Source organism: Prinia subflava, chromosome 3, assembly GCF_021018805.1.
Source record: "Prinia subflava isolate CZ2003 ecotype Zambia chromosome 3, Cam_Psub_1.2, whole genome shotgun sequence".
NCBI lineage: Eukaryota > Metazoa > Chordata > Aves > Passeriformes > Cisticolidae > Prinia > Prinia subflava.
The window spans coordinates 1-122,826 of record NC_086249.1 but is presented as its reverse complement, the minus strand read 5'-3'; the positions used below and the strand labels follow the sequence as shown (position 1 = coordinate 122,826).

The 122,826-nt window shown below is 41.6% G+C and overlaps 5 protein-coding genes across 14 annotated transcripts; 4 read left to right on the top strand and 1 right to left on the bottom strand.

Moving 5' to 3' along the window:
- The first annotated feature begins 15,284 nt into the window (after positions 1-15,284).
- On the top strand, positions 15,285-40,199 carry BACH1 (BTB domain and CNC homolog 1). Of its 4 annotated transcripts, none has more exons than XM_063393609.1 (5): positions 15,285-15,439; positions 27,244-27,541; positions 29,318-30,709; positions 32,491-32,697; positions 38,840-40,199. In XM_063393609.1, exons 2-5 carry the CDS (start codon positions 27,302-27,304, stop codon positions 39,299-39,301), a joined length of 2,301 nt encoding a protein of 766 aa, XP_063249679.1. In that variant the 5' UTR covers positions 15,285-15,439; positions 27,244-27,301; the 3' UTR covers positions 39,302-40,199. The 4 variants fall into 4 exon arrangements, with proteins under 4 accessions (XP_063249679.1, XP_063249681.1, XP_063249680.1 ...); XM_063393611.1 differs by lacking the exon at positions 15,285-15,439 and adding an exon at positions 15,799-16,227; XM_063393610.1 differs by lacking the exon at positions 15,285-15,439 and adding an exon at positions 15,799-16,283.
- Positions 40,200-48,577: 8,378 nt separating this feature from the next.
- Positions 48,578-51,691, bottom strand: LOC134548509 (collagen alpha-2(I) chain-like). Its single transcript, XM_063393413.1, has 2 exons — positions 50,473-51,691; positions 48,578-49,852 (listed from the first exon to the last, which is right to left on the bottom strand). Exon 1 carries the CDS (start codon positions 51,689-51,691, stop codon positions 50,954-50,956), a length of 738 nt encoding a protein of 245 aa, XP_063249483.1. The 3' UTR covers positions 48,578-49,852; positions 50,473-50,953.
- Positions 51,656-77,295, top strand: PAXBP1 (PAX3 and PAX7 binding protein 1). Of its 2 annotated transcripts, none has more exons than XM_063393608.1 (18): positions 51,656-52,235; positions 52,967-53,095; positions 55,855-56,031; positions 57,114-57,209; positions 58,543-58,646; positions 59,007-59,227; positions 60,139-60,328; positions 65,282-65,405; positions 67,419-67,518; positions 68,058-68,173; positions 70,570-70,769; positions 72,173-72,317; positions 72,464-72,585; positions 73,166-73,242; positions 73,507-73,573; positions 75,164-75,310; positions 75,698-75,852; positions 77,008-77,295. In XM_063393608.1, the coding sequence occupies exons 1-18, from the start codon at positions 51,782-51,784 to the stop codon at positions 77,123-77,125; spliced, it is 2,742 nt and encodes a 913-aa protein (XP_063249678.1). In that variant the 5' UTR covers positions 51,656-51,781; the 3' UTR covers positions 77,126-77,295. The 2 variants fall into 2 exon arrangements, with proteins under 2 accessions (XP_063249678.1, XP_063249677.1); XM_063393607.1 differs by having other exon boundaries at positions 57,114-57,335.
- A 276-nt stretch (positions 77,296-77,571) lies between these two features.
- On the top strand, positions 77,572-89,615 carry LOC134548508 (delta-1-pyrroline-5-carboxylate synthase-like). Its single transcript, XM_063393412.1, has 8 exons — positions 77,572-77,708; positions 79,684-79,870; positions 83,414-83,551; positions 83,661-83,856; positions 84,004-84,125; positions 87,010-87,196; positions 87,789-87,884; positions 88,825-89,615. Exons 1-8 carry the CDS (start codon positions 77,572-77,574, stop codon positions 89,004-89,006), a joined length of 1,245 nt encoding a protein of 414 aa, XP_063249482.1. The 3' UTR covers positions 89,007-89,615.
- A 468-nt stretch (positions 89,616-90,083) lies between these two features.
- LOC134548713 (mutS protein homolog 4-like) lies at positions 90,084-119,059 on the top strand. Of its 6 annotated transcripts, none has more exons than XM_063393602.1 (20): positions 90,084-92,306; positions 95,574-95,738; positions 96,534-96,697; positions 100,030-100,140; positions 100,891-101,006; positions 101,606-101,779; positions 103,912-104,084; positions 104,837-104,904; positions 107,579-107,653; positions 108,072-108,136; positions 108,689-108,858; positions 109,660-109,796; positions 110,205-110,308; positions 111,128-111,252; positions 112,088-112,288; positions 113,459-113,577; positions 114,088-114,216; positions 115,698-115,872; positions 117,499-117,587; positions 117,935-119,059. In XM_063393602.1, exons 1-20 carry the CDS (start codon positions 92,168-92,170, stop codon positions 118,118-118,120), a joined length of 2,685 nt encoding a protein of 894 aa, XP_063249672.1. In that variant the 5' UTR covers positions 90,084-92,167; the 3' UTR covers positions 118,121-119,059. The 6 variants fall into 6 exon arrangements, with proteins under 6 accessions (XP_063249672.1, XP_063249675.1, XP_063249676.1 ...); XM_063393603.1 differs by lacking the exon at positions 90,084-92,306 and adding an exon at positions 93,319-93,624 and having other exon boundaries at positions 112,220-112,288; XM_063393601.1 differs by lacking the exon at positions 90,084-92,306 and adding an exon at positions 93,320-93,624.
- The last annotated feature ends 3,767 nt before the right edge of the window (positions 119,060-122,826 follow it).

Genomic DNA, 122,826 nt, shown 5'->3' with positions numbered 1-122,826 from the left:
TTAAGTCCCTGGCACTGAGATCTTTTACTTCTGCCTTGACTATTCAGGGATGTAGGGGTCTAGTCACCCACCAGCTGAGTCTTCGTGCTCCTGTGCTGTGAGAGTGGTGAGGCCCTGGCACAGGCTGCCCAGAGAAGCTGCCACTTCACCACCCTGGAAATGTCCCAGGCCAGGCTGGACAGGGCTTGGAGAAACCTGGTCTAGTGGAAGGGGTGTTGGAACAAGATGATCTTTAAGGTCCCTTTTAACCTTCTAATTCTATGGTTCTATGATTCACTTAAAACTTGGCTCTCTTCACTCAAGTGCCTTCTTGGACTGCTGTTAAGATTGAGACTCCTGGTATTCTGAGTCATGTTATGTGGATATAAAACCTAAAACTCAGGTTATGAGTAACATCAGCACCATAATGTTCTGGCTTTGCTTGCAAAAAACATCCCAGAAACCAACTGATTATCATTAAACTATTCTGCCCAGCACACAAAGGTGGATGTCTTGGGTTATATAACCAAAAAAAAAAAAATTCTATTTCATCTGCAGAAAGCAGTTGGGGGATGGTTTCTTTTTTCTTTATCTCTTGTAACTCCAGGGGGGAGGAGAGTGGGTGCCTTCTGACAATAGACCAGCTGTTCAAACCAGGTGGGGCAGTGTTTCTTATCTCTTTCACCACTGTCCACCCTCTGGGGGATATCTTCTGTTAATGGGCCATTAAGGCTCACCAGTGCCATGACACATTACACCATCCCATTGTGAGATGCTCCACCCAGTGGGGAGGAGCCAACCATTCCCTACCCAGATAACAGTGGGGACCCAGAGACCTCAGGCAGCCTCTTTTCCACTGGATTCCCTGAGGAAGACTGGACTCATCTCACCAGCACTGAATCCTGTCTACAGGATCGTCTCTACTCCAAGAGAACCACATCTGTCAGTCCAGGAGGACGTATCTGGACTGCTTCCAACACCCTGGCTGACAGGGTGACAGGTTGCATTCCTGACTTTCCTGACTCCGTCAGGGTTTTCTAGGACTTTTGTTTGTTCGCTTGCCTGTGTTTTTTTTGTTGTTGTTTGTCATTTGTTTGTTTGTATTACTGCATTTGCATTTTTAATATTCCTAGTAAAGAACTGTTATTCCTATTCCCATATTTTTGCCTGAAAGCTCTTAATTGCAAAATTGTAATAATTTGGAGGGAGGGGGTTCTTACATTCTCCACTCCAAGGGAAACTCCCGTTTTCCCTGACAGATCCCTGTCTTTGCAAACCAAGACCGTGGATATGGCACAGGCACAAACACAATACAGGACAAAGAACTTCAAATACTTACGGTAAGTCTGTGAAGCTGAAGACATTGTTCAGTTGAAGCTGGGGGTCTCATGTAAATCCCCACTGTGGGCCACACACAGCACAGCAGGTTTTTGTGACCTCTGTTCCTCACGGAGTCACATCCAACTTTTGCAGGGCAAAGTGGAGCAAAGGGGCTGCTCCACAGCTTGATCTGCTGATTATGCCTGTTGCTCTTCATGTAACTGGCAAAAGGCATCAAAGTTTGTAGATTACAGAAAATGTGGCCCTTTGTCACCAGGGCTCCAGAGGCCCTATCAGGTGGCAAAGAAGTCAAAAAGATTTAAAACATGCAGGGCAAGTGCTCCTGCAGCTCCAGAGAGCTCTAGTGCACTCAACAATCAAGGAGATCCAAATGGAAAATGAGATTAAAAGTACAATGGAAACATTCCTGTTTAAAAAACAACAACAACAACAGAAACAAAACAAACCAAAAAAAGAAGCAACCATTTTAAAAAATATTACTGTGTTGCTGCAATGAAGAAGTATGAGACACAAACTGACAGTTGTCTATACTGTATTGACAATTTTATTCAAGAAGAAGTTGAGCTTTTCCATGATTCAACTTGCAGCTTCTTCCAATAAGTGGAAATCCTGGAGAAAGACAGCTGATCGGGGCAGGACACTGCTTTCCTAACATGCTGAAAGAATGCTCTCATTTGGTGATCTGAGCTAAGAAATGCAGGACATGTACCCTACAAATAAGTTTGCTCATCTGCACTCTTTGACCTCCAGAAGGTTTTGATGATGGCTCCGTTTAAGAACAGACTTAGCAGAGTAATAATAGTCTGGAAAGATGTGCACTATAAACTTTGTAACAGTGTAAGTGGGTCTTCAGGAAATTCCTTGGAAAACTGTTTGGGACCATGTCATTCATGTGCAGCGAACAGGAGGAGAAAAGCATGCAGTGATTTCTTACCAATCCTCCTCTCCAGAGCCAGTCTGTAGGATCAAAAACCCCAGGACACATCTCCTGATTAATCTCTGGTGCTGCAGGAACTCCTGCAAACTCCAAGCAGGAACAGACCCCCAAGGAAGGGAGGGAAGAAGCAAGGGAAGGAGAGAAGGCAGGCAGGCATAGTGCCCGGACTGTCTGGCATCCTTTGCAGCACCCACTTTACCCATTCCCTCTGGATTGCTGTTTTTTTCAGTTACTACTTCAGGTTCGTTCCTTGTTCTTATTACTAATTTTCTTTAAAGTTGAGCTATGCACTCTATGAAGTCAGCTCCAGTTTCATTCTTCCTTCTGCCTAATTATTTCTGGAAACCCTGTGCACTGCTTAACCATCTATCATTGGTTCGAGCCAACAGTCCTTTTTGATAAAGCAGAAATGTTTAATTTTAATGCTTTTTACTAACACTCTCAGAGTTGAACTTTTCTGTTACCTGTTCTCTCGTAGAATTTTTGTTTCTCATTTCCTTTTTTGAATTGAACCATTTAATTGTGTTTTGTGTTAGAACTGCTCCAATCTTCTGTCAGATGGCTCTTTCTATAGAAAAATTAACTTGATACCCACACAAATGCTTTATCAAAAAAAAAAAAAAAAAAAAGAAAAGATTTATTGGTAGCAACACAACTGACTTAATTTATTAACAGCCGATTAACTTTCTTGATGGACAGCTTTTCCCTGATTGTAAGAGTGTTGTAATTAATTACTTGTTTCATAATTACTCTTCTTTCCAATCTCTTACAGACTCATTGATTTATTTTTCCTCAATGCCCCTTTGAACTCTTTTCCCCCCCCTTTTTTAGCTAAGAGCAACAGGCTTTCTCCCTAGCATCAGCTTATTTCTCTCTCACGCCTTGTAGAGTAGGGAGAGGACTCTGTCTCTGGTATGTCTGCTCTGAAACTGATATGGAGCCACCTTTCCTTTCTGGAATTCATTTTCATAGAAGCTTGTTTTCTGCTTTTACCTGATAACACAAACATATTTTGTGCTTCAATAGCTTCTACAAGCATGCTGACTTTAAATTCAATGCACAACAGCACAACTTTTCTTAGCACTTCTCGTTGGTTTTCCAGAGAAATTGTTGGTTAATTAATTCTAATTCATTCCATCTGTGGTTAAACTTCACGTTTTCATTGTAATGATATTCCAGGGCTTTATCTACCTAAATACCACTTTTTCCATTTGGATGAAGCTTCTTCATTATGTATCCATACATATACGCACACGCATACACTGTAATACTTGCTCAACTATGACGACCATGTAGCCAAGGAATTAAAGATATCTCGGATCTGGAAGTTAGCTAGCAGTTGACAATATGTTGTATTTTGTTGTTTGAAACTCTGATAGTATCTGAAAAAGCTCAGTTTAATTCAAGCTGATTATCACATTATATATACTGCTCCCTGTTTTTTATAACTCATGAATTCCAAGCTTAAAATAGTGTACATGGATTAAAATAAAATCCAGGTGATGTCTTCAGGAGAGCAGTGTTTGATCAACATAAACAGGCTAATATCTGGAGAACTAATGACCAGAAGGAGATAAGAAGAACTAAGGAAAACTGGTGATGGCAGTTTTTGTTTTTGTGGCTTTTTAGTCATTCTACCAAAATAATTCAAAGAATATTCAGAGGAATGTATGGAAAATCTTGTAAGCTTCAAAAACAGTGTCCCCACCACTAGAAAACAGGCTGAGGAAGTCAGAGGACACAGGCAGAGGATGAACCTTGATCCTGTCGTATTGCAAATGGGTCCTTTCCTGGCAACTTTTGCCAATTTTTATGAGTGGGGGAAGAACAAACAAGAAATGGAACCCGATTGTTTGGGTACTGGAGCTCTCCACCTAAATTTCATATTTTGAAATATAATTCACAGCCCTGAGGTGAGGGGCCAAGTCTTCTCTGTTTGCAGTGAGGTATTCAGCTGGAAGGCAAAGGGCTGCATTTTGTCAGAGGCTGGGCTTTAGCTGTGCTCACAGAACGAGGACATTGGAAATGCCACTCCTGCACATCAAAACTCAGGCACTGCACTTAGTCAGGGAACATCTGTCCTGGGCTGTGGCTGCTCTGTGTGTGCACAGCCAGGGGCACTGAGAAGGTGCTCAGCTCCAACAGGGAAGTCTGGAGCAGCTCTAGTGCAAGAGGAGAAACAAGGAACACACTGCTTAGTTTTGCATTTTGGATGTAAGTGGAGGTCAGTTTTGGAAAACCAGGTGTATTTGTATACCTAGACATTCCCAGGCATATTTCCAAACTCCTCCCACAGAGCAGTATTTGCAGTTTTGCTACTCTGTCAGCAGCTCAGGGCTGCTGTTTGAACTGCTTTATCAAATGCAGTGCTTTGAACACACCAGCTATTATGAAGTTGCCTCCCTCCCCTTTCAGTCAAGTTAATATTTTACTTCTCCTAGCTCCTCAGAAGAATCACTGAAGACCAATACTTGCAAATAAAATGTAAGCTCTTTCATTTTGCAACACAGGTTTTTGCTAATATCTTTGCTAATTATTTAGCTGGAGGCCCTGCCTAAGCACAGGTAGAAGTGAGGGTGGGTCCACAGACCCCAGCTAATACAGTGACCCTTTCAAGGAAAGACACTGAGTGCAGCAGGTCCTTCCAAGGCCGAGCTGTGCAAACCCCTGGAAAGTTCTGGAGGTGTGGCTGTGCTGTGCTTTCCTGGGGGGCACTTGCCCTCAGATTAAGACTAAGAACCTTGAAGAATAGGCTCCCCAGGGCAGTGGCCATGTTGCCAGTCCTGCCAGAGCTCAAGGAGCATTTGGACAACGCTCTCAGGCACAGGATGTGATTCTTGGGGCTGCCCTGTGCAGAGCCAGGAGGTGGAGTTCAAAGATCCCTTTGGGTCCCTTCCAGCTAAGAATCTTCTGTGAATCTGTGATTCTAAGATCATGCTTTTCTTTGTCAGAGACCCCCACCACAGACTTTATCTGGTGAAAATGCTGTCTTTCTTGATTGAGAGAAATATATTCTTTATTATCATTCATCGGGGGATTTATAGTACCGGTGGCATTATGTCACCTTGCACATTAATTTACGACCTTCTGGTTGTCCACCTGTTCTGGTAAATCCATTTTTCTGCAGCAGCAGCAGTAGACTGCTCTCCAATACACAATATTTTTTACACTAGTCTTAAGATACATTGTAATTTAAGAAATGTCACGAAAATAATATGTGACATTTAATTTAAATATAATTTTATATTTAATACTGAAAATAATACTGAAAATATTACTGAGTTAAGAAGTTGCTTCTAATGTTGATTTCTCTATTCTCACTAGCATCAGCAGTGTAAAAACTTGGCAGGAGTTGAATTCAAACAAGTGCACCACTTGTGATAATCAATAGTGTTATTTCAAAACCAGAAAGTACCTAGAAAATACAACTAACTACTCAGCAGTTTTTTTCTGCCGCATCATTTCCACTGGAATTGGCAAATAACAGAAAAACCCAAGCAGGCTGTTCATGTCCTGGCAGAAATAAGTTTTCTTTTGCCCTGTTCAACTGAAAACCTTTAAACCCAAATCTGTACTGAATGTACATTTGAGAATTTTCTAGGAAGTTTTAAGGGATTATCCAAAGTATTTCTCACTTTATGCAACAGCAAGTATTGACATCAATAACAGCCAACTTTATATTAGTAGCAACATGTGAAGCTTAGTCATCATGTCCTTAAAAACACAACTGCTGGCAACATAAAAACAGTTAAAAGTTTCTTGTTGGAAGAACAGCTACTAATCCAAATCAACATGCCTATGATGACACATTACCTCTCCCAGTCAAACAGGCAATATTTGGACAATAAAAGACAGAATGAGTAGAACCTCAAACTGTATTTTACCTGTATATCACTTTACATTTCAGCTAATCTGAATGAATATTGCCAGATAGGTTTAGAAGCCTCGTATATGAAACAACTGTGAAAAAAGTAATTTTCCAAGGATGGTGAAATTGGTCATTAACTATTATTACACAAGGGCATTTCCCCCAAACTGGTTTTACACCAACCATCCATTATATCTTGTTTTTTGAAATGAATATCTGGAAGTTTCCTTCTCATTCTGCTATATTGTTTCAGTTTGTTAAATCACATTGTGCCACCAATGAAACTGCCAAGTGGTATTAAAATAGCACCGATCAGAACAATGGAGAAACATTTCTCTGACATTTATCCTGATATGCAACAGATCAGGGTATGTTTTGAATAACATTTTAAAGGTTTGTTCACTTAGTTCTTAGTGGAACTACTCTTCTACTTATGTACATGTGCTCTGTTAAATGTCTTCATCTTAGCAGAAGAAGGACCTACCCCATACTATATTCCATTTTATTCTCTTTGGAGTATTTAACTCACAACCTTAGATTTGTATAATTTTGCATAAACATCCCTTACATTGGGTATAAGTGCCAGTCCCAAAGCCTACATTCCCGGCTGCAGTGGCAGTTGATTTGCATTCCCAAATGCTTCTGTTATATTTGTTATTTTACTTCAGAAACAATGTTAAAAATGCCCCTGTACTGTTCACCCTCATCCACACCTCATGATCTATCAATAAGGCAGGAGTCACTACTGTGTATTTACATGCAATTTCTGCATGTATTTATTCAATTCATTTTCAGAGAAAAGAAATCTGTTTTTGATTCATCTAAGGCTTGTGAGGGAGCACACAGAGCTGAAGGCTTGTATCTTATCAGGTCCAAACCTTACTGTGCTCTGCCATGGCTGCAAGCAGAGATGTAAACAAATGGACCCTAACTAGCACAGCTCCACCTGAACTCCAGAATCCCAAATTTTCCAAGTTGTTCTGAGGTGGAGGGATATGAGGAGAGGTAGCAAATATGCACAGGTACAACACACTATGGAGAACATCACTGCCCAGGGCATTCTGAGAGGTCAGTCAGCAGCAGACTGCTCTGTAGTGGTGTGCTTGGCATAAGCAGGCAGAGAAGACTGTTCTGCAGGTCCTGTGAATGATCACATCCTCTTAGAAAGGCTGTAAGGGTCTTGTCCTCCTGGGAGTAAACAGTCTTACACAGAGCCTTACTACAACCAGCTACGTAGTGGGACAGTCCTTGAGTCGATACAGCTGGAATTTGCTAGACAGATAAAATGAGGAGGATTTTGTACTGGAGAAAAGAATCACAGTGGCACGGGAATTACTAAGAGAAGATTAATCTCTTAAGAAAAACAACAGTCAGGAATCACCTTTCAGGAAATTCAAGTTTGTAGGTCTCTTTATCAGGAAGTAAGTGGGCAAAGAAGGACCCACAAAAATTGGATTCTCTCCCAGCCTTCTGGTAGTGTGGCAGCCCTTCACTTCCTCTGCCTTCCCTCCTCTTCCTCAGCCTTCAAACACTTGCTGAGAGGTAAGCAGCCAACACATAACCAAGCCAGTCTCTCATGGGGACTGAAAACCCTATGTGAGCTCTGTAAACAAGAGATAAGAGGCAATTTCAGGAAAGATGCAAAACTTACAAAGAAACTATCACCAACATAGTCACAAGCTGCTTTTCACCACTGCACTCAAGCCTAGCATACTTTTGACCATTTTGGATATCAAACCAGTCCCAAGGCATACTACAACAGTAGGCTGCTGCACAATCCAGGAGGCATTTCAAAAGCCTTCATTGACTTTTTCAGGTGGTTTTTTTTGCAGACTCTTTTGAAAAGGTCCCAGGCCATGTAAGCTCTGTCTGGAGCAGCTCCAACAATGCTCAAGACCTGCACTGTCATTGAGAGTCATATTTACAGGTTTGTCTGAAAAAAAACCAAGCCTCAGAACTGTCAGAATCATGTGTTAACAGCATCAGCCGTTTTTGCTGAGTAAACAAGTCTTTCACTAAGCATCTTGGCCTATTCCAGCCTTCCTTTATGACTTCATCCCTGTTAAGCAAAAGCTGAGGGAGGATGTTAGCAGACAAAATACCAGAAGGGATGGTATAAAGATGATGGCCATGGGCTCTTCTCAATGGCAGCCAGTGACAGGTAGCTGGCACAAACTGGGACACAGGAGGCTCCACACGAACATCCTGGAATCCCTTTTCACTGTCAGGGTTCTCAAGCACTGGCACAGTTTGCTCCGAGAGGCAGTGGAGTCCCCATCCCTGGAGATATCAGAAAGTGTCTAGGCATGGTCCTGGACCCTGTGTAGCCCTGCTTGAGCAGGGGGTTTGGACCAGATGTCCAAACCTCAGCCAAGCTGTGATTCTGTGAAGGGAAAGGGGAAGAGAAACAGTGTGTACCTGAGATAAGCTTTGACACTGGTTTCAGGATGCTCCTACTTGCACTGTGAGAAACCCAAAAACTCCAAAAGGTTTCTAAAATATGGTTATGAGTCTCCTGAGGTCCTGGTGCAACTAGACTCCTAAGGTGTGGATCCTGAACTGTGCAAAGGAGGGGAGGAAAAGTATGAACAGCAGGAAATTTGCTGATTATTGTGTGCTAAGCTATATCTCATAAGACAAAAAATTAGCTAAGAACCAAGTTATCAAGAAATGACACTGTATAATCAGTTCCATTTGTTCTATAACAAGTTCCAGATTTGCAAGTGCACTTTCCAGTTGTCAGCTGGCTCTTTTCAGCAACTTTCATTCTCTGATAAGCACCAACCACTAGTTTGTGCATCATCTAATGATCAGGTTTTGAGGCGCTCTCAGAGCCAGTACAGAGAATTGCAGGTTTATGTGTGTCTCTCTCTCGTTCTTAATCTTTTTTTAATTTTTTATTTATAATTTTATAAATTTTTTTATTTATAATTTTCTCCTTCTGTATCTGATTTGCACTAGGTTACGTTTTGTTGTGTGCAGCAGTTTTGGTGACTTTCGCAGAACTAACCTGGAGATAAAATCAAAAGTAGAGTTAAAATTGGCGTCATTTTCCCTTCACTAGAGTTGTGCACTTAAATCATGACTCATCATGACTCGCAGTCACACCCAGGCCCGTGGTGAGCTGACTGGCTCGTCTTGAGAGCAGAAGGCAATCCAGATAGACACAGCAGGCGGGTGAAGCTTGGCTCCCTCCTCTTACTGGATCACCACAGTGACAAACCAACCATCAATCACCCTTGTTTCTCAGCTGAGGTTCCAGCTTGGTAATGATTCCCAGAAACTGAACAGCCTCTGTTGTGGAGCATTTTGATGTGCAGCTCTAGCTAGAAGTATATACTGAATCATTTTTCCCTCTGTTATGACAAATGGGGAAATGTACAACTTCAGGAAAATAAATCACCTTCTCTGAAAGCTGTAACAAGAGAGTGACTATGTCAAACAGTCAAACTATTTTCCTGGCAAGTCATTGCATGATCAATACGTGAATAAGAGGTTACAATAAGAACCTTATGCTGTGAAATTAAAACTTAGACAAATATTTGAATGCATGGTACTCTTTCCTATTTTTGGTATGCTTTCCAGGTCATCAAATACATCATTCACTTTTGCAATCATTCTGTGTAGTGAAAGCAAGGTGGGTGATCATAAAGAATTTATTTAAGGAAAATAGTACCTTCATAAGGTACTTTAAATATGATATCATCCTGCAAAAGATATGTTACTTTATGCCACTGTCAGACATCTCCAAAAGCAAATGCAGCTTCTCTGTTCTCTATCCTGGTCCTCATATATTTACAGTTGCCTTCAGATTGCCTAAGTAGAAGTCCTTCAGAAGCTTTCTACCAATAAATGTTAAAATTAATATTTCTTCAGGCATTAGACTCAAAAAGAAAATATGCTTTATTTCCATATTTTCTTTCAGAGTACTTGAACTGTTTCAGTCCAGTGCCGGAAAACCTAACCCTTTGAGTCATTTAACCAGTGTTTTTGTTGTTCATCTGTCTGTCTTGGTTGCGTCTGACCTCTGGGATGATGGCAATAGAAAAAACATTCACTTTTTCTTTCTTTCCTTTCTTCACCATGACTCAACATCCTTCTTCTCTCAGGGGTATGACTACAGTTCATAGGGAATAGGTTCAAAGTTTCAACATTTCAGTTGTCTCACCCACAAATACTTTTGTCATTTAAGAAATCTTAAGGTACCTATTTTTGCAGATACACTGAACATTCCCTGGGTTATGATCTGGCCTGGGGAGGGTTAACATTTCTCTAGAGGAACAACAAACCAGTACTCCAGCTTGCCCCAATAATGAAGTGCTAAGGAGCAGACTTGTGGGTTAAAGCAGTTCAGAGTGAAAGCAATAACCACATCCGTGTGGGAATATGGCACTGCTAGCAATCAGTTCTCCTAAACGAAGCGTATGCAGAAGGGTCACCCCATATTGCTACTTCAGGAGACTCTCAATAGACTGTGTTAGAAATTAAACAGATGGGTTCCTTACACCCCAGCAGTTTGCTCTGTGGAGAGATGACTCCATTCCACAGTGTGACCTCTTCACAGGGGACAGCACACAGAAACAGCACACAGACAGTGCGGTCTGTGGTGCATTTAGTCTGTGGTCCTGTGAATGCACATCCTCAGTCCCCTGAGCATCAGGTGTTTCACCAGGTCTCCCTCCATCTTCCCAAACTCCTTGTGTTTCCATCAGTCCATGTGTGGGAATGCATCTGGCTGGAAACGAAGAGCCTGCTGGTTTCAGGCTCAGCAGTTTTCTGCCACAGGCATTTAGTTCCCCCAAAGCCCTCCTAGGTGTGATCCCACAGCATTACTGGAGGCTGGAAACACTCCCTGAGCCCTGCATGACGTACTCTGGTTTTCCCACAGGTACCTGTGTTTCCTCACGGGGTTCAAGAGAGCTAACTGTGTGAAAATGCCTGGTCTGGATAGCCTGGCTACAGGAATTTCACCTCACCTCCTAAACACCTCTGGTCTTTTCCCAGATCAATCAGCTCAGGCATTGCTGTCTGACAAAATTATAGCCATTGACAGTGTTCATTCTAAGCTTCCAGGAAGGCAGATCTATTTTTCATGAGCAAGTTGTTTTCCTCTTTTAAGTTAAGTACCCTTTATGAGGCTTTTTTAGCTGTCCTGCTGCAATTCTCATTCTTTGGTCTTTTCATAGAACTCCCCCAGCCTATCTAAGCAGACCTCTTATTTTCTGCAGGTAGACACTTTTAAATTTTTTCCCATCGTTTTCCCATTGTTTACACGGGTTTATATCCTGTCACACAGAATCAAAAATAACTCTCATTCTATTCAAGAAAAGAAATCCCTTTTTTCCCATTGAAATGTTACTGCTTCATTTAAGGATGATGGTTTCAAAAACGATATCTGAGGGGAAAAAAAAGGGAAACAAACTATATTTAACCAAGACACCAGTTTTAATTTTAAGATTTGATGTTAATCTTGACCATATTAGCTGTAGGTTTAAGAGAATAACACACGACATTTTAAAAGATAGTTTACTAGAATAGGATTTACTTCTAGTTAGAAAGCATTTTTTTCCTCATTTTTTGTAAAGAGGGAATGTAAAAATATTTTCCCATTATTAACACCATGTTTTCCCAGGACAAACCAAAGACTTTTGTGAGCCAGAAACCACGAAAAATAAGCATGCGTGTTCCCAAGGATTAAAACAGTATCACACACATACAGCAGAAAATGCTAAGGAAATAAATTCTACAAGAATGTATTCAAAGGCTTCAAAACCCATTTTAAAATAAGAGTCAGTTGTTCAGCTCATACATATTGACACAGCCCTGAGGTTTCAATTACTTATATACATACCACAGTAGCTCCTTGATAGCTCAATTTACAGTTAGAAAATGTTATCTAAACTTAGATTAAAAAACAGCTTTTGTGTTTGCAAGTTCACAGGAGGGAGTGGTTTGGCTTTTATTTACTGGAATGTAAAATGGACAGATCTTCTTTATGATGCCTGCAGAAGTCATATTTGATGTGGCCATGGGTGCAACAGGCTCATCAGCTTCTGCCCTGTGAAACTAGAAGATGGGCTTTCATTTCAGTTTTTCCTGATGACTCCCCAGCCCTTTTGCTGTCAAGGATTGTGACGGCAGCATCCTGTAGAACAGTGTGGCCGTGGAGTTCATCTGAGAGCTGTGTCTGTAGCCTAAGCCAGTGTGAAATACAAAGTTATGTTTCGTGTCAGGGAAATGAAGAAAATCTGTGTAATCATAGTGGTGGAACACAGCCATGGGACAGTTATAAAGATGAGTTCTAATAAACAGCTGAGGAAAGCATGGAAGGAAGTTTTTGAATAAATCTTTTGCTTGCAATTATCTATTATAAGTCTCAAGCTATTCTGCAATAGGTGTCCTTTAATTATAACTTTAGAAGCTTGCTTTGTATTAAAGAATTTTAAACTGTAGTTTTAGAGTGCAAAAAGGTTTTTTTAGACAAAAGAAGGAAATAAGGAGGGGGCTCAGGCCTCACACAAGGTGGGAAAACATCCTGGACATGAAGATATGACTTCAGCTCACTGATTTATGGCTCCTGGAGAGGGAAACTGGACATCAGCATTGGAGATTGATGGACTTGAAAATAGAGATGGGACCCCACATCTGGAAGCCAGATCCCACCACCTGGAAAAACATATCCTGGAGGTACATCCTGGAGTATTGAAATATCAGAATAGATCACAATGGTCCATAGAATTATACAGGACAATCTATAGATTTATGGCTGTTGGGTATTGAATTGTGACGTTAAAACTAGAAATGGAAACTGCTGAGAAAGCTTATGAATATGTATGAATATAGCAAATAAAATATCACCAAATCCAGCAATGGGTGTGCAGTTGGAAGGGAAAACCCCTACCACTGTACCCAGCGCTGCCTCTTTGCTCACACTTTACCATGTTAATTAATTAATTATTAAATTGCTGCTTGATATATTGGCCGTGTCAAGCGCCTTATTTTTAACACCAGTTACACACATTCCCACCACAAAAGCACGGCACAGGCACCTCCAAAAGGAGTTTCCCCACAGCTGTCTCAGACACCAGCCACACAAAGGGAACAGTGACCCCGTGGAGAGGCCTGTCCAGTTCTGTCAACTACACAGGACCCTAGGTGAGCAGCTCACACTGGACAGCTCCATTTTAGATGGCTAAAGATCCGTGAGATGGATCTTGGGACATGTCACAATTGACCTCTCGAGCATTTCTTAGTTGAGTTTCTATGGTAGGAAACCAGCTCCAGTATAGAAAGGCTAAAAAGAGGGAACAAGGGCAGAAGTGAACACACTCCGTATTAAAGATGGCCTAAATATTCCACAGTACAGCATGTGCCCGGTAGTCCACACCACTGACCTGCAGATCAGAGCTCTTTCATCTCTCTGGGCTGGTATCAATCCACAGAGCAGCCAGAGCTCAATAAATGGAGTTACAGACCGGTGTCAGCTGAGGCTGCAGCTTTCAGAGTGCCAGAAGCAGGAAACAGCACCGAGACATCTCCAGCCAGGCTTCAAAAGGCATTAACAACATTTGATAGCATGTCACTTAGAGTCCCATTAATGCACCAATGTATCAGAAAAATAAATCTGTTTTAAAAAAAGGGACATTCTCTCTTACTTTCTTCTGATGATATTGTTATTATTTGTTATGAAACTCTCTAAGTTTGTGAGAATTTATCACCTAGGTTTTTTTATTGTTTTAAATGCTTAAAACATTTATTATTCATCTGCAGGAAGATGTATGTCCTTGATTTTCAGCCTAGATTCCCCAGTCTCCTTTTTCTTGGTTCCACTTCTCCTTTTCAGAAAAAAAATGGACTAGGGTGGTTTGGTTTTTTTATTTATTTTGTTTTTCCTCTTCTAGTTGTGTCTAATTTCAATGCAGAAAGTACTTACACAGTTCCTCAGTCTGACTATGAGTGAAAACCAAGCTATAACATTGTAACTTCACTCCCTATTGTGTGGGAAGTAAGAATGGCTTCGTCCCTAAGATCCAGAACAGGAGATGAAGATCCCTTGTTGGTGGGTGTGGTCCAAGATTTTGTAGTCAATCTTTCAACTAAAGTTTTTTCAGCCGAAGCTCTTTTGTTTTGATTAGTTTCTTCTCTGTTTCCATCTCTTCCTCACAAAAAAATCTTTGTGGAAGACTAAAAAAAAATCCAAAAAACTCCAACTTTCAGTCTAGTATTAGAAATTTAAATTTTTTTGGTTAAAGATTGTAAACATCTCATACTCCTGCAACTCAGTTTTTACCATCTAAGCAGTTGTCTTTAAGCTCTCCTCTTCTCGTCTGACTACCAGGGGATTAGGAATTTCCAACATGTGTAAGAGCATGACAAGTCATAGAAAACATAAAAAAGCAGGCATAAAAACTTTGATTCACAATACCTTAAGTACCCAAATCTCAAGCCAAATGTTACTTTTAAAATAGCTGTTCTTAAATGTAAATTCCAACAAATTGCTGAATTTTTTTTGTATTGCAACTCTTTATACTGGCAAACACGTTGACCAACTAATAAATAAAAATAATTAGATTCTGCCTTCTTAAAAGGTGAAAGGCCATTAAAAAAAATCTGTATTAGCCTCTACCAAAACTGAAAGCCTACTGTAAAAACAGCTGGAGAAAGTTATGTGACTCTTAAATATAGCGTAGAACAGTGTGTCACTCTATAAGACATAAAACCAATTATTCAAAGGCACACTAAATTGTTAAACTGGGTTAAAATGTCTTAACAATGAAACTCCCGTCAGCACTCTTGGCGGTGCCTCAGTTGCTGTTATTAACGTTTTATTCAGGAGCTTCGGGAAGAGGCTGTCTTCACCGGTGCCCTTGGATAAACAGATACGTGGAATTTGGGACCGAGGGAGGGAGGGAGGAGAGAGAACGGCGAGAGACGAAGGAAGAGAGGGAAAGGAGAGTGGGAGAGAGGGAAAGGAGAGTGGGAGAGAGGGAAAGAGGCAGGGAAGAAAGAGGCGGCCGAGACCAGCGGACGCCCCAACCCACAGCCCCGCAGCCCCCTGTGCGCCGGCGGAGCTGCGCATGCGCGGCACGCGGTGACGTAGGCAGCCACGCGCCGGCGGCGAGCGCCGCGTCCAATGGGCGCGCGGAGCGTGCGCGCGGGGGTGGGCGGGGCCGCGGGCGGTCACCTGACGGCGCGCGCCGCTGTCGGGCCGCAGCCGGAGCGGGGCGCGGCCGGGCCCGGGCGGCGCGCGCGGGGCGAGCAGTGCCGGGACAGGCGGCGGCGCTGCCCTGCGGCCCGAGGCGGCGGGCACACAGGTAAAGGCGGGCCGGCACCCAGGTAAAGCCGGGCCGGCACCCGGGTAAAGGCGGGCGGGCACCCGGGTAAAGCCGGGCCGGCACCCGGGTATAGCCGGGCCGGCACCCGGGTAAAGCCGGACCGGCACCCGGGTAAAGCCGGGCGGGCACCCGGGTGAAGCCGGGCGGGCACCCGGGTGAAGCCGGGCGGGCACCCGGGTGAAGCCGGACCGGCACCCGGGTAAAGCCGGGCGGGCACCCGGGTAAAGCCGGGCGGGCACCCGGGTAAAGCCGGGCGGGCACCCGGGTAAAGCCGGGCGGGCACCCGGGTGAAGCCGGGCCGGCCGCCGGCCGGAGCGTGCGCGGGGAAAAGGCTGGCGGCGGGGGTGCTGGGACAGCACGCTCCGGGCGGAGGGCGCGGTGGGGCGGGGGTTGCAGCGCGTTCGCTGAGGCGGTGTCGGCGATGCGGCCTTTTCTCCCCCGCGGCACGCGCTCCGTGACGCGGCCCGGCCCGGGCAGGGTCGGGTGTCCCGGCCGTGTGGGCGCCGGGGCGGTGGCGGAGGCGCCCTGTCAGCGCCGGGCGGCGGCGTTCGGTCGGCAGTGCCTCGCTGCGGGTGTTGCCCCTTCCCCGAGAGCGCTCCTTGCTCGGTGCCCTTGCGCTCCGCTGACACAGGCGGGACTCCCTCACCGTTCCCCGGTGCCGTGTGAAAGGGCCGGCTCGGCCCCGCCGCGAAGTCGGAGCGAGCCCCGCTTTGCCGGGGTGAGGCGTGCAGCTGCTAGTTGTTTCCCTTTGAGAGGAGCCGGGGAAGGTCTGTTTTAGACTGTAAACAACGAAATACAAATCCTGTCCGTCCTGTTCTGTGCGGTGAGATCCTCGGCGTGTTTTGGGGCTTGGTGAAAATGTAGTAATCACAAAAGAACTGTTACCCGTTTAATAATCCACAACTCGGTCTTCCAAATCCTTATTGCGCTAAAAAAAACAGGGAGAAAGTGTTCTAAAGATAATTGTATGTGTAGTAAATTTTGACAGACACATGAATTTGAGGCACTTCAAAGAAGGCAGTTTCTCAGCGTGAAAAATATCTGGCTGCATTAATGGAATAACTGCAATCCACAAGCACTGTAAGTTAAGGGGATGCGGCACGCAGAATGCTTTAACATATAGAGTCAGTTCTTTAATCTCAAGTGTTACACCACAAAGCAGGAAAAGGAAGGACTATATTCCAGTCAAGATGATGAGTCTGAATTAAACTGAGGTCTGAGGTAGACCACGAAATACAATTTGTATTATGAGTTTAACTTTGAAGATGACTTAAATAGGATAATTACTCTTGGATGCCCCAACTCAAGCGAGTAAGCCTGTATGTACCTTAGCAAGCAGTGAGGGCCAAAATAGGCAGATTTGCAGAGAGAAGCAGTTGTCACTGAAAACTGAATAGCCACTGTGTTTTTCAGAAGGGCTCCTTTGACCTGGCTTAGTAAATCTGAAAAAAAACCCTAAATCCCTTAATATTTGAAATTCTTGAGAACTTCTAGAGTGTGTTTTCCAATTTACTCTAGAAAAGAACCTACTCTTCTTGTCTGGATTCATCTTGTGAAGCATAATAAATGGGGTTTTTGGGAAGTTTGCTTCACTAGCATAGCCCTGATTTTAATCAGAATGCTGAAGTACAGCTTTAGCTTCCATCAGCTGTATCTTTGAGTTTATATGTGAAAATGTGGAAGATCTTAATGTGTTAAATTGCTTTTAGTAAGTTCTAAAATTCTTATGTAAAGGGTATTTTGAACACTAATAAATGTGTTGATGATAGAAATGGTCTGGTATTAAAACCCATACTCTTTACCTGATTGTTTGGATCAGGTAGGCACTCTTGTTAGGTGTAGAATTGACAGGTCTTTGCAGTCCCAATAACCCTGCCGTATCCTTCAGGGAAACATAGCTCAGTAAGTCTCCTTGTCATGTCATCCCACCTTACAAGTTTGATAAAGTGTTTCTAGAAACACTTCATGGGTATTCTTAGTTTCTCCCTGCACTGGGCGTGCTGGTGTAGGGGCAAAGAAGAGTGGTCGATCAGTCAGAGGGTTCATGTTTGTGTCTGAATACTGGTATTTTGATTGTGCTGTAGAATTCAACCTCTGAAAATTTCATGGGGGAGGTTTTAGGGAGTAGGAAAAAACCTGTGGTGTTCATAATGTGAGTGCTGTTTATATGTAGTCTGTAGTTAAACCAGAGGTAGAGAGTTAGCTGATCCAAGTGTGGGTAGGAACAAAACATTGAGTGAGCCAAAATTAACTGCTGGACTAATCATTAACTTGTGTATTTTTGACACAGTGGGGATAACGTGTGAGGATCCACCTGCAGCTTTCCTTGCCCCCATCTCTAATTCAGAGGGAAGCAGTCTGGAGAGGGGACTAAGAGTGATGGAAAGGTTTAGTTTGCTGTAACAACTCATAGGCTGTGCCACGAGTCCCTCTCTTTCCAGCAGTATGCAGTGGTTTTTGGTTAAGGCCCTCTTAAGGGTGGATGAAACTTTTGTTCTTGTTAAGTATGAAGGGAAGATGTAGTATTTGGTATAAATGTGAGTTAGAAGGTCAGAGTAAGGCTCAACTGACCTATCAGTTACTGAAGCTTTGGAAAGGGGAAAGTGTGCTGTGAAGGGTAAATTGACTTTAGAAGCATTGGTGAAATACAAATAAATTGAGTTTAATCATTAAACATACACTGTAGAGTGGGAGAGGTGTAGTCTAGGGTATCTGAGGAACTCAATGTCTCTAAATGAAAGTTTGTGTCTTAAAGAATATTCAGTTAATCTTAAAAAATGTATTGAGCTACTTTGTGAATGTCTTTACTTGAACTGTCAGCATAATGTTTGTAGGTGTTTGGATTCCAGTTTTGGCCCATGGACAAATACTGTGATAAGTAACTATATGGCACTTGCTTGCCCTGTTCATGCTACTTTTAAGGTCATCAAATCACAGAATCCTGAAGTGGTTTGTGTTGGGAGGGACCTTAAAGATTCTCCATTTCCAGCCTCCTCCCATGAACAGGGACACCTTCCACTGGATGAGGTTGATCCAAGCCCTGTCCAGCCTGGCTTTGAACACTTTAGGGATGGGGCAGCCACAGCTTCTCTGTGCCGGGGCATCACCACCCTCACAGGGAGGGATTTTTCTAATAGCTAAGCCTGCCTTCTGTCAATTTGAAGCCATTCTGCCTCGTCCTGTCAGTCCAGACCCTTGTGCAGAGTCCCTCTGCAGCTCTCCTGGAGCCCCTTTAGGCCCTGGTAGCAACTCTAAGATCTCCCTGGAGCCTTCTCTTGTCCAGGCTGAACACCCCCAGCTCTCCCAGCCTGTCTCCAGAGCAGAGGGGCTCCAGCCCTCAGAGCATCTCTGTGTTCTCTGACTCATTCCAAAAGATCCATGTCCTTCTGATGCTGGGGTCCCCAGAGCTGGAGATCAATATTTTATGTGGTAGCATCCCAAAAATGGTTATTTACACATCAGCTAGTAAGATCAGGTCTTGTGACATCCTATGTCAGATAGGAAATAGTCTACAGTTTCAGGATGGGAGGACTGTGACAGTTTGATGTGATTTGGTGGAGGCCTGTACCAGGGCTACTATCTGAAGCCTGGTCTAGTGCATATATATATATATATATATATATATATATATATATATAAAACTTTTTTTTCAGTTTTATTATTATATAGATAGTGTTAGTTCTGATAAACTTGTGCTGTGTTCTGTTTTCATGGAAACGTTGCTGAAGTTCTTTCTGATTTATGTCTAAAATATTTGCAGATTTCTTTCAGTTTCACATACTGTGAAGAACAATTATGGAAACAAATCAAAGTTAAACAGATAATAGCAGAAATGAGGTTCTAAATATAATTTCCAACCCATATTTTCTTTGAATTGTCAATATAGCTGTTTCACAATTCTTTCAGCTAGTTTCTTGTGTCCTTCTAAGCTGGAAGTACATTAAATGGTTAATTTAGTATTCATCATAAATATTTTGGCATATATACTTGGAATTGGATTGTGATAGTCATTCAGGCAGTTATTCATGTGGTTTGTTTCACTGTAGCAGTGAGTAGAATATGTAGCTCTAAATACTAAGGTGTTTGTCCTTTAAGCAAAGGCAGGAGTTGACAGTAGATTTTAGTTGTGCATGCTTTACTTATCCTAAGTGAATATTTTATTATCTAACCTACTTCTTATTTAAGGAAAAATAAGACCAGTTTTTACTTGTATTTTTGGGATGTTGTGTTGGTGGCTATTTTGTTGTTGATAGGTGCTTTGGGTTTCTTTTTAAAGTTCTTTAGAAAGTCTGTGCGTTGTTATCTTTTCAGAGTAATTCTCTTTGAATATCAGCACAATTGAAGGGCTGTAAGTGATGGAATTTTTCAGAGGAGTCTCTGAAATCCCTTCAGACCTATTTCATTGTTTAGCAGTGAAACAAACCAAATCCCACAACATGATTTTTATCCCTGATCCAAAAATTAAACAATTAGTGTCATCTAAAATAATGGGAAACTGCAGAGTAGTTTGGGGTTTATTTGGCTTTGATACTGGCTATGTCATCCTCTGAGGGAAAGTTTGCAAACTTCTGGTTTTTGGAACATGTCTATGGTTACATGGTATCAATCTCTTTTTTCCTTTTAAAATCATGGCTTCTGGAGGCTTGTGACCATTAGCGTTCTCAGGATCCCCTATGCTCTTCTTCCCATGTCCCAGCTTCTCATTTAGCTTGCAAATATTGAGGAAATAGTGTGTATTCAGTCTTACAACCTGGACAATAAATAAGGACCCTTAGCACACACTGAAGACTTGCCAGACTTCTTGTGATTCTTTTTAGTACTCTCTTGTGACTTGACAAGAGTCCAAATGCAGTGTTTAAAATTACGCTACAAAAATACAAACTAGTAATTTTTTAAAATCTTATTTATGTAATTAAGCTGTGAAGAATATCATCCAGATGTTGGACTAATAAAGAAGACAATTTAGAATTATGACTCTGCTAATAACTGAAGATTAAATGTAATTTTTTCCTAAAGGAGAAAGCATTTTTCTTGGGCAGCAAAGCTTGCTTTTTTGCTTTTTTATCACTTCTTTTTTCTTTTGCAGTCTCTTTGAAGATGAAGCAATGAACATGCACACTAAAATGCTTGTTCATTCTTTGTCAGCATAATGTGAATCAGCAGCTATTAACCACTGTAGGTATTCATCTGTTAATGTAATTATTTCCTTAAAAGGAGAGATAGCTGGGGTCAAGGACTGAGAGATAAAACTGTAGAAAGAAGCCTTTGCAGTGTTTTGAATGAGCTGTGTCTTATCTAAACTGTCTTGTTTTAGCAGTAGTAAATGATAGTTGTCTCATTGGACTTCACATCTGTAAATGACAGATTTTTTTTTTTAATAAATGTAGATGTCAACCCTAAGAGAATTGATGGAATGACTGACTTGCTAAAACTTAGCCACTCAATAGATCGGCATAGTAGGAGAAACACCAAGAGTTTGTTTTCTCCAGGCTATATTTTTGAGGGTCTACAATCGTATTTTTACCAGCTGTTGAGGAATTTGAAGTGTTCCAAGAATAGAGGTATGTTAGAAGCATGATGGTAACTGAACAGGCTCTTACTGTCTGCCAGGTGATAAATTAATCTTACTAGTTTTATCATTTTGGTGGTCACAACTGAATTTACACCTGGGTGCCCAAGTTCAAGCAGCTCAGAGAGCAGTGACAGCCAAGGTGTGTCCTGCCTGTGTTCTGCAGCTACCAAGGGGAGTTTTGCTCTTCTCTCTTATGTCAGAACTTCACCAGTGTACAAGTGACACTTGCTGTGATTGCTAGAGAGGATTGATATCCAGTGTGGTATTGCTCGATGCTTGTTCACTAAGGAAAAACTAAGGAACAGGATTTTGTTTATATTTTTAGTAATTTGGCTAACCTTTAGCTGGATCATATATGGGAATAATATGTTAGGTGCAGATCAGAAAAAAGCCAAACAGATCTAAACTGAGCTGATTTGGTTGGTAAGGCTGAATAATTGATATCTGAGTCTAGGAATAAAAGGTTAGGTCTTCTTTATAGGAATATGTGAATTGGATTTATTCACCAATGGAAGATAAGAGACTTTTGCTCTTTAAGAGAAATCACTGAGCTCATAGGATGTAACTCTTGTAGTTCAAGTGGTTTTGCTTGGCTCTTGCTAGAACTATGGCTTAGTGGAGCTTAAAACTGAAGGCCCACAGGTCCTTTTTTGCTAGTTTGTTGCCCCAGTTGCTCTTAGGTATGTTACAATTGATGGTAACCAGGCAGATTCCTGTGTTTTATTTGGCAGTGAGTCTTTGAGTCAATTGTTAGGTTTGGATCCTAGACTGGGTTGAATCTGGGTGCCTTTGGATGAGTCCTCTCTCCTTCAGCGTTCATCCGGTGATCAGGAAATTGGTGGTCACAGGGGCATGGTGAGGTCCTTCTGGAGTAGCTGCTCTGCAAGGTTTACTGGAGTTCCAGGTCCACAGCTGTCCAGGAGGAGAGGGAGAGCATCAAATGATTTCTGTATCAAAACCTTCTCCACACTTCTCTGCTCTTCAGTGTGTCTCTTCCTGGTAGTTTGGAGGGGAAAACAGGGTTTGGAAGACAAACTCGGATTTGTGGGGATGGATGGTGCCTCTGGATTTGGTGTTCCCATTGTATCTTGGTGACCATTAGATACTGGAATTTCATTTTCCAGGTTCTTGGATTTAGCACAAAGAGTTAAGATTGTAAAATACAGTCGGCTGTTTTTCCCGAAAGTCTAAGTCTTCAAAGTAGTAAAGGTATGACTGACATTGATTTCCATGGGTTTCCGTGCTCTGATTTAGTATTTTTAATGACACTTGAAGCATTCAGACTCAGAATGTTCAAAAAGCATTTTGGTAAACCTGTACAAAAATGTGTGTGCTTTTGTCACCTTCAGTGACAAGTTGATGCCTTTTAGCTTTCTTCAACTCTCCTAGGACTCGTTTGTCCACAGGCTGTTGAGTGCACTCTTACATGTGGTGGTGGTGCTGAGCTTGTGTGAAAGTTTGTCTGCCTTGAGTGAGATTTTTGTGTGGATGAGGAATACATCACACTATCCTAAGTTCCACTCTGGGACTCTGTTCCCACTCCTGTCCTCTACCTGCACTGGGTACATTTCTCAACAATGTTACCTCTTTTACTACTATTTTTCTTCTGGAACTTAGCAACAGTAGTTCTTTATAGCTTCACTGGATTTCAGCCCATCATGATTCTCATCTTTGGAATATTTTTTTTTTAACTATCAATAGGGAGACTATAGTTTACCTGAGGATCTGCACCAAGTGAGTCTTTAAAGCAGACTGTGGTGTGAGGGGAAGTAAAGGATTTTAGATCTACCTTTATTCTCCAGTCAGATAGTAAAGAACAGTAATTGTTACCAGTTGTAAGCAATCAGATGAGCAAACCTGCAGCCTAATTTTAAAGTACCTTACACTCACTGTACCTCACTATTATCTTCCCGTAATAATGCAATGAATGACTTTGAATGCATGAGGAAAATGAGCCTTGGATGAGATACATATTTTACAATGAATCCTGATAAGCATCTCACTTTGGTCTCTATACTGTGTACTTAAACAAATGTATATTTCTTTCTAAACGTGGTTGCAGGACTGATTTTCATTAAGATAAGTATTTACATGTTCTTTGGAAATATACATATATATATAGTCATTTGGATGTAGAGATGTCTAAATTTACTGAAGATATGGTAATTTTGCAGGTAACCATTGGGCATAGTTTTCATAATTGTATAGTAGTAGGGAGAAAAAATGGAATTACTTCTCTTTGATAAAGCAGAATAAAGTTTTATAGCTGGTGCTTAGGAGGAAATGTTTTTGTTCTTATGCAAAACATTTATCTCAAGATCACTGATAAAGAATGAGAACTTCATAGTAGCAGGCTTGGTTGGGTTCTCAAAGCAGAATTTGATTGACTGTGCTTCAAGTGTTTATGTAGGTTTTATACTAGGATGTGTGTATGCTTGTGTTCATGGGGTTTTGAATTTTCAGTCTCAAGAGTTTGAGGTTATTAGGTGTGGAGGGTTTCAGGTGAGAGGAATTTGAGGAATACTCTTAGTACGAGTTTTCTTCCACAAACTGAGGGTTTGTAGTGAGTGAGCTTTCATGTTGTAACTTCTTTAATCCTTCCAACCTGTGTTATAAGAACTATTTTAAGTTTTGGAAGATCTTTTTGGACTCTCCATATTTTTGATAGTAATGTCTGCTATAAATATCTTAAATAGCGTTCTTGCTTTTTTTTTTTTTAGCATCTTTTGCATTCAGTCACGGGGTTGTTGGCACCTCCTTTGTGAGCAGTGATTTTGACATACAGTCATCTGCTTGTGGAATACTTTTCCAAGTTATTTGTTCTTACCTCTAGTTTTTCATGATTGAAGGTTATTTTTAAAATACAAATAACGTTATAGGAGTTTTAGGCTGCTTTCCAATTGTTGTTTGTAGTATCGGTTTTCCTTTTTAATACCTGTTTGCTGATGTTAATAATATTTCTGAGACTGGAAAAAAGAGCTTGATAAATAATATTTGTGGAAAATTAAATTATGCAAAATGGACTGAAAAGCCTCATGACAGTTGCAGCACCAACTTGTGAGTTTAATTGAACTGTTTTCTCTACTTCATACCTTTTCCCCTCTTTGTCCACCCATTCATAAATAAAACTAATTTTAAGAATTCTGAGTGCTCTAGAAGAACAGTTATGGTAGAAGAGAAATTAAACAGTTTACAGAAGAGATGTACTTTCTCTCTTTGCTATAACAGTAAGCATTCTTGCTGTGGATGTGTGTGCAATAAATCTAGTTGTAGAGAAATTATTTTGTGCTTATACTGCTGTGGAAAATCTGGGTGGCTGTCATGACAGATACTGTCAGAAATGTGGCACCCTGCCCTTATTACTCTACTGGAAAACAGAATTCAGACATTCACAAGTTTGACCTCTGTTAGTTCTTAAATGTACCAGCTTTTTGCAGTTGTTGCATTTTCTCTTTCTGATTTGATGCTTTTGTTTTGACCAGCATTTTCAGTTTTCTGGTGCTCTACCTTTGGATTTCTTTTTATTGGATTTGACAGTACCTAAAATTTACATAGACTGAGAGGAATTTAGTGTTTGAGTTTAGTGTATGGGTGGTATTTTTTTGGTTTTGTGGGGTTTTGTTAAAACGTTCTCTTCAAGTTTGAAATGCTTATTAAATGCTGCATTCTTTATGGTATGGATACCTCAAACTTGTCATCCTGTTTAAATATAGAGGGGACATAACTTGGCTGATGACATCCTCACAATGTTCTGTTAGAGTAAATCGTTAAATATTTTTTTTTTGGCAGCTGGAACACTGGAAGCTCTCTCTCAGTGCTCCAAGTAGTCCACAAGCTGTTTTGAAAGGATGGTGTGTGCCTCACAGAGATAAGTGAGAAGGAGGGTTAACTCTTCTCTGCACTCATTCGCCTGTATCTATAAAAACAGAAATAAACTACTATTCTTCTTAGCCTTCTGTGCTATGGAAGTGTAATGAACTGAACTGGATATTGGAATTGATTGGTTTATCGGGAAAAACCCAAAAGCAGCACATGTGATATGTGTGTTGTCTGTCTGAGGGTTCTTTATTCAAAGAAGATAGAAAAAAAAACCACTTTAAGGCCTATCTTTAACTGTAGTCTCCCTCACTAGTTTTGCCTAAGTGTTCACCCAGAATATGTCCTCATCTATATTATTCCCTGTGCTCCCCACCACTGTGGATTTAGTCTTCCATTTTTCCTTTTTGTCTTCTTTTTGGTTCTGTTTTGTGGGTTTGTGGGGTTTGTTTTGTTTTGTTTTTTTTACCTTGTAGCAAATACCGAGTTATACTTCATTAAACTCTGTGTGCTGTAAGATATGAGCAATATGATAAGGTAGGCTATAGAGCAATCTAGTTAGGAATATATAATTTATATTGCACTGGTTACTTCTCATAAGCTCTTATAAAAATAGAATTTCATTAATAGCAGTTCCATGAGGAATTATTTTGCTCCCATGTAAATTGACTGGAAATTAAATATTTCCTAACTTAACAAATCTGTAGTCTTGTTATTAGGTATATGAAAACATTTAAACTGTTTCCTTCCAAAAATAAGGATTAACAGTGCATGGTATATAGCCCTTCTCTCTACCACTTCTTAGAGGGGAAAATTCAGGTTTGTGGAACTTCTGGGATTTTCCCCTCAAAACTTTTGTTTTCCCTGTATATTTTTACATTTTGTCAGTGAAGTTAAGCATACAGTATTCCATAAGGGAGTGGGAAGGGCAGGTAATGCTGATGTGCTCTGCCCTTCATCGTGGTCCACGCTGGTCCTGTGCTGCTATTGGCACTGGCAGTGGGGATCTCTTTCTTCACTCTCTGTGTTCAGAGGTTCAGTCAGTGCCTGTGTGCCATGACAATGGCTCGAGCAGTGAGTGACAGCAGCACAGCTGGCAGCAGGGTTGCTTTGTCCACCGGGGGTTTAAATACAGCCGTGCCCTCGGCCTTCCACGTGTTGTGAAAGTTTCCCCACATCTGAAAGCCGAGGATTTGCACTGGCTCCATTTTTGTTATTGCTGGGAGCTGGCAGATGGTGACAGCCTCTGTTGAGCAATAGGAGGATGAGGTAGTCCCATGTCAGCTGGAATGAGTCTCCACAGCTCTGCTCAGTTACAGCAAGTCTGGGCTCAGGCGTAATCTGAGTGCGTGGTTTGTTAAGGTATTACGTGTCCTAGAAGTACCATGTTTTCTTTGCAGGATTGTTCCAAATCTAACTTTAGTGGTTTCTAGAACGAGCAAGGGCACTTAATAATCTTTCTTCTTCCCTTTAATTGGAAGAAGAGCTCAATTGAAAGTGAAATACAGTGTAAAGATGAGACTTGGAAATACTTTCAATCTTCGCACTCTCTCTAGCAGACCTACCTTCTCCCTAGCTGCTCTTCTTTTCTGCAAACTTAGGAATCTTCAAAACCGTTATATATGAGCTATATATTTGAAGGTTTTAAATATTCTATAACTTTAACTGTTGTTTATTGTGCGATGAATACTGTTATTTGAGAACTTTGTCAGAAAAGAGGTGGTATTCCGTTGCCAGGTGATCTGAATCATAAATGATTCATTGGGAAACCAAACTTGTAACAAGTATGACAAATCCAATAGTCATGAACAGAAAAGGGGGAGAAAAAGTTTGCATTAAGGTAGTTGGAGAATTCAGATATAAAAACAAAACGCCAACCTACTAGAGAGAAAATCAGGGTATTTTACCAATGCCTGATTGGTTTAGCAGACAAAATACTTTTGGAAGAAGACATAAAGAAGAACACATGTCTGCACTAGGTGGATCAGTAAACAGAAGTAGCTCATATAGTATTTTGGTGAATTTTAGTTTAATGCATCTGTTCTATTTCTCTTTACATTTTCAGAGTGTTGGAGTTAGAATATACCAATTACTAAGAGAGAAAGCTTAGATAATTTCTAGGTGTTAACAGTAAATTTATGTCTCTGAGTCACTTGGCAAGGAAAGAACTTTTATTCTTTATTGCTGAAGTCTATTTTTTGGTCTGTGAGACTACAAAAGCAGCGTTAAGATGTACATATGGAGGTTTGGGTCCTTTAAATGGTCACAAGCATGTATTTATTTGAAGTACTAATTTGAAGAAGAATTAGACCAGGGTAGTGCTCACGTTTCAGTAGCAGTAGGTGCCTGTTGGACAGGACTTTGAGGGGTACCACTTGTTTCTTTGCTCCCGCAGGTCTGCAGCACAGAAGCATGCTTTCCACTGAGCCTCACACTGCCACCCGTGCTCCAGAATGTCTCTGAGTGAGAAGAACAGTGTGGTGTTTGCCTACGAATCTTCAGTGCACAGTACCAATGTGCTTCTCAGCCTGGACGATCAGCGAAAGCAAGATATCCTCTGTGACGTTACCATTTTAGTGGAAGATCAGCGATTCCGGGCTCACAGAGCTGTGCTTGCAGCGTGCAGCAGTTACTTCCTTTCCAGAATTGTGGGCCAGGTGGACACTGATCTCATCATCACTTTGCCAGAAGAGGTGAGTGGCGCTCCCTTCTGCGTTTTACCTGGCACGGCTCCTGGTCTGCTTTGTTCAGTTCTCTTTAATGCTAGGCTGGGGTTGAAGTGACGAGCCAGAGTAGGGGATTTAAGAGCTGAAAGAGGCCAGCCCACAAACTGGGATACCAAAAGCCTTTTGAATTCAAGTACTTCATCTATATTAAATTGTAAAGAGTAACTGCTGCCGTCTTGGTATAGGGTCTGTTGGTTTTTGCCAGTGTTTTTATTTTTTGACTTTCATCCCAAATAAAAATTAAATAAATGACTACTGCAAGAGTTGCTTTTCTAGGTCAATCACACCAAGAGTTTTTTAGAGTTTTTTCTTGTTTGAGGATAGCTAGCTAGAAATGTGTAAGAGAAAGTGAAAGGAGTGGAGTGTTTGTCCCCTCTCGATCCTTGCAGTTTTTGCAGTGTTTCTCCCTTAAATAGAAAGAAAGTACAGTTTTAAAATACCTTTTATTTTTTTCTTTCAGCTTCATTTATGAATGCTACTTATTTGTAAAGCCATTTTTATGTTTTGTTAACAACACTAAGTCTGAAGATATCTTGACAGCTCATGGATAAACTGTCTTTTGCATTATACTTCCTTACATTATAAGGGATGAATTAAGGTGGTGGTGTAGTCATTAGTAGTGTAATCTCCAAAGCACACTTCAAATGCTATTTTAAGAATTCTTTAGGTAGGTTGTAAGAGTTTACAGACAGTTTTAAAGAACTGGTTTCTGTGCAGATCTTACCAACTTCTTTTCATGTGTTGTGTTCTTTAAAAGAACATACCAAACAACTACTAAAAAACTCCAAAATAAACAAACCCTCAACTGATTCTTAAATTGAATTGCATTAGTAATTAATTATTTTGCTGGCAGAAGGATTGAGTGTAATAAGCGCCTTGATATAGCGCTTTGTTTAGCAGAAAATATTGTTCATTTCAGTAAAGGCAGAGTGTGGACGTGAGTTTGAGTATGAATATGGACATACTGCTTTATTCTTTATTTGCAGAGAAAAGGCTAAAGGAAGTGTCATGTAGTTGGTAATCTGTTTGTATGATCTGTCTGTGGCTTGTACTTGATTCCTTAGACATTTTTTCATGTGTAGATCTTGTACAGTTTCTAATGAGACAGTTTTTGTTTATCTCTGGATTCCCTGATAGGCAACTGTTGTGAAGACATAAATGTTCAATTAAAATCACTTGCTCTAAAAGGGCTTTAAATTGAGAATTCTGTTTGATGTACAATTTTTGAGTGCATGTCTTCAAATTTATGGGAAGAAGAAAAAAGTAGGTGGCTGTAGTAGTAAATAACGATATGTGGTCAAACTCCATTTTTTCAAACTTTTTTTTACGTCAGTGATGCATAAGACTAAGTGATTAACAGTAATTGCTCTTCAAAAACTATAGTTAAATACCAGCAGCATATTCTAGAGTAATTAATATACAACTTGCTTTGAAATATATTGTTGTGATGTTGGAATCTAGTTATTGCTTTTCAGCATACAGCAATATTTTTCACTTTTAGTACTGCATTGCCAGAACATTTTATTAAGAGATTGATCACAGTGAAGAAAATTGTCACAAAATGTGCACGATGAAAATCGTATCAGAAGAATTGTTTCAGAATGAGTTTGACCAGGTTTTCACAATAGAACAAATCTGTTGCTTTTGTCCTGTACTCTGGACAGGTAAATTTGTGTATTTCTCAGCTTAAACCCAAATAGAACATACTATTGGTTTTTTTTTTTGTTGTTGTTTTTGTAATAGGTAACACTTAAAGGATTTAGTCCTTTGCTTCAGTTTGCATATACAGCAAAACTTGTTTTAAATAAAGACAATGTATCTGAAGTTTGCAAATGTGCAGAATTTTTGGGTGTACGCAACATTGAAGAGTCCTGCTTTCAGTTTCTCAAATTCAGATTTTTGGACTTTAAATTGGATCAGCGGGAATGTGCTAGGAAGAAATGTTGCACACAGCGTTGTCAGAAAGCAAACCCTAAAACTGGCAATGTGGATGATGGAGACCTAGAAATAAATTATGATGTAGAAGCACTTCTAGAAAAGGAATGTAGTCAAATACCTAACACAACGCCCTGTAAAGATGAAGAAAATGCTAAATCATCACCTAATTTCCAAGATAATGCCAATCAAAACTGCGATCCTGTTCATTTAGAAAGGGGTAGTGCTTCCAGCTTATCTTCCCAATGCCCAAAATACAGAAAATTCCAGAAAGCTTTTGGAAATGACAAAGTTCATACTTCAGAGTCCAATTCCAGTATTAAAGATGTTCAGGTACCACCATTTGCAACTTGTCTTGAGAAGGAAATACCTGATAACGATGGCATACAAAAAGCTCAGGAGTGTGTGCCTATGCAGCTGATCTCAAACTGTGAAGAGACTCAGGTAGAAATGGAAGAAAGGGAAGAAGGCATTCAGAAAAAAGAAGAATCAAAGAGAGATTCTGGGACTCACAATATGTCATGTCCTGTGGAGAAAATGGATCTTGCTGCTTTCCCCCAAAACTCTGCTGCATCTCATGGACCCAATTCTGTGTCTGTTTTACATAGTTGTGAGCAATATGGTAATCTGAATTTCAGTAGTATGCAAAACAACACCGTCTTAGCTGAAAAAACTGTGTTAAGTACTGGAGCTGGAAATGACAAGACTGAAAGTCAAGGTAACCCATCTTCAAAAGTGGATTTGTGCATTAGGGGAGCCACTAACATCACCTCAGCGGGAGATCGAAGCAGTGTGGAGAGAGAGATAGCAGAACAGCTAGCACAGGGCTTCTGGAGTGACATTCACAGCACAGATGCCGGCCAAATACATTTACCACCTGCAGTTTCTAAAGATTCCTTGGAGCCGGCGTATTCGGGGAAAAAATCCGAGTGTCCGTGGCTGGGGATCAGGATCAGTGAAAGCCCTGAACCTTGCTCCCAGCGAACTTTTACAACGCTCAATTCCGTCAGCTGCCCCTTTATAAGCACCCTGAGCACTGAAGGATGCTCCAACGCCTCGGAAATAAGCAGTGGAGATTATGTTCAGGGACAGCAGCAAGAACAGTGCTCCTATAACTACGTGATAAGTTTGGGCGAGGATTCGGAGACAGACACTGAGGGAGACAGTGAATCCTGTTCAGCGAGAGAACAAGAATGTGAGGTAAGAACATCCTGATGGATCCTTTGCTTCCCGATCTCTTAAAGCCATATTCAAAAATCTGATCTGAGTCTTCTGTGCTTTGTTGTTTTGAGGTTTTTTTCTGTGGCCACTTGTTTTAAAAAGTCTGGAACTGAAACTTTAAATAACCATTCAGGGATTTATATAGGGAGGTCATTGTTAATTCAGGGAGAGACTGAGTTAAAGTATGAAAGTATTTTTGATCAGATACTGAAGTGTTAGGTGTGTACATATTTTAAGATTTTTTTTTCTGGAACAACTGTCAGAAAGGGTTGTGAGTCTTAAATCAAGGCATGAATGTTCTGAGATTTTTTTCTTATATCTGCTTCAGTTAGATTTAAGAAAACTCTAAATTTCTTAGAACCTTTGTTTAATAGAAAGTTATCCATTTTCTTGGTTTTATTTTGAACTGTGGGGTCAAGGTGGGAGAAAAATGATACTTCAGATTTGATGTGAAGTGAAAATTAAGTTTTTAAGCTGGCGTCAATAGCTGTGTATTTAAGACTGTTAATTAATATCACCTTCTCCAACACTAAGGTTCTTTTTGTTTCTCTAACTGCAGTAATTATTTGGTACTTCCTTTCTTTGTTACTGCTTTAGTACTGGTTTAGGCAGATAACATACAAGACCAGTCTAATCCTAAAAGATTTTGTGATATACCTGGAACAATTTCCATCTCAGTTCTTAGCATCATAGAATTGCAGTGTAACTGCATGATGGATAATTCAATGTTACAAAAATCCAGTTGTTCTTAAAGCACTAGGGTTTTTATCTTTTCAAGATGTAGAGCCTTACTGAGACTGAACATAAGTGGAACCTGCCATCAATACAAAAAGCTGGAATGCCAAAGAAAAGGCCAGAGCTGGTTAAATACATTCCTCACCTTTATGTGAGAAGATGGCATAATTCCTGAGGACTCAGAATACTGATACTGAGAACTCAGTACTCTGGTTTTGTTTGTTTGTTTGTTTTTTGGCGTTTGTCACCAGTAGTAGCCAATCAGAGAAGAGATTTTTCTGTGTTCTTTAAAAAGTAAATTCAGATCTTTGACCACACCAAGGTAACGTATTCTGCTACTCACTGTACTCAAATGTAGGGATTAAAATAAAGCATCTTTAGTTGGATACTCAAAAAGCCGTGGTGATTATTTTGTAAAGGTAAATACGTTTTTCAGTATTAATCAACATTTCGTGATCTCAAAGGCTTTTGTATCTCAGGTATGCAACAATAGCAAGAGCCTGATCCTCTCTGTTCCACAACACTAAGAAATAAAAGACAAATATAGTAACTTCTGTATTTTAAGAAAATGCGTTTCAGATTAACTTTTCCTGCAGGAATAAAAAGCCTAGATATAAAAATGTATGCAGGATGCTGTATTAATAGTAGCTTTGGGAAAACTTTAGACTGTATTAGTGAGTCTTGACACCTGTTTTGTTCCTCACCAAACTGTAACTCATCTTGGTGGGGTGTTTCACCTGCGTGTTTGATGCACACACAAGGAGCTTTCATCCTACTCTGAATATGCTTGTAAGGATCTAGTGTAAATGTGCAAATACTCTATTGCACCTGTGCTTGAACTCCTGTAGTTAAATCTCCTGGGTTTTATCCCATCACCTGATGGTTTTGTTAGTTTACTCTTGTCTCTAAGATGTAGGAAGGAAAAAGAGTTGTGTGGTAAAGAATGCTTAAAATGGAAACTTGACTTGTTGATGTTTTTGTATATCAGTTCCACCTTGGATTTACAGCTGTATCTCATATTCTAGGTAAAACTGCCATTTAATGCACAAAGGATTATCTCACTTTCAAGAAATGACTTCCAATCATTTCTGAAAATGCATAAATTAACTCCTGAACAATTGGACTGTATTCATGATATCCGAAGACGAAGTAAAAACAGAATTGCAGCACAGCGATGTCGCAAGAGAAAACTTGACTGCATACAAAATCTTGAATCTGAAATTGAGAAACTGGTATGTATAAATATTCATTGCTGTTGTCATCTCTTTCTCTCAACGCCTTGACTGGCTGTCTGGCAGTAGCTTGAGAGTGAGGTGGTTTACTACTTTTTCCACTCAAGCTTAAAAAACTTTATCAATCTTTTCTAATTTCCTGACATCAGTTCTAGAGTTTTCATAGTCTTGCTCTAAAGTTCACGCATTTTTCCTTCTGAGGACTTGTTTCCATTCAAATCAAACATCCATCACAGCATAATTTTTGGTGAATGACGTTTCTGAAACCCATAAGCTTTGAATTCAATTGTACAGAATGATTCCCAGACGGTTATCCTACACTGTTTTTTGCCTCTTCCCCTTTCTTGCCTCAAGATTTTGTTCTTCAGCTCACAGTATTGTTGGTGATGAAGTCTGCAGTTGTGCAATTGTTGGTTGTGTAAGTACTGTTCTTGGAACATATCAGCATGGGCTGGTGAACTGTTTCCTGAGTCTTGAATGTTAAAAATGAGACCCTTGCAGAAAGGTGCAAGATAAAGAACAACTTGGGAAGTTGCTTGCCTTTTCAGCAGTTGCATCAAGATTGTAGCTGAGGAATTGATGCATCCACATTTCTCTGCAGCCATCTGTTAATATATTTTCTCCTCCTTAAGAAGGCAACAAAAAGATAGATATGTAACTTAAGAGAAATGTAGGTAATCTGAGGTTGGGATTATGCAAAAACAGCAATGGGAAGAAGATAATGGAGTGTTTTTTCAGAAAAATAAGTTTTTGTTTGACTATCATCTCAGTTTCATAGTTGGTCATACCATGTGCATGAAATAGTTCAATTGTTTAAGACTACTGTACTCTTACTCTCATTCATGGAGCATTTTAGGCTTGGTGTACCTGAATTTGGTACCTGTATCAGCTGGAACATAGCAGTCATGTTGCATCTTTTTTAACTTCAAAGTGAAAAGGAAAATAAAATTAGAGCCAAGTGCCATGGACTGGAAACTTATTTTCCTGTGATCATCATCTTTCACTGCTTCTGCTCCTACTTCTGCAATGAGGGGATTGGCTTTGAAGGAGGAGTTCAAGTGCCGTAGAGCTCTGATGAGCTGACAGAGCAGGTTGTGCTCAATGAAGAAGAGGCTCTGTGAGGAAGGGTAATCACATGATTGTATTCATGATATCTTTACTGAAGAGAGAAGTTGCATTTCTGACATTTCAGAACCTTTTGCCTGGTTTTGTCATCATGTTGTCTTTTCTGTTATGTAACTCTGTCAATATTTTGCAATACTTGGGGCAGGGAATTAAAGGTTGATCTGCAAGATTAGATATGTGGTTGTTTGAGACTAATAATTATAAAATAATATTCTTCTTTCTGTGGACCTATGGTGGAACAGACTGAATGTCTGCTGTTTGACAGACATTATCCAGGCTGTGACATTATCTTTGCTGTGCAAGGCCTGAATAATGAGTGTTGAGTCTTGAGAGGTGAGGTGAGGTCACAGTTATATGAATCATCCTCTAGGCACAAACATGTTCCGGTCGCTTTTTTTTTTTTCAACTGTGCTGATAAGTTTCTTCAGAGATTCCTGAAAAGACCCTGTTTGGAGCTGTTGACCATGCCTGATAGTCACAGATCATCAAATTTGTATAAGCTGTACACAAATACAGAAAGATGAAGATCTGTCTAGGCATGATTTCCAGGTGGATGGAAGAAGAGAGATGTCTTAGAAGGGCTATGTATGGTACATCCAGGGTGCTTTATGCATGATGGCTCCTGCCCTGTTCCTGTTCTATGGGTCAGTCATGTCTCAGACCTTTTAGACATTGATCTTCTCATAGGATCATCTGTAATGTGGCTTTCAGAGGGAATAGAATGGTGTAGCTATAGTTTAACAACTCTTAACAAGTAGATAATACTCTTTACTGCCAATTAGGAAAATACTTTTTGGTGGAATTCCTCGTGCCGGTTTCCAGTACGTGCAGCATCTAGTCTTGTATCAGTTTCTGTTTGGTACTGCTTCAGGTTTTTTCTCTCTCGGAAGATGCCTGTGGTGTGTCTCTTGCAAGAGCCCTGTATTGGGAACGGACTGATCCCTGCCTAGCTGGAGGCTGAAGACTGGCAGCTGACAAGCACCCTGGGGCCTGGTCAGACTGCAGGCTGAGCATGGATCAGCAGCGTGTCCGGACTGAAAGAAAGGCCAGCGTGTCCCGGGCTGCGCCAACAGCAGCGCAGCCTGTTGTTGGAGAGCAGTAGTTGTTACCTGTCTTGGCATGTGGAACACTGAATCTTTTGCTGTGTTTTCACCTCTCCCACTTGCAGGAGCACATTGATAGACAGGAGGAAGGTTGGGTGAAGGCTACTGGGATGGCCAGGCCTGAAGTACTTGTGTGGTGAGAGGCAGAAGAAATGGGGCTTGTACCTGGAAAAGGGATGGGGACACCTAATGGCTCCCTGCCCCTATCTGTGGGGCAGTCCTTGAGGTTATACAGCCTTCGGTAGTGGAAGATGTTCAGCTTCCTGGGGGGAATACTTGACAGGAGGAGAACAAGAGACATGGTCTTAAATTACAAGGGGGGATTTCATCTGAATATAAGGAAAGTTTTTTTCTTTCAGTGGGGACAGGCAGGCAGTGGAGCAGTTCATCCTGCTGTGCATGAAAGCATGAAAGGCTGTGCATGCCCTGTCTTTGAGGATTTTGTGGCATGACTGAGCAAAGCCCCGAGCAGCCGGATCTTACTTGATCTCTGAGTTTGTTTTGAGCAGCAGGTCACACTACAGACCTGCAGACCTCCCCTACTAAGTGATTCTGTAAACCTGGAAATCTTATGTTTAATTCTACTTATATTGAAGAAAAATATTGTTCGGTGCTGAATCTGTTATCTGGGAGAGTTATCTTTGATCATGTCTCTTGATCTTCTATGCTGATGAAGTCTTTTTTACCTCCTCATATAGCCTTTGCTATTGACCTTTCAGGTGACTCTTGGTCTTCTTGTTGGTTACTAGTGTTCTGTATTTGAGAATCCACAAGGGCTGCTTAAGGAGATGCTGCTGTATTAGAAACAGCTCTTTCAGAGACCCTGAAATGTGCATATTCACATTCCTTGTACTTTCTCCTGTACGACGGGATGACCCTGCCTGAGCAGGGAAATTGGACCAGATGACCCAGTGGTCCCTTCCAACCTGACCCATCCTTTGGTTTTCACTTGGAAACTTTTAATATGAGGGTACTTGCAAGGGGGAGCAGAGTAGAGGACAACTGATCTCAAGAAGCACTACTTCAGTGAAGATTCTGTAGCTGAGGAGGAGGAGGTGTCAGTGCTCCAAGGAAAATGTAATTGAGATCTTGTTTTATATACTATAGCAGGGTGAGGTGTGTGAACTACCTACACTCTTTACCAAAAGATTCAAAAGAGCTCTCAGTTTATTATGACCTCAAAACTAACTGGCATTACTTTGTAGTATTAGCATAGTGCTGATAAAATAAAACAATAATATTCCATTGTACTAACCTGTGAACAGCTTCAGAAGGGGGGTGAGGAATTTATGCTGGAATAACTGTTTCTCAGTGTTCATGTTTGTTTTAAATAGCAGTCCAGATAATTTCATCAGTCCATAATGCACACCTGAGTGCCTCTACATAGCCAAAAGGTATTAGGTGATCTGCCTAACAGAGTGGAGAAGATTTTTGTGATAAGTATTAAAAAACACCTGGAGGACGATGCAGGCATCAGTCACAGCTAGCAAGGCTCCATGAGGGGAAAGCCCTGATTTCCTTGTATGACAGGGTAAGCCACCCAGCTGATTTAGGAAAGCCAGTAGATGTAATCCTCTTGGACTTCACCAAAGCTTTTTTGACAAGCTCTCCCAGGATCCTTCTGAACAAAATGTCCAGCCCACAGCTGGATAAACACATTGTGTGGTGGGAGAGCAACTGGCTCATGGGTCAGGACCAAATGGTGACAGTGACTGGGTGACATCAGGCTGGCACTGGTCCCTGGTGGGGTTCTGCAGGGCTCCGTCCTGAGCCCTGTGCTCCTCACCACCTTCATTAACGACCTGGACACAGGACTCAGTGGAACACGCTGTAAGTTTGCCATTGACACGAAATGGGAGGAGTTGTCAACTCCCCTGAGGGCAGAGAGGCCCTGCAGAGAGACCTGGACAAATTGGAGACTTGGACAATCACCAACGGTGTGAAGTTTAACGAGGGCAAGTGCCGGGTTCTGCTCCGGGACAGGGCAGCCGTGGCTGTGTGTACGGACTGGGGAATGAGAGGCCGCAGAGCAGCTGCAGAAAGGGGCCTGGGGTTCCTGGTCCGTGGCCAGCTGAGCCTGAGCCAGCAGTGCCCTGGCACACAGGAGGGACATCCGTGTCCTGGGGGTGTCAGGCACAGCGTGGCCAGCCAGGCAAGAGGGGGTGTTGTCCTGCTGTGCTCTGCACTGGGACAGCCTCACCTTGAACACTGTGTGCAGTTTTGGGCACCACTGTTTAAAAAATGACATTAAGCCAGGGGAGACCATCCAAAGAAGGGTCATGAGGATGGGGAAGTGTCTGGAGGGGGGAAATCCTATGAGGGGTGACTGTGGGCATTTAGTCTGTTCAGCCTGAAGAAAAGGAGACTGAGAGGAGACCTCACTGAGGTCTTCCGTATCCTCAGGAGGGGCAGGTGCCAATCTCTTCTCTCTGTGATCAGTGACAGGACTCAGGGAAACATCGTAAAGCTGGGAGTCGTGGGAGGTTTAGGTTGGGTATTAGGAAAAGCCTCTTCCCCCCAGAGGATGGTTCACACTGGAACAGGCTCTCCAGGGCAGTGGTCACAGCACCAGCCTGACAGAGTTCGAGAAGCATGAGGACAAAGTTCTCAGACACAGGGTGTGACTCTTGAGGTATCCTATGGAGGCCCAGGAGTTGGACTCAGTGACCCTGATGGGTCCTTTCCAGTGTGGCATATTTTATGATTAAGAGCTGCTCCCAGTATGCTTTCACAATGTCCTCTTTCTACTAATTTTAGACAAAAAGAACTGGCAACAACTGTTCCTCTTGCCAAATGCTGCCCGACCTTAATCAGTTATTTCAAAAAGAAGTTGTAGAGGTTGCACTATGAGGTTTCTCTGCAGAAAGGGGATATGAGGAGGAGTGAAAATAATAAAACTTTCCATGAGTGAATTGACATAACAGTAGTTGTAACACAGAGTCCCTATGATTAAAACTTGAAAATTATTTAAAGGTTTTTGTGTCTCAAAACTGTATCTTCTTTTAATTAATTAGTTACAAAATTTAAAATGTGTGTGTTGTGACGTGTTTAGATTTGGTTTCTTTGTTCTTTTCATTCAACTTCTTCATGATGGTCTTGCTTGTTCCCTGTTCTTCTTTGCCATTTCCTCATTTTTCTTTATTCAAAAAGTTGCATGTTTCCATGATTAGACTTCTCGGTTATCAGTGTCTTTTCATCTTTAGCCAGTTGTATCAGAAGCCTCAGAAAAATTCACAACATTGAAGCAAAAAAATAAGCTTGATTTAATACAGGCTATTTTTTTCTACTTGATATTTCTTAGTGAGTTGCCATCCTGTTTGTTGCCATGAGCTTGGACAATCCTGCTAACATTATCTCTAGGTTGTCAGATCTTCAGCACATCTTCTTTCTTTACCTTTCTTAAATTTTCTGTCTAATTTAGGAACTATACTTAACTCCATTGTTTGACTTCACCTAGTGGAATAGTATCAATAATTAAAATGTGATATCTGATTTTTCAGCATTTCAATTTTAAAATACAGATCTCTATGAAGACTCCTTAATGTTTTGTTGACTCACTGGTAATGGTTTGTGTTACCCTGTAGATCTAATGTTTCAGGAATATTTACAGTAAGTGCAACTGTGTTTCATTTGTTCAATAACTACAAATTACTCCTTTGTCTGCCAGCACGAGTTTGGAAAAAGCTGCATATCTGAAAAATCACACCAAATAGCTTAGCTGATGATGCTTCCAGAGAAATGAGGATAGGCCTTTTGATATGTGTTTGATTGTGTTGCTGCTTACTTTGTTACTGCCAAATTACTTCTGTTTCAGCAGACCAGAGTATTTGAAGTCTTCTTTTAGCTTTGATAGGAGCTTAAACCATAGTTTTTATGTGAAAATGTAGACTAAAATACTGGTTTTCTTTTTGCAGCAAAATGAGAAGGAGAATTTGCTGAAGGAAAGAAACCACATTTTATCAACTCTGGGTGAGACAAAGCAGAATCTGACTGGACTTTGCCAGCAGGTGTGTAAGGAAGCAGCCTTGAGTCAAGAGCAAATACAAATACTTGCAAAATATTCTTCTTCAGATTGTCCACTCTCGTTTTTGTTCCCGAAAAGAGAACAAACTGCTCCATCTGATAGTGAGCTCGTGGTCCCAGCATCTGTAGAATCAGCAAATGGTCTTTCAGGTGCCACACCTACAGCTGAGCAGAGAACCTGTTACCAGTGTGTCCAAAGCGTGTGTGAGGCTGAGCGTGATCAGGTACAGGAACCGCATCCCGTTTGTGCCAGAACAGCGGAGCAAACGCCGCTCATGGAGCAGTGTGGACAGAGCAGTGGCATCACAGACTTCTGCCAGCAAATGACTGACAAATGCACTACAGATGAGTGAATTTCTCCTTCCATTGCCAGCCTCTCAGCATTGCAACTGCAAGTGGGATTGAGCATTATTGGAAAGTAACTTACTAAGTGAGAGAAAAGATAGAAGTTTAATCTTTTGAAACTATATTTACAATTACGTGGTCACCATTATTACTTGGCAAGCTTTGGGTTTGCTCTGTGTAGTTCCAGAACATAATTTGTATGTGTCAGCCTTGGAGCTTTTTCTGTGTGGTTATGCCAAGGAGGGTTCAGGAAAGCTGTTGACAAGTACAGACTCCTTTCACAGGTGCTTGTTTGTGAGGAAGTTTTGTTCATGTATAGAGCAGCCTACTCTGATTTATGCCCCAGTGTTAAAAGCCACTCTGCGTTTTAAGGAAAGCCTCCTGACAGCTGTTTATGCACAATGACTTCTATATCTGGAGTTCTTCTAAGACTTCTTTTTTCCTGGTAGGCAAACCTTAAGAAGCATATATAGCTCCATAAATGTTCATTTTGTAGATGGTCTAAGTAACGTGATAGGATGAAGAGATTCTGGAAGGTGCACTCTGGATTAGCTCCTTGTTTCCTGCTGTTCCCCTCCCCATCCCAGAGACGACTTCTACTGAATTAAAGCAGTAGGCTACTACTAGTAGTAGAATTGATTAGTAGTAGACTTTTATTGATTAAGTGCTTTTGTCTCGTCTCTCTAGTACAGAATTTAAAAAATTTTAAAAAATTAAACTGGAGCAGCAGAGGTGCTGCCACATTACTGCTCTCTCCTCTACATTTAGAGGGAGGAATAACAATGCACTGTGGAAGGCAGACATGTGAAACTGATACAGTTCTTGGATGAATGTGCATCAGCTCCTCTGGCATCTGAATCCCATAGGCTTATTAAAACTCACTGCTGTATTGTTCTGGCATCTTCAAGCTTGCTGCTCATTTATGGCAAGTTGGAATCAAAGTATTGTGAAAGTCTAAGGACAGACTTTTTTTTTGAGGTATTCAGGCGCCACATTTTTTTCTTTCAGTGCCTAACTGCCTAAAGTAAGTTACAAATAAAAATTTGTTCTCTGATCACTGGGACCAGTAAAGTTCTATTTCAGAATCAGTCTTCAGGTACTTTATGGCTAAACCTGTAGTATATTTTCAATGGCTTGTGCTATTAGCATAGATATATAAAGTTTATTGAAGAAATGAGCTGGAGATATTTCCTTAATTAATTTGTGAAGGAGAAATTCAGCTACTGAAAATAATCCCTGGTTTCTAGATTTTTACATAACAGTGGATGCTTATTGTATACCAATGATGCTTTGTTATTTAGATGTTATTCTCACACCAGAACTAAGTATTGAACCTCACCACAGAAAACTTCTGGTCTGCTGGTTTACAAAACATGAAGAATCTTGTACAAGCCAGTGGAATTCATTTCCTACCTCAGAATGTGTATTAGCTTTTTGTGTCTTTGTGTGCATGTACAGTAGGCAGCAGCTAAGCAAAGGCCCTTGTAAATACTGCTGTTCAGTTTGACCTTGCAGTGAGACGAAACTTGTTCTTGGCAAGGCTCTTTTCTTTCCCTCTCCCCCACAGGTAACATAGCATTAATAAATACAGTAAGCCACTTATTTAAAACAAAAATCTAAAATTTGACAGATTTCAACACTTCTCATAACCAGCACATAACACAAATGACTATACTACCTCACCTATGGGACTGAAAGTTGATTCAGACCCTAGTGAATCCTTGGATTTTCAGCATAGATCATTACTTTTTTAAGGGAGAAAAGTATCCTAATGGAGGATAGCTTGTATAAATCACAATGCTTGCAGTAATTGAAATTCAGAAATACTACATGGCAGACATCACGATTGATTGAAATTATTTTAAATTACCGTCATTGAGATATGATGATCTGTATATGTATTACTTTATGAAGCTCTCTGGGCTTTTTCTCCAGTTTCTTCAGATTCCTGGTTACTTTAATCCTGTCTCCCTCTCAGGCTGCCACTCTGGGAAGCGTTCTGCTCTTATGTCTCCATTTAAAAAGCAAACCAACAAGAAACAATCAAAAACAAAATTCAAAGCTCAAACCTCTACTGTTCATAACTACTATCACTTTTAAAGCTGGTGATATTCTGAAATGATGTGGACAATGGCATTAAAGCATTGTCCTAATAGTGCACATAGTTGGAAATAGAATTCCTTGAGGTAAATACTTGTTATAACGAGGTGGAGCATCTGTGTAGGGAATGGCTGGCCGAGAGCTTATCCAGTGGCCCAAAGCCCCGGCACGCTTGGCTGCAGATGAGGGAAAGCAGGGTCAGCCATGACCAAATGTGAGGCTGCAATATCCCTGAAGAGTTGTGCTCCACTGCTGCAGTCTGGGAATCAGTCACAGCCTGAATTCCAGAAAAGCGATGGTGGAGGGATTCCAGGGTGGGAATCATGGCATTACCTATGATGAAAGTAACATCTTGTTTTTAAACCTGATATGAACTTGAAGTTTGAGGGTAGATTTTTGCCTGACCAGCTGCATCTAAATAATTTTAAAAATATTTAATACCCTAGACCTACAAGTTGCATGTTGACTTCAATAAGCCTATATCATCAACTTGCAAATGTTATGAATGAGTGACAATTTTATGATACAGAATTCTCAGGAAAATGTTTTTGGAGTTAAGTTTTTTTTTTTTTTCCAGTAAAGAAATACTCAATTTTGAAATTGTAAAATACTTTGTTAAAGCATGTTTTAAAATACTTTGGACAAACTATCTTAAAGCCATAAGGGTATGATGGCATGCATATTGTAAAATAAACAGATAAGTACAACAGTTGATTTTGTATTTTTCATAATTCAGTATTTTCTAAGTCTACAATAAAAACCACTATCCTTTCTACAAAGGCTTTTCTATTTTGTGTATGTCTTCTGATGTTAAAGTCTCTACCGGTGCATTATCCATTTGTGTAGTACTGCTCAAACGTTCTGAAAACGGTAGCAAAGTAGTCTCTATATAGTTTAGGAGTTTAATAGGCCCAAGCCACTAGCATAGGATTCTTCAGACAAAGTTGAAATCTAATAACCTGGAGAGGTAATTGTACCAAAGTTGGGTATGTAGTTATAGGAGTGCATTCTTACACCCAGACAGGTGTTTCTAGGTAAGGGAAAGAGTTTCAGCTTACCTCGAAACATATAAGGGAGTTAAACTAGAATTTTCTATAGCCTGTTTATTGTAACTGGCTCAGTACCAGCACAGAGACAGTGATTGGGCTTTAAAAGTGCACCTCAAAGCCTGTTCTCAATTTCATTGGGCAAGGTGCCAAATAGCCCACCTGAACAATCAAGTACTAAAGGGACAGCACAATGGGGCTCGAGGCTTTTTTGGAATGCCTTAGCCAGTGTAAGAGTGGTTTGTACACTGTGTTCAGCTTGTATTTATTTGTTTTATTATTGTTATAAATGCTAATATGATATTCTAATTAAAATAATAATTTGGTTTACTAATAAAGATTGAATTACAGAATTTCGATAAACCCAACAACACCGGAGATACTTGACAGTCTTTTTCCTGGGAAAATGCCAAGGGTGAACCGTGAGATACAGAACCTGGCAGCCTGCTATCTCCCCCAATGGTTCACAGATTTGCCCGGTTCAGGGCTTGGTTTTTATACACTTTATTCTGCCCTAGGCAATATTTCCCCATATTTCCCATTGTTTCCCGACTAGCTATACAAATTTGGGAGTTTCCCCAACCAGGCTGGAAAGAGTTCTTTCTCTCAGTTCATATGTTAATGTCCAGTTTCTATAGATCCTTATGGCTGATGAATGGTCGAGATATGGATGATGGTGCCTGATGGTCTGTGAGGGTGTCAGCCAAGGTGTGGATCGCTGGGCCACCTTATCTCCATGGGTCTCCTCCCGGTACTGGAGAAGGCTGGAAGCTTTCCCGTAAATCCTTTGTTCCTTTCTGAATGGAGGCGCCTGCTTTTTCAGGATTGTTCGTTTCACCCTCTGCTACAAGGTCTCCTAAAACATAGACTTTACACAATACACGTTTATACAATTTTATAGTTTTTCAATTTACCATAAGAACATGAATTAATCATTTCACATTTTTCACAGAATGATCCCCCACAAGAGGTTCCAGAACAAAAAGCGGTCGCAGGCCTTTACCTCTGTGAGACAGCCTCTCATCTGCAGCTGCCACACGGGGACCCTGCGCTTTCCTTCCCAGGTAAAAGCAGTCATCCTTTTTCAGGAGCGTACAGCCACAATTTGCCTGCCACTCCACTATTGAATTTGTCCTAGGATTGATCTAAGAGAGAAATGTGCCAGGACAGAAAGGTCTTTACTTTCACTGGTCAGACAATCATCTGCAGGATGAGCTTGTTTATATTTCCAAGGAAAGGTAATATGATTCACATTCAGTACACTAGCTCTGACAAATAGATCCAAGGGATCTGCAAAGGGAAGAAGTGTTGCTGGTCTTTACCTCTCCTGGGTAAGTGTTGGGGGTTAGATTTGTTTCTTTTTCACTTACAGAATTTTTTCCCATAAGTTGCTAGGAGACTAACTGCTGGGTACTTGTCTAAAACAAAAGAAGTGGTCAGAGGAGATGGCAGCACCGGGCTACACCTATTGTTTTTGAGTCTCTGGGAGTTTCCCTCAGAGGGGGGAGATAATGCGAGTTTTGGGAGAAGTAAAAGACAGGGTTGGAGGCAGCTTCGGTCTCTTGCTCTGGGCACTGGAGAGAGAACGGCCAGGCTGCTGCTCGCTGCAGGAGTTTGCTGTTACCACCCCCATCTGGTCTTGGAAAATCAACCACCATCTCCTCCTGTGTGCCGGAGCCCTGAGCTCGCCTCCTCCTGCCCTGCCGGGCCGGCCCTGTCCCGCTGTCGCCATTTCCTTGGCACTGCTTTGAGGTTTTCCACCATTCTGTGTCCCTGCCAGGACATCCCTGCCACTCCAGCTACCACCAGCAGAGCTTCTGATACAGAACATCCACCAGCCCAGGAGTTTCCACCACTCCAGCTTGGGTTCTTGGAGTCCCAAGAGATCAGACTGCCCCAGGCTTTGTGAAACCAAAGCCTCTCGAGGTTCTTGGTTCTGTTTATTATTAATGCCGTAGTTGTTATTATTTGCCTTGTTAGACACACTAGTAAAGAACTGTTATTCCTATCCCCATACCTCTGCCTGAAAGCCCCTTTAATTTTCTAAATTATAATAATTTGGAAGGAGATTTGAATTGTCCATTCCCAGGGGGGTCCTGCCCCTCCCTAGCAGACACCTGTCTTTCAAACCAAGACAGTAAGTTATTGTCCTCTACTGAAACATGTGGTCTAGGTATTTTCCTTCCCATGTAAAAGAGCTGTTGTTCTCTTTCAGGATACCTCCTGCAATTTTGAATACATCTAAGGGTTGCTTTCACAAAAAACATTTTAGGACAGAAAGTTCTTGCTGGCCTTTACCTCCCCTTGGAAGCTTGTGATCTGCACCAGCAACACTGGCACGATGTTCTTTATTTCCAAAGGAATGGTACTGTCACTTGATTCCTGGACCCCACTTTGGATTTCAGGCCAAGCTCAAAAATTGAGTATGTGCAAGGATTGCTCCAACACAACAGGTGCCAGTCTAGGAAGCTGTTGCTGGCCTTCACCTCCAGTGGGTAGGCTGTGACCAGCACTTAAAACCACTGCATCTCCAGGTTTTTCTTTCCATGGGACAGCAGGAGTGAATGCTGCTAGAGCGTGATGTGAATTAAGGGTTGCAAATGGAATCTGAAGGCCAGACAAACTTTTCTGTCCTAGCACATTGTTTTTTTGCTTGGGATGTGAACACTTCATTGCTTCTGGATAATCAGGTCATTTACCTCTTTTACAACTACACTGCCGCCATCGTGTGGAGCTGAGCAACCACGATGGGGAAGGTAAAAGACACAACGAACCTTTTGTTGTGACACCTTAGTGTGGGAGCAGTTGATAAACTGTTTAGGATCTTGGGTGTGTAAGAGCGAAAGAATGAGAAGGTACGTAGAGAAGGAAACTGAATAGCACCAGGGTGTGCACAGGCTGCAAGTGGAAGGTGATGCCCAGCCCTTTCGTTTTGTTCTAGGACTTTACTCTGGGGGATTTCTGAGATTTCAAATTGGCAGGTGGACTCGTTAGACTGTAGGAGTATGAGACCCTACATACAGATGGCAAGAAGAGTGCATCGCTCCAGTGTCAGTGGTGCACTGATAGGTAGTGAGGAGAAAGGGCAGGCCAGCAATTCCTTCTTTACTGGTACATTCCTCTGTGTGAGCTGTAGCTGTTTAATTTCCTGTATCCACAGCAGCTATCCCAAAGGCCCGGTTATGTCCTTTTGGGTCCTTGAAATACCCTCTCCTGAGGTAATCTATGCCCAGGATGTCCAGGGCCTCTAGGCCAGTCACAGTGGGATGATTCTGCCATTTGTTCGCAGTCAGGCTCACTTCAGCTTCCAGCACAGGCACTGCTGAGATCCCCTGTCACCCGAGAAATACGGATGGATTCTTGCCCCTACATATCTTGATGGCATCAGGGTACTTTTTGCACCAGTGTCAGTTAAAGCTTTATATTTGTGCCAGGCCATTGGATGCACACAGTCCAATAGATCAGATTGTCCCCTTCCTCCAGCTGGCAGGAGACAGGGCCCCTCTCGTTCTGGTCATGGTACTCACTGCTCACTTCTTGTAAACATGAACTAGAATCCTTCAAGAGGATCAGAAGTAACATCAGCTCTCCTATGGTGTCTGAGACCTTGCCCACAGGAAACTGGAAAAGCATTTCTCTTTGAGGCATTTCCTCAAGGATCATGTTCTCCCCATCAGCTCACATAGCTGTGCTGCCAGGGCAGAGGTGGGTTTTCCATCCCACTTCATGTCCTCTCCATAGTCATGCAGGTAAAACCACAGGTTACTTGTGGTGAGCACCCTCTCTCAAGCAGGAGGTTCCTGCTCCCACTGGCAGAGACTCCAGGCTGCAGTGGTGGGGTGTGGGACACTTCTTTTAATCACTAGTAGTCCTCTTTCAATAGCTGCAGGTCCTTGGACAGTCTTTCCATGCATAAGACACAGGCCTGGGGGGCAGGAGGGCAGAAAAAAAAACTTCATATAGCTGAATTTTGGTAAAGTTTGTTAACTACTTGTTATGGGTTAATACAGTTTAGTTTTTAGTTGAAGAAGAATATAAAATATTGTCTTGTCAAGACCTTAGATTTTATTAGAAGAGACAAAGACTTACCAAAGGTCAGTTCTGACTGTTGGCACGTAGTTTGACCACTGAGAAAACAGAATGCAACTTTTGGTAATACCCATATAAAGTTGAGACTTTGGGGGGAGTGGCGTCTTTTTTCTCCTGGTGAGCCACCAGGTAACATCGTGGGCTGTGGCGGGGCCCGGCTTAGCCCCGCTCGCCTTGGGCAGCCAGGCCAGGCCTGCCCGGGGCTCCGGATCTGCTGCCGTGGAGAGCGGCCCGGGCGGCTGAGCCGAGCTCTCTTCTCCTTGGCTGCCGTGGAGAGCGGCCCGGGCGGCTGAGCCGAGCTCTCTTCTCCTTGGCTGCCGTGGAGAGCGGCCCGGCCGGCTGAGCCGAGCTCTCTTCTCCTTGGCTGAGCCCCTCTTCTCCCCGGCTGAGCCCCTCTTCTCTTCTCCCCGGCTGAGCCCCTCTTCTCTTCTCCCAATCTGAGCCCCTCTTCTCCCCGGCTGAGCCCCTCTTCTCCCCGGCTGAGCCCCTCTTCTCCCCGGCTCAGCCCCTCTTCTCCCTGGCTCAGCCCCTCTTCTCCCCGGCTCAGCCCCTCTTCTCCCCGGCTCAGCCCCTCTTCTCCCCGGCTCAGCCCCTCTTCTCCCCGGCTCAGCCCCTCTTCTCTTCTCCCCGGCTGTCCTGGGGCAGACGGGAGGCTCTGGCTCGGCAGGGCTGGCCGCCTGCTGGAGGCCGCGGCAGAGGGGCCATGGCCAGGCCCGGTGGCAGCCGGCAGCGAGGAAGGGGAGCCTGCAGACTCTGATGGCAGGCCCGAGCTGAGCTGTCTTGGATCAGATCAAGAACCAGTCGGAACCGGTTTGAACCAATCGGAACCGGTTTGAACCGGTCGGAACCGGTTTGAGCCGGTCGGAACCGGTCGGAACCGGTTTGAACCGGTCGGAACCGGTCGGAACCGGTTTGAGCCGGTCGGAACCGGTCGGAACCTGTAGGAACTGGTTGGAACCGGTTAGAACCGGTTTGAACCGGTCGGAACCGGTCGGAACCGGTCGAAACCAGTTTGAACCGGTCGGAACCGGTCGGAACCTGTTGGAACCGGTAGGAACTGGTTGGAACCGGTTAGAACCGGTTTGAACCGGTCGGAACAGGTTGGAACCGGTTTGAACCGGTCGGAACCGGTCGGAACGGGTTTGAACCGGTCGGAACGGGTCGGAACGGGTCGGAACCGGTTTGAGCCGGTCGGAACCGGTCGGAACCGGTTTGAGCCGGTCGGAACCGGTAGGAACCGGTAGGAACTGGTCGGAACCGGTTTGAACCGGTTTGAACCGGTCGGAACCGGTTTGAGCCGGTTGGAACCGGTCGGAACCGGTGGGAACCGGTTTGAACTGGTCGGAAAAGGTTTGAACCGGTCGGAACCGGTTTGAACCGGTCGGAACCGGTTTGAACCGGTCGGAACCGGTCGGAACCGGTTTGAACCGGTCGGAACCGGTCGGAACCGGTCTGAACCGGTCTGAACCGGTTTGAACTGGTCGGAACCGGTCGGAACCTGTTGGAACCGGTTTGAACCGGTCGGAACCGGTTTGAACAGGTCGGAACCGGTCGGAACCGGTCGGAACTGGTTTGAACCGGTCGGAAACGGTCAGAACCGGTCGGAACCTGTCGGAACCGGTCAGAACCAGTCAGAACCGGTCAGAACCGGTTTGAACTGGTCGGAAAAGGTTCGAACCTGTCGGAACCAGTTTGAACCGGTCGGAACCAGTCAGAACCGGTTTGAACCGGTCGGAACCGTTCGGAACCGGTTTAAACCGATCAGAACCGGTCGGAACCGGTCGGAACCGGTTTGAATCGGTCGGAACCGGTTTGAACCGGTCAGAACCAGTCGGAACCGGTGTGAACCGGTCGGAACCGGTTTGAACCGTTCGGAACCGGTCGGAACCGGTCAGAACCGGTTTGAAGTGGTCGGAACCAGTCGGATCTGGTTTGAACCGGTCAGAACCGTTTTGAACCGTTTTGAACCGGTCGGAACCGGTCGGAACCGGTTTGAACCGGTCGGAACCAGTCTGAACCGGTCTGAACCGGTCTGAACCAGTCGGAACCGGTCTGAACCAGTCGGAACCGGTGTGAATCTTCCATGGGAAACTAAACTCACCTGGCCATGTTCCTGGTGTCAGATTGTGGGAGACATTTGGCACTCCAAAAGCAGCCCAAGTTCCAAAATGTGGCATCTTGCATCTGGGAGAAATCTTGAATGCCACGGCATTTTTGCAGGCCGAAGCCGATGTGGCCGGATGAGGGTGGTGGACACGAACGGTGGCCCTTTTCCATGGGAAACTAAACTCACCTGGCCATGTTCCTGGTGTCAGATTGTGGGAGACATTTGGCACTCCAAAAGCAGCCCAAGTTCCAAAATGTGGCATCTTGCATCTGGGAGAAATCTTGAATGCCACGGCATTTTTGCAGGCCGAAGCCGATGTGGCCGGATGAGGGTGGTGGACACGAACGGTGGCCCTTTTCCATGGGAAACTAAACTCACCTGTATCACCGTGGAGGCCCAACCAGGAAAAACAGACTGGGGACACAGATCTGGGTGCATCAACAGCAGCAGGGCAGAAGACCCCGCCCTTAGTTTATTTTTCCATTATATATCTGTGGCAAGGTGACCATGGATTGGAGAAGGGTATCGCCACTTCTCCTATCACATTGGCCTAGGAGGCTGTCATTCAACCTCCCCTTGTCTTGGAGAAAGAATTCATAACATTGTCAATATTTACAAAACATGGTCCTGTGTTTACAATTCACCAGCGTGAGAAACTGCACGTTTCTCCTTTAATATGAACGCTCAGCAAACCAGGAAAATTCATGGCAACATTACCGGCACTCAGCCAGTCTCAGGGTCACCTTCAGCGCAATCCTCTGCTGTCAGCGTGACTTTTGGGATCAGACCCAGGTCCTGAAACCTCCCAAGGATGGTGCCTGCACAATCTCATTGGGCAACCAATTGCTCCACTCGCCTGTCCTCACTGGCAAGCTTCTGTCCATGGATGAATCTCAGCCTTCCCTTCTCCAGGCTGAGCACGCCCAGTTCCCTCACACTTTTCTCACAATCACACGTGCCAGCCCCTGCCTGTCTTGATGACTCTCCACTGGACCGCTGCAGCCGATCCATATTTTTCCAGGGAAAGGCTGTCGCTCGCACGATGGATGTGCTGACACCTGCAATTTCTGCAAAGGCAAGGAGCTTCACCTTTTGCGAAAATGGCAAACTGCTGATGTGCTCCCGTATGAGAGAGTAGAAATTCTCCGTACAGCGACTCTCATCCGACCAGGGAGACGAAGCTTCAGGCAGACAATTTCCAGATGTGCTCTCATCCCCTGAAAAACACACACCAGGACTATTAAAATAGCCCCAGGTCTGCTCCTTGCCTGTGTCTGCAGGTTTTGAACTCTGTGAGATATGACTAAGGCTGGATCCATCCCTAGAGTACAATAAAGGCTTTGAAATAGCGAGTGGTAAGACCTTTGCATTGCCAGCAATGGATCACATGAAACTGAGATAAAATACAGGCAAACTTCTTCCCAGAAAAGCTGTGGCTGCGCCATCCCTGGAAGTTCCCAAGGTCAGCTGGATGGAGCTCGGGGCAATCTGGTCTAGCGGAAGGTGTTCCTGCCCTTGGAAGGGGCATTGAACAGGGTGGTCTGTAAGGGCCCTTCCAGCCCAAACCAATCTGGGATTCCATCATTCTCCGTGCACTTAGGGGAATGGCTATCAAGATTCTGAGGAACCAGTGAAGCTGCTGCAAGTTTAAAGAAATACTGTTTCTATTTTAAATAGTCATTTTGATAGAACTGTAATCAAGGATGGAGCAGCTTTGCCGGGAAGCAAAACTTAATTTTTCAGAAGACTTCAATACATGCCCACCGCCCATTACTGTGAACTTTCCCACGGAAATCAAAATTTAGTACACACAAATACATTGATTTCTAAATATTACCAAGGCTTTCTCCAAAATCTGAAAAATTGAAACCTGGATGATCTTCAGGAAGGTCTGCTGCCCTCTGGTAAAAAATGTGCTGAAATCACAGTAATTCTCCATTCCCATGGCAGCGGTGTCCCAAAAATTCCCACGTGCAGCAGGAGGTGAGGATGTGTGTATTCCGGCCTTGTTGGGAAGAAACGAGGTTAATAAACCCATGGGCTTTCTAACAGAGCAAATTCAATTCCCAGTTACTTTTGTCACTGCAGTGTTCTGAATAAGGCTGGTGCAAAAGACCTTTTATTCCAGTGCCCCAGTCAGCACCGCAGGATTTTTGTTCTGGGAAGAGCAAAAAATCCTCAGCTACAGAATTCAATATTCTGTATCGGCTCCGATATTGTGGTGATCTCCTCAACGGCCCTATTCTGCCCCAGTGGACACCAAGAACCCGATTCTCCCAATTCTATTTTATACAGCTTTGCCCTATGGAAATACTGCGTTAGAAATTCGCAGAATTTTTCCACAGCAGTGTCTCCAAAACGCTGGCATATGGCCGGTATAATAAACCAAATTCTGTACAACAAACTCGTCTGGCGTGACGAATCTTTAACAGAACTCCCTTTACACTTCCCTCACCCGCCCCTGCCCTTCCTCCCTCCCCGCCTTTCCCGCCGGGCTGGCGCTGCTCTCCCACACAAGATGGCGGCGGGGGCGGGGCTGGAGCGCTGCGCAGGCGCAGTGCCGCAGGCGGGCAGGGGGCGCTGCGGGCGGCGGTGCCATGCTCGCCCCGCTCCGTGCGCTCCCCGCGGCGCAGGCGCAGTGCCGCAGCCCCGCCCGCCCGCAGCGGAGCCGGGGCCGGCAGGGGGCGCCGCTCCGTGCGCTCCCCGCGGCGCAGGCGCAGTGCCGCAGGCGGGCAGGGGGCGCTGCGGGCGGCGGTGCCCGAGCGCCGCTCCGTGCGCTCCCCGCGGCGCAGGCGCAGTGCCGCAGGCAGGCAGGGGGCGCTGCGGGCGGCGGTGCCATGCTCGCCCCGCTCCGTGCGCTCCCCGCGGCGCAGGCGCAGTGCCGCAGGCAGGCAGGGGGCGCTGCTCCGTGCGCTCCCCGCGGCGCAGGCGCAGTGCCGCAGGCGGGCAGGGGGCGCTGCTCCGTGCGCTCCCCGCGGCGCAGGCGCAGTGCCGCAGCCCCGCCCGCCCGCAGCGGAGCCGGGGCCGGCAGGGGGCGCTGCGGGCGGCGGGGCCATGCTCGCGGGGCCGGGCCTGGGCCGCGGCGCGGGGCGGCCGGAGCGGGCGGCACCGGGGGCTGGCGGCGCGGCCGGTCGGTGCCCGGCGGGATGTTCCGCAAGGCGCGGAGGGTGAACGTGCGGAAGCGGAACGACTCGGAGGAGGAGGATGAGGAGCGCGACGAGGAGCCGCCTCAGGAGCCGGCGCCGGCGGTCGGGGCGGCGGGGGAAGGGCCCAGCGAGGCCTCGGTGCCGCTGACGGCGGGCGCCGGGCTCCTGCCGCTGCCCGCCGGCTGCGTGCCCCTGGCTGTGCCCGGCAGCCCCGCGGCCTTCGCGTGCGCCGCGAGCTATGGCGCGGCGCTGGGCTTGGGGCTGGGTTTGATGGGGGGCGAGCGCCCAGGCCCGGGGGCTGTGCCGGCACCCGCTGCCCTGCGCCCCCCGGCACCGCAGCCCCAGCAGGGCAACGGGCTGCCGGCCGCCGGGCGCCCCAAGGAGAAGAAGCGGTCGCGGGAGAACAAAGAGGTGCCGAGGGCCAGCCTGCTCAGCTTCCAGGACGAGGAGGAGGGTGAGGCGGGTGGTTACCTGGGTTCTGGGTCGATTCTTGCGGGAGGGGAAGGGACCCGGGGGTGCTCAGCCTGGCTGGGCCTCCCCCTGGCCTTCCAAGGGAGGAGGCGTGGGGTGATGCGGGATCGCATAAGAGGGGACGAGCCCCGAGGGCAGCCGGGGATGCGGGGGCGGGGAGCGCCCGTCGTGCCCGCGCCTTCCCCGGCCCGGGCGGGCTCCTGCGGGGCAGCACGCTCCCAGCGGGCTTGGCTGTGCTTTTTGCACCGCTTTTTGCTCCGCTTCTTGCATCACCCGTGCTGCTTTCACTGCACGGGGGTGGCCCGCAGGTTTGTGCGGGAGTAGGTGCAGCCTGCAGTCTTCCCGTGGAGCCAGCAGCGTTGGCTGATAAACATCTGTCCCGTGGCTTTGCGTTAAGTTTGTTTTAATCTGACGTGGCTGGTGTTCACGGGTCTTCTCGGACTCACTGCCTGTTGTCCGAACAGTTTGTATAGTTTTGATTCGTCTTAGAAGGAATTCTCTTGAAATCACTGGAACTTTGTTTCTAAGACTCGTGATTTGAAATCTTAATGGAAGTACTGAAAGCGTAGAATTAGACTTTCCCTGTAGACTGTGAAAGAACCCTACAATGTTTGTTAATGGTATTTTGGAAGTTCCAAGTACAAAATTAAGAGCTTTAATTAATAAGTATGTTTGAGAGATCAAATGTAATGTTATCCGATTTCTCTTTTAAAGAAACCGAAGAAGTTTTCAAAGTGAAGAAATCAAGTTACAGCAAAAAGATTGTAAAACAGTTGAAGAAAGAATACAAAGAAGATCTTGAAAAATCAAAAGTTAGAACAGAGGTCAATTCTCCAACAGATGGTAATTACACAACTAATAGTAACTTTTATAGTGGAAAAGATGAAGTACTGTAATTTAATTTCTTGTTTTCAAGATGAGCTGTTAGTTTTCTAGAGGATTTCACATCTAGAGCCGAAGTAAAGCACAGTTGAAATGTGTTGCTTGAGTTTTAGGAGTGCTGTTCTGCAGTTGGTAGAGAATTCTTTGATTCTCATGTAGAAATTAACACAGAAGGGTGGAACTTCTCAGCTCTGTTAGACAGTTGTCATCAGTATTCGGAATTGCATCTGTGTTTATGATAGGTGAGGTGCTTATTGAATTAGGAAGGAATTACATTCGTTTGAAAATGTACCTGGTGCTTGTCTGACAGGATGTGCCCTTGTAATGCATTTTCTTCAGAAAGGAAGATTGTTGGGGTAAGCAGAGCGGTGGTCTTTGTTATTTATTAAGTTAAATGTTCAACAACTGCCTGTTTCGGGACTTGCACCTTCCGGTGGACTTTACTGAGACCACAGGGTGAAGGTGTTGGAGCAGAAGGATCTGTTAACAATGTATCGTCCTTGAGAGCTTGAAAGGAGCCTGGGACTTCAGTTTCATTGCACTGCTGTTTCTTGGGAAGCTCATTGGTAAAGTGTAGTGGTTGCTTTTCTACTTCAGTTTTTACATAGATTATGGAATACTGCTAGCATGAGCTGGGAGGCTTATCATTGAAAGATTGCAATGATCTAGAGAAGCACGTGGGGGTTGAACATGGTCCCGTGTAGGAAATACTCTTTTTAAATTTAATTAAATGATTTTTAAAGGTTTTGTCTGCATTTAGAAAATCCACAATTTCTTTCTTATTAGAATCCTTTAATTGCCTATGCAGTGGTGTGGGGCATGAGCAAAACCAGAAATTTTCACTTCTGTGGCTAATGTTTAGGTCATCTGGAAAAACCCGGATTCTTGCTTTTGTTAGAGATCCTTCAAACATTGCATTTTGCACATGACAGTGTGGGCAGTGTGTGTTTCATTTCTGTTTATTTTGCTCTCCCTAATTCACACGGCTGCAGTTCATAGACTTCAAGGCTGCTCCTGAGAGGGCGGCCTGGATTCTGGAGTCTGAAACCCCAGATATGTGCAGCTTGCACTGGGTAGCTGGGTTCTGGAGTGTGAAACCCCAGATATGTGCAGCTTGCACTGGGTAGCTGGAGTTTGAAACCCCAGATATGTGCAGCTTGCATTGGCCTGGATTCTGGAGTGTGAAACCCCAGATATGTGCAGCTTGCACTGGCCTGGATTCTGGAGTGTGAAACCCCAGATATGTGCAGCTTGCACTGGCCTGGATTCTGGAGTGTGAAACCCCAGATATGTGCAGCTTGCATTGGGATTCTGGAGTGTGAAACCCCAGATATGTGCAGCTTGCACTGGCCTGGATTCTGGAGTCTGAAACCCCAGATATGTGCAGCTTGCACTGGCCTGGATTCTGGAGTGTGAAACCCCAGATATGTGCAGCTTGCATTGGGTAGCTGGGTTCTGGAGTGTGAAACCCCAGATATGTGCAGCTTGCATTGGGATTCTGGAGTGTGAAACCCCAGATATGTGCAGCTTGCATTGGGTAGCTGGGTTCTGGAGTGTGAAACCCCAGATATGTGCAGCTTGCACTGGCCTGGATTCTGGAGTGTGAAACCCCAGATATGTGCAGCTTGCACTGGCCTGGATTCTGGAGTCTGAAACCCCAGATATGTGCAGCTTGCACTGGGTAGCTGGATTCTGGAGTGTGAAACCCCAGATATGTGCAGCTTGCACTGGGATTCTGGAGTCTGAAACCCCAGATATGTGCAGCTTGCACTGGCCTGGATTCTGGAGTGTGAAACCCCAGATATGTGCAGCTTGCACTGGCCTGGATTCTGGAGTGTGAAACCCCAGATATGTGCAGCTTGCACTGGGATTCTGGAGTGTGAAACCCCAGATATGTGCAGCTTGCACTGGCCTGGATTCTGGAGTCTGAAACCCCAGATATGTGCAGCTTGCACTGGCCTGGGTTCTGGAGTGTGAAACCCCAGATATGTGCAGCTTGCACTGGCCTGGATTCTGGAGTGTGAAACCCCAGATATGTGCAGCTTGCACTGGCCTGGATTCTGGAGTGTGAAACCCCAGATATGTGCAGCTTGCACTGGCCTGGATTCTGGAGTGTGAAACCCCAGATATGTGCAGCTTGCACTGGCCTGGATTCTGGAGTGTGAAACCCCAGATATGTGCAGCTTGCATTGGGTAGCTGGATTCTGGAGTGTGAAACCCCAGATATGTGCAGCTTGCACTGGCCTGGATTCTGGAGTCTGAAACCCCAGATATGTGCAGCTTGCACTGGGTAGCTGGGTTTGACGTGCATTTTTTACACATTATTTGTCTGTGTGTTCCTCACCCAATGCAGGGTGTAGCCCAGGAGGAGAATGAAGGGTTCTTCTGCAGTCAGTGGCTCTCGTGGAAAGGTTTGGTGTGACATAGGTGGTGCTCTCTCACTGTGTGTGTGAGAGGCTTTGCCAAGGCTGAGTTCCCCCGCGTTCTGAACACTTGACAATACGGAGAGTGGTCAGTGGGGCCTACCTTGTCACGTTTTATTTTGAGGGGATGTCAGTGATTTAATCACAGTTAAGAAAGTGTATTTTCCTAGATCTCAAACAACAAATTATTTAACATTTTAATTTGATTTTTCACTTTTGATTGTTATATCTTTAAAAACAACCCTTCTGAGTGGTCTTTATAAAAGGAATAAAAGATGGACTTTGCTGTCTTATCAGTTGAAGCACCACTAGAAAAGACAGGACAGAATAAGGATATAGGCCAAGAAGATGGGACTGCAAATAGTGAGCATGGTGAAGAAGAAATGGAAGTTGAAAGTGAAAAGGAAGAAGAAAAAACAAAAGCTGGTGGTACTTTTTCAAGTGCTCTGTCATCACTGAATGTTCTCCGCCCAGGTTGGTTTTTGTAATACGTCTCGTAAGTTACAAAGCGATTTAGCCAATGTTTACAGCAGACTAATGTATGTGAGAAATTAGGAAATAGTTTCCAAAAATTTCGCATCTGAGAGTTCAAAAAACTGCTATTTTGTAAAGGTGTCAGTTTTACAAGGCTTATGAGAGAAAATGTTTTGCTGCAGAAAGCTTCATCCTAATGGCAGAAGCAGGGATTTGTCTCTCAAGCAGATGCCAAACCGCGAGAAGATCTAGATTTGGAATAGGTGACTTCACGTGAGATTTAACTGCTTTCAGTTAAAATCTCTTCTTTAATTCAAATGTTTCAATTATGAATCTGCAAGATGTCTGAAATATTTTTCTATCCTGTTTTGTATACTGAGGTTCTAGTCAGGCTTCGAGGCTAAAGAAATCACTTTGAGAAAATATTTTTGAAACTAGTTTGCTAATTATGATAGTCTGCTCCCCAAATAGCAGACGGATGTCCTGGGTCCACACGTTGATTTATATGACTTATGTAAGTTGCATGAAGTTTTGTGCTGCAGATTTTAGAGTTTTCAGTTAGGTCTGACGCTTTTCCCGTGTCCCTTTGATTGTACAATCTTCTGTATATGAACTGTGTGTGATTTAGTGTTCTCTTAATCTCTGACTGATGACTGCCTGTTGCAATGGTTGATGCTTTTTATTCCCCCAAAATCAGAAGAGCTGGAAGCACTATTGGGACAGGAAGGGACACAGTTATGCAGCTCCTTTTCTTCCTGCCTTTGCAATAGTCAGCTCCTGTAAAGGACTTCCTCTTCTTTAAGATTATTTCCCATGGGAGCAGGTTTCTGAGATTAGGACATGAGCTGCTGGAAGCAGAGTCAGACTTTTGGATCCAAACTTGGAGGGTTTCTGGTCACAAAGCTGACATGTTTAGCATCTAAGTTGCTTGCATATATTTTTTGTGAGCATGGATTTGTTTCCTCTCACATTTTTTTCTGTATGCAGAGAAGATTTGGTATGGTGACAGAGATGAACAGTAAGAAACTGTAACACCTGTTTTGTTGCAGCAGTGGTTTAACAATGCATCCCTTTATCTCTAGGAGAAATTCCAGATGCTGCTTTTATTCATGCCGCTAGGAAAAAGCGACAAATGGCTCGTGAACTTGGAGACTTTACCCCTGTTGACAATGAACCAGGTAAAAGCCGCCTTGTTAGAGAAGATGAAAATGATGCCAGTGATGATGAAGATGATGACGAGAAGAGGAGGATAGTTTTTACAGTGAAGGAGAAATCCCAAAGGCAAAAGATTGCTGAGGAAATAGGTAAACCCTTTTTTGGAAGGTCAGCTGATAAATATTCACACTGTTTTCACTGCGAGTACTCCTACTCAGCATTTTTAAACAGCATGTTTTCCAAACAGTCTGGAGCTGCATAACATTTCTGAAGAAAAGTACTACATAATGGAATGTGCTTGTAGAATTTTGAGCACAAAACTGTGTTCTGTGCACACTGCTGACTGGGATAGAAACTGATACTAAGGATCAATTCTTGTTTTTCCTGTACTCTGTTTTTAGGAAGTACATAGTTGTGAAAAGAAAAACATTTGCTATAGAATTCTTCTTGCTGTCAAGCAGGTAAAATAACCTTTTGGAAAAGGAGTTAGACGTAAGAGGATTTTATTAGCAGTATATTGCAAATTTTCCCATTGGATCTCCCAGGTGGAACCCCTGTGCTAACAACGCACAGGCCAGTGTCCTTAATTCCTCAGAAAGAGGAAAGGGAGGTGCTCTGAGACGTTCTCACTGAGCCATGGCTTCATGTGTTTGAATCTGTGGCCCGTATGCATTATTGTCTTGGTTTAGGGCAAATCTAGGAGGAAACTTTTGAATAGGGTCCCTCTGGAAAGCAAACTCAAAAGGCCCTTCCCTCAGCCGGTCTGGGAAAAGAACTTCTTTGGAGAAAAAGGGAAAAAACTGATTTATTTAACAACAAAATGCTCACAAGCATAAAGAATTCATAATATGAAACAATGAAACTTCTCGCTGCTCTGAACAGAGATGGTAAACCTGAGAAAATCCTTGCTGTGAGTGGCTCAGCTCACTCAGTTCTTTATCAGTCTCAGTCCCTCTGGAGGTCTAGGCCAGGTGGGTCACAGGTGCAAGCCCTTGGTGCTTCTCTGGGATTTTCAGTGCAGAGCAGATTCAGAGAATCCCAAGAAAAAGGAAAAAAACAGTCTAGGGAACTTCTCTGCCCTAGCTAGCTAAACTAACTAAAAAGCAAAACAAGATCTGTGTCCCAGGCACGGGTCTGTGCTTCAGACAAACACAGTGCGGAGAGAGAGGAGTGTGCAGGAGAAGAGCTGCTCTCAAAACAAACCTGGCGCTTCTTCGTTCTTTGCTCTGCTCTCAGAGCCAGCATTAAAGGCACAGAACTCACTGTACAGCACAGACAGAACACACGACCGGGGATACCAGCATCAGAAAGTCACCCTAGCACTAATAATTACCTTCTTTTTTGACTTGTGTGAAGGTATTGAGGGAAGCGATGATGAAGCTCTAGTGGCAGGGGAGCAAGATGAAGAACTCAGTAGATGGGAGCAAGAGCAGATACGAAAAGGAATCAACATACCCCAGGCATGTATATAATCGTGCACTGTTACACAAAACTGTTTCTGCAAGTATTGGCTAAATCCTTTACAAACTCGAGTCGTTTACAGAAGGCTGTTTCATTTGAGAAATTAGGTCTGTAAATTCTGGTGCTCTTTAAAGAGAAATAGTGTAAGTATTGAGAATGGTATTGATACTAAGAATGTCCATTTACCTTCTTGAGGGCATTTGTTTCTTCTACCTTAGATATTGGATGCTTAAATCCCTTGATAATTACATTTTGTAACCGTATCTGCTTACATTTTTCACTTTGATTTAAGATGTGTAGAAAAGTTTCCCCTTTCTTTAAAGCCTTCTACAGTACAACTGCATTTCCTCTGCTTCTAGGTTCAGCCAAGTCAGCCAGCAGAAGTGAATAATGTGTACTACCAAAACACTTACCAGACACTGTCTTATGGTTCATCGTATGGCATTCCGTACACCTACGCTGCTTACGGATCATCGGAAACAAAGGCTCAAAAAACAGATAACACAGTTCCTTTCAAAACTCCCAGTAATGAGATGACTCCTGTTACTATTGATTTGGTAAAGAAACAGCTTAAAGACAGGTAGGACAGACCATCTTTTTAGACTTAAAGAACTGTCCCGTAGGTTTCTGTTCCTCAGGTGTCTTTTAGTCTCGGTGAGCAAACACAGAGTTTCATCGCTGGAAAAGTACTGACTGGCACATCCATTAAAAAAAAAAAAGGCAAATCAAAAAGCTGTAAGTGAAGATGACACTGACACTTGGTTCGAAAATCTCCTTGGATTGCTTCTCTGGAAGTGAAACTTTAAATGTGAGGCCATTGATCTGGTTGAAGAGAGATCTGAGTTGCATCTTCTGGACACTGAAGTCTTAGAGTGAAGAAATGAAAGGCCAGTGAGGTGTTTAGCGTATCAAGCTGCATTCCTTTAAACTGTGAATCATTTCCCCTTCAGTAGATAAAGAATTTAATTTTTAGTGTTTACAGGGATTTTTTTGCTCAAACACTGTAATCTGCTTGTCAGGTATGCAAAAGATACGGAACGAACAGCACAATTGCAATGAGAAATCATATGTAATGAAAAGCTTGCACTTCACATGTCTTCAGAATTGGTTTGTACGCCCCTTGTAGTGCTGCAGCCTTTGACAGTGAATCAGGTTAGAGGCAAAAGAAGGCTCTGTGTGAGCTGTTAGTTCCCGTGCACCCCCAGACTGTGTGAGCTGCTTTTCATGGGGACAGCCTTGGACTGTCCTGTGTGCTGCCAGCTGCTGTGACAGTCTGTGGCAGCAGCCAGCACAGTGCACTCAGCACAGTCCAGCCAGAGAGTTTGTCTTGGAGAGAGGGGAGGAGGTGACGTATCAAAGGTTGGGAATGTCTTTGCAAAATTTCTCATATATAGGCTCAGTCCTTAGGCTGTACTGTCTGTTTGATGTCTCAATGGTCTGAAGTAGGCAGACTTTGGGATGTAAATTTACTGTTTATCCATTGCCCTTCAGGTTGGACTCTATGAAAGAAATGCACAGAGCTAATCGGCAGCAGTATGAGAAACATCAGCAAAGCCAAGAGGACTCTGCCAAGGCAATTCAGAGATTAGAAGGGTCTTCTGGGGGTATTGGTGAACGGTATAAGTTTTTGCAAGAAATGCGAGGGTATGTCCAAGACTTGCTTGAGTGTTTCAGTGAAAAGGTAAGGATGCAAAAACATTAATCTCTTTACACACACACAAAAAACCAAAAAAATCTTATTACGTGCCAAACACCACACCTTGCTCTGTTTTTGAAAAAAGTCCTTTGAGAGCATATTCTTCAAAAGGTTTGGTTATTTGAGGACTGAAAAGAACTTTTTATCATGCTAAGCTGATTATCAGAAATCCCTCCCCCCAGCTCACTGACTTCAGATTGCCTAAAAACTTGCAGGTTTTTTGTCTTCGGGATTTTGGTAGATACTTTGGCATTTCAACTTTACCCAGATGCTCCTTTTTACTTGTGCTGGATATCAGGTCAGCAAAAGTAAGGGCTGAATTATGATAAGCATATGCTACTTTCTGGAGTGCTTGCTATACACAGTAACAGAGACTTGTATTTTCTTTGTTTTTATAAAACTTCTTCCTGCCAGATGTTTCTTGGTACAGCTCTGGAGTCTGAAGGAGAGAAGTTTTTAAACTAGCACAGCAGTTCAAAGACAGCCACATGTAAAAAGATATTTCTTTCATGTAGTAGTGTGATACTTTTATGCATCTCTAAGTCACAAACTTAGTCTTTTTTCATATGTTATGCACTGTGCTTTGATTACTTCCTTTGTTGTAAATATAATAGAAACTGTATATATATATACACATACACAAGTATTAGGCACACACAGGATATCCATATATATACAAATTAGGCTCACGCTGTAGAATTCAGTTAGCAGTATATTGGCTATTTCTTCATCATCTTCTGTCTCGAACACAGTAGTAGTGTATTAATTTCTTAATACCTTGTGAGAATAATTGAGCAGTTTTAAGCTACTGCTTGCCTATCCAGTTAGCTGTGGGAGAGGAGTGGAAAAGCATTTTGGGTGCTGATGGGTTAGACATTAATGAATTAATTCCACTGTTAGTGGAATTGGGAGAGTCAGTCTTCATCCTGGAAAAGTGAGGAGTAACTAAGTCATGAGGAAACCCAGGAAGTGTGGGGCGGTTAATTAATCCGGCTGATTGATGAGTGTAACTAACTGGTTACAACTGATTGTTCACTTCAAAGCCATATTCCTGAGCCTGGAGTAGCATTAGCTGTTGAATATTAATAAAGGTCCTTTCCTAAGCAGCTCTGGCAGCGCTGGTTAACTAGATGGCCGAATTTCTACTAAAGATAAGTTTTTACATTATTACTCTGAGATAAATTTGTATTTCAGAAGTCAAGTTCAATATCTTTTCAGTCTCTGTTCAGTGTTTGCTTTCTAAAGACCTTTTGTTCAATTATTTTGTAACTAGAAACCCTGTCTGGAGGTTCTCCTGGATAGCACAATCTATTACGTTCCAATACTCCTAAGATGTGATTTTTATCATCTCAGGCTCCTCAGGGGCATTCCCAGAGTTTTGCTGGTTTCAGGTGGAGGCTGCTGCTGTACTTGTGTGTAAAGTGCGTTGCAAAAGCAGCAGCTGATGTGGTCAGTCTAACAGGAGCATTTATTTCATTTTATTTTGATATTATTTGTCCAGATAACGTGGTTTGGAATTCAGTGCTTTCAGCATGACAAAAGTACCATCGAATTCAGAACTAGTAGCCCACAGGACACTGAAAAGTTTTCTAAAAAGGAGGTGTTGGAAGAGGACAAAGTCAAGTAATCAAATCAGTATCAGTTTTTATTTAAATGAAATGCAGTAGGACAGGAAGTTGGTCTAATCTTGTAAGTGTAGAGATAAATTGCCTTCAGCTTTTCTGTAGAACCTGTGGCCCTGACTGCTCCTGTTTCAAGTGTTGTTATTATTTGCAATAATGTATGCAGTTATCATTAGATGCATGAGGATATGTATGTGTGCAATCGTAATACTGTATGTGTATATACGTATATCTATATACATACAGATATGAAAACACCTTTAAGGATGGATTTTAGGATCACTTTACCCATCCCTAAAGCTCAGCAGAGAGTATAACAAGACAGCTATTACACACATTTTAGAAACAAGCACTAGAAAGGTCAAATCCAGTGTAATACCTTTTTTTCCCTCATAAATAAGAAAACCTATAGAGTAGATGATTGCAATTACTTCCTTCAGAAGTAATTACTGTCAAAATTAGGCTTTCTGAGAAGGCCGGGGAGCCTCAGTGACACGTTTGCATTTTGAATGTAGGAACATATAGCGGACACAGAAAGATTTAATTGTTCTGGGCATACCTTTAACAGCACGAGTAAATGAACTGTTACTTTACCTGCGGAAGTGAATTACCAAAACATGCTCTGTGTGTCAGAATTATCCCTGTGACCTAAATGGTTCGAGACCTTTCTGCTATTCCTCTTCTACTGTATGCAGGGAAAGGGAATAAAAAATCACCTTGAAAACACAGAATTTAAAGTAGTGACTAAACAAAACAGGGAATGAAGGCCGTAACTTTCTAGCAGTCAGTGAAATTATCAGCCACTCATTAACCACAGTATTGATTAGAGAAGAACAGGGGTTCTAAGTCTCTTGTATTCTAAATGGGAAACCTTTGAGTGGATTCATATATCTGAGTACATCACTAGGTTTCTTTTTAATCCTGAGAAAATTACAGAAAGAACCGCTAGGGATGCTTTGGAAAATTATTATTTAACTTTTCAATCTTAGAATTTCCTCCACACGCTTAAGAGAAAAAGCAATATTTTCTATGGTAAACTGCAGTAAAACTAGTATTTTAAAACTGTTATTTCTGTTTTCAGAACTGTCTTAAATTCCGAATATAAACTTCCAGCACTTGGAAGTTTATTCCCTCCTTGTCTTTCTCTCTGCTCTTTTCTCCAAGAGAAAGGTGTGCATATTTTGAGTTGGTGCAGAGCTGCTTTCGTTTTAATCCCCGGAGCCCGGTGTATCCCACAAAGCCAATACCTTTTCCTTCTCTGATGTGTGTGTGTCAGTCACAGGGAGCTGAAATGGCCCTGTAGCTATAAACTCAGAGTTTGACATTTTACTGAAGGAGCTGCTTCTGTAGCTGCTGAGTCACATTCTAAAATACATCAGGAAACAATTTCTGATTTTATGGTTTGTTTTGAATAAAAAAATCTTGGCTGGTAGGCAGCAATGAAATATAAAAGGCTGGAAGACTGTGGAGTAAGCATACATCTCAGAGGTAAGGAGGACATGGTTGAAGTATTCATAGCAAAAGGACTTGCCTTTCCAAATTAAGAGATTGTGAAAACTTCTGGTTTGCATTTGAGTATTTATAATGATCTAATTTTAACTTCTCCCAGACAGAAAAAAAAAAAAAAAAAAAAGAGCAGTGAACCTGCTATTTAATGTCAGGAAATTCTGGGCTGTCATAATATCATATATTTTTGTCAGAGGTGCTCCTAAAATAGTTCACTAAAGAAAAAGAAAGTGACAGATCTGACCTGACCTACCTGTTAATTCAAGATTATACTTAATACATAACTTGCACAAGTGGTACTATTTTAATTTGAGTGGTAAGCTAGAGGAGTATTTGACTGATTGGAATTAGCTGTTATGCAGTGTTTGATTTTATTTCAGTAATATTTCAGCATATACTATTAAGAGTGAGAGCTGCTGGCTTCAGTTAGATTGATGGGTGTTTTTTTTCACTGCACACAGTCACGTTATTTTGTCACTAAAGCACAGAATACTTCTACATTCTTGTTTAAAGGCAGAGAGGAAATAATCGATGTCTGAGAATTGCAGACCATTAGACAACACATAACACGTTTGGTAGGGAAAGCAGGAGGACTGGCAAGAGCATTTCACTCTCTAAATAGGATGTCTGGCTCATTCAAGCCACGGAAGCTGCTTTCAGAATGCTCTTGTTGTGACTGAAAGCTGCCAACATCAATGTGTGCATTTTCCACACCTTGAACTATCTCCTGGTGCAAATGATCCAAATGAGTAACCGGCAGGACTCTGTGCTGCTGGGAGCACAGTGAGAGCCTTTTGGTCCAGATAGACCCCAGAAGCTGAGCTCTGTGCTGCTGGGAGTGAGAGCCTTTTGCTCCAGATAGACTGGCACCCCAGAAGCTCTGTGCTGCTGGGAGCACAGTGACAGCCTTTTGTTCCAGATAGACCCCAGAACCTGAGCTCTGTGCTGCTGGGAGCACAGTGACAGCCTTTTGTTCCAGATAGACCCCAGAAGCTTTGTGCTGCTGGGAGCACAGTGAGAACCCTTTGCTCCAGAGTAGACTGGCACCCCAGAAGCTCTGTGCTGCACAGTGAGAACCCTTTCCTCTGGAATAGACTGGCACCCCAGAAGCTCTGTGCTGCTGGGAGCACAGTGAGAACCCTTTGCTCTGGAGTAGACTGGCACCCCAGAAGCTCTGTGCTGCTGGGAGCACAGTGAGAACCCTTTGCTCTGGAGTAGACTGGCACCCCAGAAGCTCTGTGCTGCTGGGAGCACAGTGACAGCCTTTTGCTCCGGATAGACCCCAGAAGCTCTGTGCTGCTGGGAGCACAGTGACAGCCTTTTGCTCTGGATAGACTGTCACCCCAGAAGCTTTGTGCTGCTGGGAGCACAGTGAGAGCCTTTTGCTCCGGATAGACCCCAGAACCTGAGCTCTGTGCTGCACAGTGACAGCCTTTTGCTCCAGATAGACCCCAGAAGCTCTGTGCTGCTGGGAGCACAGTGACAGCCTTTTGCTCTGGAGTAGACTGGCACCCCAGAAGCTCTGTGCTGCTGGGAGCACAGTGACAGCCTTTTGCTCCAGAGTAGACTGGCACCCCAGAAGCTCTGTGCTGCACAGTGAGAACCCTTTGCTCTGGAGCAGACTGGCACCCCAGAAGCTTTGTGCTGCTGGGAGCACAGTGAGAGCCCTTTGTTCCAGAGTAGACTGGCACCCCAGAAGCTCTGTGCTGCTGGGAATACAGTGACAGCCTTTTGCTCTGGAATAGACTGGCACCCCAGAAGCGGAGCAGCCCCGGATCTGGATATTACGTGGTGTGTTGTATTTTTACAGGTGCCTCTGATTAACGAGCTGGAATCTGCAATGCACCAGCTGTACAAACAGCGAGCTGCCCGCCTTGTCCAAAGACGACAAGATGATATTAAAGATGAATCTTCGGAGTTTTCAAGCCATTCAAGTCAGTCCATCTTGAAGGTTTTTATTATTCATTAAACAACCTTGTTTACTTAGTATGACTTAATTGAAATGTAAATGTTTAATGTATGACTGTCTTATTAAAGTTTATTCTTACTCTTGATATGAGTAGAAGCCAATTTAGATGAAACTTCTCTAATCTGTTTTGTTTTAAACTCGAAACCACTGTAATTCTGACTTCGTCTCTCCTTTCTGTTTCACTTAACTAAATTTTCTCCTTCCTAGCACTAAAAAAGTGTGCGTGGTGGCTGTGGGTGTAGTGGGAGTATGTGACTCCCCATTTTCTTCTTACATCAGGACTTCTTAAAAATTTATTTTAACCTTCCTGAATCTATAAATGTCATTTAACATGTACAGTTAACTGTATAAAGCCTCTAAGTATTGGGCTAGACATCTATCTAATGTTGTGTTTTGTAGCCAGTATAAAAGTATTTGAGACTATTTACTATTTACCTAACTGGTAAATTAAAGAACTGGAAGACTAATCAGACTAATACAGTGACCCTGTATAAAATACAGCTTAAGAATAGCTAGCTAAAATTCCTGCTGACTCTGAATTTGTGGATGGGGGATTCTCACTGAGGAGGTTTCCTACGGTGATTGCTCTTCCGTGTGTGAAACTCTACAAAAGCATAAATGTTAACTTGGATGGAGACACATGTTTCTTGGAGGAGGTTTTATTCAGCATATTAAATCAAAGGATGAAATATCCTATTAATAGGGATCTTCTTTGTGCGTCAGAGAGTTTCCCATTTTTAAAAATGTCTTTCTATCCTGTTACTGATGTAAAATTCTTTAATCAGTGGCATTTCCCTGTTCTGCCACAGTTGCCAGAGATGAAATCTTGTTAACACCATTAGCTAGAACTCACTGAAGATGATGAAGTGTTAGGGTTTTAGATTTGGTCATCCCTTTATAGAGTGGTTAGCATACATATTCTTTCTAGGACTGTTATTTGGAGTTCCAGGCATCACTTACAGTTTGATCATGAAAAATACTGTTGTGAGAATTAGAAACCTGCTTCCTAAAAGAAACTTAAAATGGCTTCTTTTATACTGAAATTGAATGATAGAATGGGTACAGTTCTCATTGTTGAGGCTGGGTTTTCCAGAGAGATCTTATTTACTATCTGGAAGTTTACAGAAGGCTCTTAGTACTGAATTGGAATACTGACATGGATCAGCATTAATACTTGAAATGATGAATTTGTAAAGAGATTTGGTGGGAATGTGTACATTTATTCCTGAGGTTTGGATAGGCTGTTGCTGAAGCGTTAATGTTCATACTTTAACGGGTGGCCTTGAGCAGTGGCTAGCATTCAGTCTGCTGTTTAAAAAGGAAAGGAGGAACTGGAAATGCTTCTGCCTCTTCTCTGCTCTTCTGGCTGTGTTGTTTCCTATAGCCTAGCCAGGAACACAGATAAGCAGAGCTTGAAAAGAGGAGGGAAGATGGTTCATCTTTCTGTAGATTTTGATCTGGTTTAAACTTTAGGCAACCTAAAGCATATAAGCTTAGACACTCCTAAGACTAGAACTCTGAAATAATGTATATTCTTGCCCCAGTCACTCTAGTCTGCTTTTTTTTGCTGGTTTTCTTCTCAAAAAATATGTGGTGAATGTGTTTGTGCAAGGAAGCTTTTTTTTTCTTGGACATTTCATTTAAGCTATCTCTGTTAGAACTGATGACTTTTATGTAGTTTGGCACTATTGTGAGAAGGGTAAGAGTGAAGTACGGTGAAAACTATTTGACTATTTGAAAACTATTCAAGTGGAAATTCTTCCAAACTCCACTGCTTTCTGTTTTAACCTCTGCACGTGAATTCAGGCTTCTGGGGGTTATTGTGGGATTTTTTTTTCCCTTTTTTTTTTTATACTTCAACTTTCTATTTCAAATTACACTTAGTTTAAAAGTGGATAAAAGTCTCTTATGAAACTGCCTATAGCACATTTATAGAATCATAATAAGCATTTTAATTTTCATCGATGTAATTTTACAGATAAAGCACTTATGGCACCAAATCTTGATTCTTTTGGGCGAGACAGAGTGATCTATCAAGAACAAGTCAAGCGTCGAACTGCAGAAAGAGAGGCCAGAAGGTAGAGAATGAGATTTCTTTTCTCCTTTAGGAGACACAGCTGTCTCCTGTGACATACCAACATGAGCAGCAGTGCTTGCTTCTTCCCTGCCAAGGGAAGAAAACACTGCAGCTGCTATGCTGGACAGGGGTATTCTTATACATCCCAGCTTATCGTGAAAGTGTACAGAACATTCCATGGTACTGATGGAAAATCACTAAAAGAAAGCAAAGTAACTACTCCACAGATCTATATGGTCGCTGCTGGTTTTGTTTCTTTTCGTTGTTTGAGGCAGCAATAGAGTGCTTGGAATGCTTGAGGAATGCAGCACAGTAAAAGTTCTTTTCAGCTTGGCTTTCCTAGAGCGAAAAGGACAAGCCCGAGTGGGGCATATTCATTGTACAGATGGGGAAACAGCTGCTGTCTCCTGCTTTACTGTAGCTCGTTTATTGCTGGTCCTTTCCAGAGCTCAGATGGGGAAACAGCTGCTGTCTCCTGCTTTACTGTAGCTCGTTTATTGCTGGTTTATCCTGCTGGTTTACACTGCTGGTCCTTTCCAGAGCTCGCCGTAGACAAGCAAGAGAACAGACCGGGAAGATGGCAGATCACCTCGAAGGCCTTTCCAGTGATGATGAGGAAACCTCAACAGATATCACCAACTTCAACTTGGAGCGAGGTTAGAAAAGCTACACGAGCTTTATCACAGAATCACAGCATGCTCTGGCTTGGAAGGGGCTTTAAAGCCCACCCAGTTCCAAACTCCTGCCATGGGCAGGGACACCTTCCACTAGACCAGGTTGCTCCAGGCCCTGTCCAACCTGACCTTGAACACTTCCAGGGACGGGGCAGGCACAGCTTCTGTGGGCAACCAATGCCAGGACCTCCCCACCCTCACAGGGAAGAGTTTCTTCCCAATATCCCATCTATCCCTGCCCTCTGTCAGTTTGAAGCCATTCTCCTTTGTCCTGGCACTCCAGGCCCTTGTAAAATAGTCCCTCTCCATCCTGCAGACTCCCTTCAGGTACTCTAAGGCCACAATTCAGTTACCCGAGACCTCTTCTCCAGGCTGAACAATCCAATTCTCTTATGTAAAAAAATACCAAATATTTGACAGGAAAAAAAATTGATCCAAGTGCAGCCCTGTTTATATACTTCATGTTTTGGAAGGAGTTTAGGAACTTTTGATTCCTGAATCATCAATGTGACCAAAATAGCCTGTATCAGCAACCTGTTGCGTGTCTTGCAGCTGACTTGAATAGCCCATCCTTAGTGAGATTCTATTTAATTAATTCAAATTTGTTTTTGCTGGCAAGCAGTAAGCTTTTGGACCATCAGTAAGCCTTCCTTCCAATTTGTAAAATAATTTATCGTTCTTGAAATACACGTTTGTTATACTTGTGAAATTTTGTAAACCTCAGTGTTTTAAAAAATTTTTTTTTGATTCCGAGCAAGTAGTGGAGTTGTGAATAAGTGTCTAGAAATGCAATGACAAAAGTTTTGTAGAGTCTTGTTGCAGCCTGGCAAAGTTTGCAAATGATAGAAAATAATGTTGAATGCAAACATTGAAAAACCTTGTAGTACAATTAGCATTTGCTCTGATTAAAAGAGAATCAGGTAAGAAGTGAGGAGGAAGAGGGCAGCAAGGATCACATACATAGAATTGCTTTTGTTGCATTGGAGGAGGGATTGAATGGTTTTGGTCTCTTCAAGTAGGAGAACAATATCAACTTTTCACAGTATGAGAGCTAGGGACTGTGACATTAAATGCTAGGATAGGTTTTAAATAAAGAGGTCATTTCCCACAGAGAAGGTAATAAATGGCAAAGTCCTTGCTGCAGGTGACTGTGGAGACCTGAAGTAGGAACATACTAGAGAAGCAGTTCAATGAATGTCTAGCTGTTAGGTCCTTTGGAAGTGCAGACAGCTTCCACACCTTCAGTTGCTGGCTGATTTACTGCAATTTTATGATTACACTAATTTTCTGAGTACAGGGAGGGGTCTTGGATAAACAGAACCATTGTTCAGGGTTGTTAGGTGCTCTAATTAACTTTGCTAAATTAAATGATCTAGATTCAATAGGACTGAATTGCACTTGGTAACTTGGCAGTTTATGTACGCAGAAGCTTTTTGTAGAAATTGCTTCAGTTTCTGAATTGGCATAGTGTTTGTAAAGCTTTTTTGCTCTTGTTTGTAGCTCTCATGTGAGTCCAGAAGTGGCAGTGGAGCAGAGGAGTGCACTTTGGACCTACTAACTTTAGATGTAGTGTTTTTTCTTAATGCCAGTATGAAAAGTGTGGTTATATGACATAACTCCTGTTCCCTCGGCCCTGTCTCTGCCTGCTGTGTGTACGAGATGTGTTCACTGTGTGTTCCTGCTGGAACCAAGCATTTACAACTGTGGCTGCAGCAAATACGACTGATTAAAATGATACTAATCCTGAGAAGTAGAAAAGATGAAGGGAAATAATACACAGAGAAAAAGGTCTGGACTGCATAGAATACTGGTACTGTCAATGAAATGAAATAGAAAAGGCACCAGAGGACTGTAGTCACTGCCCAGTGCTGACAGATCTGTTGTGGGCAGCATTTTATTTTTAGCAGGGTGTCTGCCAGGACTCACCCTGTCTGAACTGCCGGTTCGGTTGGCTTATCTGAGATGCCCTCCTGTATTTGCACTTGGATTATCAAAGATGCAGAATAATCTGAGTTGGAAGGGGCCTGGATATCAGATGTTTGAAACTGCCATGCAAAGCAAGGCCAGCTTTGATGTTAGATCCGCTCTGAATACAGCCCTGTGTGTCACCCATCCTAATGACATCTGGTGACTTAAAATCCTTCCGTGAAGTGCTTCAAGCGAGATCTGCGATAACACAGCCTGTTGGAGAGTGCTCATGTGCTCGTGTTTTTGTAGCTTTGTGTGTTTGAGGTAGGAGTAACAGAACTTCTAAAGACGGCGGGGTTTTTGTTTTGTTTATGGAAATTAGCTTATGCCAGTGAGCATCAAAGAATGTCTTGAAAGAGGCATTACAGAGAGCAGGTGATTAACTTCGTGTTCCTTTTCTACCCTGCCAGATCGTATATTGAAAGAATCCAGCAAAGTTTTTGAAGATGTTGTGGAAAGCTTTTACTCGATTGATTGCATTAAGTCACAGTTTGAAGCTTGGCGCTCCAAGTACTTTGCTTCTTATAAGGATGCTTATATTGGCCTCTGTTTACCAAAGCTGTTTAACCCTTTAATCAGACTTCAGCTGCTTACCTGGACTCCTTTGGAGGTAAGCTTCTCTGCAGGAAGCTTGGACGTTAGCTGCTTCATGGCAATTCTTTCCTAATGGAGCAGAGCAAAGTGAGTTGCACCTTTGGTGTGTGCTTCTCCTAAAGGCGTGTTCAAGGGATGAAGTCTCACATGGGCACCTGTCCTGGGGCAAAGGTTTTTTGAGGAGTGCCTGGACTGGTTGATCCTGTGTGTTTCTGGCAGACCAGAGTTCAGTTTGGCACGTTGCCAGTTCCTTCCCAAGAAGTGGTGCAGACCAAAAGGTCCACAACTGCCTATGGCAGTGGGTTGGAACCAGGTGATCTTTAAGGTCCCTTCCAACCCAAATCATCGTATGGTTCTGTGGAAATACATTTTGTATTTGAAATACTTCAGAGAAAAATGTGACTGCAAATAACGCTGTTTTATCAGAAGTGGAACTAAGAAGCGTGTCCTTCCATGGAATTATAACCTGTGTCTCTAGGTTATGGATCTGTCTCTCACGTACATCTCCGTACTCTGCAGAATTGTGGACGGCAGTTTCCAAGTCTCTCTCATAGCACTTCCTGCTTAGTTATTGTGTAGGGAACCTGGGAGAAGCAGCCCAGTATCCCTGGCACACCTTCATTGTCCAGCCTGCATGTGTCTGCTTTCATCAGATGCCACCAGGACAAACAGTTCACGCAGCTTTGGGCTCCCTCTCTGGTCCTCCTTTTTTCAGAAGTCCTTTTTTTTTTTTTTCCTTAAGTACCAAGAGAATATCTGCGGAAGGGGATTTTCTGTCACCTCTTCTCCAAGTGCAGAGGGGGGTGGGGCATGAGTCCTCTTCAGAGAAAGTTCAGAGTATTAAAATAATGTCGTTCATTTCATGTTTGACTTCATTAAACAAAGGAAAAATCTAAGAAAGCTGGCCTCGTTAAATTTAAAACATTTTTGTGCGTTCTCTCTTCCCCCATGCTATTTCTGAGTTTTCAGGTTGACAAAGCTCCTGTTAGTTGAAGTCATGATACAGAATTGTCAAGGCTAACTGTATTCACTATTCTCTGTCACTCTTCGTGGTAAGCATTTTGTTAAAGTAGAAAAATTACAAGGTGCCCATGAAGAGGAGTTTTAAATCCAGAAGGCATAATTTTATAATGCAGCATAACTGAGCTGTGCTTACAACTTGTATCTTAATCTATGGGCTTTTGTTTGGCTCAGGTGTGAGTAGAAGTTAAAATCTGTGGGGCAACAACTGCTAAAAAATCACTCTTGCTTCAGCCATTTTCTCTTTTCATTACATCTAGTGGCTGTGTTGGCAGAATAAACTGGTTCGTTTGGCCGAGTGTTTTAAAGCTGGTTTTGTGAGTGTATTGTACTTGCATACGTAATACATTTTCTATTTTGACTTGTTCAGCAATCTAACCCCACTTCTTTTCTCATTAGGGCAAGTGTCAAGATTTTGAAACGATGTTGTGGTTTGAGTCATTGCTGTTTTATGGCTGTGAAGAGCAGGAGCAGGTGAAAGATGATGCTGATATTTCACTATTGCCTACCATTGTAGAGAGAGTTGTTCTCCCTAAATTAACAGGTATAGGCTGAGAAAATGGAAGGGGTTGTGGAGTCTGATGCTTCTTTGTGCTTTCAGATTTTACTGTTTTGTAAATAATTGCGTGGATGTCTCAGTACTTGTATTTGAGTATTTGTAAAGTGGAGTAATTCTTTAATCTCTTACAGTAATTTCTGAAAACATCTGGGATCCCTTTTCTACCACACAGACATCTAGAATGGTAGCAATTGTACAGAAACTGATAGAGGGATATCCCTCAGTGGTGAATGCAGAAAACAAAAATACACAAGTAAGTTGTTGGATTTTTTTTCCTTAAATATGTTGCATAAGTTAAGGAATTTGAATACATTTTTAATACCTCATGTTGGGAAATACAGCAAGAAAAAGAATTTTTAAATTATTTGGTGCTCTGCAGCCTGATTATGGGGAGTAAAATATGGTGATAAATTAAAATGAGAAACTCAGTGGAGCCTCCCAAAAATAGATACTAGAGATAAAAAGATGTACTAGATGTACTAAGACCTGTTGGTCTCCAGTTTTGCTGTAAGGGTTGGCTACAAATACTCAGTCTTCTCTTTTTTAGATCTTTCTAAAGATCTTTTTAAGTGTTTTGCCTGGAAACTGGATTGTTTTACTTGCCTTCTGTGAATGCAGGAACCAATATTGAGTTCAGGCTTTGATTGAAAGTGTCAAATTTCAGCTCTGTTAAGTATTACAGACTTCTTTAGGACTACTTATTTGTGGACTCAGATATGTATACGTATTTATTGTTATGGTCACAAGTGTTCTTTGTTGTTTTAAAAATCACTTTCTGAGTGTTTAACTATTAAGCAGTGCCTTGGACACTGAAAAAATATTACGTCTTTCAGATGCTTTTAAAGGCGTTGTTGCTAAGAATGAGGAGAACACTGGATGATGACGTATTCATGCCCTTGTATCCAAAAAAGTAAGTTTACTTTCAACTGTGGTGTTAGACCTTTCCTTGCATTTCACCGTGTTCTGTCAATAGTTAGGAGGTTTTCTTCCCAGTGTGGGTCAGTGCCTGGGTACAGGAGATCTTTTGTTATCCTTCTGGGGGCATTTAGCAAAGAGAAGAAGGATGGAAGGGAATATTTATGGAAATAAACTGTATGTTGGAAGGAAAAAGCCAGCAAATTCAAGACAGAGGTGTGGTCTTGGTTGCTCATTAAAGAAATTTCTTACTTTCCAGCATCTTAGAAAACAAGAACTCTGGTCCATATTTGTTTTTCCAACGTCAGTTTTGGTCCTCTGTTAAGGTAAGTCAGTAAGTACATCCAGTAAATTTTTGGTCTAAGACAGTGTAGCAATAAAATCCTCCTCAAATTTGTGGAAAATGGTAGATGGAAGCTGCTTCAACTTCTCTTGCAAAAGCTCCAACTCTGGACTCTTAGTATTTGATAACAAACTGTATCCTCTTCCCAGTGTGCCGATTGCTCAGTGGTGTCCTCCAGGGCTCACCTTTGGGCCCAGTCCTGTTTTATATCCTCACTGATGATCTGGATGAGGGGATCGAGTGCAGCCTCAGTAAATTGGTGGAAGGCACCAAGTTGGGCAGGAGTGTGATCTGCTGGAGGGCAGGAAGGCTCTGCAGAGGGACCTGGACTGATGAGGCCGGTGGGAAAAGGGTCACCGAGGCCAAATGCAGGAAGGCTCTGCAGAGGGACCTGGACTGACGAGGCCGGTGGGAAAAGGGTCACCAAGGCCAAATGCTCAATCCCTGTGCCTTGTCCATGGCCAGCCCAGAGCTGCAGGCTGGGAGCAGCGTGGCTGGGCAGGGAGGGAAGGCCCTGGGAGCGCAGGTCAGCAGAAGCTCCAGGTGAGCCAGATGTGCCCAGGTGGGCAAGAAGGTCAAGGGCACCTGTGCGTAGCAGCCACGGTGCATCCAGCAGGAGCAGGGCAGCGATTGTCCCTCTGTGCTGGGCACTGCTGAGGCCACACCTCAAATGTTGTGTCCAGCTCTGGGCCCCTCCATTCAGGAAGGCCATTGAGGGGCTGGAGCATGTCCAGAGATAGGAACAGAGCTGGGCATGGTCCTGTGAGGAGCAGCTGAGGGATTTGGGGTTGTTTGGCCTGCAGAAGAGGAGGCAGGGAAGGGGGTGGACAGCACCAGGGGCATCTCACCACTGCCTGACAGCGGGGTGTGGCCAAGGGGCATCTGGCTCTGCTCCCAGCAGCCAGTGACAAGAGCAGAGGAAATGTCCTCAGGCTGTGCCAGGAGAGCTTCTGGATGGACACTGGGAAGAATTTTTTCACAGAAAGGATCGTTAACCATGGGAATGGACTGCCTGACGAGGTGGTGGAGTCCCATCTCTGGAGGTGTTTAGGAAGCTGGATGTGGCACGCCATATTCTGGTCGAGTTGACACGACCGGAATCTTGTCTCCACTAAGAGTGGACTTGATCTCAGAGGTCTTTTCCAACCTAGTTGGTTTTGTGGTTGAAAAGGTTGTCGGGTGGAAGCACCATCATTTCAGCTTGAATGCTGTGGGGTCCTCACCCCAGGTTTTTATATCCTTGTGCTTGTCAGAATAAAATATACTATTTTTGGGGAATGGGAGAGCTCAAAGCTGTGGCTGTCAGTTTATTTCCAATAAAAGACTGTGAAGAAAATTAACTCCCAGCAAATCCAAAAAGTAGGGGCTGATGTTGATTTGAACAACTGCTCTCCATGATCACAAAGACAGAACTCTTCTCTGGAATTTTCTATTTAAGTTGCAGCAGCAAGGGAAACTGTATTCTGAATAGGTTTGCAGAACATTTAAAATATTTTAAAATGTTTGAAGTGTTTGATCAACTCTTGTTTCAATACATTTTGGAATAGTTCTTTTCCCTGCGTTGTGTTTTCAGTTATTGGGAAACTTTCTCCAGTGGTATGGAATCCTTTCAAAAAAAACTCTCCAGGAGCTGTCCATAGATGGGTTGCTAAATAGGTACATTCTTATGGCTTTTCAAAACTCAGAGTATGGAGAGGACAGCATTCAGAAAGCTCAAAGTGTAAGTATAAATCAAGCAATGTTTCATGTAATGGATTTCAACTGAAAGGAAAATACAGTTAAAACTTGATGTTGCCTATGAAATCTTGGCTTTGACACCTCAGAAACTGTAGTCAGTGAAAAATAGATTTTAGTTTTTTAGTATACTAAAGAAAGACTAAAGAAAGGACCTTCTCTGGCTTATGCCTGTAGATGGATTAGATATACTGTGGGTTTCAGTGCTTTACTGCTTGGATTTTGGTGGGGGGTTTTTTGTAGTTTTCTCATTTTTTCGCTCAGTTGGGCCTTGTCCCTGCAGTCTTATTGGGCAAACTTCACAAGTCATATTACGTAGCTTTTAAAAACTTTGTTACATTGGGTTTAACTTGCTTTTTCATGTTTTTCGTAGGTAATTGCTTGCTTCCCTAAGCAGTGGTTCACTAACCTAACAGGAGACAAGACTATATCTCAGCTAGAAAACTTCTGTAGGTACCTTGTTCACCTGGCTGATACAATTTACAGAAACAGCATTGGTTGCTCTGATGTAGAGAGGAGAAATGCAAGGTAACTTATTTTGAGTTAAAGTGGTTGCAGGTCTTGTTATTTGATTTATTTTGCCAATGCATGCAAACATGGGTAACTATCTCCATCCTGTTGTGTGTCTTTGGAAACTTCTTTGAATTCACATGTTGGAAATTAATATTTTTAAGGTGTCTGAAAGTAGCAACTGCTGAAAACACTGAAACACTGGTAATATATTTTGCACTACTACTTAATGTCCTTGATTCTTAGGAGGGTTTATAAAAAGTGGGGAGAAGCACTTTTTATATGAGCAGATATTGTCAGGACAAGGGGGAGTGGCTTTAAACCTGAAGGAGGAGATGTTTATGTTCGATACTGGGAAAGGAGTTCTTGGCTGTGGAGCTGCTGAGGCCCTGGCACAGGATGCCCAGAGCAGCTCCCTGTCCCTAGAAATGCCCCAGGCCAGGCTGGACAGAGCTCTGAGCAGCCTGGGCTGCTGGAAGCTGTCCCTGTCCATGGCAAAGGCTTGGACTGAGAGAAGCTTTAAGGTACTTTCCAACCCAAAGCATTCTGTGATTCTGCCAAATTTTGTAGCTACCACGACTGTTTCACCTCGTGAGCACGTTGCTGATTCCTGCGTCGTGGCTTCGAAACTGCAAACTGTGTTTTGTGTACAGTTCAGAAGTTCTGACTATTTACACAACAAGCTAGAGGAACCTGTTTTGCCTGAGGTCCAAGAGTAATTTTACTTGAATCCAGTGATCAGCTTCATTAAAAGTTTGCATTAGACACGTTACTGCTGGCCAAGTAACTGGGCATGCTATGGGAACAGCAACAGCACGGAACGAACAGTCCTGGTATGGTCCTGTGGTTGAGTGTAATCGTTTGGGATTTAAGTTTATTTAGATTTAAAAGAACTTTCTTCACCAGGTGAAATGATAATTTGGTAAAAATTTGTATTGAAAGAGAAACATGTGATTATCTTGTTTTCATAGCAGATTCTGATTTATATCTTCTGTCCTTCTGCTTTTTCCCAGCATTTAAGAAATCTGTTGCATTACCTTCATTAAGTAAATATAATAAATCTGCAACAGGAATATGAAATATATGGCTCCATAATGTAGTCTTCTGTTGGAAAATTAATCCATGTCATTGATGGTTCTGTTTCTGTATTGACTTCTCTTGTCTCTTTTTTAGGGAGCACATCAAACAGATCATAAAGCTTCTGGCAAGTATCCGAGCCCTAGATCATGCTGTTACTGTTGCAAATGATCACAGCGTAAAAGAGTTCAAGATTCTAATGGAAGGAAAATAGACTTTTCTCACCACTCATTTTGAGCTTTAAAACCATTCCTGATGTGTAATTTATGTACATATGTAAAGTTTCTTAAACTGTAAAGTATTGACCTTTGTTTTAATACAAAGTTCATTCTTACATACAGCATCCTTAAAAATAAAAATCATTGACTTCAGTGAAAACAAAAATGGAATCCCAAGGTTGTCATCTTTCCAGAATACAGATTTTCCCTCAAGTTTCTCAAAAATCTTGTTCACAAAAATAGTTTGTGCCCATAATCAGTAGTCATCTACCCCTGTTAATTTTTCCATGGTTAACTGGAATGTATATAATAGATTCTGTGTAATACAATGTATGCATATATTTATACCATTATACCGTGTTGCTTTCACACTGGATATAGAGATGTTGTACTGTCGCAGTAGGCTTTTCATTTGCTAAAAAATACCTATTTTGATAATAAAATGATCTTACTGTTGGTCAAAAGGGCTGGTAAAACATTCAAATATGTGAAAAATCACGAGTTGAAGAGTAGGGACACATTGAAGTGGATCCTGACTGTTAAAAAGCAGCTGCGCACTCCAAGTGGAGTAAGTAAAAAGTTAGTTCAGAATATGGAACTCTTAGGACTGGTATTCAAAAGGAAGGTCTGGATAAATGGTGAAGGGTTTTTTTTTTATACAGGTAGGCACTGAGAATTTATGGTTATTATGCATGTGTAGATGGTGGTTCCGACCAGTTTCGACCGGTTCAAACCGGTTCCGACCAGTTCCGACCGGTTCAAACCGGTTCCGACCGGTTCAAACCGGTTGCGACCGGTTCCGACCTGTTCCGACCGGTTTCGACCGGTTCAAACCGGTTCCGACCAGTTCCGACCGGTTCCGACCGGTTCCAACCAGTTCAAACCGGTTCCGACCGGTTCAAACCGGTTCAAACCGGTTCCGACCAGTTCAAACCGGTTCCGACCAGTTCCGACCAGTTCAAACCGGTTCACACCGGTTCCGACCGCTTCAAACCGGTTCCGACCGGTTCCGACCTGTTCCGACCGGTTTCGACAGGTTCAAACCGGTTCCGACCAGTTCCGACCGGTTCAAACCGGTTCCGACCGGTTCAAACCGGTTCCGACCGGTTCCGACCGGTTTCGACCGGTTCAAACCGGTTCCGACCAGTTCCGACCGGTTCCGACCGGTTCCGACCGGTTCCGACCGGTTCCGACCGGTTCAAACCGGTTCCGACCAATTCCGACCGGTTCAAACCGGTTCCGACCGGTTCCGACCAGTTCCGACCGGTTTCGACCGGTTCAAACCAGTTCACACCGGTTCAAACCGGTTCCGACCGGTTCCGACCAGTTCAAACCTGTTCCGACCGGTTCCGACCGGTTCAAACCGGTTCCGACCGGTTCCGACCTGTTCCGACTGGTTTCGACCGGTTCAAACCGGTTCCGACCGGTTCCGACCGGTTCAAACCGGTTCCGACCAGTTCCGACCGGTTCAGACCGGTTCAGACCTGTTCCGACCGGTTCCGACCGGTTCCGACCGGTTCCGACCGGTTCAAACCGGTTCCGACCGGTTCCGATTGGTTCCGACCGGTTCCGACCGGTTCCGACCAGTTCAAACCGGTTCCGACCGGGTGAAACCGGTTCAAACCGGTTCCGACCAATTCCGACCGGTTCAAACCGGTTCCGACCGGTTCCGACCGGTTCCGACCGGTTTCGACCGGCTCAAACCGGTTCAAACCAGTTCACACTGGTTCAAACCGGTTCCGACCGGTTCCGACTGGTTCAAAACGGTTCCGACCGGTTCAAACCGGTTCCGACCGGTTCAAACTGGTTCCAAACGGTTCCGACCGGTTCAAACTGGTTGAAACCGGTTCTGACCGCTTCCGACCAATTCAAACCGGTTCTGACCGGTTCCGACTGGTTCACACCGGTTCAAACCGGTTCAAACCGGTTCCGACCTGTTCAAACTGGTTCCGACCCGTTTCCGACCGGTGGAAACCGGTTCCGACCGGTTCTGACTGGTTCTGACCGGTTCCGACAGGTTCCGACCGGTTCCGACCCGTTTCGATCGGTTCTGACTGGTTCCGACCGGTTGTGACCGGTTCAAACCAGTTCCGACCGGTTCTGACCAGTTCCGACCGGTTCCTACTGGTTCTGACCGGTTCCGACCGGTTCAGACTGGTTCCGACCGGTTCAAACCGGTTCCGACCGGTTCAGACCGGTTCAGACCGGTTCTGACCGGTTCCGACCGGTTCCGACCGGTTCCGATTGGTTCACACCTGTTCCGACCGGTTCAAACCGGTTCCGACCGGTTCAAACCGGTTCCGACCGGTTCCGACCGGTTCAAACCGGTTCCGAGCGGTCGAGACCGGTTCCAACCGGTTCCGACCGGTTCCGACCGGTTCCGACCGGTTCCGACCGGTTGAGACCGGTTCAAACCGGTTCTGATAGGTTCCGACCAGTTCCGACCGGCTCCGACCGGATCCAACCGGTTCCGACTTGTTCCGACCGGTTCAAACCGGTTCCGACCGGTTCCGACCGGTTCAAAGTGGTTCCGAGCGGTTCAAACCCTCAAAAGTCTGTCTACTTCAAAGCTGAACAGCTTGGCTATTGGTCTGCGTCAGATTGCAGCATCCTCGCAGGACAGCGTTGGCCGTGTAATTCGACGAACTCGAATAGCTAAAGACTTGGATTTGGAGCAAGTGACAGTGCCAATTGGTGTCCTTCTCGTCATCTTTGAATCTCGTCCTGACTGTCTTCCCCAGGTTTGTAAGGAAGGTAGATTACACTGTTGGGTATTTCTGTTGGTGAGCAAGCAAGAGACTACAAAAAGTATTGTTTCAAAGGACTCTTGCGGATTCATCTACAATTAGTTTTGTTGGCCTACCTATTTTTTATGCAGAGATGTTCTCAGAACTTGCTTCTGCAGTGTTCAGTTAATCATTTGTCTTATGCCAGGAATAAGGCAGGTATGTTAATGGCAAATGCCTTCCCCTGCAGCATTGTGTGGAAGTGTTGCTGCAAGTAAATACTGTTGTAAAATGCATGAAATTATAGATGCTGAACTAATGTTGCAGAGGCAACCGTGGTCTTACTCTCTAACTCCCAACTACTTTACTGAGCAACTGAAGTAGATTTTAAAATTAAAACAAAAAGCCCCTCCCCCCGATTAGTAACATCTTTTCCCACAATAAACGTTAGGTATCTAGGAAGCTTGATTGAGGCGTTCTCTAACATAGGAGCAGGTGTTTTAAGCAGAAAATGATGGGTACAGCCACTTCAAGAGGATGGGAGGCTCAACCAGTGGACACCTTTGTACTTCATGCCAGATTTTTGTAAGTAGTCCCCATTTCACAATGAAAAGGAGTATGCTGTAAGAGAAGTTCCTATGAAACAAGAAGACACTAGTCTCCTTTGACTTCCAGCTCTGTTTGTTACAGATAACCAATACGTCACCTTGTTGAATTTGCCTCTGTCTTCCTGGACTTCAGCCCAGGTCTCTTGCATAGCTGATGTCTTCCTCTTTCTCTTTGCTATATCTTAAAACTTACACCAGACTGACTCCTGGCTGCCCTGCCCTGCCCTTCCTTCCCCTGCTTTGTTTTACAGACTTAGGATAGCTTGTCTTGGTAGTTGCTTTGCTTCTTGCCAGCTTCTTATCCTTATACTCACATCAGGCTTCCTGATTGCCATAGTTTGAAAGACAGGTATGTGCTGGGGAAGGCAGGAGCCTCCCTTGGAATGGAGGCTCCTCCCTCCAAATGACTATAATTTTGAAATTAAGGGGCTCTCAAGCAAGGATATGAGGGTAGGAATAACAGTTCTTTACTAGTATGTATAACAAGGCAAACAAACAACAATAACTATGGCATTAACAACAATTCAGAAAACAAGAACCTCATGATACCCTTCTCAGCCAAGACAGGAAGGGATGGAGGAGAAGCTTTGCTTCACGAAACCCTGGGGGCAATCTGATCCCCTGCAGGACTCTGAGGAGCACTAAGCTGGAATGGCAGGAAATGAGCAGAAATCCCGGGCTGGTGGATGAGAGGTACTCGAATCTCTATGGTGGTAGCTGGAACTGCAGGGCATCCTGGCAGGGCAGGACGTGCAGGGCTACAGGGTAGCAAAAGACCCAGAGCAGTGCTGAAGAAGCAGCAGGTGTGGGACAGCGGCAGCCCAGCTCCAGCAGGGTGGGCAAAGGCAGGCTCAGAGTTCTGGGCACACAAGCAGATGATAGTAGGTCTCTAGGACTAGGCTACCGTGATGACAGTGAATTCGCTCCGCAGTAAGCAACGGCTTGACCCTCCTCCTTCCGATGCAGAGAGCAACAGAGAACAGCTGCCCCCAGCCCGGTCCTTTATCTGCTCCCAAAACTCGGGTATCTTCCCCCTCCAAGAGAAACTCCCAGAGACCGAAAGAGTGAAGCCAGGTGCTTCATTCCTCTCCTTTGGCTACTTTGTTTTTTCCTTAAGTACCCATAAGTACCCAGTAGTTAGTGTCCTAGCAGCTTATGGGAAAAAATTCTGTAAATAGAAAAGAAACAAATCTAACCCCCAACACTGATTCAACTTCAGAGGACAATTTTTGATAACTCTGTCTTTGAATTGCATGATCTCTGTTCCATCCTGCACTTGATGGTAGGAGGGTCTCTGACTGAGGAGCAGTTCCCTCCTCTTAGTTTACTACTGCATCTCATACTTGTTTGGGTTAAGATTTAATAAGCTTGTAGTAAGTATATACAAGCCGCATGTTTGCCTCTAATACTTACAGGGCGAAATTGCAAGCATCCTTCAAGAGACTGTTTTTTATAGACTCTACCAAATCCAATTGTTGCTCTGAAGTATGTTTTACTAGTCTTTAAGACGGAACCATTTTGAAACTCCTTACCTTGTGTTCTGCTTTTAATCTTTTAATTTTTGAGTCTTAATTCTTGGTATTCTTTTTATTTTTTCAAACCTGGTCAAAACCTTTCTTTTAATCTTATGCCTCTTTACTTAAATAAGCTTATTTGTTTACTTTTCCTTTGTGATACTGATCTGGAGGGGCAGATACTTGGAAGGTACTTTTAAAATACAATCAGATAGCTTTTTAAGGTCTATTTTTTTAAGTTAAAAAGACACATGATAGTTATGTAAGGCAGACTTCCCAGACAGTTATACTTCAGTGTGTTTTTCTAAGGTGCTTCTTATTTTTTAATATTCTTTTCAAATGAGGTAGAATACCAAGCATTCTGATTATTATTACATTTGATGCTAGAAGGGGAAAGATGTATTTAGCTGGTTATTTTATGAATCAGAATCTAAAGTGTGCCGTCAAGCTACCTTCTTGTTAGGCGTGAGCCTGGCTGATTTTGGCATTTGCATCTCAACATACAGTAGATACTCTCTCTAATGAGTGTAGGTTTGGTGATGATGTATACAGGTGATGATAATGATACATATAATCTTTCCCAGAGGATAGTAATTCAGCAAAATTACATACTGAGTTTGTTTTTTCTAAAGGTTCTGGAGAGGAGGTGATTTTATTTTCCAAAGGAGTGCATGCTTTCAAATTTTTTTGTTTTTTTAAGTAGGTGGACAAATTGTGAGGCCGTTGTGAACGAAGTTGGGACAAAGAATACAAAAATGGGTTAAAGAAAAGGTTTTGACAATGAGCTTTATCACACCTGACATACTCTGAGGTAGAAAAGAACAAAAACCTCTTGCATTGCTAGACTTAAATGGGTGCAGTCTGACACCTTAAACAGAAGGACAGCAATGTCTACCGGTTTATTCTGGTGATAAACATGGAAGCAAAGATGATCCTGGGCTATTGACTCAATTTTTTTTTTCTCCACACTTAGAGGACGTTTTGTCTATTTATGACTGCTGTTCTAGACAGCATGATGAAAATGTTCTTCCTGTTCCTAGGAAGAGCTTATTTGCCACTCTCTGCTGGAATTGTGTTAGAGACAAGAGTTCTTGCTCCTATAATTATTCTCCTTGGTGTAATTGCCCACGCAGCTATCTAGTTCGTATGAAGCCCTATGTCCATAGTTTCCTCTGATTTGTTCACTCTAGTTTCCCCATGGCAATAGTATCCTGAAAACTCAAGTTTGATCTTGAAACTAGCAAATTTAATTTCTAGGCATAAATGTGTTGCTACTTGTAATGGTTTTTTGGAGCCATGAAAGGAAAACTGTAGATTGATATTGAGTAAGTCAACTGAACCAAAAATTCTGGTTTTATTTTGTGGATGTTGTTCTGACAGAAGAACCAGATTACATTTAAGGGTGTTTTTTTCCCCATAATAAACTCCTTTAACAGGTGTCTGCTTTGGCCATAGCCAGTGGAAATGTCTTACTACTCAAAGGAGGAAAAGAGGCAGCACATAGCAATCAAATCCTTCATCATCTGACACAAGAAGCACTCTCTATTCACGGAGTCAGAGATGCAGTGCAACTGGTAAGTGCCTAGAGTTAAATCAAATATTTCTTTGCTATGGTGTGTATAAAAAGCGTGAGCAAAACTTGAGAGTTCAAACTGTAAACTCTTTGTATTGCAACTACCACAGGTGAATACGAGAGAGGAAGTAGAAGATCTCTGCCGTTTGGATAAGCTGATAGATCTCATCATTCCACGTGGTTCGTCACAGCTAGTCAGGAATATCCAGAAAGCTGCTAAGGGAATTCCAGTGATGGGACACAGTGAAGGGATCTGTCATGTGTATGTTGACACGGATGCCAGTGTTGAGAAGGTCACACGAATAAGTAAGCTCTGGGAGGGTGACTTGAATTTCATGGATATAATTGAACTTTGGAGTTTGCAATGTAGTTATGGTAATTTATAATTTATATAATATCCAAAAATCTTTGTTGTAAATGTTATGTAACCAATTATCTACTCTTAAACTTCAGTTAGAGACTCAAAGTGTGAATACCCTGCTGCCTGTAATGCTCTGGAAACTCTCCTAATTCATCGAGACTTGCTGAGAACGCCATTGTTTGATCAGATCATAGACATGTTGAGAGTAGAACAGGTTAGTCACTCATACTTTGTGGTTTTTGTCTGGGTTTTTTTAATAAAACTGTAGAAGCATTTGGTCTGGCTGGTGTAGCCCTGTCTACATGGCATAACGTTTCAGTTACCCATATGTGTCTTTGTACACGTCAGTGAACTGCTTCTTCACACAGTGTCAAGTGTTTCTGTAGAAATTATCTGAAAGCAGCTTATTCATGACAGCTGTAGGCTGTTACCGGATACCTTTGCTATATACTTCCTTGTATATAGCAAAAATAATCTTCTGCCATAAAAGCATATACACAACCCTTTCTCTCCCTTTCTCTCCCCTTTCAAATTCAGCCAGATGCAAAGCCTCGTCTTCCTGAATCTGTTCATTTAGCTTCTTACCTGTGGTGGTGGGTTTCTGTTAAGCTGTTTTGGAGTTTCATATCCCAGTGGTTCCTCCCTATTTCCACTCTTCCCCCCCGCGCCCCCCCCCCATAAGTCAGGTACCATCCAAAGGTATCTCCTCCCTGTCTCTTTGTCCACCTCTCCTGCCCCTACCCTGTCTCTGGAAGCTTCGGTCAGCTGTCCATCTTTCCCCTGACCCTGCCCTATGTTTTAGAAAAACACCTGTCCGTCTATCCTGGGGCCAATTACCTGCTTGTCTCACACCCCTTGGTCACCGGGTTAAAAGTGCACACAGGCTTTGGCACGTCCTCTTTATTTCATCCCTCCCTCTTGGGCAATAAAGGTCTCTGAGAAATCATATGGAATAACCCTTCTCTAGTCCTTGCTCTGAAACCTAGACTCTGCAACACCTGTTGCAGTAGAAGTACAGCCTTGTTCTGCACCGTTACCCGAAACTGCTGGCAGATTTGGGTACGGCCTCTGGCACAGCCAGGATTCAGAGCTAGCTGGGGTTCTGCCAGCCCGGTGCCACTTACCCAAGTGAATTCCTTTCCTGTTTTTATCCTTTCTGAATTTGCTTCATACATGTGTTTTTTAAAATTTTCCTCTTGCATGCCCTTTATTCCCACCAATTTTCCCTCCTGGTATGTGAAAGGAAATCAGAAGGCCAGCATACTAATTAATTTTTCAGACACAAGCAATGTTTTTTCAGTAAAGGTAGTAGAAATGCATCAGGAAGAAATATCCGTGAAGTAGTATGAATTGCACGTAAATCAAGGGTTTTCACACAGCACTGTGTATTTGACAAATACATGAGTGCACAGGCAGTGATTAATGCAGGATAGAGAGGTCATATGTTTCAGTGATGTTAAAAGGGTTAGAGTAAGCGAAGCTGATAAGTAGTCAAGGAACAAGTAATGTTTGGGGCTTTTTAATGTCTTGTTCAGTTGTTTGTTGGGAAGGGTAGAGTGCAGGGTAGATGTTTGTATTTTGTATGGGAGGAATATGACTACTAGTACATTTCCACCACCAACCCTAATCCATCCTCTTACACAGTGGAGAGGATATTCTCTCTCTCTAATCTGACCTGACAACAAGAAACATGCAAATATTGGGCAGGATTATGCAATTAAAGTAATTTATAGTTGCACAAGTAAATGCTGGTTTACAGATACCATCTCAAAAGCCTTCACATTCAGTAGACTTAGGACTTATTTCCCAGTTATGCTTGTCTTGTCAAAGTTCCTTGTGTTTTGTTTGCATGGAATTTCTGTGCTGTATCTGTTCTAAATTATCTCTCATTGTTTAGGTGCTTTAGCAAAGGTTGATAATGTGTTAAAATCTTCTTTATAACAAACAAAAAATATCTGTGTGGTTTTTTGGGTTTGGACCTAGTAACTCCTTTGTGTCTGAGAAGTGCTTCAGAGAGGGCTGGTATCAATTTATAAAGTGAAAGGATAAAAGTCATTCAAAATCTTAAGACTTCTGTAGATGCAAACTTGGAAGCATTCCTTTCGTTATTCTCTGCATTGCAGTTGCTGTCTTAAAGGCTGGTGCCTGTATTGTAGCTGTTTTCCTAGCAGTGCTAGGAAGTACTGGAAGTATTGGTCTTGTCTGCCTGGTGACTAAGTGATACAATTGCTTTAAATTATTCCAAATAAATACTTTAAATAATTTAAAAGCATTTATAAATGCTTTAAATAATTTCAAATTAGTCCCGAATTAGGGGTTTGTCATGGTAGGTAGCCAACTTTACATGTCAGTTATTGCACCTTGTAGCTAATTCATCTATGTGCAAAGTTTCCTAAAGTATAGGTGTTCTTTTCTTATGCTGCATGCATGTTGTGGATTAACTCCACTTGGTGGCTGAGCACCATCCAGCTGCCTGCTTACTCTCCCCTGTTTCCAAGTGGGACAGGAGGAGAAAATTAGAGCAAAAGCAAGGAACCTTGTCGGTTGAAAGACAGTTTGATAAGTGAAGGAAAGAGGAAGAAGAAAGGGGACAAAGAGGATGAAACAACCCAATGAAAAAGTAAACTCCAAAACAAAAGTAAAAACCCACCAGTCCCCCAAAACACCTGCAAGACAAAGCTAATTACTTGCTGTCTGCCACTAAAAAATCAATGCCCAGCCAGTCTCTTGAGTAATGCCTACCTTCTTCAAAATCCCCCTCCCCTCCATTTGTATTGCTGCACATGACATTATATGGCCCTTTGGTCAGTTCTGAACAGCTATTGGCTGTGTCCCTCCCAATTTCCTGCACACTCCCAATCTTCTTACCAGGGGCACAGAGATGGAACAGGGGGGAGGAGAAAATCTTGATGCTGTACAAGCTCTGTTCAGCAAGAGCCAGAACATTGGTGTATTTTTAACATTGTTTTAGTCAGAAGTCCAAAGCACAGCACCACAGGGAGGGGTGTCTATCCCATATTGAGTACAAGAAGCTACACTTTCACCTGAAAGGCTCTGGTATGATCAGTAGCCACAAAAAAATGTTTCTGGTGTTGCAGGTGAAGATTCATGCTGGCCCAAAGTTTGCATCTTACTTGACATTCAGTCCTTCAGAAGTGAAATCTCTGTGCACAGAATATGGGGACCTAGAGTGCTGCATTGAGGTAGTGGACAGCGTTCGAGAAGCTGTTGAACATATCCACAAGTATGGAAGTTCCCATACGGATGTTATTATCACAGAGAATGGTTAGTGACCAGGCTCCTTCTTTAAGCTGCTGTTTTGGTTTGACTGCTAATTCCTGGTGTTAGTGCAACTAACTACATTGTAGTAGTTTGTCTCTTGGGTCTGTGCCAGTTCAAAACCTTACTTAGAGCTGTGCCAAGACTGAAGTTGACTCTCCAACCAAACCAAGCCCAGAACTTCTGAGAATCAGCTGCAGTTAAGGTCATGTTGATCTGCAGCTGGCCAATGTGACTCAAGTAGACTTCTGTTTCTATACCTCTTGCTGAGTTTAAATGCATGCCACTAAAAGGCATGCATTTGATACCGTAAGCACTGTCACAGGACCTGATGAACTAGTGATTTATTCTGGAAAGAGAGTTGCTCTTGAATGTCTGTCTTGTTGCTAAGGGCTACTGATGTCCAAGTTCACATCTTGCATGTGGCATTTCTGCATTGTAGTTCTCAAATATTACCTGCAATAGCAATTGAGTTTAGGATTTCTCAGTATTTGGAACAATTCCATGTTTGAGACTAACAGAGAGCTGCTGTGTTTATTGGAATACATGATCATAATGTAGGCAATGGATTTTATTTTTGTCTCTGCCTCTTTCCCAGAGAAAACAGCAGAGTTCTTCCTCCAGCATGTGGACAGCGCTTGTGTTTTCTGGAATGCCAGTACCCGATTCTCTGATGGCTATAGGTTTGGACTTGGTAAGAGGGAAGATATTTGCAGGGTTGTGACTACAGAATTTTCTTGTGTGTGTAAAGTGTGACAGTATGAACCCTGAAAGATAGAATTAGTCTCTTATCTTACTGTCTAATAAAAGATTTTCAGGAAAGGTACTGTACAAAAAGTTGAAGCCTAGAAATTTTATCCACATAAAGATGTTTTTAATCCTTTGAAGCTCAGTTCAATTGCAGTAAAGTATGCTGCATGCATATAGTGATAGAACAATGCAATACAGGATGTGAAACTGCTGAACCACTTTCCTTTTGTTTCTCTTTCTACTGATGCTGTAAAGAATGCAATGCTTCAGTCCTGCTGGGCAGATTGAGATCCTGTCCAGTGTGGCAGTCCTGCAGTGTTAAGGGATGAAGGGCAGGAACCAAACTGAGTATCAATTGATTAAATAAACAGACGCACCTACCATGAATTGCAGAAGACAAGGGAAACATTCTTTGATGAGGTAGAGAATCAGAAATTCCCACTACCCGCTGTTACTGTGTCAGCTGGAACGGTGTTCCATGTGACTGAAAAATTCCAGTTAAGGTCTTCCAATATCTCCTCAATGTGATAAAAAAGGACATAAGATCATAATCTTTACCAGTTTAGCTTTTTAGTTTTTTTAAGGATTATGCCTTTAGATCAGTCTGAGAGCAGTGTAAGAGATACCTCTTTCTCGCTCTCTCTTGCATCTTTCTTTCTGGAAGTTACTGTAGCAGCCAGAACTATATAAACATTACAATTTATAATGTAATAGTTGATCTCCTCAAGCTTCTCTATCAGGTAAATGGAACCGGTATTTGGAGAGGAGCAGAGAATGGCAGGCCCCTGAAAGGCAGGCAGCTTTTTTACTTAGAGGTGCAAAAACTTTTAGTATGAAGTGATCATCAGAGGATTAACTACCTTTATCTTGGGTGTTTCTTACAGGTGCTGAAGTGGGAATTAGTACTTCGCGGATCCATGCACGTGGACCAGTGGGAATTGAAGGACTCTTAACTACAAAGTGGTTGCTGAGGGGGGATAATCATGTTGTTTCTGACTTTTCAGAGCATGGGAGCATGAAGTATCTTCATGAAAACCTCCCTCTCCCTCAGAGAAATGCCAGCTAAAAACCCAGGGGAGAAAACCCAGGGGTATAATTATTTCCTGAAGAGGTACAGGCTTCAGGATAATCTCTGGTGATGGAGTTTGTTTTTCAGAATCTTCAATCTTCAGAAACGTTGTTCTTGGTCATTTTGCAGTACAGTGAATACAAAATGATCCCATCAATGAGAATCCCCTCCCCCTCCTTTTAGTTCCTTAGACAGTATCTGCAAACTAACCTCACTTCTCCCAAGGAAAGATTATTTTCAAATCATACAGGTAACATAAGGAAGGATTTCAGTATCAACTACATTCCTTTTTTTATCCCAGTGCTCCCTGTAGCAAATATGGTGGTGGAGCTTAATTTTTTTTTTTCCCTAAGTTTTGTTTTATTCAAGTATCTATTCTGGAGAACACACTCTGTAGTTTTGGTTTTGAGGGGTTTTTTTTTTCAGTCTTAGGATCATGGCATCTCTTGAGAGCCAGAAAGCTTTATGCCTAATTTCTTTGTATTTGATCAGTCTTGAGATAGGGGGACAGATGTTCCAAATGTATAATAAGCTTTTGACCAAAAAACCTTTTATATCTAATTCTTTGTATTGTTGACTATTGTAGATAAATAATTGTCTGCTACATTAATTTTGTTACTTATTTGTATCAAAAGCTTTTATTTCTGTGGTTTAATATAAAACTTACTCCGACAGCACTTCAATGATGGCTTGTCCAGAATGAAGCTCTCCACCTGCAAGCACTTCAATGATGGCTTGTCCAGAATGAAGCTCTCCACCTGCACAAACACTTCCCGTGGTGCCCTGCAGCCCTGCCGCACGGCTGGCGGCCAGAGCTCCCCACCGGCTGCAGGTCATCCTGCTCAGTTTGGTGCTGCCGGGGCGTCCCGGTGTGCTACTGCCCCATCAGGGCGCCATTTCCTTTCCTGCCCGCCGCTCTTCACTGCTGTCCTGGCATGGGTGGCAGACGCACCATGCTCAGGATCTGGTGCTGTTGCACCCATTTCTCGGTCACAGGGGCATCATGATGGCGCGGGGTGCATCTCCCCTTTGAGCAGATGCCAAGGGTCAGAGGACATGGGTGAGGCAAGTGGGACGCTTCGGTAGGTGTGGATGACTCCTGATCACTGAAGGTGGCACGGCAGGGGAGCTCAGATCGCACCAAGGGGTCTCAGTGCAGAGGTTACGAGGAGGCCTTTGCCTGGTCATGAGGGCCACGGTGCTGTTGCAACCACGGGCAGTGCGTGCGTGCACTCGGCCCCAGGTGCATGGGACATGCATCCAGCAGCGGGCGTGCCCTAGAGCAGGGCAGTAATACTGAGGCTCGCCTGCCTGGGCTTGCTGGCAAATAGCAAGGAAGATGGCTTCAGAACCCCATTCCTCTGAAGTGAAGGGGAAGGAAGGATGCTGAGGGGATAGGAGGCAAGGTTGGGAATTACAAGGAGGAGTTTAAAGTCAGTGTACGGGAGAGAGCCATTCAGGAGCAGGTCAAGGGAGCACATTAGTTCTCAGCACAATGTGAGGACTGTGCCTAGGAAGGCAGTTCCAGCATGTGTCTGTGTTGTGTAAACTCTGTTAAGTCTGTCTTCTGCATTGTACACTCTACCTTCCTCGGGTCCTGGTGTCTCCATAGTTCTAAGTGATCACCAGGCACCTTGGTAGCCCTCCCGTGAGTCGCAGGTACATTGCCACATCAGCATAGCACTTTGTCAAGCCTTTCTTGTCTTCCAATTCTAGCTTAAGGTGTGGATCTGTCTGGTGTCTGTCATATTGTAATTGTTTCTGAGCGGTGATCTCTCATTGGTGAGCCAGGTGGTGCCTTCAGTTCCACTTCTGTGAGTTCTCTTTTGACAGAGTTGTCTCTGGGGATTGCATCCCCAGGTAAATAACAGTCTTTTGTCTTAAAGCTTGGCTTCTTGCTCATCCATCATTCTTTTGATGGCTCTCATCCACGTCTCCTCTGATGGCTGCAGCAGTCACCACTTTGCAGGGCTGCTGTAGAGCACCTGCACTGTCATGGCACTGTTGGACCTCTCTGCTGATGGGTGCCATGTTCCCTATGGAAGTCATTTTTGCTTATGCACTTATCACACAGTCTCAGTGCTTGTGGTGTTGGATGTCCGTGTCACGGTTGTAGCTGCCCTGCCCAGGGGTGTAGCAATACTAAGGACAAGGTAGCACAGCCTCCGGGTGGTGTGGTAGTACATTGATCTAAATACTTTTGGCAAAGACCATACAGTTCCTCTCTGGGCTGTAGAGAGTTGGCACAGTTATCTTGATTGTCTTTTGAGGGCGCCAGGCTCTTGGCCTTCAGGGAGCAGTAAGTAGTTTGTGTGGTAGTGGAGTGGGCTCGGTCTTGAATGTGCCTTGTCTTTTACAGGTGGGGCTCAATATCTCTGTTCTTTCCGCTGTGTTAAGGTAGAACTGGACAAAGTCAATATTTGATAGACCTTTACTTGTCATGAATTAAAAAAACTAAGTGTAAATTTGAATGCTCAAGCATTTCTAATGAATTTTTAAAGCCTACAGGCTTTTAGATAAGGTAAAAACTCTACTCCTTTTAACTGCCTATTTGCCTTATGAATTCTTTGGTCAAAGCCTGGAATTTTATTTTTTCAAGGTTTGGAAAAAAGTTACAATAAAAAGCCTTACAAAAAAGGCTTTGTGCTGAGTGTGAGGGAATGAGAGCACTGATCAAGTTTTATTTAACTTGTAAAGGTTAATAAAAAAATTAAAAGTTTGGGGTTTTTTTTATTACTGTTTCCTTTGCAAGTGCACTTCTTTTCATCCAGGAAAACACTGTTTAGTAGATAAAAAGTTGCTATTTTTCCATGTTCTGTAGACAAAATGGAATAGTCTTCAGAGTTTCTAGTCTCTAACAGACTGAGACAGCCTGGGAATTAATTTGTGGGTTGTTAGAAATGAGATGCTTGACACGGCCAATATATCAAGCAGCAATTCAATTTAATAATTAATTAATTAGCATGGTAAAGTGTGAGCAAAGACAGCGTGCTGGGTACAGTAGAAGGATTTTCCCTTCCAACTGCACACCAATTGCTGGACTTGCTGGTATTTTATTGGCTATATTCATACATATTCATAAGCTTTTCTCAGCAGTTTCCATTTCTAATTTTTAACGTCACTATTCAATATCTAACAGTCATAAATCTGTGGTGGTAATGTTTGGTTCCTGTTCAGTTCTATACGCTATTGTGATCTATTTCGATATTTCAGTATTCCAGGATGTACATCCAGGATATGTATCCCAGGTGGTGGCATCCAGCTTCCAGATGTGGGGGTCCAGTATCTATTTTCCAGGTCTGTCAATCTTCAATAGTGATGTCCAGTTTCCATTTTCAAGAACCATAAATCAGTGAGCTGAAATCCTTCTTTTGTATCCAGGATGTTTCCAACCTTCTGTGAAAAGGCCTGAGGCCCTCCTTACTTCCTTCTTTTGTCTAAAAGCCTTTTTACAGTCTAAAACTACAGTTAAAAATTCTTTAATACAAAGCAAGCTTCTAAAGTTATAATTAAAAGACACGTATTACAGAATAGCTTCAGATTTATAATAAGTAATTGCAAGCAAATGAGTTATTCAAAAACTTCCTTCCATGCTTTCCTCGGCTGTTTATTAGAACTCGTCTTTATAATTGTCCCATGTCCGTGTTCCACAACTACAACTACACAGATGTTCTTCATATCCCAGACATGAAACTTCGTATTTCACAGGGTGATATAGCAGTGTAGAACATTTCACTTTAGATTGAAATCTAATTAATATTGGAGTTCTCTGATGAAACTTTGGTCAATGTAATTTCCTAATTCTGTTGTGATTTCTAAAGATCTTGTAAGATGATAGGTTTAAAAAGGTGTGAGTATGTGGAGTGTTTCATAATGCGGGTGTATTTAGTGCCAGAGACAAAATTGTGCCTAGTCAAAGTGTGAATTGAAACATTTTAGTGGTGTATGTTACACGATGCTAATATACAAAGCAGTGTTAGGGTTCTAAAGCATTCTTACAAGCACGTGTTTTAAGACAACTACAGAGGTAAACAAGCATTGGGGTTACTTTGGGGAACTTTTTGTATCCAAACTCCTGACCAGGAAGAAAACATTGCTGAAGTTCCTGCTAAAACGGTCATAATGGTGAAGAATTAATGCGGGGTAAATTACGTTTAAGTGCAGTACTCCTGTTTTAAAGAGCAGAGCAAGCACTTCCCTTGCGTTGCTGTGGCCCTTGCGTATTTTTAATGAAACCCGTTGCAGGGCCAGCACCTCCGTGTACTGCTGCACCGCGGGGCCCTGTGCCGCCATCGCCGGCGGTGGGCGCGGGCCGGGGGCGGTGCTGAGGCGGTGCTGAGGCGTCGCAGCATGGCGGGCGCGGGCGGGCGGGCGGCCGCCTCCGCCACCTCGGGGTCTTACACGGGCCGCGGCTCTTCCACGCCAGGAGTGGGCGGGCGGGCGGAGCAGACGCCGCACTACACCCTGGGGCTTCTGCAGACGCCGCATGGCTCGGAGAGCACCGGGGGCTCCTCCAGAGGCGGGACACGGCCGGGCGGCTCCAGCGGCGAAGGCCTCGCAGCCGGCCGGGCCGCCAGGAGCAGCGCGGTGAAGCCGGCAGTTTCCGAAAGGGGGGGTACGGTCTCTGCCCGGGCCTTCATCTGCTTCTTTATGCTCCTGCTCTCTTTGCTAGGGTCGGGTTCCGAAGGGGCTGTTAAAAGCTGTGCTTACTGAGATGGGGCAGCAGCAACTAACCGTCATAGCGACCTCTTTCATTGAGCCGGTCAGAACAACTGAAATCGTTCCTTGCACTTCTTTGAAGAAATCTGTCTTATTTTCTTTAGATAATAGTAGCTGAGTTCTCTGGTGGGAACCGTAAACGTGTTTGAATTACTGCACAGTGTTTGGTTTGGGTTTTGTTTTTATCTTTTTGGCCCAGCCTTTGAAATAGTTTTAAGTGCCTGTCGATCCCGATGTGTGGTAAGAATCTTGTGCTCCTACAATGCAATACTGCGATTTGCCATCCTTTACAAAAATCTGCTATCAAAGTCTGTATCTTGGCAGGCAGCAAAAAAAAAAAGTTTAAATTGTGATATTTTCAGAACAAAAGAAGCTATGAAAGGCGTTGGAAAATATTTTAACACTTGTTGCAATGAATTCTGATGTACGTGTGTATAAATTATGTATAAATTGGAAATTAGGGAAAATGGGCTTGGGTAATACATATGATTACTGAGGAATCCTAAAAATCCCAGATAGAATGCTAATTCGAATGGGGCATGATTTAAATGTTGGGTTTGAGAAATACTTGTATATGATTTGGTTCATGTGGTCTTCAGATTTGGTTCATGTGGTCTTCAGAATTACTGTTTTCCCCCTGTTATGCCAGATTCAGTACCTTCTACAGGAAGTCTCTTCTGCCAAAATTCTGACTGAACTTACACCGAAATCTAAATGAATACTATTTTAAAAAAATTATCAGTATGCATTCCAATGGTGATGTGCCCACTCTTTAAAAATCCCCAACCAAAGAGCTAATATTTTTATCACTTGTCACAGTTTTAAGATTAAAAAAACTCCCAACCAAACAAACACAAAATCCCACGTCACCCTCCAAACAACCCAAACAAACTCCAGAACCCCAGTATTGTAGATATTTTTGTACCAATGAGCCTTAATAGAGTCATGCAGTTAATTGATCATCTAAAGACAGTACTTAAGTATTTTGTCTTGTGTGTCAGTTTTTAATGTAATACAAGAAACAGAAACATTTGTGTTTGGCTTTTTTATGACACCTGGAGTTTTTTAAGTGGATCTGCTGTTTGTGTTTTCAATTTTTTAAAAAATCTTAAAAAGCAGTTATCTAAACTAGGTTAAGGATGTCTTCAGTCATGTCAAGAGAATTTAAAAAAAACCAAGTAAATTATTTAAATAATTTATTGAAACTTAAAAGTGCTTTGAGACAAAGGTATTTTGGAGGACTTAAAAACATTGGTAGATCATAAGTACATGTGTAAAAGAAACTGCTATTAAATACATCCCAAATTAGTGTTTGATTTCTGAGAGTTGATCCCCATCAGTTCAAGGGGTTATCATTCCCAATTGATTCTTTGTTTTGTTTTTTCTTATTGTCCTGTTTTTTAAAAGGAATGCTCAGCTTTCAAAAAAAAAAAAGTTTTCATAAACACTTGTGAAGTTTTAGGTAATGTTTTTTCAAATAATGGGCAAATGTGAGATAAAGTTGATTTATAGCATTCTTTCATAAACCTAGAATTCATTAGAATAGGAAGTGATCCTTAGTAAAGTGACTTCTGTTGTATTATTTCAGTTCAACAATGTAAATCCTTACTTTTTTATTGGCACTGCAGGTAACCTCTTTGTAGAAAATCATATTAATGCAAGCTTGTTTTCAAAGCAGTCTGACTTTTATTTCATTTTATACTCTGGAGAACTTTCATAGAAGGACTTTTTCATATCTCTGCTTATAAAAAATGAAGATTTGTAAGGTGTTGTTTGTATATTGCTTTGTGGATAAAAATTGTTTGTGGCTGTTTTCATAATTTACTTATTTCTCTCTCCCCTCAGAATCATATTTTGGGGACAAAAGTTCTTGTGTAGAAAATGCTAATACTTTGAATCTCACGAGTTCTTCTTCTGTGCGAGGTCTGAATAGCACATGTATAGGGAAAACACCTCTCTCTTCTGGTAGATCTGGTTGCAGAAGCCATACTTCTCTTATGGGATATTCGGGTAAGTTTAACAGCTCTTGGAGGAAACAGGCTAACTTGCATTTCTGACTGTATTTTATTAAACAGTTCTATTTTAAATGTTGTATGTTAAGATACTGAAATAAACTCAAAACACGTGTGTTGTACCACAGAGAATGCTGCCAAGGAACAATACACCAACAAGAAAATACTACTTCATGTACTGAGAAGATGCATTGGTGTTGCATCTTCTTGCTACTTACTTGCATTCATGTCTGAATTATCAGTGTAGTTAGAATTCAGACATTTTTCAAATTGTCCAAAATCAAATTATATTTGTGGACATGTAGTGTGGTCACTTAGGAGCCCAAATTCATGCACATTTCTAATCAAGGTTTATTTTTAGGCTTGTAATGCATTTGACATAATTTATAACATAGTGCTCAAGTTTCTTGATGCAAGTTTTATTTATTTTATGTTGGCATGTTCAGAGGTGTAGAACACTCGTCCTTCACAACATTTACACAGTAGCTGATTGGACATTTTGCAGTGCTTCATGTGAGCAAAATGGTGTTACAGGGTAATGGTGCCTAGTGCCATGTTATACGTATCATATGTGCTCTGGTAATGCAGAAATAATGGGATTTAAAGTTAGTTCCTTCCCAGTCTGACTAATCATTATCAGTTCAGTCTTTAGTATTCCTAAAGACAGAACTGGTAATGATTCTTTCATGTATCTGTATTTTTTTTATTCTTGCCCTGTCATTTGTGATGCTCCTTGATCAATCTTTCATTGATCTGTATTGAATGTAACTGAACATATACAACTGTTTTACAGTTACATCCTCATCTGCAGTTTCTGCTCATACTGTTGCATCGGTTATTGTAGCTGTAGTGGAAGGAAGAGGCCTTGCCAGAGGTGAAGTAGGAATGGCCAGTATAGATTTAAAAAATCCTGAGTTGATACTATCTCAATTTGCAGACAATACTACTTATGCCAAGGTATTTTATGGGTTAATTATTATGACTTACTTTCTTGAAAAATGGGAAATTAAACTTCTAGTTTGTGAAAGGGATTTCTCAAAAGTGGAAGTAACAAGTTCTAGAAAATGTGCAGGGTTGAAAAGACTGCTGTTTTCCATATTGTGCCTCAGATATTAAGAAAGAATGTTTTTCAAAAGAAAAACAGCCTTTCTGCAAAATACATTCTTGTGGGACTGAGATGCCTCGTTTTGAAGAGCACTGGTCAGTATATGGTAGTAGAACTTGCAAGTATTCTTCATCGGGCAAAGGAACTCTGAGAACAGAACTGCATAAATGTGTGTGTGTGTGTGTGACACACACACAAGAGTAATTCCAGTTCTGGCATTGATTACATAAATATTCCATGTCAGTTTTCTCAGGGTTGCTGTTCCCTGAGATTCTCCTCTGGGTTGCTGTTCCCAGAGGTAATAAGGTTTTCAGTCTTCTCTTTGCCCTAAGTGTTTCACACCAGAGGTAGAGACGACAAGCTGAGTCCGCCAGTGCATGTTTCCAAGGTTGTTTATTCTTCATTATCTCAGTTCTTTCTCAGCTCTGCCAGGCCTCCCTGGCAGGGTACCTTATCTTAGTTCTTTCTCAGCTCTGTGAGGCATCCCCAGCAGAGCAGGACATGTGGCAGGACTGGGCGGGTCAGAGAGCCCCACACCTTATGTACGGTACCCTCGACCCAACCACCGTCCACAACGTACTTTTTATTTGCAAAATTTTACCCATGCCTACTACCTATGCTAACATGTCAGTTCTACTCTAAACCAATCCTTGAGATCCAGCTCAGCAGAAAATGGGGGACGAGAGCAAGAACAAGGAGCACAAGGGCCACTCCCCAATTCCTCCATCTTGTCTCTTCAACCCCATATAATAAAAATCCTAGATTCTACATTTACATTCTATGATAAACGAAACACTACTTATTTTGAATTCTCTCAGCTTGTGATTCTTCATACAATGTGGGCATTCACTCCCATGGCCAGGGATCAGAGGCAGTGTCCTCCTGGGCTCTGTGTGAGGCTGGCTGACCCCCTTGTACAGATCTCAGACCCCCCTGTCCGGTCTCCAAACCCTCCAGGGTGGCCAGAGGGATGTTCCAGACTCCGACAAGTTTGAAATCAGATTCACTCAATTTACAGCCAGCACTGCATATGCTACATTAATTTAGAGAGTAATCTCTGGATTATGCAGCAACAGCATTAGTGGAATGTCTTATTTCGTGGTTCTGTTGTAGTTAAGCATGCTAGAAAATAACATGGCTTGTAGCATCTTTACAATATTCAAAGAAACAAAAGCTCTATTAGTACAGTAAGTAGCTTTGACTCAGGATATAAACAACTATCAAATACGTTTACTAAAACAGATGTTGTAATATGTCCCTGTACAATGTATATTGTACAACATTGTACGTTACAGTTGTTGTAATGGGCAACATAACATGTTGTATAATGGGTTTCTTTGTTTTGTTTTATATTTAAGTATTAGTGCTTTTAGAGCCTGTTATGGTCTGAACACACACAGTTACATATTGAACATCCTTTATAACTGCCCCGCACACCATGGTTAGAATTGTTCATTGTTTTCCCACCTAGCCATTATAACAGCTGGCGTTTTTATTTGTGCACATATGTTCCTAATTTTCCATTTAGATTACTGAGTTCTCCATTGTGCTCATACCTGATACTGCATTCACCATTCAGTCAAAAAAAGAGAGATGGTAGCATACTTTTCCCCTAATGCAGGAAGTGTCCTACCAGCCTGATTTTTTGCTTTAATCTCTTGCACCTTTAACAATGTGTGAAAAAATTTATGTCACCAGAGGAGGAGACAGAGGAGTCTTGTACCTTTTATTTTTGAACAAAGGCAAAGGCCATGGGGTCTCTCAAATTGTTAGAGGACTGTAGCCTCCTTTTTGTCGTGATCTTCCCAGGTGCAGAACCTTTGCCCATTCCCTATTGGCTGAGGTACTTGGGAGGTACAGACTTCCCGATCTGCCTGCTAAATGTGCCCCTTACTATGCTCTCCTGTGTATAACATATGATAGGTGACTATTAAAATCAGCTGTAAGAGCTAAATCCATCCTGGGTGGGGAAGTTAAATATTCATAAACCTGTTAAGTGTTTGTTCTTCTCAAAGTTCAGGAGCTGAGCATGACCTTGGCTAAGCAGCAGTCCGTGTCAATTAGTAACACTTTTTGAAGTTGATGGTTTGTCCCCTTAATTCCTTATCTACAAGTCTCTGGGCCTATCTGCAAGCAGATTCACACAATCTGTTTGTAAAGACATATTCATCTTACTCCTTTCAACAATTCTGTCTGATCTGCTGATCAGCTGTTTTGTTACACTCTCAGAATCCATGCTTTACCTAGTGATTGGTATCCAGCCTACTGTATTTTCTCTTTCTTGTGCATACTTCTGTTTTTGAATGTTCAGCAAATACATTCAGGAAAATTTTCTGTACTTTTAAGTTCTTCAAGATTTGCTGAACTGTGATGCCACTGGAAAAAACCTTCCTAGTGGTTAGCAGATATGAAGGGCAATGACAGCCTTCCCATCCCAAATGCCCTTAGATGATTTATTTTGTGTATTTTTTATGCTTGTTTACCTTTTCAGTAGGACATCATCTGTCCCTTTGTGCACATCTTAACCTCTAAGCAGTTAAAATATAGTCTGATTTTTCATGTTTCTCCCTTGAGAATTTGTGAATGCTGGTATAAATGAACATAAATGCATGTTTGTCCTTTCTTATACAGTAGAAGAGCATATAGTCTACTAATAATCCCTACAGGGGGTGTGCATAACGTAAAGCTGGTAAAATATACACTTTTTTTGCCATGTTAATACTGAGATAAATGTTAGTAGAGGAGGTTAAACAAAATAAAAAACTAGTCTCAATCAAAAGATTAGTAGTATTCAGACATGTTGGATTTGTTCTTCATCCAGAGCACAATTAACCTTCCAGCTGCAAGCCCAGAAAGCTGACATCTGTTGAAATAAGTCCTTCTCCCCCATCATAGCCATGGAATAGTTTTGGATATTCATCTCTTGCTTCAACAACAAGCATGATTCTGTGTTCAAATAACAGGGGATAAGCTCTAAATTTTCTTTGTTTGTTTTTAATTTAGTTTTGTGTATATTTAGATACATATGAATTTGACTCATTAATGTAGAAGTTAGCAGAAAATTTCAATCTTGAACTGATTCTAAAATACAAGGGTTCTGTATTTTGTTATTGCTGTTCATTATTGTCTAAAATATTTTAGATTATATAATTTTTTAATTGAATTATTTTGATTTTTTTTTCAGGTTATTACTAAACTCAAGATTTTAACACCACTAGAAATAATAATGTCAAACACTGCTTGTGACGCAGGGAACACAACAAAATTGTTCAATCTGATAACAGAACATTTCAAGGTAAGATCTAAAATTTCATTCAGTGTTTTAGAGTTCTTGTTGATCACTATTAAATGATGGTTGATTTGAGAGTTTTGCACAACTTTTAGAATCTTAAGTGCAGACAGATTTTGTTTTCTATGATTTTCAGGTCTAATTTTAGAATGACAGTGAATAAACTAAATGGAGCTCCCATGCTGCCACTCCTAATACTGACAATTACAGAGATAGGTATATTGCTGACGAAACCTGGAAGTTTTGAAATTGTGGCATTGGGTAATTTGAGTAGTACCAAACCTAGGAAAGATACAGAAATTAAAAAAATAAATATTCTCCTTTGTTTCTCCCTTGTTCTCTCAACCTGATAAATCAATGAGGTTTATGTATCATAGAATAGGAAAAAGAGCACTGTCAGGGTAAAAGAGGATGAGATGAATTGGTATAAGTCATTTATGAGTATTAAAGCCTCAGAACCTTAAAAAAAACTATTAATTACTACCTGAATTGCTTCATGCCTACAGAGCTGATAGCTTCTTTGTGAGTGCTCTTCTGCTTCCTGATCTCTCTCCCCTTTTTGTCACATAGATCACTTGTGCATCACACACCCTCAGTTACATTGACCTACTTGTGCCCGTAAGCTAGAATGAATACTTCTATGAAGACAGATTGCAGGATCAGTTGATAGTTTCTTGGAAACATATCACTAGAAAAATACAGAAGACTCTCTGATGTAACTTTTAAAACTATTTTCTTTCACCCCCATCTTCACAGAATGTGACTTTTTCAACTGTCCAGAGAAAATACTTCAATGAAACAAAGGGTTTGGAGTATATAGAACAATTGTGTGCATCTGAATTTAGCACCATTTTCATGGAAGTCCAATCGAAGTATGTTTAAATAAGGAAAAGCATACTGTGTCCAGATAAGTTTTTAACAGAATCATTTTATGTACTCATTACATGTACTCGTGACGTGTGTTTGTCATGTAGCAAAAGTCAGAAAATCATAACAGAGCTGTCTTTTTATTTGCCCTCCAGTGTTTCTGACATATCTAGAAATGTAAATAGAAATCCTGTTACATAGTTGGGTGTTTTTTTGAGTTTTCTCAGCTTTCTACTTTTTCATTCTTTCCTTAAAGATACCTTTCAAGAGTTATCATTTTCTATGTATCAACATTTTTAAGTGTTGATACTTGGTGACCAGGGTCTTCAAGTCACATGTATCTGTTGAAATATGTATGTTCACTATATCAGCAATATAGTGTAGGCTGTCAAGTGTACAGAAACTAAAACATTTATGAATATTTGATGAATGTATTTTCACTAGACATGGGTTTGTGCATATTTGAAATATACTGCTTTTTCAGTGCTATCAATCACAGTAGTTGCCAAGCCACAGTAGTATGAACGTTATTTCTATAATGCACTACTTTTGTGGTATTTCAATAGCAGTATTCAACATTCATAGAAGATTGTTTCTTTCCAAGGTATTACAGTCTTGCAGCTGCTGCAGCTTTGCTGAAATATGTTGAATTTATTCAAAACGCTGTTTATGCTCCTAAATCACTAAAGGTGCGTTTCCAGGGGAGTGAGAAAACAGCTATGATAGATTCATCATCAGCACAAAATCTTGAACTAGTGATCAATAACAGAGATTCGCGGTAAGAATAATTTTTCCAAGTTACGTTTTTATAAAGATGGATTTTGCTAAATTTCCTTGACATTTGTGTCAAAGAGCTGACCATTATATTTATTTCTATATGAGAGAATTTGCATACCAGTCTGAGCTTCTAAAGAAAGTATTTAAAATATGTAACAATTCAGCACAAAATTTCTAGCACAGGAAATCCTGAAGTGAATGGTAGAAAGAGATGATGCATAATCATCTTTACATTGATGTGTATGTTTTATTCAGACTTTAAAATTTTATTTATGCAAAATTTCACAATATGAAATGAAAGACATAGTATTTCTGCAAGTTTCTTATGTTGGATTAAAACATCTACATTTTACTCATTTTACACAAGATACATGCTTCAGCCTTGAAAGGTTGTTTTCTTTTGGGTCTAATAGTGGGAAAGAGTAATTTCTGTAATGATGGGAATGTACAATGTGGTACTTGATTGCATGGTAGTTTTCCACATTGAGATAAATGCTTGGAGCACTTCATCGGCAGAAGAAACTTCAAGGCTTGCCTTCTCCAGACTGTTACACTTCTGGTTAGCAAGCAAAATACTTGGAACTTACATTTTGCCGCCTGTCAGGTTCTGAGATCCACCTGTTTAGATGTCCACTTAATCACCCTGATGTAAAAAGAGCTTTCCCCTTGGGGAGATACAATAGAACCACAGAATGCCTTGCATAGGAAAGTACTTTTGAAGTGATACATTTCTGAAAAAATGTTTTTCTGTTCCTAATTTCACAGATGGTTTTGAAAGGAAGGTGATTACAGGAGGAACTGAGTAACAGTAAACTGCATTAAGTTTCTCTGTTGTTTTGGGTTTTTTTTAGCATCATTGATGCAGAATTTTTGCTGATCCACTGGCAAGTTTGAATCAGCCAAACATAACTATTTTTATTACATAGATCTTACCCCTGAAGCCTGGTTAGATATCTTTGTCTTAGGTATCAGAAGCTAATAGTTAATAAAATGGTTAATAGTAATAAAAGTTAATAGTACAGGCACAACCAGAAATACCTAAGCCAAATTGTGTGCCAGTCTTAATTCTAGAGGGACTTGTCTTTCTTCATTTAACTGTGCAGGGAAATAAGTCCTCAGCTGCCTAAAGATAGGCACTGTGGATACTCTCCCAAATGTAGAATTCCACTTCAGTGTTGTCACAGGTTACATCGTACAGTAAGTGCACCCTTAATATGACTGAGTTTGAATTTCCCCCTCCCTTTTTTTTTTAATTCTCTTTGACTATTGCTTTGCTTTTTTATACTATGGTATTTCAGGGTGTTTCTGCTCACTCTGTCTATCTACCTATGTAACTACGTGTCTGTCTTCATGGTGTTTGTTTTGTGTACTTGTGTCTTCCTACTGAAGTTCTGGTTTAAATGAATATGTTATTATGGCCCTGGTGTTTCACAGGTCTTCTTCCAGCTAATAGCATGGAAGATTTCAGGTTTCTAAAACTGTTTAACTGTGTAGTAGGTGTAAATATTATAGAGGGCTTATTCTACATAGATGTAATCACCCTTAAGTGTGAAACCCTGGGATATATAACATATAAAAGCCATAAAGATGAAACTAATACTTACAAATTATAAGCATGTTATTTAGCTCCTATATTGACTGAAATATGTTTTTTAAAAGAATAAAACCAAAAATTATTTCTCTTTTTGACTTCTAAGTATTTTAAATTATTTTCAGAGGTGTATTTCAAGTAAATTGTTCTGATCACTATTTCATATCTGATTATAACTTGATAATTTGCCTCCTTGTGTTCATTTTTAATTAGTTTAATTTAGAGAGAAAATGTGAACTTTACCACTGCAGTAGCAATGAAATACTACTATATAATGAAATACTACTATGAATAAAATACTAAGTACAAATGTATTTTGGTACTTATATAATTGAGGGCTAATATTATATTAAATTACATTGAATTACCTAGCTTCCTAAACTGCTGTAGTTCATATAATATACACAACAAACAGGGAGATATTAAGCATGCCAAAACATGTCTCAGATTTGTAGGATACTCTTGCCTGTAAATGTCTCCTTACACTTGCCATCTCTTTTTTTTTGGTACATGTATTCTTCACATCTATTTTATTTTCAAAGGAATGGTCACACACTCCTTGGTGTTCTAAATTATACTAAAACTCCTGGTGGAAGTCGAAGACTTAGATCCAATATCCTGGAACCTCTAGTTGATGCTGAAACAATTAACACAAGACTGGACTGTGTTCAGGAGTTACTCCAGGATGAGGAGCTCTTTTTTGGTCTTCAAGCAGGTAGTAGTTTATTTTGTAACACCTAATACTATATATTCTTTTTAAACATTTTTTTCTAATATAAGAAGATATGTAGTGTGAATCAGGATGTTTGAAAAGTATTTTTAATGGTTTGTTAGATAACATAGTGAACACCTAATTTTTTTAAGTAATCTATATTATCATAGTGATACTTTTCTCAAGTATTTTGCTTAGAAAAGTTGAATTTCTCTGATAAAGTATATAGAAGTCTCTGAGCCAAGAGCTTTTTAAAAGAGTTGGAGTTTGTCTCTTTGCCTCTGTGGCTGGGTATGCATTATGTTTGATGTATACAAGTATATATAATGTATACATGAAAAAGCTAACACATTCCTTAAGTAATACTTGCATATAAATATATTTTTCTATGGCTTCATAAAATATGCAGTCCAGAGAAAGGTAAAATACAATGCTGAAATTAGTCCACCTGAAACTGGATCATATAATCTTTATCTATGTCACAAGAGAAATACAATTCAATCTAAGAAAAAAAAGTATTTCTGAGTTGACAGATGTCTGCATGCTTAGGTATAGTAAGTCATAAGTATAGTCACGACAAAATACTTCAGATACTAGCTATTTTAAGCTAGTTTTTACCCTGTAAATAATTTGTGACCACAGAATGTAAGGAAAAGATTAGCATTAGTATAGCTAAGTAATTGTGTGCTTTCAAAGAAAATACATCTTCTTACAATTTCAGTTTAATTTCTGATGTGTATACTTTTGTTTTACAGTTATTTCAAAATTCCTGGATACAGAACAACTACTTTCAGTTTTGGTACAGATTCCAAAGCAGGATACAGTATGTTTCAAAATACACTTTGGAATATCAATTATCTGTTTATAACATGCAATATATAAATATGATGTCTATAATTCATCTTAATTTATGCAAATGTACTTCCAAAAATGTTGACTCTTTCATCACTCCTCACCTTTATTCTTCATAAGTGTACATTTTATTCAACAGTACTTAGATGAGAGAGAGGAATTTTCTTCACATCGGCAGAAGTGAAAAAAGTATTCAGTGACTTACAGTCCTAGTGACTTTATGTCTAAAAGCAAGCTTATTTTTTCATCAGATCTTGCCTCATATATCAGTCTGTATGTTAACACTTGTAATAAAATACCAAAATTGAATAAATACATACAGTTCACCAGTGAATCTTGGTTGAGACCAGACCCAACAGTTAACTACAGTGAGCCTGAGGTTACTGAACCTCAACTTTGTTTCCACTAAGCATACTGAAACCATGGTGTTAAAAGCTACATTTGCCTACGGTGCTTGAGCTGGATATTTCTGCCGCTGCTTTTGATGATTCCTTATGTTTATGCTTGTGTGCCAGCATCTTAGATACTCAAAACTCTTTCACCTCTCAGTGTCTTCTCACATGCTGATTTACCTGCTTAGATGAACAGTTTGTCCAATTCTAGTTGAACAAATCAGGTACAGACTCAAACAGGACAGTAATAAATGCAGATCAATCTCTTTAATGACATAATCAAAACCCAGAAGGTTTATTGCTCCCAGCTTTCCTTATAGAAGTGTGTAACGTGAATTTGTAAGTTCATCTGTATGACTAAAACTGTCACATAGGATGCGTTTATGTATGCATAGGACCATGTACACCAAACATTTTTACTGCAGTGCTTTCATCGTTGACTGTTTCCAGTATAGCAGAGCTTAGTATTCATGCAACAGACATGCCTATTCAAGTGCTAGCTCAGTTGCTGCTATCAAATGCTAGGTTGGGCAATTCAGTATGTTTCATTCCTACTCTCCATAAAAGGTTTCATTGTAAACCTTCCACCAGTCAGCAGATGAGATGCACTCTGAGAAGCCTACAGTTTCAGATAAATCTATCAGTGGTATATTCAGCATGAGCATTCTCTCGTCCTAAGGAGGGTGTCAGTCACACAGAATCACTGGGTTGGAAGAGACCTTCAGGATCATCCAGTCCAACCCATGCCCTAACACCTCAACTAAACCATGGCACTGAGTGCCACATCCAGTCCTTTTTTTAAGCAGGTCCAGGCATGGTGACTCCACCACCTCCCCAGGCAGACAATTCCAGTACTTAAAAAATAGGTTTGGAACGGTCAACTTTTTTTTAATAACTGCTCTCTCTCCAGGCTATGTCATGCAATTACAAAGTAGTTAGGAAAAAGCATGAGTTTCGAAAGGGACTAATCGTCTTTTTAAGAAAAAAACATTCATATTCATTACATACATAACATCTGGCACTTCAAGGTTACTCCAAGAGACAGAAGCCTTACACTTCAAAAACTGTGCTTGATCCAGTCCTGCTGAGATTTGGTACTTAAAAAATCATGTCGATGGTGAAATAATTTACTGCCTTTGGGGTTAAGTGTATCATGTGCAGAGATTCACTTGTAACCCTAGTTTAGTTAAAATTCCTATAAGAATTAGTTGGTCAAAGATCCATTCCACTGCCAGTTTTGTATGTGTGACCACATTGGTTCTTTTGATCTCTGATTCTTTCTTCAGACTGAGAGCCCATATTTATTTGGAGATTAACATTCTTCCATTCATGCATTTAGCATTGTTTAGTTCTATCTTTTACAAAAAAAAACCAACAAAAAAACAAGCAAACAAACAAACAAACAAAAACCCCAAACACCAAAAAAACCCACAACAACAAAAAAACCAAAACCTTTATATGACTGTAAGATAAGAGATGCCCTCAGTCACAAGAGTAAAGAGATATTATACATGAATGAGAAAAGATTTCACATGGGATCATGCTCCTATGTTCATGTGCAATCTATGTTTATCTGTGTTATTTCCTTAAAATCCTGTTGCACAATGCATATGTACTGCATATGCTATGCCCTAGTGTCAGCAGCAAAATTCTTTATCATGAGTCTTAATGGGACATACAAAACAAGTTTAAGGGTTTCTGTGAATGAAAGATTCTGAAGAACAGTCACTATTGTGAGAAAGATTTTGAAATATTTACTGAATTTTTTTTATTACTTTATGAGCAGATGTTTAAGAATGTATGTATATTAATCAAAGAGAAATCAACCAAACGGGGTTATGTTGTGTTTAACAGCATTAATGGGAAAAGGTTGTGTGCTTCATTATAATACATAATGTATTTGCTTTGAAAAAGTCTACAAATTGTGTAGCACTTGTGTAGAGCTAACTATACATAGAAGATGAAAAGTTTTCCAGCTTGGGCTAGCAGGGTGTTCTTGGAGTCAGTCATCAGTTCAAACATAGGAAAATCTGAACTATTGATGGACAAACTATCACAGCAGGCAGTGTAAAATTTAGGTAAACATTTTTTGTGCAGACACAAAGTTGTCAAAGGGAGCTTATGAAGCATGTCAGGAATTTGCATTAAATGTATAAGCCTGTTACTGTTAAGAATAGGAGTTTTACTAGTTCTTAAGTACTTTTTTGGAACAGTCATACAAATGCCTCCAATATTGTAAATATTTTTCAACAGGTTAAAACTGCTGAATCAAAAATAACTAATTTAATCTACCTGAAGCATACCTTAGAACTTGTGGAGCCTCTAAAAGTAAGCAGTCTTTGTTGTTTTGTTCTGTTTTGTTTTTTTTAATAAAGTACAGACCATTTTGTCCTTATTTTTATGAAGTGCAGTTTATTAAATGTCATAGAATATCTCAAGTCAGAAGGGATTGATAAAGTAAAAAAAGAATGTAATTACAGAACACAATACTGACAATGTCGACATAGTATGTTGATTCTTAACACCAATCAGAAATACGCATTTGTGTCTATAGTGTGAAGAGCAGGATTCCTACCATTACCTGAATAACTGATTATATAACAAACATTTAACTGAAACTCCTGCTCAGATTCCACAGACTGTTTATGCAACTGCTGATTAGCCTCACTGAATCTGAAAACTTTCAGTCCTCTAAAAAGGCTACAAAAAGAAGTAACTGCTATGTCCATATTTTAATCTTCAACAGGCTGCTTTAAGAAGCTGCAACACACAGCTGCTAAAGGCTTACTACAATTCTCTTGAAGATACAAGGTATTTATCATAATACTTAGCTACTGTGTTAGAAACTCTTATCTCAAAAGTGCATGTAAGATAAAAGTTGTTGCATCTTTGCTTGTTTATAGTTATCGGTATAGCTCAGTTCCTTTGCTCAAAGCTGATTTTAAGGGTCAGAAAATCTAATTTTCAGCTAATGAATAGAGGGATACAAGCAAGAGAGCTAGCTGTGATAGTGGAGTTGGAGATGCTGCTGAACTGAACTCCCTTAGAAATAATTCTGAAAAGACAAGAGTAGTGGTTTCCTAGAGTATCCATAATAATGCAAAAATCAAGTGTTGTGTATTTGAAATAAATGTATATTTGAGAAATAATTTATATGTCTCAAAGATGTGAATAGTATTTTTAGTCAGACTTTGATATAGTCACAGTTCATTCTGAGGTGAAAACAGAAATGAAATGTAGTGTTTTGTTCCAACAGTAGAAAGTTTAAAAGTAGCTTCACTTATTTGCAATACTGCTACTTCTAATTTGGGGATGATAATGCAAGTAAATATCATAAAATTAGTGATACAACTGATATTGCAGATTTGGAATTATACTTGAAAAGATTACAACTGTAATTAATGATGATACAAGATACACAAAAGGATGTCTGAGTATGAGGACCCAGAAGTGCTACGCTGTTAAGCCTAACATCAGTGAATTCCTTGACATAGCTCGTAGGACATATACAGAAATTGTTGATGACATAGCAGGTATTTCTAAACTAAAATTTGTATTCATTTGGAGTTTAAAGTACATTGCACTTGACATATAGAAGCCATGTAATTATATGTATTATAACCTTCTCATATGTAAAAAGTGTTTAATAGTGGTATGAATTGATTGTCATTGATAAGCAACTGAGAGTCTCCGTTTCTGGATAAAAACTCAGTTTTATTTTAATAAAATTGAATAATTGTATGGTGATTCCTATATTCAAAGCTTTTTTAGTCCTTGTCCTCCTAAAGTGCAAAAAAGTTGAAGTAATAGAACAGAATTACTCCACCTAAAACATTCTGCATAAAACATGGAACTCTTTCGTTTAACTTCCTCATTTAAAATATCTGAGTTGTTTGTTCTTTATATTCTAAGCAGTCCTTATCTATCTGTGGATGAAGGTATTAAAAGTCAGAAAATACGAACAAAAGGAGTTTTGGCATGATGTGCATTATTTTGTTTTAGTAACCTTCCTGTTTATCATTCTGTCAAAATAGAAGAAAAAATTTCTTCTGAAACTGATTTCCTTTTTTCAGTATAAATTGTTGATTTCTAGCTAAAGTACCATCCTAGTTTAGTCTGTAGTTGGAAACATAAAAGAGCAGCAGAAACTTTAGCACCTGTCTTTCTGTTTTATTCTAATCCCAGATTCATACATCATGAAAAATACAGATTTTGTATTTCTGAAACCTTCCATTAACAGTTTCCAACTTTGTACCAGCACAAGTGGGGAGTGAGGGGGAGGGGGGTACATGAATGTATACAATTTGGGTTAAATCTTTGTATGTGGTATGTAGGTATGATAACGCAACTTGCAGAAAAGTACAGCCTACCAATGAAAACAAGTTTCAGCTCTGCTCGTGGATTTTTTATCCAGATGAATGCTGATTGTTCAACATTACCTAATGGCCAGCTTCCTTCAGAATTTACAAAGGTATCTGCAGAAAATACGTTTTAGCATAACATATTTGTATACTTCATTTGTTATATGTAATACATTAATAATAAAGTATACATTATACAGTAAATAACAATAAAAATAATTTCAGTGAAGATATTTAAAAGTAAATGAAGTTTTAATTCGGATGTTTTTATAACTACTCTATATTCAGTTATATAATCAATAGTGTGTAAGTACATGCAATTATGTTTTGTGTAAGAATAAAGTTGCATATCTTGCTAATTGTTATCTTAAGTGAAATTTTCATAGAAAATTACATTGTAAAAATGAAACTGGGCATTGTTTTTTATTTCCCCATATGGTTCATAATTTGGTTTATAGAAGCTGGTTTTCCTTCTGATAATAAGGCAGGCTCTTATTACTGGTTTCAATTCCCCATAGATCACGAAAATGAAAAACACATACAGCTTCACTTCAGCTGATTTAATAAAAATGAATGAAAGATGTCAGGAGTCCCTGAGAGAAATCTATCACATGACCTATTTGTAAGACCTGTTAAAACTATTTAATATTTGCTAAGTATGTTCATTTTCTCCAGTTATCAGCTAATTATATGGGATTTTAAAGCTATCTTTCTTTTAAGTTATGGTTACTTACAGAAATAGTCTAAAGCAACACTGTTCAAGTGTACTCCTGAGACAAACAGAACCCATAAATTGTGTATTGTATTAAACATGATTGCAGATAGATTGGCATTTATTAATAGAAGTGGTCATCATATAAAATTTTAATGGGTGAATTATCTGTACAAAATGGCACAATGAATGCATTAGTTTTGCATCAGTAAAAATCAGATTTGTTAGTTTTAGTCAGTTCCTTATATTTAGAGTAGAAGTATTTCTGTATCTTGTCCTTGCGTGTGATCTTGTTCTCCTCTCTGATTCATAACTTAGTAAGTGTAAGGTTACCTGTCAGCTGAATGGAAATTCTTTCTAGCAACCATGTAGGGGTTTTTTAACATGTAAATCTAAGGGAATTAGAGTCACATTTCACATGTTAATAAAACATACTTGATCCCATAGCTACATTTTTAGTTCATTCTCTGTGTGAAGCTTTCATATGAGCTGTTGTATTTGAGGTATGTGTGTTGTGTCTGATGAGCAGAATGTTAGCTGAGATGATGGCACAAGATCTTTACTGCAAAGAAATTTATACATTTGCTCGCATCTGGGGGACATGATTGTGATTTATGAGTGACATTTTATCCTAATGTATACAGTATGAACATTATAGTTTCTTTATTTCTGTAAGTTGTATAAATTGAGGATGTGCTGTGCAACGGCTAAATCAGTGTCTTACTTCAGAATAGTGTGTAAACTACTGAATGAGATCTATGAACACATTCATTGCTTATACAAGCTGTCCGACATTGTGTCTATGCTGGATATGCTGCTTTCGTTTGCCCACGCCTGCACTCTTTCTGATTATGGTAAGTTTCTTCTTTGATTCTGTTACGGGCCAGGTAAAGACCCTTCTGATGGAGAATAACCAGGCTGTTTTGTCTGGTTCCATTTCTTTTTCTGTATCTCAGTAGTCTTTAGGTGAGTGTCTCTGGTCTGTCTTTGCTAGTTTTATGCTGATGTTCTTTCTGCTTCCATTCATCCAAATTAAATTCTGTTAGTTAGGTGCCATAAGCCTTCCCAGTCGCTCTTGTCAAAATAAACAGTTTAAGCATATTCTGTTCAAAAGCGTGAAGTGTATGGACATTCTCGGTTTACACGTTTTTCTGTTCCATTAATGCTGGTAGATAAAGAGGAGCCATGTGTAATCGGTTCAGAAAATAACTGTATTCTGACAGAAATCCATAGAGAGAGTTCCAGCATCAAATAGACTTTTGTAGGCATGGTATATTCCCAAATAATCAATATGGTAGCATATAACAAAAATAGAAAGAATGCTGCTTTCTTGTTTACCATGCAAATACAGGGTACATATGTGGAAGTAACAGGAGTCTACAACCCTTGTACTTTATAAAAATACTTTGGCTCTTTGTGGTTTTATTACTGGAGTCCAGCTCTACTTACTAGGGAACAAAACCACAGAATGTTAATTTAGAAATAAAGTTTTAGTTATGGGTTTCTTTCTGTAGTCTTGAATCATGAAAGCTTGAATGGTAATCAGAATCTGTACCTGAAAGTGGCTGGTAATTCGTCCCAAGAGCTCTGCTCTGGAAGAATTAACTTTATTTCAAAACATACTGGTTTAATAATGTAAAAGTTCCCACACTAACTCCTCAGTGTTTTACATCTTTTTTTCTCATTTAGTTCGTCCAGAATTTACCGATACTTTAGCAATCAAGCAGGGATGGCATCCCATTCTTGAAAAGATAGCTATGGAAAAACCTGTGTCTAACAACACATACCTGACAGAGGGCAACAATTTTGTCATTATTACAGGACCAAATATGAGTGGAAAATCAACATACCTGAAACAAATTGCTCTCTGTCAAATTATGGCACAGATTGGTGAGTAAGAGTATACAATATTTATCATCTTCTGCAGCACATTTCCCCCCGCCCCCTTCAAAATATTTATAAAGTTGAATGATTTAGCTTCCAGAATAACATTATGTCAAAATAATAACAGGTAGCCCATTTTCTTCTGTCAGCTCTTGTGTTGCTGACAGAGGCAACTGTAAGGTTTTTCATCTGCCATCAGAAACTTACTTATGTAAATCTTAAAGCCTTCCCAGTCTATCTTCAGAGGAGCACAGTTACCTGCCTTAGTTCTTTGGAGCACCATAACCCAATCTAGCACCTTCTGCTAGACTGATTGTGAGTGTCCTTCAAGTATGCTGGTCAGACGTGTGTTAGTCATCCAGAAGAAACACATGACCTTAAGCATGCCTAAATTACATAGAGAAACATGTTTCTAGACAAGTACAATGAATAGATAAATAATCAACTGCTTTAGATAAAAGTCGTATCAAATACTGCAAGGTTCTGTTACTAAAGTTATAAAAGGAAACCAACTATTTGTAAAGTCTGACTGAGACTCACTCCTTATGTTCAGGAATTCCTCATGACTTTTTTCTTGGAAGTTAGTCTGGTAGCAAAAGTCAACTCTATAGAATGAAGCTACTTAGCAGTGGAGTATAAAATTTATCCATCATGCATTTGTGGGTTCAGTCCCCAATAATTGCAAGTTCTTGAGGAATTGCTCTCAAAAACATGAGTTTAATATGAATAAAGCAAACTGGGAAGTTTTTGGCAAGAGGTTCCTGTTCTTTCCTATTCAGTAAAAGTTCTATGCTTTGAAGTCTTATAAGGGCAACGTAATCTTGATTTGGGGAAACTAATGTTTCTCGGGATTAGCAAACCAGTGGCCACAGAAATGTAAAACAATCCTAGAGTTCATTGCTTTTTTCTGTATCCCTTCAGACTGACCAACAGCTTCAGGCATATGATTTCTTACAGCTTTCACTGATAAGCTTTAATTATCCTATATCTATAATAACTTTTTTCTTTTCTTCTACCATAAATTAATGGTAGAATGTAATCTTACCAAACTTTATCAAGTAAGATGCATTTTCTGATGTGCACAAAAACCAAGTGTAAAAGTTTTTTTTTTCTCAGTGCCGTATTCAGGCAAATGTCCTAGTGATGAGAGAAACTTGTATTTTACTTGCTTTGTAGGTTCTTATGTCCCAGCAGAGTATTGTTCTTTTCGAATCGCAGAGCAGATTTTTACCAGAATAGGTATGGATGATGATATTGAAACAAATGCATCAACATTCATGAAGGAAATGAAAGAGGTATGAAATACAGCTGTCCAAGTCCAAGGCCCATTTTTACTGTTAAGCTAATAGAAATGGTACTAGTGTATTTCCACTGAGAAAGTGTACTTTGAAAAATAGTCAAAAATTCAGCCTTCACCTCTTTTATGATAAACCGTAGAAACCCAGGCATCTCTTAAATAGAAAGATATTCCAGTCTGAGTAAAAAATCAGTGCTTTGTTGGATAGTACTTGGTAACATTTTTGGGTTTGCTTAAACTTTAAGTTGTCATTTGTAGAGGCCTGAGCTCTCTGAATTTCCACTCACAAACTGATACCATTTTGAGGGTAAGTTCAGTGGAAAAGAGAGTGCTGTAGTGTGAGTCTGCTTGATTAGAATTGACAGCTGTTTAAAGCTTTGAAAAGGTAAAATTGCTGTATCTCAAGAGATTTTTTAAAAATTTCTGCATTATGTTCCATCTGAATAACAAAAAAAATCCTTTTTAAATAAAACACATAAGAATGATAACACTGTGAATATTTTTCTAGATAACGTACATCATACAAAATGCTAATGATAAATCTCTCATCATTATTGATGAACTTGGCAGAGGTACCAGTGCCGAAGAAGGTATTGGCATTTGTTATGCTGCCTGTGAATATCTGTTGAACTTAAAGGTAATTCTGTTTAATTCTGTTTTGAAACAAATTTAAGCCTTGTTTTGTCATCCTGAAAGTATATACAGTATTTTCTCATAATTTAACATTTGTAAAGATTTCTTGGCTAAATATGGTATTTTTCATAACCGGTGCATAGTAAGAATTACAGTGATAGAGGAAACTTGAGGACATAAGCTGCAGTTCTGTTCACTTGTTGTGGTTTAACCCGTCGGCTGCTAAACACCACCCAGCTGCTTGCTTGGTCCCCATACTGCTGTGGGGGAGAGATCAGCAAGGTAAAAATACAAGAACTTGTGGGCTGAGATAAAGACAGTTTAGTAAGTAAAGAGAACCATATGCAGAAGCAAAATAAGGAATTCATTCACTGCTTCCTATTGGCAGGCAGATGTTCAGTTGTTTCCTGCAATGCCGTGTTTCCTCACAATGACTGTTACCACAACGCTGAATGTCCCTCCTTCCTCCTCTTTCCTCACAGTTTTTATTGTGGTGGTGTAGTATGGTGTGAGATATCCCTGGGGTCAGTTTGGGTCAGCCATCCGGGCTGTGTCCCTTCCCAGGTCCATGAACACCCCCAGCCTGCTTGCTGGGAGGAGCAGAACAGCCTTTGGTGCTGTGCGAATGCTGCTCTGCAGTGGCTAAAACATGTGTGAGTTATCAGTACTGTCTTGGTCACAAATCCAAAACAACATAACACAAGCTGCTATGAAGAGAATTAACTCCAGTCCATCTAAAACCAGTACACTGATCACAATATCTTTCCAACTTGCAAGCTTGTAATTCTGTCTAGAAAGAGAATAATCCAGTCTTTAGTTTAATTTTGCTTTTAGTTTGGTTTTAGTTTTGCTTTATCCTTGAATATTAAAAGTGAACCTCTCTACCTGGTGGTTACTTTTCAAAGTACAGTGGTAGTTCTGCACAACTTATGAATTGGTCACAGAGGTTATAAAGTTGTTTAGAAAACTGGAAGATAATTTTAGATGAAACCCAAATTTCACATCTGTTGCTAGTTATGGGATCAACCTCAGATGGCTGTTACATACCTTTTGAGTGTGCAGGTGTTTGTTTCTCCTCAGAGTTTATTCAGCATCCTTTTGTGGGTTTTTTGGTTTGAAAAGCTCAGATACTTTCTGGCACTTGTACTTTTGATAAAGAATTCCTTGAGAGAATTAAACAACCGTTTGACAGTCATTCCAATCCACACCAGTCAGATTTTGTAATCATCATGGTTTTTCTTTTGTTTCTGATACTTTTTTCCTTCTATTTAGAAATGAACAGGAGAAACAGTTGGAAAAGGTGTACTTGCCAGTGGTAGAATGCATCACTGAAGGATTTTAATTTGCTTTAGTAATGTAAAGACAGCTTTTCGATGTTTTGGAGAAAACCTGGACATCTATGAGATTATTTAATTTTTCTTATTTATTATAATTTATTTCTGGATCGTTGCCAAAATAAATTTTCTTTCTTGTTTCCTTATGTAGGCATTTACACTGTTTGCTACACATTTCCTGGAACTATGTCATATAGACGCTTTATATCCTAACGTGGAAAACTACCATTTTGAAGTGCAACATGTGAGAAGCAGTGCTGGAAATAAGGAGAAAATTGCTTACACTTACACACTTTCTAAGGGATACACAGAGGAAAAGAACTATGGTAATGGATTCCACTGTGACTTACAGTTGGCAAAAGTTGCACAAGATATTATTTAAGTTATTAGGCATCTAACATTATTTTTTCTGATGACAGATTTCCCCTGAGTTTGTGTCTCTCAGAGAGATACAGGGATCTCCAGATCTATAATTTATTCCAAATAATTGTGTGTTTTAAGTAACCATGTAGTTAGATAGTAGTTTCGGGTAGTATGAAGAACTTATATGATATTTGGTTGTGAAAAAAACATCTTACTGATGTTAGTATCTCCCTGGTTCATGTCTGTTTGAATGAGTTGAGTCTGAGCATATGCTACTTGAGTTCATTTAATCTGCACTTAGGGAAGTGAATGAATGTGCTGGAGAGATTTAAAGATGTGTCTGTCATAAGCAGTGATATGACTGGTTAACAGCAGATTGGCCCTTTTTGATTAGCAAAAAGGAAGCAAGTTTCTTTAAAAAAGGAGAGGAATTTTATGGAATATTAGGCTAAGACAATTTTGAGCGGGTCTGCAAAAGCATCAGTGTTCTCTGAAAAGTGGATTTACTTTTCTTTCAACTATAGAATAAATTATAGTGTAGATTGTACAGATTGATTACTTGTGGGTCCAGAAAGAAGAAAAGAGTGAGTGACAAAGATTTAAAGAAATCTGTATGTTTCCAAATACTAAATTTGAATGTTGATTCCTTGATTTAGGTAATACTTAATCAAGAGGAAATCAGCTGCACATGACTTTTGCAAGCTATTGTTAACCTAAGACTAGAAATTATTCCAGTTAAACTTCAAGTAATAGGACTTAAAACTTTTCTTGATCAGAATTTTAGAGTAAGTTAAACTTTGATGCCACAAGCGCAGTTTTAGATGCTATGCCACCCCTAACTCCGAAGAATCGTATGTTTAGAGAGTAATCTCTGAGAGCAGGAGACCTTTAGAAACTCAGTGTTCATGTCTTGGCTTTACCTTACTTGAGCAACATTCTAAGAAAGGGTACAAGGGCTCTTCATGACCCTTTTTCATTTTTGAACCTGCTGTATTAAACCACCCAATGAACCAAAGACTTTCCTGGGGTACAAACAAAGGAAAAAGTTAAAAAATCATGTTAGGGCAGGAAAAATATCTATTTCTTACCTTGAGTATCTGGAAGTTTGGCTGTTGGCAGCAAAGAGGTTGAAAAATGGCATTCATGTCCACTAGACGTCTGGATGTAATTGAGAGTGCAGTTAGCAAAACCTCTGTATTTTCTGTCAAATTAAAAAACCAAACGGAGAAAGCTGTAAACACCATGGTGCCATTTTTTTTTTCCTTTTAACCTCCTAATAGGTCTCATTCTACCCATTTACAGTATTACCAGCAGTAACTTGATGTTGAGGTGTATTTCAAAGATAATATTAAAACAAAGGTGACGTCTTAGTTCATAACTCTCCAAACCTTATTGTTTATTAACCAAAAAAATTCGAAAACAAACATAAACAAAACAACACACAAAGAAAAACAATACCAATATTATTTTAGTAAAAGTTAAATCTTTATCCCTTAGAAAAACTGGTGAAGTTAATTCTGGAAGACATAAAATGGAAGGTAAGGATAAAAATTACATTAAAAATCCTGATTTGTGTTTTATATGTTTAGGACTAAAAGCTGCAGAAGTGTCCTCCCTACCATCATCCATAATTTTGGATGCAAAGGAAATTACAAATCACATTGCAAAACAAATTTTGGTACGTAGTAGAAAATTATAATGCTGTATTTTACAGTTTCTATACAACTCAAATGTATTTCCAGTTTCTGTAAGGATACAGGATAAGCACTGCCTTTGTTTTAGTGAAAACAGTTTTCATTAAACTTAGTATTTCTGGAACCAGTTCTGAAAGTCCCTGTTATACTGAAGGTCCCTGTTAGCTGACAACCCAAGTGACCCTTAGGGTAAAGGAGTATTGGATGTAATGTTCGTATGCAGCCCAAGAACTGTGAGATCAAAAACAGGTAAAAAATAGGTAATACTGGTATTTTTATAATGGAACATAATTTATTTCATATTTTAATGTATGTATATTTTTAAGAACAGCACAGGCAGAAAAGCACTCCTGAGATGATGAAACAGAGAGCTGCATACCAGTTAGCAATGAGATTCGTTCAGACTGCCAGAAATTCTCGACTGGACCCTGACAGTTTGCGTGTATATTTGAAAGCCCTGAAGAAAAAGTATGAAGCCAGTTGTCCTACACCTGGAAAAAATTATGAGCAACAGTAATGTATAACATAGACTGTTGTTCTAACTTTTATGACTGCAAGATGATGCTGGTTTTCCCCAAAGTATTAGTACTGTCTTTTCACGTCATGTTATGTTTTTAATTCTTAGTCTAAATTACACTCAGTAATGGAAGACCCTATCCTTTATGGGTTCCCTCTCTTCTCTGACATACCTGGAAGAAAAGCATTTGCCTTCTATGAGGAACACAATTCTTTTTGACAGTAAATTGTATCATTTCCATCATTTTAGAGCAGCATTGAGAGGAGAGGGAAGGACTGGGGCAGAATACTAAGGAACTCAGAATTTCAGGCATGACCCAAAAGAAAGCTGAGACTGCAAAAAGGGAAAACTGTGTCCAAATTGCCTCGAAGCAGTTTTTGCTGTCTGTTCTTATTCCTGTTTTATTCTCGACGCTCCCTGTGCCATTGTTTCCCACTGGATCCTTGTGTCTCGTTCCCTGTGCCTGTTCCTATTTTATCCCTCTCTGCCATGTTGCGCATCCGCTTTGTTTCGATTTTTAAAATCGTTTTCATCCTGCACCCTGTTCTTCCTTTTCTTCCTATGTCCTCTCTGCTCCCACTCCCTCTTTCTGCCTCTCATCGTCCGTCCCTGGTGCTCCCATCCCACGACTGGATGGGTCCATGAGCGCAGATCGGGATGCCGGTGCTGCAGCCTCCCGGGGGCAGCAGCAGCAGCGTCGTGGGGAAGGGAGGAACCACCTGCTGCCACCGGCCCGAGCGCAGGAGTGGAGCCTGAGCCAGAGCCGTGGCAGCGTCCCTGGCCCGTGCCGTGGGGCGGCTGGTGGCCCGCCACAGCGGGGCTGGAGAGGAACTTCAGCCCTTCTGGGGGCTTCCTCCCTTTCTTGTTGCAGCAGAATCCCTTTTTGGGGGGATGTACGTGTGGAAAGGGCTGGAATAAAGTGCCGTGCTGCTGTCCCAAGCAGCTTGACTCATTCTGTGCCTTCTTTGGGGGGGTGAGGAAAAAAGGCTGAAGGGGAGGGGGTGGAGACTTGGGGACTCTGATGTCTTTTGGGGCAGTATTTGGTGCTCTCTAAGAGAGGGAGCCACGCTGCAATGGAGAAGCCAGTGAGTGCGGAATGAGGAGGGGTCGTGCTGGGTGCCCTCTCCCAGAGGATCCCAAAGCTGCCAGAAAATTTACAGGGAGGGGTGGGTGTAGAATACTAAAACCTGTCAAGTTTTTTTGTTTCATAGGTATTGCCAAAGAATAGGAATTAATCGCTAAATTCATTTGGAAAGAAACCCTCTCTCTATCCACTCTATTGTATACAGGAATGTAGGAAACTCTGACTAAACATTAGTAGTAGTTTTGAAAATATTGCCATAACATTTTTATCTAGGAATGAACCAATCAAGTGCCTGAAACCATAAGAACAGATGCTTAGGCTGTGAAGGGAATAGAGAGGGCTCTCTGGCAACCTTTGCCTCTGCTCTCTGCCTGCCCCCAAAGTGCGTTGCAGCCCCAGAAGAGACTGCAGCCACAGGTATTAGCAGTGACGGTGAGGAGGGGGCGGCTCCTGCCGGGGCTGCTTTAAGAGGGGGTTGTCTCAACTCACTTTGGCATGGAGCTGCTAGAAGAGAGAGGCTTATGGTGGGCTCCCGGGGCTGTCTCATGGAGCAACAGTGAGAGCCTCTCCTTGGGTCTGGGGGAGCAGCTGGATGCACTTGGGTGTGGGGCATTGCTTGAAGGAGATGATGGGGGCCAAACCTTTGTGCTAGACAGGGCAGCAGCAGCTGAGCCAGTGTGGGTTTGCGATTGAGAGGGGGATCTTCTCCTTTTAAGTTTCGTGTTGGAAATCCCTCCCCGGTGCCCCCAGAAAAAGATGGGGGTTATGAGAACCAAAGGAGTTTAAATAGAGGGAAGAAACTCCTCTTCTGGTATCGTGTGTTTAAAGTGGGGGGCATCTCCACTCACCTGGGATCTTAAGGGTATTGGTTGAAGGAAAACTTGGCTTTTCTAGGGTGTTAAGGGTATCAGTTGACAGGGAATCCCTGTGTTCTATTTTAAATGGAAGGGGGAAAATATTGTTGTATTTGGGGTTTGAACTGAGGTTTAACCCCTGTTGGAGTCCAGGATATTCCTCTGGCCACCCTGGAGGATTTGAAGGCTGTACAGGAGGGTTTGGAGACTGTACAGGGGGGTCTGGGATCTGTACAGGGGGGTCAGTTAGACCCACACAGATCCCAGGAGGACACTGACTCTGATAGCTGTCCATGGGAGTGAACACTCACATGCAGGAAGAATCACAAATCCTAAGAATTTAAAATAAGTAGTGGATGGTTTATTATAGAATATAAATATAGAAATTAGGATTCTTAGTATATGGGGCTGAAGAGGCAAGATGGAGGAATTGGGGAGTGGTCCCTTGTCCTCCTTGTTCTTATTCTCGTCCCCCATCTTGTGCTGAGTTGGGTTTTAGAGATTGGCTTAGAGTAGAACTGACATGTTAGTAAAGGTAGTAGGTATTGGTAAAATTTTGTAAATAAAAAATACGTCTCGGACAGTGGTTGGGTTGAAGATACTGTACTTAAGGTGCAGGGCTCTCTGACCTGGGGTGGTCCAGCCGCGTGTCTTGCTTTGCTGGGGACGCCTTGCAAAGCTGGACAAGAACTGATAGATAATTAAGAATAAACAGCTTGATAACACAAACTGCTGGACTCAACTTGTCGTCTCTGGCTTCGGTGTGAAACACCCAGGGCGAAGAGAAGACTGAAAACCTTATTACCTCTGGGAACAGCAACCCAGGGGAAACTCCCAGGGGACAGCAACCTTGGGGGAACCCTTAGTACCTTGGAGGCCAGCAACCCCAAGGAGAATCTCAGGGAAACAACAACCCAGAGAAACCCCCCCCCCCCCGCTTTTTTTATCATGCTAAGGTCTAAAGTGGGTGCAAAGCCCTGTTGTTGTTCTTTTTAAAGGGTTTGAATTGAGGTAAAAATCTCCCTTTTCCCATCATTGGAGAGATTTAATTTGAGGAAACAAGCTCCTTTTCTGTTCTTGTCGGGGATTAAATTGAAGAGGAGAATACATTTATTTGCCATTGTATTGGTTTAGGGTGAGGTGAGTACTTGCTGTTGCCTCAGTTTCAGGGCTTAAATTGAAGGAAAGCTCAGCTTTGGCAGCATTTGAAGGGTTTAAATCGGGCCGTGCTGAGCCAGGCGAGCCGTGCGGAGCCAAGCGAGCCGAGCCGGGCCGTGCCGGGCCGGCGGGCGGGAGCCGCGGCTCGGAGCTCTCTGCCCGGCCCGGCGCTCCCCGCCCAGCGCGGGGCCGCCCCTGCCCGCCGGGGGAGGAGCGCGATCGTTTCAGGAGGAGCAGCGGTTCTGGCAAACAAATGGGATGCTCGTTTAAAAAAGTAAAAAAATGGTTTCTTTGTGTTAGACAATATAGTCGAGAGAGAACTCGGGGGAGGATGATAGAGGATACCGTATTCTAATATCATTTTAGGGCATTTTGTATTTTCTTTTGTAGCATCAGCTTAATGCTCAAAATCATATATTATAAACAAAAATATGCACTTATATATAGGTACAGTTAAATGTAGAGAATATAAATGGCTATGCTATTTCCTAAATGAAGATATATATGTGGTTTTCATATAATATTACATTCTTTGGTGCTATGTAGTGTTTTGTTTTATTTTTTGGTATTTATTTTGTGTCATTTGGGTTTGGAGAGAAGATGGATTTGTTTGTATTTGAGGTAGAATTAAGTTAAGTAGCTTTTTAAAATAGACTTGTGAAAGGTATTATTGGGATTTTGTTTTTGTTTATTGTATGTAAGGGTTCAGATTGGTAAGGCCAGCTTGCCTGGTGGAGCTTTGGGTGTTTTGTTAGATGCAGTTTTTAATTTTTAAAATTTTTTTCTGTTTAGTGGCTTTAAGGTGGTTTTTAATAATTTACTGTGTACTTTTATTTTGTATGTAGATGTTATAAGGGATGTGGTCTATTTTTTCTTTCTAATTTTTTTATTTTAATTTTTTTATTTTAATTTTTTTATTTTAATTTTTCCTTTGTAAATTTTTCCTTTGTAAATTTTACCTTTTTCTTCACATTTCCTTTTTCTTCACGTTTCCTTTTTCTTCACTTTTCCTTTTATTTTTCTTTTTGTGTCTTACTTGAAATTTTATTTCAAATTTTTTTTTTTCATGTTTTCTTTGTGCCCCTTTTTTTTTCATTACTTATTTATAGCCCAAGTATGTGGAAGTTTGGCTGGTGAGAGCAGAGGAGGTGACAAATGAAATCCATGTCCACTGCAAGTCTGGATAGAATTGAGAGTGCAGCTAGAGAAACCTCTGTATTTTCTGCTAAATTAGAAATCCTGAACAGAGAAAGCTCTGAAGACCAAAATGCCTTCTTTTTTTTTTTTTTTTTTTTTTTTTTTTTTTTTTTTTTTTTTTTTTTTTTTTTCCTTTTTACCCCCTAACAATTCTCATTGTAGACATTTACAGGATCAGCAGCAGTAACTTGAAGTCGAGGTGTATTTCACAGGTAGCAAGAAAACAAAGTAGACTTTTGATTTTGTAGCTCTCATTGTTTACTAACAAAGAAATCCAAAACAAAACAAATAATATTATTAAAAAACCCACCCTAAATAACAGAGAAAGAGAAAATAGACCAATATTATTTTAATTTCAAACCACTTTCCCCCTTAGAAAACCAGGCTAATGTAATTCTGCTTAATTGTGGTGC

Excerpts from the sequence above, each read along its gene's own strand:
- BACH1 (XM_063393609.1), top strand. The coding sequence starts at position 27,302 with ATGTCTCTGAGTGAGAAGAACAGTGTGGTGTTTGCCTACGAATCTTCA. Across the intron at positions 27,542-29,317 it reads TCATCACTTTGCCAGAAGAG|GTAACACTTAAAGGATTTAG; the intron begins GTGAGTGGCGCT and ends TTTTTGTAATAG. Across the intron at positions 30,710-32,490 it reads CGAGAGAACAAGAATGTGAG|GTAAAACTGCCATTTAATGC; the intron begins GTAAGAACATCC and ends CTCATATTCTAG.
- LOC134548509 (XM_063393413.1), bottom strand. The coding sequence starts at position 51,691 with ATGGCCCCGCCGCCCGCAGCGCCCCCTGCCGGCCCCGGCTCCGCTGCG.
- PAXBP1 (XM_063393607.1), top strand. The coding sequence starts at position 51,782 with ATGTTCCGCAAGGCGCGGAGGGTGAACGTGCGGAAGCGGAACGACTCG. Across the intron at positions 72,318-72,463 it reads TGTTCTCCCTAAATTAACAG|TAATTTCTGAAAACATCTGG; the intron begins GTATAGGCTGAG and ends AATCTCTTACAG. Across the intron at positions 75,853-77,007 it reads GTAGAGAGGAGAAATGCAAG|GGAGCACATCAAACAGATCA; the intron begins GTAACTTATTTT and ends TCTCTTTTTTAG.
- LOC134548508 (XM_063393412.1), top strand. The coding sequence starts at position 77,572 with ATGATCTTACTGTTGGTCAAAAGGGCTGGTAAAACATTCAAATATGTG. Across the intron at positions 83,552-83,660 it reads TCAGAGATGCAGTGCAACTG|GTGAATACGAGAGAGGAAGT; the intron begins GTAAGTGCCTAG and ends CAACTACCACAG. Across the intron at positions 87,885-88,824 it reads TGGCTATAGGTTTGGACTTG|GTGCTGAAGTGGGAATTAGT; the intron begins GTAAGAGGGAAG and ends TGTTTCTTACAG.
- LOC134548713 (XM_063393601.1), top strand. The coding sequence starts at position 93,360 with ATGGCGGGCGCGGGCGGGCGGGCGGCCGCCTCCGCCACCTCGGGGTCT. Across the intron at positions 100,141-100,890 it reads TGATAACAGAACATTTCAAG|AATGTGACTTTTTCAACTGT; the intron begins GTAAGATCTAAA and ends CCATCTTCACAG. Across the intron at positions 114,217-115,697 it reads AATATCTGTTGAACTTAAAG|GCATTTACACTGTTTGCTAC; the intron begins GTAATTCTGTTT and ends TTCCTTATGTAG.